The 144,179-nt window shown below is 36.6% G+C and overlaps 3 protein-coding genes across 4 annotated transcripts; 1 reads left to right on the forward strand and 2 right to left on the reverse strand.

Moving 5' to 3' along the window:
• Nucleotides 1–3,335: 3,335 nt before the first annotated feature.
• LOC127837640 (uncharacterized) lies at nucleotides 3,336–10,278 on the forward strand. Its single transcript, XM_052364876.1, has 2 exons — nucleotides 3,336–3,612; nucleotides 7,497–10,278. Exon 2 carries the CDS (start codon nucleotides 7,892–7,894, stop codon nucleotides 10,238–10,240), a length of 2,349 nt encoding a protein of 782 aa, XP_052220836.1. The 5' UTR covers nucleotides 3,336–3,612; nucleotides 7,497–7,891; the 3' UTR covers nucleotides 10,241–10,278.
• Nucleotides 10,279–11,383: 1,105 nt separating this feature from the next.
• LOC127837639 (large proline-rich protein BAG6-like) lies at nucleotides 11,384–100,277 on the reverse strand. Of its 2 annotated transcripts, XM_052364874.1 has the most exons (29): nucleotides 100,145–100,277; nucleotides 90,013–90,115; nucleotides 87,670–87,711; nucleotides 86,868–86,943; nucleotides 84,090–84,271; nucleotides 82,802–82,873; nucleotides 80,611–80,748; nucleotides 79,787–79,958; nucleotides 77,050–77,170; nucleotides 74,957–75,080; nucleotides 73,259–73,444; nucleotides 64,591–64,692; nucleotides 62,219–62,449; nucleotides 61,329–61,464; nucleotides 58,859–59,017; nucleotides 53,950–54,201; nucleotides 51,138–51,376; nucleotides 44,292–44,397; nucleotides 40,200–40,319; nucleotides 38,254–38,453; nucleotides 36,918–37,239; nucleotides 36,146–36,369; nucleotides 35,376–35,478; nucleotides 31,886–32,013; nucleotides 29,039–29,301; nucleotides 28,131–28,299; nucleotides 27,540–27,701; nucleotides 19,032–19,139; nucleotides 11,384–14,003 (listed from the first exon to the last, which is right to left on the reverse strand). In XM_052364874.1, the coding sequence occupies exons 2-29, from the start codon at nucleotides 90,073–90,075 to the stop codon at nucleotides 13,737–13,739; spliced, it is 4,467 nt and encodes a 1,488-aa protein (XP_052220834.1). In that variant the 5' UTR covers nucleotides 90,076–90,115; nucleotides 100,145–100,277; the 3' UTR covers nucleotides 11,384–13,736. The 2 variants fall into 2 exon arrangements, with proteins under 2 accessions (XP_052220834.1, XP_052220835.1); XM_052364875.1 differs by lacking the exon at nucleotides 64,591–64,692.
• A 33,033-nt stretch (nucleotides 100,278–133,310) lies between these two features.
• Nucleotides 133,311–134,348, reverse strand: LOC127839585 (toll-like receptor 4). The gene has a single exon (XM_052367974.1). The coding sequence runs from the start codon at nucleotides 134,346–134,348 to the stop codon at nucleotides 133,311–133,313; it is 1,038 nt and encodes a 345-aa protein (XP_052223934.1).
• Between the last annotated feature and the right edge of the window lie 9,831 nt (nucleotides 134,349–144,179).

Raw genomic sequence — 144,179 nt, forward strand, 5'->3', positions numbered from 1 at the left:
TTAAATAATTTGAGAGATGAGATATATTTATTAATAGCCGCGGAAGATAATTCATTAAAATAAGAGCGATTTGGATAAAGAAGCCTAGCCACGCGGTACAACAATCTCCACGGTGTCATTCCTTGCTCTCACATGCTAAGCTGGTTCCAGTCAAATCTCTGCGCGGAGATTGGCGGTATATAGTACCGTTGATATTTTTTATTTTATTTAAATTTAGGTACTTTATTTTTTTACTAGGAACCTTAACTTATACACTATTTTCACAATATAAAAGAAAATTATACTACTTTTCATCGCATAATACATTAACAAAAATCCTACCAAACCTGCATGGCAGGATTTTCTTGTGATCGCAGAGATTGTATGTGAGAACAAGAAACGATAACTCTGCGTGGAGATTGAGTGTGTCAGTCTTGTCATGAATCCATATCCGAGTCTACGAAATGTTAGCATTGCAAAGTATAAAATCAATTGCCTGTATATTTCGATATCAACGTAAATTTGGTCATTTAAGTTCTGTAGATATTTTAAAAGTTTTTAATGCCATGATTAAACCTATACTTTTTTACGGGTCCGAAATATGGGGCTATTCATATGTAGATAAAATTGAAAAAGTACAAATACAATTTTGTAAACAATATTGTAATTTACCACAAAACACACCTGATATCTTAGCTTTAGGAAAATGTGGTAGACTTCCTTTATGTATAACATATATCCCAAATTGCATCAAGTTCTGGTTGAAAATCATCCGTATGGAAAATCATATATATCCTAAACAGTATTATACAATGTTAAAAGAGTTAGATGATGCAGGTAGAAGGACATGGGCCAGTTATATCAGAGAATTACTATTTAGTTATGAATTTGGTTATGTTTGGTTTGTTCAAGGTGTTGGGCATGAAGACAATTTTATACATCTGTTCAAAACATGAATAAAAGATTGTTATCTTCAAGTTAGGAAATAAAAAACTGCTACTTCTCCTAAAGCATTGCATTATAGATTATTTAAAACCGATTTGTACTGTGAACCATATTTAAATATTATTCTGTCTTCTGTTTTAAGGAAAACTTTGTCAAGTTTTCGTTGCTCAGCGCATGACCTCATGCTTGAGAAAGGTCTTCATTTATCAATAGATAGACATTTCAGATTTTGTCCATTATGTGTAAAAAATAATATAAGCGTAGTTGAAGATGAATATCATTTCTCTTTTTTTAATGCAATGAATACGAAACATTTAGGCAAACATTCTTCAAAGCTGACTGGTTAAGAAACCGATCGCATTAAATGTTTTATACTATCTTATGCTTAAAAGATGAACATAATATTATAACTATCGCTAAGTTTTTGCATAACTCGCTTGTAAGAAGAAAAGAAATCTTAAACATACATACCTGAAATAGATTGGTGTATTGCTCTTTCTTACTTTTTAATAATGTGTATAGAGTTATCAATTGAGAAACTTTTTCTATTCTAGCATTAGTATATTAAATGCTTGACATAAATTAAGTGTATAACAACATGCTTTAATGTTCTTAAATGTATGATTATGTATCACTCTGTTTGACATATTTTCATGTAAATGCTGTATTTTTGGGCCAGTGGCCTATATTACCTTATAAACATGTCTATGTCTATTAACTATTGCTTGAAATGTTTTTCATGTGGCATTTGAGTTTATACGCTTTTTAATTTAAAAATGCCAATTATTCCATTTCTATTGTTCTACAGTCAAGAAAAATAATTGTTCAAACACGTTCTCCTGTTGTTGTTTTTTGTGTGACTAGATAGATTGGTTTAATAAAATAAGATTGTCGGTTAAAAATAAAACACGTGTGTCTAATTGTCTTTGATTATAGACACTTCACGTTCCCTATCGCGTTCTGCAGGAGATTAAACGAACGTAGGACACTGATGACGATGTGGAAGCCGTGATAACCTTCTAAGAGCTTTATAATTTTCAGCGCATAAAATGTTCAGTAAAATAACAACATTTTCTAAATGTGTCGTTTGACGTTTCACAGTTTCACAGTTGAAGTAACATGGCTTTATTAAATTTTAATTTAATTAACCCATTCATGTCTAGCGTCCTGAAAAAAGGACATTGCAAACAGCGTAGACCCAGATGAGACGCCGCATAATGCGGCGTCTCATCTGGGTCTGCGCTGTTTGCTTAAAGGAATTTCTTTATAAAATATTCTAAATAAAGAAATAAATATACTTGACATCCCTAATTTTGGAAATAAATTGATCCAATTTAGAAGGATGGGAGAGTCCACTGGGCATAAATGGGTTAAAGTTAACAATTAGGCAAATTTCTGTGTTTATGACACAGCATATATTTAGTAAACGATCGCAGCATTGCCACTTTTTAACGAAACTGTGATGAACGTTAAACTATTATTATTAAAGAACATAATTGTATGATTGTAAACAAAAATTCATTGTGTCTAATATAATTCAAGTTTACATATTTAATGAAAAAAAGCAACTACAAGGGAACTTGGGTACTGATTGGTCTGGCAAATTTTGACAAATAGCAAAACCTTTGCATCGTTGATGTGATTGTCTTTGTAACTGTTAGTGCTAAAAAGACATATTACAGATGTGTTTTATAAGAGATTCAACTTGGTGTACACTATTTATCTCGCGTTGTTGAATTTACAAATAGTATGTGTGATACATGGCGAATTCGGAGTGTTTTCATCAGTTTTGCGATGTACACGTTTATTTTTGATCTTCACATAAAATATGTCCCTTGCTGTTATTTTATTTTGTAACCTGAAAACAACATCGATGATAAATTATGTGACATTTTGGTGGTTCCCCTTTATAAAAAGATAACGGCCTTTCCAAGATTGTTTAAATATGTGCGAACAAAACTCAGTAAAATTATGTAAATAACCAGGGAGCAAACAAACTGTGTTTACGTATTTTGAAACATTCATGCGTCTATCTGATTATGTTTACGGCGTTCTCTGATGCTTTGTATCACTGCTATTTCTTTTCTTAATAAGGTGTCATATGACGATGATAAATCAGCCACGGAAAACACCGTACACATCGCTGCAACGAGTTTTTTACGAATACATATGGGCCGTATTCTGAGAAAACTGGGCATAATGCATGTGCGTAAAGTGTCGTCCCTGATTAGCCTCTGCGGACTGCACATGCTAATCTAGGACGACACTTTACGCACATGCATTAAGCCCAGTTTTCTAAGAATGCGACTCATATACTTTTACTTTCTGTTTAGTCAGCGGTGTCGGTGATTCATCACTCGATCGACGCGCACATTTCTTCATGCATAACGCAAATAAACAGGACACAACTCTTAATATCGTAGTATTGCAAAATACGCACATGTACTTGAAGTTTATACTGTTGGTTTTATGACAAACAATCGATTCGTACAACTAAATTATTTATTGAAAAGAAGCACAATGGAGCATAAACGTACACAAAGTACACAAAATAATGGCACTGATTCAAACGGTGAATGTTCAGAATCGACGGATATGTTCACATTAGCGAGCCAGATTGATTCTAGTTTAAACTCGAAGATTAAGACCTTACTCAAGGACGTCACTGTTTTCAATGCGTGTTTACAGGTGAGTTGTTGTGTTTTATATTGAAATAACATGTTCAGCTAAATCCGAAGTTAACCACATACAACTTGAAAATCCGCTCTGTATTTTGTCGTTATTAAAATACTATTGTTTCATTGCGTAGATAAAACAGGATAAATAAAAATACATTTTCAACTTCAATTACACATCATTCCATTCGTAATGTACATTTTGTCAGAAAATGTTTACCGTTTAATCTACACGTTTTATTACTATTATTTCACGAAATGTCATTCATTAGACGGATTGAACAATTCTATTCGGCGGGATATTAACACTTGACAGTTAACTTATTCGATATTTATATTCAGGGGTCACTATAATCTAGTGGGTTATTAATCCATTTATGTCTAGAGTCTAGAAAAAAGGCCTTGGCAAACGTCTCATCTGGGTCTGCGCTGTATGCTTAAAGGAATTTCCGTAAGAAATATTCTAAACATAGAAATAAATATACAAGACATCCCTAATTTTGGAAATAAATCGATCCAATTTAGAAGGATAGGAGAGTCCACTAGGCATAAATGGGTTAAATTAAGCTCTTATCCTCATCAATATCTAAATATTTGGGAATACATCTATTGGCTCTGCTTACCATTTCTGTATTAAAAACAATAGTTCACGCTAGTAAATTGTCAAATGAACTATTGTTGTATACCGTTTAAATAACTGAACTATACTAATGGTTTTCAACCACTATTTTTTGTACATTTTTATTTTTAAATAGAATTTATGCATTATCTGTTTATGTAAGTCGAGACGAACTCTTATTATTGTTGTACATTTGTAAATCGCGAAAAATCACAAAACATATTATTATAGTATTATAATAATCTTTACGCTATCAATATAGACGGGTCTACTACTGAGCTATACGACCTTGTATTCGCGTTCACTTGAGGATATGTAGATATATCTTTTTGTAAATGACAAACAAATGTAAGGTTTGCAATATGTCTGCATTCTATACATAGATGGTGACGTCACTACGCTATTGTCATATACATACTAGTAGATGGTGACGTCAGTGCTACGTTAGTGTCACCTCTATACTAAGACGCATCACATTCCCCTGGTTTGGGGAATTATGCTTCCGCCAAAGTAGTTCTGCGTAGGAATGAAAATGTTCATAATGAAAGAAAAATATTTTTTTATTGTGTGTTTAAAACGGAATGTAGTTTAAAATAATGTTATTTAATTATGTTTAAATGTGATTTTGAATCTCTATTAAGACTGATCGCGATGATCAGAAGAACGATTACCTGACCTACTTTCGCTTTCACTTTTCACTCGTAAAAGAAGTGCTACCCACAATTCCTTTCGCGTTTGTACACAGGTCAGTAAGACCGGTGTCACGGTGAAAGGGCAAATACCACAACTTTTCCGCTCCCCGTCGAACGTTTATACTTCTGACAAGAGCACCGTATCCTTCTGTCAAAAACATGGCCGAAAACTGTTTGGCGAGCCCAGAAATGAAAGAAAAAAACGAGAAAAGAAGGTAATTTGGTAATAAAAAAATATTCCACCGAACAAAGTATATACTTTACATCTAATTTCCGTTTACCGAATCAAAATTGAGTCGCTATTAACTTCAAAATAGTGAAAGCAATTTGTGCATGTCGGGAAAGAAGTGACTTTCATGACGCAAAAAAACGTATTTTTTGCAGATTTTAAACATTTTAAATGAAAGATTTTTTTTGTTAAACGGTATTTTATGGTAGAAGAATCAATATACAACACATTATGGCATGCTTTATTGAATATAACTGTGATTTTTACATTTACACGTGTTAGCAAGTATGCACCGCTCAACACTGACATTATAGAAATATGAACACCGCTGAACAATGTTCGTAAAAGCACCGCATCTTTATGATATTTTGGCACCGCTTTATTCTGATATGTTTTCTTTCAGAAGGAAGACACGTTCAAATATATGTTTGAACAAACACAAAAACAAGAAAATGAGACTTTTTCCTCCGGTTGCTGAATATTACAATGTACTTTGAAAATATTTTGTTTTCAATTGTTTTTTTAATACTTGACGGACATAACTATTTATCAAACCCTTTACATCTAGTTAAAACGGACCGCGCTGTAATGTCTTATCTATGGAGACATGCACTCACAAGCTTCTATATACAGTCTCAATTTAAAAAAATATAATTGTAACCCCTTTGTTTCTGATATAAGTAGACGAGAGCATCTTTGGTATATATCTTTGGTTTTGGTCACAAACACCAAATTCATATTTAACCAATGCAACATCACTTTGTACACTTTATACATAACTAGATTTATGATTTCCTTCGGTTAGTTTTACACCAACATTTGCTTATACCTTTCATAATCGTAGCTGGACATCTTTTTTTTACTGATTATGAATCTGAAATCAATCAATAATAATTATCAGTAACGATTGTATTTTACAACAACAATATAGATAAATTGAAACATGAGACTTAAACATGTGCCCTCCACGTACTGGAACCTTTTTTGGTGCAAGCATGCCATCATTTTAAATATCAATTCTGGGACATGTAACTTTTATAAATGGAAGATTATCGTAAATAAATTCAGCTCACGATGGCTCGTTCTAGCTTATCATTTAAAACCATGTGCAGAAGTTAGCGGTGCCACGAATTTCAGTGACACGGAATTTAAACACGGCGTTTATAATCAGTGTTGCGCGGTGAATCGATATTTATGTAAGTGATGCATGTTTTCACCAAACAATTAGGCCTTTAACAGATATTGAAACAAACAGGTTCCAATGGCATGTTCTTTTATTTAAACAATGATTTAAGTCTGTTACATCATGTCTGACACATCGACAATCATCTCATTTTTACATTTTTCTGACAAGTACGAATGGTGTCGAGCGCGACACGACTTTTTGTAAACACTATTTCAAAGTCATGCTTAATATTTCAGGACTGATCAACTTTTAAACAGACGACATATTGGTTCAGTAATTCGGTGGAGTGCTTCGCTAGTGGCAATCGTTTTTCAGTGTCTGATAATAAAACATTTTGTCACCCACTTACCTGATATTGCTTCGTCCTCCATGTTTCTTTTCGTCAGAAGGATACGGTGCTATTGTCAGAAGTATACAATTTTGACGGTGAGCGGAACAGTTGTGGTAATCGCCTTATCACCGTGGGTGTGTACACAATGATGTCTGTCATCGATAAAAATAACTCGTTCAACAAGTGCAATTGTCCCACCTTAGCAGTTGAGAAGAAAAATAAAATATAAAGTGCAGTAAATATACGCAATTAAATAGCATGTAACCTAACGGTTGTTTAAACAGAATTCGCTTCATTTGTTTTACGTTGAAGACATAGCACAACGTTATAAAATTACTTTAATCTTTACAAGATCATTTGTCAAAAAGGCAATTTGTATACTTGTAAACTGACTTTAAAACTTTTGAAATTCTCTGCGAACTATACCATCTTGAAATTGTAAAACTAGAACTTGATTTTTTAGCTTAAAGAAGCTTTTTTATCGATTTCCGTTCGTCGCCAATATTAACTGTACCTTCTAGAAGCCTAGTTTTTTACCAGATCTTAATGAACGTGGTAAGAAATCGCCTCATAGATAGACTGACCTAAAAGTATTTGGAAACTGCGTCATGTGGGATAACGAACTATATCACTAGGTTAGATAAAACATTGAACATTTCAGACGTCACATTTTAGCATATCTTTATGGAAATTCAAAATGACCTAAACACTATCTGCTCAGAACCGTTTTGTACGTTAGGGTCTCAGGAGAGCGTCTTTGGGCATTTTGCCCTTTATTTTTTAACGTTTATTCCAACCCACATTCCTCTCAAATCATTCATGTCGCCACATTCGTTTCAGTTCTTCAACAGCGACATCTTGGTACCAGTGGGCAGTTCTCAAGATGGATCGAAAGTTAACGTGCCTGGTGACGGGGGAGACGTGGATATTTTACTTATTTCAAAAACCGTGGTTCTTGAAGAATCGTTATTGGAATACGACCGCCGTTACCCCGCATTTCTGAGAGTTCGAGGTGATAACACACACTTGAAATTGTTCAAATGGAAACGTTTAGTCGAAGGTGTGTACGTACCAGTAAACGTTTTGAAGAATCTCGAACGTAGAATATATGGTTTAATGAGGTTTTTTGTTAGCGCAATCTCCGTCCGGGTATATCGTCAGAAGGAGAATGCCTAAACACTTTCAAAGAATCTGCAGTCGGTTTGGAGATTGCAGCACTTGATGGGTCATCCACCATGGATGCGTTGAGTATTGCGGACATTCCCGAAAATAGGGTCAACCAATGGGAAATTATTCTGAAGTTCGTTCATAGTGTTTTGGAAATGTGCAATGCTATGGCTCACAAATGTGATCCACATGACGTCTGCAACGCACAGAGTCCAAAATCGTTTTCAAATGTAGCAGAAGGAGTAACAAATGCTGGGAAAAAAGTTGCAGACTTGTTAAGATACTTCAATGATGATAAAGTTGATTCGAAAATGAGAAACGAAATAAGGGAACCAGAGACCAAAACCGACCCGATATACGGAAGCAGTTTTTGCAACGAAACGGCAATTGGGGAAACAACTGAGCTCCCTAAACTTATGACTGCTGATATAGTACCTGCATTTACTATTCAGGGCTGGCCAAGAGTGGCCAGAGAATGGATAACAAGGCAACGAAAATGGCCTCAGAAAGAAACTGTCATGAAAATTGTTCAAATAGGCTGCCAAATAGTTGCAAAACGTCCGTTATTTGCGGAACTGAATGGCGACAGAAACAACGAGAATCATTCTCCGGAAGTCGATGGAAATGACACATGTTTTCGGCTGTCATTTTCTCAGTGTGAACTCGCTTTAGCAAAGCAACTTTCTGAGGTACCGCTTCTATGTTGGAAGATTTTGAAGGCGTATCAAAAGGCGTTTCTACGAACAGAACCACCAGTACTGACTTCGTATCATTGGAAAACTGTGTTATTTTGGATCAGAGAAGACACAGATGACAGTTTTTGGTCGAAAGGGAACTTGTTGAATTGCGTTATAAAGGCTTTGGATTTCATGATTAATTGTCTTGAGGACCGTTTTCTGCCTGTATACTTTGTCCGTGAGGAAAATCTGATCACCGGATGTCGAGATGACCTGGTGGTTAAAAGTCTAATCAAGGTCTCTGATATTCGTAGGGAACCATCAAAATTCTTGTCTATGTTTCTAAAAGATCCACCAAAGCCCGACCTTTATATAATTTCAAAAGAGAAAATAAACGAATACTTATCCACAGAATGTCAGCAAAATATCGTTGAAGATATATGTGATGATTTGATGTACGGATTGTGGACTTCCCTACCATTTTCAACCACTGAAGATGGGATCCAATTCAATGGAGAAAGATATGACAGCCACAGGCGACGTATTCCTTATGTCTTCCGCAATTGGATGCAGTTAATTAAGAGTGAAACAGTATGTGACGCAGATACTCGCTTGAAACAACTTATTTTAACTGGCGTTGATTCTTTTACTGAAAATGTACTTACATTTATTAAAGACGAAAACAGTGCAGAAGCAGACGTTGAAATCGAACAGGTAATATATTCGAGACAACAGGACACAAAGTTGACGAAAGCACCGGAATCACAGGTATGGGATATGCCGGCAATGGCTACCATTCAAAAAGATCACACGAGACTCACAAACGACAGCGCAACTGCTGACGCTGATCCACATAACTCTGAAGAAATCGATGAAGACCAGGTATCTAGGGTAGAAGATTCTGCAATGTCGTCCTATTCCCCATGCCAAAAAGTAAAAACAGACGACGATCACAACGAACGACCTCAGACGGAAGAAATTTTAGGAGACAAAAGTACCCATTCAGACTGTCAAAAAAAGTCGACAATTCAATCGCCCGATTCACCGAGAAAAAGTGTTAACGCATTTGTCGAAATTCGTCATGAGCTTTTTCAGCCCGTTTCAGAAGAAAGAGATGAAGAAAACAATGATGGAGAATGTACGTCTGGGGTTGATTTCCGAAGTTTTGCTAGAAAGTTTGTTCGAAATTTTCAAAACCAACTTAGTGAAAAAAACTATTACAACCATGACAACATGACCGATCCATGTAAAACAAGTAACCCTACAAGGGTACTATGTTCTGAATATAATGTGCATGACTTTGAAGATATTGCTGAAGACAAGGGATTTACTTTAGAAGCTTCTAAAACATCATCTGCAAAAACGTACGATGCTTTGAGTCCGGAAGTAAAAAAGGGTGTCGATCCAAATAAACCTCCACACATATCTGAAGAAAGTGTTGGTGGCAAAAGTTCGCATGCAGAAGATTCAACAAAATTTAATACACCATCGGCCGATATTCTGAGTCGAAAAATGGAGGCGGGTGTTAACTTAGTAAATGCCTTTGTTAGGCTTGTATATGATGGAGAAAACAAAGATGAAGAGGTACGCGAGTCCGGGTTTTTCGGTTTCGCTGGAAACTTTCTAAGAAACTGTCAAACGCTACTAGGTGAAGAAAAAATTGACACATGTGACAACGAAACCGATTTATGTAAAGATAGCAAACCCACAAAGGCTCATTGTGACTTTGACCTTGATTGACGTTTGGGGTTTGTCCAAAAATAACTTGACAATAACTTGTCAAGAAATTGACCGATTGACTTGATACTTCACATTTGCATTGCCTCAGACAGTAGATGAAATTGGGGTCAAAGGTCACAATAAGTGTGAAAATCGGTTCTGGGCTGGTATTCAAAAAGCTCTTAAGGGTAAACTTAAGAAAATTCATTTAATAATTAAATATACCTTAAGTCTTTTGCTTGTTAATTTTGGTGTCATTTTTCATTTTATTGGTTTATTTAAGTTAATTTTGCAAAGAAGAACAGTAATTTGGCATAACAAAACTGAAATCATTAGAATTTCAATAGAAAATTGAATTTTAAAATTTTCCCTTATATCCAGCTTATGTAAAGATATGCCTTAGGAGCTTTATGAATCCAGCCCAGATCAATAACTTGCCAAAGAATTGACCGATTGGTTTAATACTTGGACAGTGGATGACCCCTATTGCAATTTGGGTCACTAAATCAGAGTCACTGTCACAATAAGTGTGAAATTCGTTTGCAATCAATAACTCACCAGCAAATTGACAGATTGGCTTACTACTTCATATGTACCCTGGCCTTGGACAGTAGATGAACCCCATTGGAATTGGGGTCACTAGTTCAAAGGTCAAGGTCACTGTGCCAAGGCCCTGTATTTGGGAAGGGGCATCAGTCTCCGACCCCGGAGCTCTTGTTGATATCTTGATTCTTTGCATATTATTAAAATATAGATTGTCCATGTCTTATATGTTGAGACCAATATAGATGTGTTGTAGATTTGTTTAATGTTTAAGCTGTAAATTGTTGCAATGCTGTGTGTCATTATGTTTTCTTAACATTTTGAAAAGTTGAGATTTTTCATTTTATTGCATTTCATTGTAGAACGTTGAGTAAAATTATCTCTGCATTTTCTTTCTGCTTTACAGTTGTAGTGAGAAACGTGTAAACTTGTGTTCAACTATATATAAGTTATGCACTTGGCAAAGGCTGAAATTTATTATTTATAATAAAAAAAAATTCTTCGAAGAAAAAAAAACATCACGTTATCATGGCAACCAACCAAAATGTGTTGCTTTTTCATAACAGGATTGTGATGGTCACAATACCATTAGAAAGTATACAAATAAGACCACAACAAAACTACAAGCAATATGTGTATTTATTTCATTACAAAATTGCATTTCTCCACATACAGCGATGAAAAAACAGCTATTAAAGACCAAATTTAACAAATAAAATATTAGAACATGTACCAAACACGTATTGTTTTAAACAAAAGCAACAAAATGTCAGTGTTTCAATGGTTTTCCTTTAAACAATACTTCATTTGTACATATTAAAGATTGTATAATAATTCATGTTAAGACATTACGCAGTATTTGATTTTCAATCTTTTTCAATAAAAGGTCACATGACAAGTCTCTGAAGACAAAACAAGGAAATATTTATTAAAAATATTTATATTTTGGCCGTGCAATTTGAAAAGGGGGTTTAATGCATGTGCGTACAGTGTCATCCCAGATTAGCCTGTACAGTCTGCACAGGCTAATCAGGGACAACTATTCTGCTTTTATGATATTTTTTGTTTTAAGAAAGTCTCTTCTTGGCAAAAAACTAGTTTAAGCAGAAAGTATCGTCCCTGATTAGCCTGTGCGGACTTTATGCACATGCATTAAACCCCCTTTTCACAGAGCATGGCCCATTTAAATATGTTACTTATCATTGTATTGTGTACAATAAATGTACAACTTAGTCATAATTACACTAAATGTATTTTGGGTGGATGGCCGTATATTCATATACATGACATAACATAATACATTTATCAAAATAATAGAAATAGTTAGTCTGTATATAGTTATTACCACATAACAGTGTTTTTTATTTTGAAAAACATTCTTGTCTCTTTATAACACACTGCTATGATGCAACTGCTGCACTTTGAAGGCTTTCATTTAACAACACCTATGGATTGTTTATCGGACTCGTGTCATGCAAAAATGGATATTATGCCATATAAGGCCATCGTAGATCCATCGCAATTTACCAATTTTATAAGGAGCTTCCCTGTCCGCTGTAGAGCCTAGCAAAGTTTTGTGATCTCATAAGTGGACAGGATGGCTCCAGATCAGACTGGGACAGGATGGCTCTAGACCAGACTGGGACAGGATGGCTCTAGACCAGACTGGGACAGGATGGCTCTAGACCAGACTGGGACAGGATGGGCACACTGGTCCAGCTCTACACTTACCGCATATGGTATGACTCAATTGCTCATATGTAAATGTAATTGACGTCTTTTTTTAAAAATAAATTGTAATTAAATAAATGTTCCTATGTGAATAACACTGATGTTAATTACAAATTAAATAAATGTTCCTATGTGAATAACACTGATGTTAATTACAAATTTAACAATGTGCATATAACAATGGTTTTCTGCATAATGTAGTTTGTTGAAAAAACATTCTTTATTTTATCAATCGACAGCATACACTTTATAATGCTCACGCTAAAGTTATTTTTTAAGCAAAGAGTTCTGAAGTTAAGAAAACATGCTATAAGAACTTTATTCCATACATCAACTGTATATGCTAAGCGTTTAATTATTATAAATATTATAGTTATATTATACAATGAAATACAATGAAATTGTTAATGAAAGTTAAGAAAAAAACACTATCATGAATTGTATTATTAAGTAAATGATAACCCAATCAAGACATATATACATCTGTTAACTATCTGCATATCCAAATTGTAAAAACTGTGTCAACAGTTAAACGGGCACATTAAGTTTTCACACAATTTGTGGAATAACTAAGAATTGTTATTCACAAACGAGACATTACAGTCACAAGGTAAGGATCTAGGATCAGACAGTTGCAGGGTGTTGATCAAACGGCTGGAGAGAAATACCATCCTGGTAATTTGTAAAATTCTGGCTAATTAGGAAATCCAAACGATAAAAAATGCAATGAAGATTATTCAGGTTATTATAAATATGTAATACTTATTTGTCATTAAATTCAAGCAATAGTAAAATAAAAAATGAAACATTTCAGTGCCAACCACCCCTGAGCGGTAGTAGGGAAGAGTGGTGTGTGAAGATGTACGCGGCTTCACTGTGCTACATGCGTCTATGCATTCCCTACAGCCCTACAACATAACTCATCTCCGACCTCCCTTTAAGACTTTACAAAGAACAGCATTCTCAAAACACTGGGCTAAATGCATGCATGTAAACTTTCATCACAGATTAGCATTTGCAGTCCACACAGGCTAATCAGGGATGACATAATCCGCTTTTTTTAAATATTCCGTTTCAAAGAGGTCTCTTGCAAACGAATATCAAGAATAGGCGGAAAGTGTAGTCCCTGATTAGCCTGTGCAGACTGCAGAGACTAATCTGGGATGACACTTAAAACATATGCATTAAGCCCAGTTCTCCCAGAACCCAATTTACAATATCACCCAATGTCAATATCCTGCTCTCATTTCTCCGACTTGTGGTAATACTCCTCCGTGTTCGGAAACCTGTCAGACTTGTAGTCTGTATCGTTATCGAGCCTCTGGGCCAGGGACCGGCTCAACTGGGCCTCGAATGCATCGTGAAGGTCAGAGTCGCTGGCCAGCTCAGTCGTCAGGTTGTCAAGGCTGCTGATTGGCTCGACGGCTGCTGCGGCAACCGCCTGGCGTATCGAGTCAGGTAAGACATGAGCAGGATTGGAGAGGTCGCCAGGCTTCTGATCGGCCATCATCTGGGGTAAAGGAGACAAAACATACTAATGACCATAAAACAGGTTGCTTGCTGACCCGAAACAGAATAAAGGCATATACTTGAAGGAGACACATGAATGTATGATTACAATATATGATACACTTAAAAACTAAAAAATGGCGCGGCAGAGGCCGACGCGTATCCCCATGCTGCATGTTTGACCCAGGGGTGCCCCAGGGTTGGTAATGGGGCCATGCATAGTTGCGATTGACCGTATTGTAATAAGAGAAGTTCAGTATCAATTAGAAGTGAATCAGTGTAGAAATGAAGAAACTAAAGTGAAAGGCAATTTTGGGTGGGCGTGGCCTATGTGGGCGGGGCGCCCCAGGGTTGGTAATGGGGCCATGCATTGTTGAGATTGACCGTATTGTCATAAGAGAGGTTCAGTATCAATTTGAAGGCAATCGGTATAGAAATGAAGAAACTATAGTAAAAGGCAATTTTGGGTGAGCGTGGCCTATGTGGGTGTGGCCTATGTGGGCGGGGCGCCCCAGGGTTGGTAATGGGGCCATGCATAGCTATAATTGACCGTATTGTCATAAAAGAGGTTCAGTATCAATCTGAAGTGAATCGGTGTAGAAATGAAGATATTATAGTAAAAGGCAATTTTGGGTGGGCGTGGCCTATGTGGGCGGGGCGCCCCAGGGTTGGTAATGGGGCCATGCATAGTTGAGATTGACCCTATTGTCATAAGAGAGGTTCAGTATCAATTTGAAGACAATCGGTGTAGAAATGAAGAAATTATAGTAAAATAACCTAAATCAAAGCGCTGAAGGCACTGTAGGTGTTCGCTGTTGTAAAATGTCGTCCTTGATTAGCTTGTGCGCATTGCACAGGCTAATCAGCATGCACAGGTTAATCTTATTTGACATACATTAAGCCCCGTTTTCGCTGAAAGCAGCCAAAATGTACAGATTTCAATGATAAACACTAGACTGGCCAATCTCGTCTTACAAGCTGTTAAACACTATTAGTCATATAAACCCTCTGCAGTGTACCAGTGGTGAACTATAAACAGGCAAATGTGGTGGTTATCTTTCCTAGCAGACGCTCTTTATAGCATTAGTTGTCTGCTACAACAGGCAGTGGTTGTCTTTCCATACTGTACCTAAGGCTTTTAAGCACATACTGATTTGCAAAATATGGTCTGTAACTTTAGTGAGCTAACGCTCACACTAACAAGAGCACCACCTTGCGGTGCAGACCGCTCATCTATTTTTCTTTTAAAGGTGAAGGGACCTATCTTAATACTTCAATCACAAAGGAGGGAGGGGCGGGGTGGAGGAAGGTGTATAGTGTGGGTGTGTGGTCATTTATTACATTTTCTGCCAAAAATAAGAAAAAAATGCAAAAAAAAAAAAAAAAAAAAAATTTTGGGGGGGGGGGGGGGAGATTCTTGGGTGGGATGGTTGGACGGTATTTCAAAAATATATAAAAATAAAAAATATTTTTGCTTTTTATACATGTTTCAAAAAAAAATTGGGGGGGCGGGGGGGGGGGGGGCAGTGGGAGGGTATAGTGTGAGGATGTAGTCATTCATTAGATGATCTTTAAAATAAATGAAAAAAAAAGTTTTTTTTCTGGGGGGGGGGGGTGATTCTGGGGGGGGGTGGATGGGGGAATGGTGTGGAGTCTATTGTGGTATGTCAGGTAAGAGTTGTTATGTCGAAGTATCAATCAAATCTAATCATAAATAAAGAAGTTATGGCAATGTTAGCAAAATTTAATAATTTGACCTTGATAGTCAAGGTCATTCAAAGGTCAAGGTAAAATTCAACTTGCCAGGTACAGTACCCTCATGATAGCATGAAAGTATTTGAAGTTTGAAAGCAATAGCCTTGATACTTTAGAAGTAAAGTGGATCTAAACACAAAATTTAACCATATATTCAAAGTTACTAAGTCAAAAAAAGGCCATAATTCTGTCAAAAGGAAAACCAGAGTTATGCAACTTGTCCTGTACTGTCCCCTTATGATAGTTTGCGAGTGTTCCAAGTATGAAGGCAATATCTATGATACTATAGGAGTAAAGTGGACCAAAACACAAAACTTAATCAAATTTTCAATTTGTAAGTATAAAGGGCCCATAATTCTGTCAAAATGCCAGTCAGAGTTACATTACTTTGCCTGCACAGTCCCCTTAAGATAGTTAGTAAGTGTTGCAAGTATGAAAGCAATAGCTTTGATACTTTAGGAATAAAGTGGACCTAAGCACAAAACTTTCTAAATTTTCTATTTTCTAAGTATAAAAAGGGCACATTATTCTGACAAAATGCATGCCAGAGTTATCTAACTTCGCCTGCCCAGTCCCCTTATGATAGTAAGTAAGTGTACCAAGTTTGAATGCAATAGCTTTGATACTTTATGAGAAAAGTGGACCTAAACACAAAACTTAACCGGACGCCGAGGTGATGACAATAGCTCTTTTTTTTTTTCAAAATATAGATGAGCTAAAAAATGAGTAAAAATCTTTGACCCGGCCCCCCCCCAACCCCCATAACTTTTGACCCAGGGGTCAGAGCAAAATTCCAAATAGTTCACCATCCCACATATGCTACCATGTATGTAAGTTTCAAGGTTCTAGTGCTAATAGTGTAGGAGGAGCAGGTGGCCAGGACGGACAAAACCACAATATTCCCACTTTTTCTCCGAAAAGTGTGGGGATAAAAATATGCCCATACAAGGAAAAATGTGTTACACTTAACATTTAAAAATGTTAATGCTTGATGGCATCTTACTTTTTCCATAAAAGAAGCAAAATAATTTAAAAAAAAAACTACAATTAATTGTTTTTTGAAAAGAACAATTATATTCCTGGTAAGATCACATGCAATACCGCAAAAATTAAATTTGATTATCACCCAAGAACAAGTTTTTATCTTTAAAAACAGCGTTTTCTTACAGTGATTTTTTTTGCCCAAAATTACCGCCGATATTCAGCTGCTTCCCAATTGCAAAAATCAACGTTTTTTCCCAAAAATCTGATCAAAATTTCCCAAAAAAGGACCAAATTTTCCCAATAAACACAATAAGATTACAATGTCATTTAGCGGTAATGTCGTAGAACAAGTGCCGATCGAGCTTGTCGAGTCGTCGCCGAAGGACAACTGACTTACATATTGGTTCGCGAATGTAGCCGAATACATATGATTTTACATTGCCACTCATTCTCTCTATATTGGGGAGAATATCGACAATAGTCGATGTATCCGGATTGAGTACGCCTGATTTTACACACGTCCAAGATGGCGGAAAATTTCGATGAAAGGCGAAAATGATAAATAACATGCGAATTAACAACAGATATCATATGGTTATTAGGGAATTATTTAATGCGTGTGTCAATTAACGCATAATACTACATTTGAGATAAAAAATACATTTATTAGAAGTCAGCACAGTGAATGTGCGTCACAGAAACGAGTGTTGACGTTGGAAAATTGGACAGTCTATTCACAAAGTTAAAGCATCTACGATGAGTATCGTTCGGAAATGGAAAGAGACAAACATGATTTGATTTATATGTTAGTGGATCTTTGTATACTCAGATTCATATGCATATTCTGCTTTATTATGTTTGTCACGCTGTACAGTTTACTGAAATAGCATTGAACTGAGGTTGTCAAGTGCAAGATATTGAAAGGTAAACAAATTAAATATATTCTTTTAACTCCATTTAATACATCAATTACACAACAAGAACACTAAAGCGTGTTTGTTGATATTTGTTAATGTTTTCCCCATATGAAGTATAGTTAAAAAAATAATGAATTAAATTAATACTCTAAAGGGGTTATGATTAAATGGTGTATTTAAGAATCTATAGATTATTGCAAGTTTAATATGCATGGGGAAGGATATTAATATAATATTGTCTTCATTGTAAGAAGACATTAAAGCAGCACTTTATAATATAAAATTGCTGTCAAACATGCACTTAAAAACAATTTTAATTCTGTTACGTATAATAATATTTATAATGCTTAATGTTTCCCAATGTCATGGTTTATCACGCTATTTTTCCCAATTTCATGGTTTATCGCACTAATTTTTCAATCCAAATGGCACAGGCTGTAACAAATAAAAGCAACAAAAATCACTGTCTTATATACTAACAAGAGCTGTCACCATAGGATGACTTATGCCCCCTATAAATACTTGGTAGAAGTTATGAGCTTTTTTCGAAACCTAAACACAGATTTCGAAACCTAAACGCTGGCCTAAGTTCAAGGTCAAGGTCACAGGGGTCAAAATTTGTGTGCGTATGGAAAGGCCTTGTCCATATACACATGCATGCCAAAATTAAAATTTCTATCTGAAGCGACATAGAAGTTATGAGCATTATTCGAAATCTAAACGCAAAGTGTAACGGACAGTCCGATCACTATGTGCCCTCCTTCGAGGGCATAAAAATGTCTTAGAATATCAAAATAAATCAGAAAGCCACATAAACTAGAAAGCGGACACCATGCTAAATCCTTGAAATGCACTAAGTGATCCTGTGACTTAGTTTTTGTGCCGGCATGACCCATATTCGAAACTTGACCTAGATATTGTCTTGAAACAACTTCTGACCAAGTTTGGTAAAGATCAGATGAAAACTACTTCAATTAAAGAGCGGACACCATGCTAAATCCTTGAAATGCACTAAGTGACCCCGTGACCTAGTTTTTGACCCGGCATGACCCATATTCTTTACCTAGATATTGTCTAGCTTCAACTTCTGACCAAGTTTGGTAAAGATCGGATGAGAACTATTTGAATTAGAGAGCGGACACGAAAAGTGTGACAGACTGATTGACAGACAGACAGACTGACGGACAGTGCGAAAACTATATACCCCCTTTTCTTCAAAAGGGGGCATAAAAATCCTGCCTGGACTGTATAACACTTCCAATATCCATTGCATTGAAGTTAGGCAAACTTCCACGAAATTCACTTTAATACCAGCTTTTACTATGTACGTTTCTGTGTTTAGGAGGGACCCCTTGCATGTAGTTACTACGTACCTTTCTGCGTTTGGGAGGGACCCCCTGCATGTAGACGTCACTGTGTGGCCGCTGTGGGGCCTGGCCCCTCTGTGTCTCAATGTCACGCATGATCACTGGCACCCAGTCCTGAAAACACACCAGTTGTTGTATAATGAGCCTCGCTTTGGGAAAACTGGGTTTAATGCATGTGCGCAAAATGTCATCCCAGATTAGCCTGTGCAGTCTGCACTTTCAGAATTGACAGCTTTTTCTTGGAGAAGAGACTTCACTTAAAAGAACAAGATGTGTTTGTGAAACACAATGTCCCCCTATATGACGTTTGACCTTGAAGGATGACCTTGACCTTGTGAATGATGACCTTGACCTTTCACCACTCAAAATGTGCAGCCCCATGAGATACACATGCATGCCAAATATCAAGTTGCTATCTTCAATATTGCAAAAGTATTCATAAAATAAGCGATTTGGGCCACATATATTTGACCTCTGACCTTGAAGGATGACCTTGACCTTTCACCACTCAAAATGTGCAGCTCCATGAGATGCACATGCTTGCCAAATATCAAGTTGCTATCTTCAATATTGCAAAAGTATTTATAAAATAAGCGATTTGGGCCACATATATTTGACCTCTGACCTTGAAGGATGACCTTGACCTTTCACCACTCAAAATGTGCAGCTCCATGAGATACACATGCATGCCAAATATCAAGTTGCTATCTTCAATATTGCAAAAGTATTCATAAAATGAGCGATTTTGGCCACATATATTTGACCTCTGACCTTGAAGGATGACCTTGACCTTTTACCACTCAAAATGTGCAGCTTCATGCATGCCAAATATGAAGTTGCTATCTTCAATATAGCAAAAGTTATTGCAAAATGTTAAAGTTGGCGCAAACAGACCAACAAACCAACAGACCAACATACCAACAGACAGACAGGGCAAAAACAATATGTCCCCCACTACTATAGTGGGGGACATAAAAATTCAATAAAATCGTTAAGTGTCTCATTGATAAGCCTACACAGACTGCACATGTATTAAGCCCTATTTTCCCAGAGAAAGACTTCTATCACACAGGATAGTTTATTGATATCAGTCTCTAACTACACTCTCTCTCTACCTTGTATCATACTGCTACATAGATAGCTGTCTCATATCACACAGGATAGTTTATTGATATCAGTCTCTAACTACACTCTCTCTCTACCTTGTATCATACTGCTACATAGATAGCTGTCTCATATCACACAGGATAGTTTATTGATATCAGTCTCTAACTACACTCTCTCTCTACCTTGTATCATACTGCTACATAGATAGCTGTCTCATATCACACAGGATAGTTTATTGATATCAGTCTCTAACTACACTCTCTCTCTACCTTGTATCATACTGCTACATAGATAGCTGTCTCATATCACACAGGATAGTTTATTGATATCAGTCTCTAACTACACTCTCTCTCTACCTTGTATCATACTGCTACATAGATAGCTGTCTCATATCACACAGGATAGTTTATTGATATCAGTCTCTAACTACACTCTCTCTCTACCTTGTATCATACTGCTACATAGATAGCTGTCTCATATCACACAGGATAGTTTATTGATATCAGTCTCATACTACACTCTCTCTCTACCTTGTATCATACTGCTACATAGATAGCTGTCTCATATCACACAGGATAGTTTATTGATATCAGTCTCTAACTACACTCTCTCTCTACCTTGTATCATACTGCTACATAGATAGCTGTCTCATATCACACAGGATAGTTTATTGATATCAGTCTCATACTACACTCTCTCTCTACCTTGTATCATACTGCTACATAGATAGCTGTCTCATATCACACAGGATAGTTTATTGATATCAGTCTCTAACTACACTCTCTCTCTACCTTGTATCATACTGCTACATAGATAGCTGTCTCATATCACACAGGATAGTTTATTGATATCAGTCTCTAACTACACTCTCTCTCTACCTTGTATCATACTGCTACATAGATAGCTGTCTCATATCACACAGGATAGTTTATTGATATCAGTCTCTAACTACACTCTCTCTCTACCTTGTATCATACTGCTACATAGATAGCTGTCTCATATCACACAGGATAGTTTATTGATATCAGTCTCATACTACACTCTCTCTCTACCTTGTATCATACTGCTACATAGATAGCTGTCTCATATCACACAGGATAGTTTATTGATATCAGTCTCTAACTACACTCTCTCTCTACCTTGTATCATACTGCTACATAGATAGCTGTCTCATATCACACAGGATAGTTTATTGATATCAGTCTCTAACTACACTCTCTCTCTACCTTGTATCATACTGCTACATAGATAGCTGTCTCATATCACACAGGATAGTTTATTGATATCAGTCTCTAACTACACTCTCTCTCTACCTTGTATCATACTGCTACATAGATAGCTGTCTCATATCACACAGGATAGTTTATTGATATCAGTCTCTAACTACACTCTCTCTCTACCTTGTATCATACTGCTACATAGATAGCTGTCTCATATCACACAGGATAGTTTATTGATATCAGTCTCTAACTACACTCTCTCTCTACCTTGTATCATACTGCTACATAGATAGCTGTCTCATATCACACAGGATAGTTTATTGATATCAGTCTCTAACTACACTCTCTCTCTACCTTGTATCATACTGCTACATAGATAGCTGTCTCATATCACACAGGATAGTTTATTGATATCAGTCTCTAACTACACTCTCTCTCTACCTTGTATCATACTGCTACATAGATAGCTGTCTCATATCACACAGGATAGTTTATTGATATCAGTCTCTAACTACACTCTCTCTCTACCTTGTATCATACTGCTACATAGATAGCTGTCTCATATCACACAGGATAGTTTATTGATATCAGTCTCTAACTACACTCTCTCTCTACCTTGTATCATACTGCTACATAGATAGCTGTCTCATATCACACAGGATAGTTTATTGATATCAGTCTCATACTACACTCTCTCTCTACCTTGTATCATACTGCTACATAGATAGCTGTCTCATATCACACAGGATAGTTTATTGATATCAGTCTCTAACTACACTCTCTCTCTACCTTGTATCATACTGCTACATAGATAGCTGTCTCATATCACACAGGATAGTTTATTGATATCAGTCTCTAACTACACTCTCTCTCTACCTTGTATCATACTGCTACATAGATAGCTGTCTCATATCACACAGGATAGTTTATTGATATCAGTCTCATACTACACTCTCTCTCTACCTTGTATCATACTGCTACATAGATAGCTGTCTCATATCACACAGGATAGTTTATTGATATCAGTCTCATACTACACTCTCTCTCTACCTTGTATCATACTGCTACATAGATAGCTGTCTCATATCACACAGGATAGTGTATTGATATCAGTCTCTAACTACACTCTCTCTCTACCTTGTATCATACTGCTACATAGATAGCTGTCTCATATCACACAGGATAGTTTATTGATATCAGTCTCTAACTACACTCTCTCTCTACCTTGTATCATACTGCTACATAGATAGCTGTCTCATATCACACAGGATAGTTTATTGATATCAGTCTCTAACTACACTCTCTCTCTACCTTGTATCATACTGCTACATAGATAGCTGTCTCATATCACACAGGATAGTTTATTGATATCAGTCTCTAACTACACTCTCTCTCTACCTTGTATCATACTGCTACATAGATAGCTGTCTCATATCACACAGGATAGTTTATTGATATCAGTCTCATACTACACTCTCTCTCTACCTTGTATCATACTGCTACATAGATAGCTGTCTCATATCACACAGGATAGTTTATTGATATCAGTCTCATACTACACTCTCTCTCTACCTTGTATCATACTGCTACATAGATAGCTGTCTCATATCACACAGGATAGTTTATTGATATCAGTCTCTAACTACACTCTCTCTCTACCTTGTATCATACTGCTACATAGATAGCTGTCTCATATCACACAGGATAGTTTATTGATATCAGTCTCTAACTACACTCTCTCTCTACCTTGTATCATACTGCTACATAGATAGCTGTCTCATATCACACAGGATAGTTTATTGATATCAGTCTCTAACTACACTCTCTCTCTACCTTGTATCATACTGCTACATAGATAGCTGTCTCATATCACACAGGATAGTTTATTGATATCAGTCTCATACTACACTCTCTCTCTACCTTGTATCATACTGCTACATAGATAGCTGTCTCATATCACACAGGATAGTTTATTGATATCAGTCTCTAACTACACTCTCTCTCTACCTTGTATCATACTGCTACATAGATAGCTGTCTCATATCACACAGGATAGTTTATTGATATCAGTCTCTAACTACACTCTCTCTCTACCTTGTATCATACTGCTACATAGATAGCTGTCTCATATCACACAGGATAGTTTATTGATATCAGTCTCTAACTACACTCTCTCTCTACCTTGTATCATACTGCTACATAGATAGCTGTCTCATATCACACAGGATAGTTTATTGATATCAGTCTCATACTACACTCTCTCTCTACCTTGTATCATACTGCTACATAGATAGCTGTCTCATATCACACAGGATAGTTTATTGATATCAGTCTCTAACTACACTCTCTCTCTACCTTGTATCATACTGCTACATAGATAGCTGTCTCATATCACACAGGATAGTTTATTGATATCAGTCTCTAACTACACTCTCTCTCTACCTTGTATCATACTGCTACATAGATAGCTGTCTCATATCACACAGGATAGTTTATTGATATCAGTCTCTAACTACACTCTCTCTCTACCTTGTATCATACTGCTACATAGATAGCTGTCTCATATCACACAGGATAGTTTATTGATATCAGTCTCTAACTACACTCTCTCTCTACCTTGTATCATACTGCTACATAGATAGCTGTCTCATATCACACAGGATAGTTTATTGATATCAGTCTCTAACTACACTCTCTCTCTACCTTGTATCATACTGCTACATAGATAGCTGTCTCATATCACACAGGATAGTTTATTGATATCAGTCTCTAACTACACTCTCTCTCTACCTTGTATCATACTGCTACATAGATAGCTGTCTCATATCACACAGGATAGTTTATTGATATCAGTCTCTAACTACACTCTCTCTCTACCTTGTATCATACTGCTACATAGATAGCTGTCTCATATCACACAGGATAGTTTATTGATATCAGTCTCTAACTACACTCTCTCTCTACCTTGTATCATACTGCTACATAGATAGCTGTCTCATATCACACAGGATAGTTTATTGATATCAGTCTCTAACTACACTCTCTCTCTACCTTGTATCATACTGCTACATAGATAGCTGTCTCATATCACACAGGATAGTTTATTGATATCAGTCTCTAACTACACTCTCTCTCTACCTTGTATCATACTGCTACATAGATAGCTGTCTCATATCACACAGGATAGTTTATTGATATCAGTCTCTAACTACACTCTCTCTCTACCTTGTATCATACTGCTACATAGATAGCTGTCTCATATCACACAGGATAGTTTATTGATATCAGTCTCTAACTACACTCTCTCTCTACCTTGTATCATACTGCTACATAGATAGCTGTCTCATATCACACAGGATAGTTTATTGATATCAGTCTCTAACTACACTCTCTCTCTACCTTGTATCATACTGCTACATAGATAGCTGTCTCATATCACACAGGATAGTTTATTGATATCAGTCTCTAACTACACTCTCTCTCTACCTTGCATCATACTGCTACATAGATAGCTGTCTCATATCACACAGGATAGTTTATTGATATCAGTCTCATACTACACTCTCTCTCTACCTTGTATCATACTGCTACATAGATAGCTGTCTCATATCACACAGGATAGTTTATTGATATCAGTCTCTAACTACACTCTCTCTCTACCTTGTATCATACTGCTACATAGATAGCTGTCTCATATCACACAGGATAGTTTATTGATATCAGTCTCTAACTACACTCTCTCTCTACCTTGTATCATACTGCTACATAGATAGCTGTCTCATATCACACAGGATAGTTTATTGATATCAGTCTCATACTACACTCTCTCTCTACCTTGTATCATACTGCTACATAGATAGCTGTCTCATATCACACAGGATAGTTTATTGATATCAGTCTCATACTACACTCTCTCTCTACCTTGTATCATACTGCTACATAGATAGCTGTCTCATATCACACAGGATAGTGTATTGATATCAGTCTCTAACTACACTCTCTCTCTACCTTGTATCATACTGCTACATAGATAGCTGTCTCATATCACACAGGATAGTTTATTGATATCAGTCTCTAACTACACTCTCTCTCTACCTTGTATCATACTGCTACATAGATAGCTGTCTCATATCACACAGGATAGTTTATTGATATCAGTCTCTAACTACACTCTCTCTCTACCTTGTATCATACTGCTACATAGATAGCTGTCTCATATCACACAGGATAGTTTATTGATATCAGTCTCTAACTACACTCTCTCTCTACCTTGTATCATACTGCTACATAGATAGCTGTCTCATATCACACAGGATAGTTTATTGATATCAGTCTCATACTACACTCTCTCTCTACCTTGTATCATACTGCTACATAGATAGCTGTCTCATATCACACAGGATAGTTTATTGATATCAGTCTCATACTACACTCTCTCTCTACCTTGTATCATACTGCTACATAGATAGCTGTCTCATATCACACAGGATAGTTTATTGATATCAGTCTCTAACTACACTCTCTCTCTACCTTGTATCATACTGCTACATAGATAGCTGTCTCATATCACCCTGCCTGATATATTTTTTATATCAGTTCACCAGGAAGTTGTTATATTAGTCCATTTTTAGAGGTAGATCATATTAATAGAACTCAAATGTAAAGTTATCATTCGTTTTAAATTGAATCAGATTCAACAGGACAAACAATACAATACCAAGTTATTATATATTTTATACACAAAAAACAACATAAACAGCAAACAAGAGATGTGTTTGTCAAAAACACAATGCCCCCTATTGCGCCGCTTTGAAGCCATATATTTGACCTTTGACCTTGAAGGATGACATTCACCTTTCACCACTCAAAATGTGCAGCTCCATGAGATACACATGCATGCCAAATATCAAGTTGCTATCTTCAATATTCCAAAAAGTTATGACCAAACTTTAATGAAGGTTAAAGTTTTAGGAAAGAAAAATACAATGATATTTGACCTTTGACCTTGAAGGATGACCTTGACCTTGACTTTTCACCACTCAAAATGTGCAGCTCCGTGAGATACACATGCATGCCAAATATGAAGTTGCTATCTTCAATATTGCAAAAGTTATCAAACTTTAACCAAGGTTAAAGTTTTGGGACACACACAATGAATGATTGAATGACAGACAGACAGGCCAAAAACAATATACCCTCGATCTTTCAATCCGGGGGCATAAAAACCTATTATACAAATATTAAGCACGAGTATCGGTACTCATGACATCACTATTTACACATCAAACGTCAAAAATCATATTCATTCCCGAAAAAAAATGCAGCGTTGTAGCTATTATTTATCACTGTTTCTTATAAAATGGGAGACTGGGAGGTATAATAAACAGAAACACAGATGATTGTTTTGTAATATATCAGAGTTGGCACAAATAAATAACGGCTCCGAAAGCCTCGCCAATAATTTTAATCTAACCCTCGTCTGATATATTAACCTGTTTTTGTCCCCTTCTGGTGAAACCGGAGGGGAGTTATGGTTTGCGCTCTGTCTGTCAGTCACACTTTTCTTGATCCTGCGATAACTTTAAAAGTTCTTCATATTTTTTCATGAAACTTGAAACATATATAGATGGCAATATGTAGATAATGCACGTCATTTTATTTTGTTCCCACGTCAAGAATTCTGGTTGCTATGGCGATAAATAGACTAGAAATATTGCTGAAAATAGTGGATCCTGCGATAACTTAAAAAGTTCTTCATATTTTTTCATAAAACTTGACACATATATAGAGGGCAATATGGAGATTATGCGCATCATTTCATTTTGTTCCTACGTCAAGAATTCTGGTTGCTATGGCAATAAATAGACTAGAAATATTGCTGAAAATAGTGGATCCTGCGATAACTTAAAAAGTTCTTCATATTTTTTCATGAAACTTGACACATATATAGATGGCAATATGGAGATTATGCGCATCATTTCATTTTGTTCCTACGTCAAGAATTCTGGTTGGTATGGCAACAAATAGACTAGAAATATTGCTAAAAATGGTGGAGTTTCACCAGTAGGGGACTTACATTGCTTGGCAATAGTCTTGTTTTATATGTATCATACACACTGTACCCAGCTTGTAGGAAGATATACAATCAATAGCATTTCATGGCCGAGCAGAAATTAATTTGTTTTACCGAGGGTACAACAGACTCCCATCCATCGCTGGCAGACTGTGCCCCGGCAGATGTGGGCTGGTTGACGGGTGTTTGGGGCTTCTTGCTGCGCCCCATGTCTGTTGAAGCTGCGCCCTTGATCTCACGGGCAGGAGAGAGGGTCAGAGGGATGTCTACCTCCACCTGGCAAAACCAGAGAAGACATGTACACTTAAGTCAAGGTACGGCTTATTTATCAGTGTATTTTCCCCCTTTTTGGGAATGGGAAAATTTAGATGAGAAATAATGAGTCATTTTGACTTAAATTGGGATATAAGTGTTGTTATTAGTGCTAACAAATACTTCAAAATTGAGAAAACCGTGTTTTCAATATCATATTTAATTTTAAGGAATTTGGGAAAATTATATACTTTTTCCATTTGATGTGGGTCTTTATAATGGCCTAGAATTTAAACAAAAAAAACAACAACAACACACTATTAATTTAATTGAAATACATGAAAAAATTGATAATTTTTCAGCCAAATATTTAAATTTGCTTTGATTGGCTACTTTGGGTGAATGACTTCAGTAAGCCTTAAGCTATTGTTATGACAAATAATGAGCTCTGACCTCTGCTGCTCCAGGTGACCGAGCATCTACAGGAGGACTTGTCTCCATAGGATGACCGTTTGTTTTCTCACTGGCCCCTTCCACACCTGACTTGCTTACACGTTTAGGGGACGGCTCCCTCAGGGGCGAGGAATCCCTCTTTACACTGGCCTTGGGGGTAGCTGATGACCTTAGAAAGATTGACGGATCAACATTTAAAAAAAATACTAGGCACATTGTAGAGTGCATATTTTTGTGGTTTCACACAGTTTATTATGTGCTTTATGTTAATAACAATTGACTCATAATTTAAATTATAATTGTCCAACAAATATTTGCTTAAAATATTCATTTGACATTTTTTTTTAATACACACACACACCAAATACTTTATTTCATGACAATATTATTTTGTTATTAATCAATTTAGAGAAGGAACATGATTTTAAGATTGACACACACAGGTATAGTTGGCATTGTTAATTTGGTGTCTGAAAGCATTGTCAGAATTTTCTCTTAACACACTTTAGTATTGGCTTCACCACCACAACAGAGTAAACCCATTACAACTTAGATATATGTATTTGACACATTCGTAGTCCCCAAGAAAGTTAATTTTAATAAAAGACCTTTATTACTAGATTCAAGTTTTAAAAGCTTCATTTGCATCCCTTAGATACTTATGAGCAGCAAACACCATAAAACCTGAACAAACTGCGAGTTACTTGCATTCTGTTCTGGTTTTATGCTTTTTGCACTTAGCCATTTTCACTTTGCTTCTGGGTGGGAAAGGGTTAAATAAATACTTTTGAACTTAACTTAAGTTTGACACACATCCAAAAGTTTAAACTAAACTTAAATAGTACACACTTATCAAAAGTTTCAACTAAACTTAAGCTAATAAAACATTAAAAAAATGCCACCCATACTTGCTCAAACTCTCCTGTGTAGAACTCTGAGCAGTGGACGCCGAAGACGCAGCTTCTGCTGATGATGATGACACTTTTTTCACGCCAGACCGTGCCCTGCGTTGAGCCCCTGCAGACTGGGGTCCCGCAGACTGGTACACAAGGAAATGGGCCACTTCACCCTCGGACACAGTGATTGTCGGGATGAATGAGGCAAACTGCTGGGTCGTAGTTGCAACCATCCATTGCTGGATGAGAGGGTTTACTCCAGTTGTAAACATGGCCTGCAAGAATATAAGAGGGTTCACTACAGTTGTAAACATGACCTGCAAGAATATAAGAGGGTTCACTCCAGTTGTGAACATGGCCTACAAGAGGGTTCACTCCAGTTGTGAACATGGCCTACATATAAGAGGGTTCACTCCAGTTGTGAACATGGCCTGCAAGAATATAAAAGGGTTCACACAAGTTGTGAACAAGGCCTGCATAGGAGGGTTCACTCCACTTGTGAACAAGGACTGCAAGAATATAAGAGGGTTCACTTGTGAACAAGGCCTGCAAATGGAGGCTCGAACTTTTGACCAATAAGAACAACATTACCTTCTGTACATTGAATGGGTGATCCAAGAATTGTTGTCAAGTTTCCAGAAAAATTCCCTTGTATGGTATAGGAGATATGGAACAGGACAGAGAAATGAAGGCTTAAACTTTTGACCTTAAAGAATGACCTTGACCTTATGCCAGCATGACTGACCAGTGCCTCCTGCAGATCCTCTCAATGACCTTCAAGTAGATCATTGACCCTTTATCACTTACATACGTATTTAACCCTTTATCACTTAGATACGTATTTAACCCTTTATCACTTAGATACGTATTTAACCCTTTATCACTTAGATATGTATTTAACCCTTTATCACTTAGATACGTATTTAACCTTTTACCAATTAGATACATATTAAACCCTTGACCACTTAGATAGGTATTTAACCCTTACCACTTAGATAGGTATTTAACCCTTTACCACTTAGATAGGTATTTAACCCTTTACCACTTAGATACGTATTTAACCGTTTACCACTTAGATAGGTATTTAACCCTTTACCACTTAGATAGGTATTTAACCCTTTACCACTTAGATAGGTATTTAACCGTTTACCACTTAGATAGGTATTTAACCCTTACCACTTAGATAGGTATTTAACCCTTTATCACTTAGATATGTATTTAACCCTTTATCACTTAGATACGTATTTAACCTTTTACCAATTAGATACATATTAAACCCTTGACCACTTAGATAGGTATTTAACCCTTACCACTTAGATAGGTATTTAACCCTTTACCACTTAGATAGGTATTTAACCCTTTACCACTTAGATAGGTATTTAACCGTTTACCACTTAGATAGGTATTTAACCCTTACCACTTAGATAGGTATTTAACCCTTACCACTTAGATAGGTATTTAACCCTTTTACTTTACCACTTAGAAAGGTATTTAACCCTTTACCACTTAAATAGGTTTTTAACCCTGTACCACTTAAATACGTATGTTGCGGCATTTGTAGTCCCTTACATTCAATTAACGACCTTCCTTACTGGATTCAAATTTTAAAGGCTTTATTTCCAACCCTTACATACTGGTGAGCAGCAAACAGCATAAAACCTGAACAGACTGTGAGTTACTCACAGGCTGTTCTGGTTATATGCTATTTGCACATAGCCATTTTCGATTTGCTTCTAAGTGGTAAATGGTTAACAGAGTACATGTATAGGAGATCTGGAGTGAAGATATGGAGTGAACATGGCCTGCAACAAAATTGCCTTTATTATCTAATTGTATTTCATTTTTAAATTTTTTATGGTTATGTTCTTTTAACCACTAAAACAGGCACTTTGATGTGTTTGCAGACACTTACTTACAATTTGTTCTGGTTTTATGCTTTTGAGCAGGAAAAGAGAAAACCAGAGATTAAGCACTTAAATTGTACTTTTGATTTATATAATGGAATGTGTTGCTGCACATGTTTTACACGTTTAATGATGTTCTATGGATACTATTACATAAGAATCATAATATATTAAACACGAAACCATCGGAGACAGGTGATGCTCCCCAAAGTTTTTTTTTGTCACAATATTGCACTATATATTCAGATAAAAAGAAACGTCTTGAGGGGCATAACTTTAGACAAAATAATACGATGGATGGTTTAGCAACTTAAAAATTTCAAAGGGCCATAACTCTAAATAAATCATCTAACCAGAAACCACAAATAACATGCGCATCTCCTCAAGGTAGTTAAGCTTCCCATAAAGCTTCATTAAATTCCAGTCAGTAGTTGGGGGGACAAGAATTGCACTATATGTACAGTTAATGGAAAATTTCAAAGGGCCATAACTCTGTGAAAAATCATCCGACCAGAACCCGCTGATAATATGCACATCTTCTCTTGGTAGTGAAGCTTCCCATAAAGTTTAATTGAATTCCGGTCATTAATTGCTGAGAAATAGCCCGGACAAAAATTGTGCACGGACGGAAGGACACACGGACAGACGAAGCGGCGACTATATGCTCCCCCAAATTTTTTTGGGGGAGCATAATAATTAATACCAAAAGACCAATTGCTAGTCACATAAACTGATGTCACATAAAATCAGTTGAACAATGTCATCAGACTGTGCATGACTGCTTCATTGCATGCATAAAGTCCCCATAAATTGGCAAGTATCTTTTTAGCAAAAATCTAGTAAAGGCGGAAAGTGTAATAGATTTTTAGCCTGTCCAGACTGCACAGACTAATATGAACAACACTTAATGCCCCATTTTCTCAGATCAAGGGTGAAACATTACTGCTATACCCACCAGCCTGCTGCGTAGCAGAGCCTCCACCTGTGTGATCCCTCCCAGGCATCGACTGCACAGCACAAACAGCTCTGAGAGGAAACGACGAACACTAGCATACAGGTCCTGCCCGAAATGAGGGTCACTCTCTGTAATAGTGTAACACCTAGGATTCAGCATTGAACATTTCTATATTAGTATTAGATCCAATAGTTTATTTCTCACTTCATTTCTTTAGCTGTAAAGACATGAGTTCAAGTTCATTCAGAGCAAGGTGATAACGAAAGGCAAATCTAGAGCAAGGTTATAAAGGGAAAAAAGTCTAAAGCAAAGTGAGGTAAGTCAAAAGCAAGGTGATAAAGAGAGGCAAGTCTAAAGCAAGGTGATTATCGCGATCGTGTGGGATAATAAAGGTACAAAGCGTTGTGTGTTCAGGTTCTTCCTTTTACTTCAGATTCAAATATAAACAATGACGTATAAAACAACAACAAATATGGCGTGACGTCAGGGACGTAATACACTTAAGCGCGGCGCGGCAAATAACGTTACGTTACATTCACAACATTCTGGGGGCCGCGAAAAGTGACAATTATTAACAATCAGAGGAGAATATGTATCATTACTTATGATATCCTGAATCATTCGTTAAAATCTTAAGATTGCAGTAACACTAATTTGACCACAAGTATACACGTTGATTTGAAATGAATATCAAATGTTTATCACTCAATTTCTGAATAACAATTTCTTAACAACAATTTAATAAGTGTCTCTCGTATTTCAATTACATGTACACTCAACTGTCTATTTCGGTATTTCAATCACAATTGCGCGTTAACCTTTAATACTTAATTGTTCTCTATTCAACATCACTGACTGTCTCTAATGGTTAGAGTTTGCACGTTGTACGTTTTGGGAATAAATCGCCGCTCTGTTCCATTTCTGCAAAGTTCTTCTTGTACGACTTGGTAGTTGAATAACTTCTTAAGGTGATTGGAAGCAGCAATATATGTCGTAGCATTGTCTAATACCATCACCGTGGGCAACGACTTTCGGCTGGCAAATCTCTGGAACGCTTGAAGGAACGAGTCGGTTGATAGGTCAGGTGGGGGTGGGGTAGGCGGAGGTTCGTCTGACATGTAAGAGCAGGACTGAAAGCCAGGGCTAATTGTCGCGTCGTACACATTACCAACTGGCTGACTTCCGGACGATGTTTGCCTTTGATACGGAGACTCAGTCCTATTTCCGTTCGTATATTGCACATGTGACATTGGCTGACTGTAACTACCACCATCGTTATAATCTTCTCTTTGGTTGTAGCTGTTGTCATTTCGTATATCAATTTGAGTTGGTGGATTCAACTGTAACTGAATACCAGATGTCGACTTATATGGGAACTTATTCTGTTGTGATTGTTGCCCAGACATTGGCGGAGTTTGTTCCAACTGAGGCATGTCATATGCACTACTTTCTTGGCCGTTATTATATCCACTAGATACATTATTAAGTGCTTGGTACCCAGTTCCGATACGATAATCTGGAAGTGTAGAGTATTTATCACGTTTCTCCAGAGGGGTCGAAAACTGACCGGACCCGATGGGCGTGGGTGACATAGAGGCGCTTTTTCCGGGACCTTTCTTGATTGTGAGCTGCAGGATGTTTGTGGCCCCGCAGACCACCTCCTGGGCCTCGTTGTGGCTGATGTTCGTGGCGTTCACGTTTCCTATCTTCAGTACAACATCGCCGGGAGCCGGGCTGTTAGAGTTCGCCGCCACACTTCCTGACGTCACAGTTCTGTCGGGAAAGAAAGAAGAAGCCTCTGGGTTCAAACCATTGTTGTTGCGCTGCTGATTACTTGAATTTCTCTGGTCATCTCGTGGTAGATCGGTAGTATGCGGGGCTGCTCTCTTCTCCTGTTGATCTCGGAAAGCTTGTAAGCGACACAGCTGGATATCCAGTTCCGCTGAATACGTGTCTGTTTGAAAGATTTCTTCCTCCAATCCCTCTATCTCCGTCTGTGAAAGTATTTTCTCATTCAGTGTCTCTAGAATCGTGACTTTCGCTTCAATAGTGTTGAGAATAGCGTGAAAATCGGTCAATGAATCGTTCTCCTTAGATTGTTCGATTTTCTCCAAATATTTCTCAATGAAACGGCGGTGACCCTCTCTCTGTATCTGTATTCTCTGTAGATTCATTTTTTGTAACGGCACCAATATCGCGTTCGTGTGGGATAATAAAGGTACAAAGCGTTGTGTGTTCAGGTTCTTCCTTTTACTTCAGATTCAAATATAAACAATGACGTATATAAACAACAACAAATATGGCGTGACGTCAGGGACGTAATACACTTAAGCGCGGCGCGGCAAATAACGTTACGTTACATTCACAACAGTGATAAAGAGAGGAAAGTCTAAAGCAAGGTGATAAAGAGAAGCAAGTCAAAAGCAAGGTGATGAAATGAGGCAAGTCTAAAGCAAGTTGATAAAGAGAGGCAAGTCTAAAGCAAGGTGATAAAGAGAGGCAAATCTAAAGCAAGGTGATAAAGGGAGGCAAGTCTGAGGCAAGGCATTAAAAGGAGGCAAGGCATTAAAAGGAGGCAAGACTGAAGCAGGGTGATATGGGGACGCAAGGTGATAAAGCAGTGTTTTTTTCATTCAAAATTGGGTCCGGTAATCAGATCCATTTTGTATATTTTCTAAAATGGGAGCTAAACATTCCCAATGGTAGGTTTCCGATATAAAACAAGATGTGTTTGTGAAACACTATGTCCCCCCAATATAATTGACCTCTGACCTTGAAGGATGACCTTGAACTTTCACCACTCAAAATGTGCAGCTCATGAGAAGTTGTTACAAAGTTATAGTGTATATTAAATGAGCGATTTTGACCCATATATTTGACCTTTAACCTTGAAGGATGACCTTGACCTTTCACCACTCAAAATGTGCAGGTCCATGAGATACACATGCATGCCAAATATGAAGTATAGACTGGGGGACATAACAATGTTTTTTTTAGATCTCAATATTTTGTTCATCTCCCATCCATATAAGTTCAACCCAAGAACATGTAAATACAATACTGAAAACACTTTTATTCTAATTTTTAAAGCATTTTTTTAGCAAAACAACAACAACACTGCTTTCCCAATTTTAGTCAAAACGCAGCGAAATTTCCCAATCTAAAAGGACCCGGCCCCAATCCCAAAATGATGAAAAAATAAACACTTTATAGGGAGGAAAGTATGAAGCAAGGTGATAGAGGGATGCAAGGTTATAAAGGAAAGCTTGTCTAAGGCAAGGTGATAAATGGAGGCAAGGTGAAAGAGGTATGAATTTGAAGGCAAGGTGATCAAAGGAGGCAAGGTGATAAAGGGAGGCAAGGTGATAAAGGGAATAAAGGTGATAAAGGTATGAATTCGAAGGCAAGGTGATCAAGGGAGGCAAGTCTGAAGCAAGGTGATAAAGGGAGGCAAGTCTGAGACAATCTGATAAAAGAAGGCAGGTCTCACCTCTGGAATTCATGACAAATGTGACCAGATTGAAGAAGTGCTGTTCCAGAAACCTGTTCAGGGTTGACAGGAAGTCGATGTGTGGCCTACATTGGGCTGCAGACTGGAACACAACACATAGCAACAATGATTAAAGCAGGGAATGTCATAATTGAGTCCCATACAAAGAAATGATCACTTTTAACAAACACAGATACATTTCCTTGCATATATTCACACAAAAAAGGTTTTAACAAATGTTTCTTATTGATAGATTTATTGCTCTTCAAGTTGCCTCTCAAAAATAACAATTTAAAACAAGAGATGTGTTTGTAAGAAACACAATGCCCCCAACAATTAAAAACAAATTCTTTGGATTATATCCCTTCAAAAAATATTACTTCCCTTGTGAAAATGATCTGTACCTGCCAAATGATATAAAATAGAAATTATCTCCCTTTAAAGCTTGTTACTTCCTTTGAATTTTGTTTTTTGACCTTTGACCTTGAAGGATGACTTTGACCTTGACCTTCCACCACTCAAAATGTGCAGCTCCATGAGATACACATGCATGCCAAATATCAAGTTGCTATCTGAAGCGACATAGAAGTTATGGCTATTTTTCTAAACCTAAACGCAAAGTGTGACGGACAGACAGACGGACAGTCCGATCACTATATGCCCTCCTTCGGGGGCATAAAAACAAAACAAGTAAATGTTACATTAAATACTCAAAGCTGATTAGTGGGGGGGGGGCATATTTGACATTTCACAGTTTGTTGCACGCTCACCACTGTGTCTGATATCTCTGTCTCCATGGACTCCACTAAGTCCTCCACAGAGCTGCGGACGTTGTCAGGTGTACACTCTGCCCCGTTAAGTACCCGCCTACCCAGGAACTCCCGCAGTGGGGCCTGTACCTGGTTGAGGGGGGTTGGCTGACCATAGAACACTGACAGCAGGTCTGTGATCTGTAGGCTGGACAGAACGCAGGACATTATCTCATTGAGGAATCCTGAAAGAATGAGAGACATTAGCAGATGGGACATGATCTCATTAAGGAATCATGAGCACACAAGAGATTTTTGTATTGAGAAGTCCTGCAAGTACCAGAGACATAAGCCACAGCCGTTAATCGCGGATGCCAACTCTTTTTTGAGATGCATAAATACATGAGCCAATGCTACTTCCCAAGTGGCGCTCAGGCCTGGATGTTACGAAATTTCATCAATAATTTTACAGGGTGATTAGTGTTAAGATATTTGTTCAGCATATATCACATTATTTTTTAAATTGGGCAATGTAGTGCGATTCAGCAAGGATTAATTCATTCAAAAATGTACATTCTCACCCATTTCAAACATGAAAACCTTTATAAGTTGTGGCATGCAAATGCAATTTACCCAAACCAGGGCCTGTATGGGTTAATACCCCTCTATGATGTGGCTTTAGACTGTCAAAACTGCCATGTGGGCTTTAGTGCACAATTGCTTGGTTTCAGTTTAATAAGTGCATGCCTTCAATACAAGTATGGCAGAATAATACAATTAGCCATTTAGTTACCTTCACCCTGTGGTATGCTGTGCTCCTGACCGAGTCCAGACAGGAAGTCAGAGATGGTCTGCCTCGGTGCCTGGCCCAATGCTGCCTGGGACATATAGTTTGTGATGCCACTCACAAGCTGGGTAAAAGCCTCATCTGATATGGGCTGGGCTTCTGATTGGCCCGGTCTGGGTCCCGTAGACTGGGCAACGGCTGGGGACTGGTTTGCTGTGGCAGAATTAGACTGGTTCCCCCCATTTGAAGTTGACTGGTTACTAGCTCCAGTAGACTGTGTTCCGGCTTCTGGCTGTGTCGAAGTGGCCAAGTCGGACTGGTTGCCTCCCTGAGTGGTCGGTAAATGATTGGTGTCATGAGCTTTTTACATTAATGATGTGAGGGCATAAATAGGCCTTCAAAATTATCTTTCGTCTTTCACGCTGTGGGAATATCTGTTTTAATGTTGTGTATTATTTGAATATTAAATAATTCTTAATTTTAAAGACAATGTTAACACACAAATTTATTGTTGGAAAAAAGTTCAGATTTATAGAGAAGAACATCAGCTGATTAAAAACAATTTGCCAATGACAAAAGCATTATTAAAACAAGAAGTGTTTGTGACACACTATGTCCCCCCATATATTTGACCTTGATGGATGACCTTGACCTTTTACCACACAAAATGTGCAGCTCCATGAGATACACATGCATGCCAAATATCAAATTGCTATCTTCAATATTATGGCCAATGTTAAAGTTTGACGCAAACAAACAAACCAACAGACAGGGCAAAAACAATACTAGTATGTATAGACTGAAGGACATAAAAATAAATTCTTGATATAATCATGAATAGTTCATGATGCAAATTAACCAATGATGAGAGAAAACAAACAATGCAAATGAGCCTTGCACTAGGAAAACTTATTCAAGTGTTGCCCATAATTAGTCTGCACAAACCACACATGCTATTCAGGGAAAACGCATTCTGCTTTTTTTTTCAAGTTAAAGGAAGTCTCTCCTTAACAAAAATCCAGTTTCAGTTTTGCACAGGCTAATTAGGGACCAAACATAATGCACATGCTTTAAGCCCTGTTTTCCTAGAGCGAGGCTCAATGTCAATATTACATTACCCCTTTGCATGCTGGGAAATTTGTCGTCTGCTAAATTATCGTCTGCTGATTTTCTAAAATTAGCATTTTCTTTGATTTTTTTTCAAAGAATACTATCAGAAAAGCAAACAGTTTGGATCCTGATGAGACGCAACGTTCTGTGGCGTCTCATCTGGATCCAAACTGTTTGCAAAGGCCTTCAAAATTCGGTTCCAGCACTGAAAGATTTACAACAAGTGACATACAGCAGTTGCAGCTGAAGACAGCATGGTTCTCAGCATCTGCAGGAATGGAGGTTCAGTGCCACTAGTTGGAGCAGGGCCAGGCTGAGTCGTCCCGGGGGTCCCTGGCCTAGCCCCTCCTGCCTGGGGCCGCATGGGGGGAAACTGAGGGGGTCGGAATGGGGGCATCATGGGAGGACCACCCTGCGTCCTAAATCTCATGCCTACAGAAAGGCATCAGACTAATAAGCATGGTACTGAGCTGTGCTGTGGTTAAATGCATGTGTGGTACTGAGCTGTGCTGTGGTTTAATGCATGGTACTGAGCTGTGCTGTGGTTTAATGCATGGTACTGAGCTGTGCTGTGGTTTAATGCATGGTACTGAGCTGTGCTGTGGTTTAATGCATGGTACTGAGCTGTGCTGTGGTTTAATGCATGGTACTGAGCTGTGCTGTGGTTTAATGCATGTGTGGTACTGAGCTGTGCTGTGGTTTAATGCATGGTACTGAGCTGTGCTGTGGTTTAATGCATGGTACTGAGCTGTGCTGTGGTTTAATGCATGGTACTGAGCTGTGCTGTGGTTTGATGCATGGTACTGAGCTGTGCTGTGGTTTAATGCATGTGCGTAAATTGTTGTCCAAAGGAGGTCCCTTCAACACAAACAAGAGGCCCATGAGGGCCTGAATCGCTCTACTGGTTGGAAGCAATAGGGCTCAAGCCCTTGGTAGTATGAACAATCTGAATAAGTTTTAAATAAACAGACCCAAAATGGGAAATTTATCGCATAAACAAGTAAAGTTAAACTTTAAATGGCTCCTTTTCAACAAAAAGTTGAACAAATTTTATTCACTCTCAATGGGGTTCTGGCCCTTGATGATATAAAACATCCGTTGAAGTTTCAAAAGGATAGAACTTTATATGTAAACAAACAAGAAATGTGTTTGTCGGAAACACTATGTCCCCTTCTGCGCCGCATTGAATATTTATTTTTTTACCTTTGACCTTGAAGGATGACCTTAACCTTGATCTTTCACCACTCAAAATGTGCAGCTCCATGTGATGCACATGCATGCCAAATATCAAGTTGCTATCTTCAATATTGCAAAAGTTATGGCAAAATGTTAAAGATTTTCATTTTTTCTCAAATTCAAGGGGAAATAATTCTGGACTTATAACTCCGATGTTGCTCATTTTCAATAGGGTTTGACTCATCATTCAGATAAAGACACTGTGCAAGTTGGGAAATGATTGAATGAAAACTGTGGACTTTATTGCGTAAACAAGCCAAATTTCACAATTTTCTCAAATTCAAGGGGAGATAATTCTGAACTTTTTACTCTGATGTAACCCATTTTCAATAGGGTTCGAGTCCTCATTTATATAAAGACACTGAACAAGTTTGAAAAGAATCGGATGAAAACTGTGGACTTTATCTCGTAAACAAGAAAAAGTCTAACGCACGGACGGACGGACGACGGCAACCACGCCATGACAAATGCTCTTCAGGCCTTTGGCCAGTAGAGCTTAAAACCAGTGAAGACGGATATTGATGTCAGCCATTCTTAATGTGGGACAACACTTTATACAAATGCATTTAGACTAGTTTTCCCAGAACGGGTCTTTATGGTTTGCTAATCAAGGGTTTAGATCGAACTGTTGTTTGTCCTTAATATGTTAATACCATATTAGATACAATAGATTCAAGCTTCACCTTATAACATAATTTTTCGTTTAAAAGATGGTCTCTTCTAAACAAAAACCCAGTTTAAGTGGATAGTGTCATCCCTGATTAGACTGTGCAGGCTGCTTAATATAATCTGGGATAACACTTTAAGCACATGCATTGAGCCCAGTTTTTTCTGAGCAAAACTCAGATACACGTATAAAGGTACTTATATTTCTGGCATGCTTATTGTAATGGTATTAATTTCTACATCACAAAAGTGAGAATTAAGTATATCTGTGCGTACTTCCAGGGAACATGGCAGCCAGACCTTGAGGCATTTGGCCATGAACGCTGACCTGGGGACGGGGGCCAGGGGGTCGAGATGGCGGGGTGAAGGCACTTCCTGTTGATGTGGGGGTACTACCTGTGTAACATAGAAATGTACTACCTGTATTACGTAGAAAATGTACTACCTGTCTAACATGGAAAATGTACAACCTGTTTAACATGGAAAATGTACTATCTGTATTAAACAGAAAATGTACTACCTGTTTAACATGGAAAATGTACTACCTGTCTAACATGGAAAATGTTCTACCTGTTTAACATGGTAAATGAGCTACCTGTATTAAACAGAAAATGTACTACATGTATTTAACAGAAAATGTACTACCTGTATTAAACAGAACATGTACTACCTGTATTACACAGAAAATGTACTACCTGTCTAACATGGAAAATGTACTACCATTTAACATGGAAAATGTACTACCTGTTTAACATGGAAAATGTACTACCTGTTTAACATGGAAAATGTACTACCATTTAACATGGAAAATGTACTACCATTTAACATTGAAAATGTACTACCTGTTTAACATGGAAAATGTACTACCTGTTTAACATGGAAAATGTACTACCATTTAACATGGAAAATGTACTACAATTTAACATGGAAAATGTACTACCTGCTTAACATGGAAAATGTACTATCTGTTTAACATGGAAAATGAACTACCATTTAACATGGAAAATGTACTACCATGTAACACGGAAAATGTACTGCCATTTTACATGTAAAATGTACTACCTGTTGAACATGAAAAATGTACTACCTGTATCACATTAAAATTCACTACTTTGTTTGTTTGAATTTCAAGTTTTTTTAAGTTTCAACATTATTTCACAGTTGTCAGTACAGCTAATTATCTAATTTTCCTGGGTAAGGCGGTTTACCAGAACTTCATGCACAAACTTATTTCAGTAACTGAAAACTGCTCTTCTTGATTCAGAGGTAGAGGGTTCATGACTGTCAAAATAATAATAGGACCAAAATCCACATGTGGTATGTGGCCATGCCGGAAATGAAAAACCAAGATCCTCAGATGTTAAGACTATAACTCTAACAAGAGTGCCTGAAAGGCCCAAAGTCGCTCACCTGAGATAAAAAGAAATGACTTGTTCTTTGCAGCCCAAGATATCAATAGAACAAATGTTCTAACCAAGTTTCATGAAGAATGAACAACAAATGGCCCCATGGCGGAAATGTTTTTCAACAGACTGGAACCATTTTTGAACTTGTCCAAGATATTATTGGGACAAATCTTCTGAAAAGGTTTCATGAAGATCCAAAACTAAATGGTGTTTTTCCACCAATCTGGACCATTTTCGAACTCAACCGTCATATCCAGAAAACACATGTTCTGACCAAATTTCATGAACATTGGACCAAAAATGTGACTTCTAGAGCGTTCACATGTTTTCACTATATACATATAGAGAAAAGTGCCCCGCCCCCTGGCAGCGATGTTTTTTCACCGATCTGGACCATTTTCGAACTCGTCCGAGATATCAATGAAACCAATGTTTTGACCAAGTTTCATGATGATTGGGCAAAAATTGTGACTTCTAGAGTGTTCACAAGGTTTCTCTATAGCCATATATGGAATACTGCACCACCCCCTGGTGGCCATGTTTTTCAATGGACCGGAAACATTTTTGAACTCAACCAACATATCATTTAGACAAACATTTTGACAAAGTTACATGAAGATTGGGCATCAAATGTGACTTCTACAGTATTCACAAGGTTTTTCTTTTTTTTGACCTAGTGACCTAGTTTTTGACCCAGCATGACCCAGTTTCGAACTCATGCGAGGTATCAATGGGACAAATGTTCTGACCAAGTTTCATGAAGATCGGACAATAAATGTGGCCTCTGGAGTGTTCACAAGGCAAATGTTGACGCCGAACGACGCAAGACGAACAAAAGGCGATCACAAAAGCTCACCAAGAGCACAGCTCAGGTGAGCTAAAAAGTGAGCTGAAAGACCCAGATAAAAACAATTGATGCAATCAAATACAAGTATAAGAAGAAGATGATCTAGCTGAAATATCAGTGTTAAGAGGTGTTAAAACTGTTACCCTGACACATGAACAACTGCATTTTTCTCCAGATCAAATATTTAATATGCATAAGAAGAAAATGTTTAGAACTCAAAACTTCCCATATTCATCAGTTCATAACATTTGAAGTTTTTGTTTAGCAGACCAACAAGAGCCATCAAAACAAGAGCTGTTTGTAAAACATGCATGCCCCCCTATATGGGCCATAAATTGTAGTAGCAGCCATTGTGTGAATACGTTTTTAAGTTGTAGTAGCAGCCATTGTGTGAATACGTTTTTTTGTCACTGTGAACGGTGGTGGTGGTGGTGGAAGAAATAATAATAGTAGTAGTAGTAGTAGTAGTAGTAGTAGTAGTAGTAGTAGTAGTAGTAGTAGTAGTAGTAGTAGTAGTAGCAGTTAGTAGTAGTAGTAGTTGTAGTAGAGTAGTAGTAGTAGTAGTAGTAGTAGTAGTAAGTAGTAGTAGTAGTAGTAGTAGTAGCAGTTAGTAGTAGTAGTAGTTGTAGTAGAGTAGTAGTAGTAGTAGTAGTAGTAGTAGTAGTAGTAGTAAGTAGCAGTAGTAGTAGTAGTAGTAGTAGTAGTAGAGGTGGTGGTGGTGGTGGGTGGTGGGTGGTGGTGGTGGAAATAATAATAGTAGTAGTAGTAGTAGTAGTAGTAGTAGTAGAAGTAGTAGTAGTCGTAGTAGTAGTAGTAGTAGTAGCAGTAGTAGAAGTAGTAGTAGTAGTAGTAGTAGTAGTAGTAGTAGTAGTAGTAGTAGTAGTAGTAGTAGTAGTAGTAGAAGTAGTAGTAGTAGTAGTAGAAGTAGTAGTAGTAGTAAGTAGTAGTAGTAGTAGTAGTAGAAGTAGTAGTAGTAGTAGTAGTAGTAGTAGAAGTAGTAGTAGTAGCAGTGGTAGTAGTAGTAGTAGTAGAAGTAGTAGTAGTAGTAGTAGTAGAGTAGTAGTAGTAGAAGTAGTAGTAGTAGTAGTAGTAGTAGTAGTAGTAGTAGTAGTAGTAGTAGTAGTAGTAGTAGTAGTAGTAGTAGTAGTAGAAGTAGTAGTAGTAGTAGCAGCAGCAGCAGCAGCAGCAGCAGCAGCAGCACATGCAGCAGCTGCAGCAGCAGCAGCAGCAGCAGCAGTAGTAGTAGTAGTAGTAGTAGTAGTAGTAGTATGCATTACAAAAATGCAGTTAGCCTTACATTTGGTAAAATTTAAATATATTACAAGGGAGGCAAATGCTGTAACAATAAATTTAAACTTATTGCATTTGTTTCCCCTGTATATAAGAATGTATTACCTCCCCTGTCCTGCTTATATTTATATTAATCAACAAAATTAAACATTAACACAATATTTAATATACAAAATATACAAAAAATCTCATATTCTGATAATATTTTTACTGATCCACTGTATTTTACTAAAAGAATGATGTTTCATTGGACTGATAATTATAGATTTAGGATTACAGACCAGTTGCTTCAGTTATATTGTTCAGAGTGTGCCCTGTTGGCCGTGTATGCATTCTTGAGTTATCATTCAAAATTTCGAGTCACCGTGACCTTGACCTTTGACCTAGTGACCTCAAAATCAATAGGGGTCATCTGCAAGTCATGATCAATGTACCTATGAAGTTTCATGATCCTAGGCCTAAGCGTTCTTGAGTTATCGTATGACAACCACCTGGTGGACGGACGGACGGACTGACCGACATGAGCAAAGCAATATACCCCCTCTTCTTCGAAGGGGGGCATAATAAGTGTTTGACAAATACTTTAATAATATTCACTGTAAATGTAAACCAGAGGTTAACTCTTTTAGTGCTGGAACCAAATTTTGAAGGCCTTTGCAAACAGTTTGGATCCAGATGAGATGCCACAGAACGTGGCGTCTCATCAGGATCCAAACTGTTTGCTATTCTGATAGTATTCTTTGATTTAAAAAAAAAAATGCTTATTTTAGAAATTCAGCAGACAACCAATTTCCCAGCATGCAAAGAGTTAAAGTAACAGCCTACTTGTGGCTGTGCTGGTGGCAGAGGTGGCTGTTCCAGTAGTGGGTTCTCCTCCCAGAAGACCTGCCATCAGGTTGGAAACCATGTCAGCTAGTGCCATCTCATTTGTCTTAACAGCAAGAGAAAAAAGGCAAAAATAAAATCTGAACTTCATTATGAGCTATAAAATACTGTTTCATAGCTTTGTTTTTATGATGATTTTGTTTCAATTGTTGTTGAAACAAGCCTCAATTGCTATTAATGACATTAAAGTCCTACCAAACCATATGTGGTTGTCTTTTTCTCAAATTTTGAGCTGAAATTTGCAACCAATCTAATACATACATCTTTTGTCCTATTTGATTGCCTCAATTCACAATTTAAGTTCCAAAATGTTTTTTATTTATTCAATAAATAAGTTGAATCTCCCAATCAACCTTGTTTAGTTGAACCATACTGTAGCAAATATAATGTAAAACAAGCAAATTCGTTGAATTGATATCCCCGCCAATATGCTTCTTGACACAAAAGTGTTATATTTGACACTCAAAATAGCATTTTTTTAAGATACAAAGGGCCATAACTCCGTTATTAGCAGATTGTGTACAATGCCATTAGGTGTTTTCCTAATCCTCTTATCCATATATATATACTCATACCAAGTTTCAATGAAATCAGCCAAAGCACTTCCAAGGTATGGCTCCGGACACACAAAAAAGCATTTCTTCAAGATACAAAGGGCCATAACTCTGTTATTAACAGATGGTGTACAATGCAATTTTGGCATGCATCATCCTCTTATCCATAAATATACTCATACCCAGTTTCAATAAAATCCGCCAAACCACTTCCAAGATATGGCTACAGACGGATGGAAAGACGGACGGACAACGCCAAAACAATATCCCTTCACCTATGGCGGGGGATAACAAAACACATGTACATAAAGCAATGATGCTCCCTCAGGCCATATTTATTTCAAAACTCCACTTATGGCGTTTTGAGGCCAAATTTGACTTTAGACATCTAAGTGTGACCTAGACCTTTGATGCATTTACACTAGGGATATGCCGGACACGCTGTATGGAGACAGATGTCTTACCATGGTCTACATTGTGCCAAATTATTAAAAATCTCTCCATAACAGCAAAGATATGGCTGAGACAGAAATTTGCAGATGTTTATTGTCATGTTTGACTTTTCAACTCCAATATATATGGCAAAGTAATAGGTGGGTAAGGCATTTTCAATGACCCTGCAAGATGATCTCAAAGACACATGAAGTTTGTACTGAATACCTGAAGTAATTTACAGAGATATGTACTTGTTTCATTCAAACTTTAATCTGAATTTAGACTTGTATAAAAACATTATCCTTACAGGTCAAAGTAAAAGGTCTTGGTAATTGACTGTTTATCAAGACCCTGAACATGTAGGTAAAGTTATGTTTCAATATCTGTAGTAGGCATAGAGATGAGGAGTTGTAGTAGAAATAGAGATGAGGAGTTGTTGGACACACACATCAAACTGAATTGCTTATAAGGGCACATTTCTGCTTAATTGCAACAAAGCATTATGATCAACCCGCTTCATCATTTGGTTGACAAGTATATCTTGAACTATTCAATGAAGAGTCTTACTAATAACAAGAGGGCCATGATGACCCTGAATCGCTCACCTGACTCATTAAGATCAGATGAAAACTATGACCTCTATTGTCTACACAATGTTTTTCTATGATTTGACCTAGTGACCTAGTTCCTGACTCTAGATGACCCAAATACAATCCCAACCCAGATTTCATCAAGATAAACATTCTGACCAAATTTCATAAAGATTGGATGAAAACTGTGACCTCTATTGTCTACAGAAGGTTGTTCTATTATTTGACCTAGTGACCTTGTTTTTGACCCCAGATGACCCAAATACAATCCCAAACCGGATTTCATCAAGATAAACATTTTGACCAAATTTCATCAAGATTGGATGCAAACTGTGACCTCTACTGTCTACACAAACAAATTGTTGACGTACGGACGCACGGACACACGCAGGCACGCACAACGGACGCCGGACATCACACGATCACATAAGCTCAGCGTGTCACTTCATGACAGGTGACCTAAAAATATGTGTCAGAGATAAACATGAACAGTTGTGGTTAAAATCCCATAGAAACAAGGGCTGTTTGTAAAACATGCATGCCCCCCTATATGGGCTATAAGTTGTAGTAGCAGCCATTGTGTGAATACGTTTTTTGTCATTGTGAATGGTGGTGGTGGTGTAGTAGTAGTAGTAGTAGTAGTAGTAGTAGTAGTAGTAGTAGTAGTAATAGTAGTTGTAGTAGTAGTAGTAGTAGTAGTAGTAGCAGTAGAAGTAGTAGTAGTAGTAGAAGTAGTAGTAGTAGTAGTAGTAGTAGTAGAAGTAGTAGTAGTAGTAGTAGAAGTAGTAGTAGTGGTAGTAGTAGTAGTAGTAGTAGTAGTAGTGGTAAAAGTAGTAGTAATAGTGGCAGTAGTAGTAGAAGTAGTAATAGTAGACGTGGTGGTGGTGGTGGTGGTGGTGGTGGTGGTAGTAGTAGTAGTAGTACTAGTAGTAGTAGTACTAGTAGTAGTAGTAGAAGTAGTAGTAGTAGTAGTAGTAGTAGTAGTAGTAGTAGTAGTAGTAGTAGTAGTAGTAGTAGTAGTAGTAGTAGTAGTGGAAGTAGTAGTAGAAGTAGTAGTAGTAGTAGTAGTAGTAGAAGTAGTAGTAGTAGTAGTAGTAGTAGTAGTAGTAGTAGTAGTAGTAGTAGTAGTAGTAGTAGTAGCAGTAGCAGTAGCAGAAGCAGTAGCAGCATTACAAGACCAATACTTAAGAATGATCAAATGGGAAAAGGTAACCTAGCACTGGCAGTAAATATGGGGCTCATTTACAGGTCAGATTTGGAATCTCTGCTGTAAAATGAGATTTTGAATGAATTAAAGGGAGGCAAATCTGTAATAAAAAGAACATGCATAAACCGTAGTTGTTTCCCTTGTTTGAACCATGCTAAATCCTTACAAGTTTGGAAAGAATTGGATGAAAAATTTGGACTTTATTGCATAAACACCATTTTCTCAATTCAAGGGGAGGTAATTCTGTACTTCATGGACCAATAATGCTCATTTTTTGTAGGGTTCGTTTCCTCATTGATATAAAGACACTGTGCAAATTTGGAAAGGATCGGACATAAAATGTGGAAGATTTTTGAAAGTTTTCACAAAATAGGCAAAAACGAATAAACATGCAAAGTTCAACGAGCTCCTGCGGCCATGTTTTTCGACGAATCAAATTTCTTTGAACAACTTTTTTAGGGGAGCCTTCAAAGGTCATCCCTGTGAAATTTTTTGAAAATCTGATGAGCGGTTTCTGACAGGAAGATTTTTTAAGGTTTTTACCATATATGGTCATGGCGGCCATCTTGGTTATGTGATCAAATTTTTTTAACAATTCTTTTGTCCCATGACCTAGGGATGCTCCACATGAAATTTAGTTGAAATTGGCTCAATGTTTAGTAGAAGAAGATGTTTACAAATTGTTTACAGACAGACAGACTGACGGACGCTGGACGGTGAGTGATCACAATAGCTCACCCCGAGCTATCGCTCAGGTGAGCTAAAAACAGAAGAAATTTTATTTTTTTACATTTTGTAGGTATTAGACTATTGGAAAATAAAAGTCCAGTTGAGGAAAATATTTAGCAATGGAATTGCTCCAGTTACAAAGGTGTTGTCTAAGAAAACATCTCATAGGTAGGAATTGCTCCAGTTACAAAGGTGTTGTCTAAGAAAACATCTCATAGGTATAAAACATCCAACCTAATCCCCATCCTTATATAGGCCACCACAATTCGTCACTTTTAAATTGATCAAGAAAGTAAAAAAAAAAACACTCTGTCATTTAAGCATTAAGGAGAAACAATTAGCCGAAAGGAGCATCAAATCCCACCTTTGTTGGTACATAGTGTAGAGAATAACTGACCTGGTTATTGCAAGAAATATATTTGAAAAACTATATTTGCCATAAAAGTGATGACATCTGTTAAAAGGAGAAACAACATCCTTGCTGATTTATAATGAATAGAATAACTGACCTGGTTTTTGTAAGAAATATTTGCAAAACAATATTTGCTATAAAAATGAGGAGAATTCACACCCTTGCTGACTTATAATGAAGAGAATCTCTCACCTGTTTTTTGTAAGAAATATTTGCACAACAATATTGACCATAACAAGGCAGAGCTGATGCATAATGAAAGGAATCACTGACCTGGTAATTGTTAGATTGTGAGATATGTTTGCAAAACTACTTGTACTGGTCATAAAAGGAGGAGAAATCACACACTTAAGGAAGTATAATAAAGATAATATCTGACTGGGGGGGGGGGGGCGTCCTGCTGAACTGACAGGGGGGGGGGGGGGGGGTCCTGCTGAACTGACCTGGTTATTGTTTTCCTGCTTAACTGACCTGGTTGTTGTTTCCATGCTGAACTGACCTGGTAATTATTTCTCTGCTGAAATGACCTAGATATTGTTTCCCTGCTGAACTGACCTGGTTAATGTTTCCCTGCTGAACTGACCTGGTTATTGTTTTCCTAATGAATTGACCTGGTTATCGTTTCCCTTCTGAACTGACCTGGTTATTGTTTCCCTTCTGAACTAACCTGGTAATTGTTTCCCTTCTGAACTAACCTGGTTATCGTATCCCTGCCGAACTGACCTGGTTATTGTTTCTCTTCTGAACTAACCTGGTTATTGTTTCCCTGCTGAACTGACCTGGTTTTTGTTTCCTTGATGACCTGACCTGGTTATCGTTTCCCTGCTGAACTGAACTGGTTACTGTTTCCCTTCTGAACTGACCTGGTTAATGTTTCACTGCTAAACAGACCTGGTTATTGTTTCCCTGCTGAACCGACCTGGTTAATGTTTCCCTGCTGAACTGACCAGGTTATTGTTTCCCTGCTGAACTGACCTGGATATTGTTTCCCTTCTGAACTAACCTGGTTATTGTTTCCCTGTTGAACTGACCTGTTTATTGTTTCCCTGATGAACTGACCTGTTTGTTGTTTTCCAGATGAATTGACCTGGTTATTGTTTCCCTGATGAACTGACCTGGATATTGTTTCCCTGCTGAACTAACCTGGTAATTGATTCCCTGCTTAACTGACCTGTTTATTGTTTTCCTGCTGAACTGACCTGGTTATTGTTTCCCTGATGACCTGACCTGATTATAGTTTCCCTGCTGCACTGACCTGGTTATTGTTTCCCTTCTGAACTGACCTGGTTAATGTTTCCCTACTGAACCAACCTGGTTAGTATTTCCCTGCTGAACTGACCTGGATATTGTTTCCCTGCTGAACTGACCTGATTATTGTTTCCCTGCAGAACTGACCAGTGCTTTCCACAGGATTTGTCTGGCGCCCCAGGGCTGATAGGGGTGGTTCAGGAGGGGTGTCCCCTCCCAATGTTGATTTCAAAATAAAATTAACGTGTCAATTGACATTCTGTGGTGCGTTATAACTCAAAGAAAAACAGCGTCAAAAGACGTCATTTGGTGTGCTATGACTCTTCAAGAAAATCCCCCAGTCACTTAAAAATATATATTGTTTAATTGTTTTTAAAATTTCCCACATAGATAGTAAAATCCCGACTCGAACGATTCCCTAATACATCCATTTCAACCCGACTCTATTACTGTATACCTACTACTTTTCAAGTTTCTATTTATTAACCGATAATCCCGTTTATTCCGTTTTATAAATCACTTTCTGGTAAATATTTATGATAACAGCTCTCAAATTATTATATACAAACCTTGCCATTTTTCTATAGTATCAAATAAATTTTCAGTGACTATTTATAGATTTGATGAAATATTGCCTCTGAACATGCGTCAATCCCCTGACGATTGTGTGCTTGTTAAAAAGAGAGAAAGATTCGACACAAAATAAATTTGCACTGCTAATTTGAAGTTAGAATATTTCAACGGTGCGGTAACATTTACATTCGGAAGTGTGTTTCGGATTAAACATGAGTTATCATCGACTTAAGCAAATGGGTTTCGGATTACAAATTAAATTATTCCCATTTGAGATTTCGACAAATATTAACTGTTGCGTTATGAACTCAACGATAATTCGTTTAAACACTTTACGAGTTGAATAAATGTTGCTATCATCAGTCTTCTAAGTAACTGGCTAAGATTACTGTGGCAATTACATGTACGTCACGAGTCGTCTGCATAATTTAACTGCAGGTATTGCCTGCCTACTGCTGACGCTTATACAAAGCGTGCGCTTTCCTTGGCCAATATTGGTTTTCTAATACAGCGACGCTCCGCCTTTAGGCGGGCTTAATTTGGGTAAAGCGACAAAGGATCGTAAATCAGCTTTCAAAATTTGCGGCAAAGTCGATATTGCTTTGATCTAAAGCTGCAATAACTGTAAGAATACACTGATTGGAAAATTTCAGGCGCCCCGCGGACTCTGATTTCGAAATTCAAGCGCCCTGGTGAGGAACCGTTAAATGGCCTGTGGAAAGCACTGGAACTGTTTATTGTTTCCCTGCTGAACTGACCTGGTTGTTGTTTCCCTGCTGAACTGACCTGGTTAATGTTTCCCTACTGAACTGTCCTGGTTTTTGGTTCCCTGCTGAACTGACCTGATAATTATTTCCCTACTGAACTGACCTGATTATTGTTTCCCTACTTAACTGACCTGGATATTGTTTCCCTACTGAACTGACCTGATTATTGTTTCCCTACTGAACTGACCTGATTATTGTTTCCCTACTGAACTGACCTGCTTATTGTTTCCCTACTGAACTGACCTGATTATTGTTTTCCTACTGAACTGACCTGGTTGTTATTTCCCTGCTGAACAATCTCCTGTGCATGCTGGGACAGGAAGTGTCTTGAGGAGCAGGGAAGGTAACTGTCTACTGGGTTCACATTCTGTGCCAGCGCAGGCATCCCTGGCAGCATGAAGGCCTGGGTTCTACCAGCAGCAGGGCCCATACCAGGGGTCTGAGTCCCGGAGGTGTTGCTGGGGGTCGGGCCAGACGTGGTCTGGGTGCCGGACGCACTGGTGACAGAACCTGAACACAAGGTTTAATTGAATGTTTTAGTTTTCTGTAATTCTCTTTAAATAAGTCTATGTGTAACTTTTTTAGTCATTGATATTATGTGAATAAGTTGAAGTATTATTTTATATATATATTCTGGTTGCATTTTTTGTTAAAATTGTGTCATAGATACCATAACGAATAAAAATTAACTAGAGCCTTGTCACAGATGTGACGTATACCCCCACATGCCGAATTGACACAGACTATTTTTCATCCTGTCTTCACAAAACAAGAGAATCTAATTTATGGCGATTTATAAGAATTATTATGCCATTATAATTTATAGCCATTTTGACCTTTGAACTCTTGAGTTATTTCACATGACACGCCGTCCAATGATTGTGAACAAAATTAATGTACAGAGTAATTTTTAAATCTCACAATGAATGGCATAGTTATGGCCCAGACAAGATCATTTATTGCCATTTTTGACCTTTGAACTCAAAGTGTGACCTTGACCTTGGAGATATCGATGTAATTCTTTTGCGCGACACACCGTCCGATGATGGTAAACAAAAGAGTCAAATGATTTTAAAATCTCACAATAAACTACATAGTTATGGCCCGGACAAGCTCATTTATGGCCATTTTTTACCTTTGAACTCAAAGTTTGACCTTGACCTTAAAGATATCGACGTAATTCTTTCGCGCGACACACCGTCCAATGATGGTGAACAAATGTGCCAAATTATTTTAAAATCTCACAATGAACAACATTGTAATGGCCAAGACAAGCTCATTTATGGCTATTTTTGACCTTTGAACTCAAAGTGTGACCTTGACCTTGGAGATATTGACGTAATTCTTTCACGCGACACACCATCCAATGATGGTGAACATATGTGCCCAATGATTTTAAATCTCACAATAAACAACATAGTTATGGCCCGGACAAGCTCATTTATGGCCATTTTTGACCTTTGAACTCATAGTGTGACCTTAACTTTGGAGATATCGACGTAATTCTTTCAAGCGACACACCGTCCAATGATGGTGAACAAATGTGCCAAATGATTTTAAAATCTCACAATGAACAACGTAGTTATGGCCCGGACAAGGTCATTTATGGCCATTTTTGACCTTTGAACTGTAAGTGTGACCTTGACCTTGGAGATATTGACGTAATTCTTTCGTGCAACACACCGTCCAATGATGGTGAACAAATGTGCCAAATGGTTTTATAATCTTACAATGAATGACATAGTTATGGTACGGACAAGTTCATTTATGATTGTTGAACTCAAAGTGTGACCTTTACCTTGGAGATATCGACATAATTCTTTCGCACAACACACCGTTCCATGATTATGAGCAAATTTGCCAAATGATTTTAAAATCTCTCAATAAATGACAAAGGTATGGCCCGGACAAGCATTTGACCTTTGAACTGCAAGTGTGACCTTGCCCTTTGAGATATCGACGTACTTTTTTCACAAGACACACCGTCCCATGATGATGAACAAATGTACCAAGTCATTTTAAAATCTAACGATAAATGACATAGTTATGGTCTGGACAAACTTTCAGTTTAAAACACACTAAGTGACCCCGTGACCTAGTTTTTTACCTGGCATGACCCATATTCAAACTTGACCTAGACATCATCTAGATACAACTTCTGACCAAGTTTGGTGAAGATCGGATGAAATTTTGGGACAGACAGACAGACCGACAGACGGACCAACCGACAAAGTGACTCCTATATAGCCCCCATTACCAATGGTAATGGGGGAATAATAATTTCTCTGGCATGCTTCTTAAAGTATCGTGTTTCTGTTTCAACCTAGCTTGGACGCCTAACATGGGGCGAGAAGAAAATATTGCCTATTATTACAAAATTCAAGCTAACAAGAGATGTGTTTGTCAGAAACACAATGCCCCCCCTATTGTGCTGCTTTGAAGCCATATATTTAACCTTTGACCTTGAAGGATGACCTTGATCTTTTACCACTCAAAATGTGCAGCTCCATGAGGAAAGCCTTTGAGCATCATTAAATGTGAATTACATGATTCATATAATATTTTATTTTTTTGTTTAGGGCTTTTCTGCATGTGGCTGAACACCCACAGAAACATAATGCCTTCATTAAGGAATCAACAACTAATAACCCTTCCTACTCAAAAACAAAATGAACATGGCTATATGCAACAAGAATAAAGCCAGAACAGCATCTTTCCAGGTATTATGCTGTTTGCTGCTCATCAGTCTACGAGGATTTGAAAACTTGACTCTATCATGGAAAGTCTTTAATTCATTTGATTTTCTGATGGACTACAAACTGGTCAATATGCTTATCTGAGACCAAAAGGGTTAGGTTCTGTTAAAAGTGGGCTCAGAGGATGTGCATTAAGTGTTGTTTCAGATTAGCCTGTGCAGTATGCACTGGCAAATAAGGAAAGACACTTTCAGGCTAAACTGGATTTTTGTTCAGCAGAGACTTCCTTTAAAGCAGAAAGTGTCCTCCCTTATTAGCCTGTGCGGAGTGCACAGGCTAATCTAAGAGGATATTTCACGCACATGCATTAAGCCCAAAGTTACTCACTGGAGTTCTGTGTAGCGCTGCTGGCTCCCTGCCCGGTCTGGGTCTGAGTGGCAGACTCGTTCCTGGGTGGGACGCCCGGGCGATATGAGAAGCTCATTGAACCCATGGTGCCAGCCCTGACCCCAGGAGGCAGTGGGCCCGGAGGACCAAACATTACCCCAGGCATCTGTATCTCCATTCTGGGCACGCCACGCCCTACCCCAGGCATCTGTATCTGCATTCTGGGCACGCCCACCTGCACGTTGGCTTGACCTGAAAATGGTTTTTGTTTTTCATGTTATAAAATAATGCGGTAAATGTCTTCAAAATTAGCCTAAGCATATTGCGCAGACTAAAAAAAGACGACACTTGAAGCACATACATTTAACTCAATAAATAAATAAATTAATCAATAAATAAATAAATCACCTAATCAATCCTTTAAAATAAAACAATCACTCCATTAATTACTAAATGTACTAGAACTTGTGACAGCAGTTGCAAATACCCTCAAACACTAGTGTTTTTCCCAGGCCATTTTTGTGTGGCACTGCGCCACACCACCCTTCTTGAGCGCCACTCTGCCCTTTTCAAATGCAAAAGCCACCATGGGCCCTTATTGATAACATCTTACTTGCCCCTTAAATAAACTTCAAAGCGGTCTAGTATTAGAGAATGGCCCCAAGGCAGTGAAGATTTGCGTGGTTGTGAATTAGTCATGCGTAAATAACACGGCGTCAATATCTGTCGATAATTCCAATGGCTTTGATATACCAACCACACTAATCAGTCCGAAATGTGTACTCAACATAAAATCGTGGACAGTTACCTAGGAGATTATTGATGAAAACGAGAGTAATCCTGGTGGAAATTGTGCATTTCATCGTTATGGTGTTTTATATAATTAATAAATGAAACAATTTTTGTATCATATATACTCATTAAACAAAATGCGAGTCACATATGAGGCAGACATATTCAATTTTAAGTTGCTATGTGCACCTGTCGCTTACATAATTTTAACGAGATGGCGGACAATACAGGAAATAAATTGTGACTCTTGGCAAAATGGCAAATAACGATCAAATTAACAATGGCGATTATACATTTAGAAGGTATTAATGAAAATTAATGCCTGTGATAATCAATGATGCATGGATAGATAGATAGATTTATTTCGGCATAGGAAGCATATACACAGTTCACAACATAACATAGAATAAAATAATAAGCAATTATTAAAAACTATATCATGTACAATAAACTATGACATGCTCACCAAACCAAGGATAACACAAAAAAGAGCAAGCCCTTATTTCCATTGTGGTCCTTATTATTGGTGGCATGACAAAAAGAGGCAGACCTTAAACATAACTATGTTGACCTTAAACATAACTATGTTCATAGTAAAATAATTATTCAATGAAATAAAAAATATATATCACCGTTCAAAAGAGATCAAACTAATTATCACAGTAGTGCTCAGAAAATATGACAGGAGCTGGAAACTAAGATCAATTGATAATGTTATCAATTACTGCAACACATAGATATTTTGACAGTTGTAATTTGATGATATGAGGTATCATGAATTATCTAAATTAAATATATTGCTAAAATGTATGTTATGAAGTATGAACTAATAATTATTAAAAATAAAAACCTAAGATGAAGCAAAGACCTATTATATCTATAGGTCTTTGGATGAAGTTAATATCTGCTTATTAAAAGTGAAAAGATACACATATATAAAAAATTAAATAATTATTAATCTAAATGACTTTTAATGGCAACCTTAAAGCCTTCTAACCTGTTGACCTCTGTGAGTGACTCAGGTAAAGAGTTCCAGAGTTTAATGCTGTTAAAAGAAAAGGATTCGGAACCATGACATTTGACAAGTTTTAGATAAAAACAACATATTTACTCAATGGATATATGTCGCAGAAACAAGTGATTGTAAATTAGAGTTCAGTTTACTCGCACAGTTAAAATATCTGTCAAGATTATCGTAAGAAAAAGGGATGAGACAAACATGGTTTTGATTATATGTTAATGGATCTGTGTATAATCAGATTTGTATGCATATATTGATTTATTATGTTTGTCATGCTATACAGTTTACTGAAACAACATGGAACTAAAATGGAAAGCATTGCAAGGTAAATATATTAATAATAATAAAAATATTTAATTAAATACATAAATTACCATTAAATGTGCTTGTTTATATTTTTTCCCCACAACTGCCTCTGATGCGATTAAATGTTTCTCCCAAAACCAGGTATTCACAGAACGTTTTGCCCTTTTTTGCCTAAACTGCACGTTAAAATGCCCATTTTGAATCCTGGGAAAACACTAGACACGATAGGAAATAATATGCAGTAAGTTGAAACAATATTTTAAACCAAAGGCCTTGTGGTTTCAGTGGAAAAGACTTTGAAATTATTTTTTCAATACATGTCAAAACAATTATTGGAACCACTGTGTGTATTGGATATTATGTTACTGCATTTTATGATGTAAAATGCACACAGTGTTTCAATTTAAGTTTTTTTTACAAAAACTGTTTGAAGTTCGATCAAGTTGAAAACACACTCTAAATACATCATTTTACTGCACTAAAAACAGTTTATTTATATTGTGTTTGTGTAGGTTTTCAGCCCTTTAAATCTCCACCTAAAGGAAATGAATTTGATTTCTGTAAAAAAGCTAGCCAAACTATTATTCATTAGATACTTGAACCCATGGTTTATTACAATAAAGAAATCCACACAGACTGCATGCACACACATGCGGACGGCGGACACGACGACGGACACAACAAGCTGGCTATGACAATACCTCGGTTTTCTCCGAAAACAGCTGAGCTAATAAATCCCTAGATCCCTTCATCAAAATTAAGTGTCATACAGCTATGTACAACTACCTTAAAACCAAAACATAAGGAAATACTTAACAAAAGAAGCAACAGAAATACTTGTTTTGTCTTTGGTAATATCCCATCTGGATTACTGTAATCTGATCTTGTATGGAACAGCTCAATGCGAAATAAACAAAATGCAACGTATCCAAAACATGTGTGCCAAATTGGTACTCGGCCGATAGCAAATATGACAGTTCAAAAGATGCTTTATATGAACTTTATTGACTACCAGTAAAGGCAAGGATAACATTCGAATTACTGGCCTTCATGTATAATTGTTCTGTTGGTCACGCGCCAAAATACTTTACAGAACTTTTAAAAGAAAAAGTACCAGCACGTTACCTACAATCTACCGTCTTGTATAACGGATGTTATGATGTGAAACGCACGAAGAGAAAAACATTCTTGGATAGGAGTTTCGGAGTTGTTGGTCTGAAACTGTGGAATGAACTTCCATCAAGCATCCGGACTTCCGCCTCAATAGACATTTTCAAAGGGAATTTGAAAACATTTCTCTTCAGAGACTTTTACAACCTATTTTAATTTGAATACCTGTGATCGAGAAAAAAAATCGAGACTCAGTTGTACGGGCTTATTTGTCACTAGGACTTGGAGGACCAAGAAATTAAAGAATTGTGCCGGCTTCTTTGCTCGAAAAGGATATTTACTGTACAAGTGACTGGTAACCAAGAATCATTAGGGCTTCTTTGCTCAATGATTGAGTTACATTAACCAGCTGCCTTTTAGTCACGCTTAGGCCATCTAGTTGTGTCTTATAGTCACACTGTAATTTTAACCTTCAAGTTGTGTCTTGTAGTCACACTTGGTCAGTCTATTTGTGACTTGTAGTCAAGATAGTTCAAATAAGGTTAAAACCCAAAAGAAGTGTCCTTAAGGGTGACAGGTGACTAAAAGCTGTGGGATCCGACAGCCAGAGTGCAGAAATATCCTTTTACGTATCCTTTTAGTTAATGAAAAACAGTGTCTTTATGTTGCCAAATATTTGCTCATAATATCATTATAATTATTGTTTTAACCCTAGTTATATCAATTTATTACATAATATTTTACTTTTACTGTGTTTTAATAGTGTAGCCGGTATTGTTTTATTGCTTAAGTTTCTTACAGCATCATTATTTATATCACACATATTTAGATCATTAATCCTTTAATTAATGCTGCATAATATTATCAATACCTCTTATTTTTTATCAATTTCATGTACATATATATGTTTTGTACAACGCCATTGAATAACATTATATAAATAGGCGTTTCATCAAATTAGCAAGTTTCAAGATCAATCATTAAATAAATAACTCAATCAATCGAAACTGAAATTAATCAAAATATGAATCAGTCACTTATTAAATCACTCCAATCAATCAAAAAAAGCAATCATCTATTTTCTGAATCAGTCACTTATTAAATCACTCCAATCAATCAAGCAAGCAATCATCTATTTTCTGAATCAGTCACTTATTAAATCACTCCAATCAATCAAGCAATCATCTATTTTCTCAATCGGTCACTCATTAAAGCATTCCAATCAATCAATCAATCATCTATTATCTGTATCAGTCACTTTTTGAATCAATCCAATCAATCAATCATCTAATATCTGAATCAGTCACTTATTAAATCAATCCAATCAATCAATCATCTATTATCTGAATCAGTCACTTATTTTATCAATCCAATCAATTAATCATCTATTATCTGAATCAGTTACTTATTGAATCAATCCAATCAATCAATCATCTATTATCTGAATCTGTCACTTATTAAATCACTCCAATCAATCAAGCAAGCAATCATCTATTTTCTGAATCAGTCACTTATTAAATCACTCCAATCAATCAAGCAAGCAATCATCTATTTTCTAAATCAGTCACTTATTAAATCACTCCAATCAATCAAGCAAGCAATCATCTATTTTCTAAATCAGTCACTTATTAAATCACTCCAATCAATCAAGCAAGCAATCATCTATTTTCTAAATCCTACCTTGTCCCTGCAGACTTTGCTGTATTAGATTCTGCAACATGTTTGCAAAGTCGTTTGGACCCCCCGGGGCAAAGCCTTGACTTTGACCCCCTGGAGTTGACCCCTGACCTGCTGCTGACCCCTGACCCCCTGTAGGGGCTGTTGAGTTCATTGGTGGAACTGCATGAAGAATAAATAATCATAAACTGTGAACAATAACAACAATATATCACATGACTTACACACTTGGTGTTAACATAATTCACTGCTAATGTTTGTAAAAAAAATATTTGGTTGCAGACTGTGAACAATTACAACAATATATCATATCACTTACATTATTTGTTCTCACATGATTGACAGCAGGGTTTGATCATTATTTTTCATTTGAATGGAAAACACTTTTGGTTCTTGGAATTATATTTAATTATTTATATTCATTTCATGACTATCACATTCAAGCAATTTACCACTTAAATCTACTAAATAAGAGAGAAAGAATGGATTTGAAAGTTGTTTAAGGAGTTGAATATTGCGTTTGCAATGTTAACAAAATCTCAATTTTATTTTTGTAAAAAAACTGGTTCCCAATGGAACTTGTACCAAAGGCGATTTCCCCAAATGTAGTTAAACCAAACAGAACATTCAAATATTCTATCCTTTTAAGGTTCAATATTTTGTATTAGAGAGTGGGATACATTATTCAAAAGTATGTTTTTGATTCTTTTACTATAATTTAAGTTCAAAAAATATAAAAAATGAAAAAGCCCAGCCACAGCCTAATGGGATTAGATAACTTAAAGCAATTAGAATACTAAAACAAGAGCACCGCATAACGGGTGCCAACGCTCGGCTGCGAAAGCTTGTCAGATTTTTTTTTTTAGAGGTCACAGTGACCTTGATCTTTGACCTAGTGACCCAAAATTGGGTGTGGCGTGTAGAACTCATCATGGTTCATCTACATATGAAGTTTCAAAGGTGTAGGTGGAAGCACTTTGATTTTAGAGCCTATGTAGAAGTTTTATATTAGAGGTCACAGTGACCTTGACCTTTGACCTAGTGACCCAAAAATGGGTGTGGCCTGTAGAACTCATCAAGGTACATGTACATTTGAAGTTTCAAAGTTGTAGGTGGAAGCTCTTTGATTTCAGAGCAAATGTTAAGGTTTATGTTAAAGTTTTATATTAGAGGTCCCAGTGACCTTGACCTTTGACCTAGTGACCCAAAAAAGGGTGTGACGTGTAGAAATCATAAAGGTGGATATACATATGAAGTTTCAAAGTTGTAGCTGGAAGCACTTTGATTTTACAGCCTATGTTAAGTTTTATATTAGAGGTCACAGTGACCTTGACCTTTGACCTAGTGACGCAAAAATGGGTGTGGCGTGTAGAACTCATGAAGTTTCAAAGTTGTAGGTGGCAACACTTTGATTTTAGAGCCTATGTTAAAGTTTTATATAAGAGGTCACAGTGACCTTGACCTTTGACCTAGTGACCCAAAAATGGGTGTGGCGTGTAGAACTCATCAAGATGCATCTACATATTAAGTTTCAAAGTTGTAGGTGGAAGCACTTTGATTTTAGAGCCAATGTTAAGGTTTTAGCACGACGCCTTCAGCGGACGGCTGACGGCGGACGATGAGCTGGCTTTGACAATACCTTGGGTTTTCTCTGTAAAACAGCCGAGCTAAAAATTACTTAGAAGTTTAAAGAATACAGGCAGAAGGCTTTTGACATGTGAAGGGCTTGTCATTAGACTGACCCACTCACATATTAGTTAAATTAGAAAAAATCAGTTTCTTTGAAAATAATGAAAAATATTAAAAATACTGCCTATGCCAAAGTGCATATGGTCTTAAACCCCATTATGTACAGGCATAAGTTCGTTGTTTTTTTAAAAGTTTTACATTTTCTGAGTTGATATAAAAGCCTGCCACACAATTTTGAGACTATGAACTTCTGTTAATTTTAAGGTCTGTAGTGTTACAGTATAGGATTTCATGTACCCATGTTGGAGGCTTGTCATCCACATAAACAATAGGACATATTACCATCTTATTGGACAGGGTTCTGCATAAAACAGGCAAAGTTATTCATTTTTAACGATAGAAACAAGAGATGTGTTTGTCAGAAACACAATGTTCCCTACTGCGCCACTTTGAAGCCATATATTTGACCTTTGACCTTGAAGGATGACCTTGACCTTTCACCACTCAAAATGTGCAGCTCCATGAGATAAACATGCATGCAAAAAATCAAGTTGCAATCTTCAATATTGCAAAAGTTATGGCCAATGTTAAAGTTTTCGGACAGACGCACAGACTGACAGACGAACTGACGGACAGTTCAACTGCTATATGCCATCCTACCGGGGGCATAAAAAGTGATTTATTTTTGTACTGGACCCTGAAATAAGCCTCCCACACATTTTTGAGAACACACATTCCTGTTAACTTCAAGCTATATTATGAGCCAGTGGAGGATTTGACTTACCCATGTTGGAGGGCATGTCATCCAGATCATCAGACGACACGACTTCAGCCGAGATGCTGTTGACAGTCATACTGTCCGGTCCCATCTCCACAAAAACAAACGGGTTGTCCGGGGTACCGTTACCCTGTACTGGGCCCTGTAAAACAATTGGCTCAACATTAAGTATAAACAATAGGATAGTGCAGTATGTTATTGTTCATGGCCCAAATTACAACAGGCTTCATTTTAAAGAACAAACTATATGATTTAATTTCAATATTTTTATTAATATCACTCTGGTTAGACATATGTGCTTCGTTGTGGATAAAGGGGCCTAGCACATGTGCACAAAGTGTAGTCCCAGGTGGGACATGTGCACAAAGTGTAGTCCCAGGTGGGACATGTGCACAAAGTGTAGTCCCAGGTGGGACATGTGCACAAAGTGTAGTCCCAGGTGGGACATGTGCACATGTGCACAAAGTGTAGTCCCAGATAAAGGGGCCTAGCACATGTGCACAAAGTGTAGTCCCAAATAAAGGGGCCTAGCACATGTGCACAAAGTGTAGTCCCAGATTAGCCTTTGCAGTCTTTACAGGCAAATCAGGGAGGACATTTCCCACCAAAACTGGAAATAAAATTCCCAAAAACTATTTAAAAAAAATAGGTTTGTAAGAAATTTATCCATGTTTCATATTTAAGTGATATCAATCTTTTGAAACCTTGACAGCTTTTACAAGTTTATCTAGACATGTTTCATTTTGTTGTAGTTGGTTGACAATATTTTAGTAAATATAAAAATTCACTTTCATCTTTGCCCAGTTTTCGGAAAATAATGTGTACATGTTGCACTCAATCTTATTTTAAATTCACATGTCCACTGGCTGAGCCTTTTAGCTCCTGCAGCTGCATACCTGCCCTCCCAGCAGGGACTGTATCCCGGCTGACATCTGCTCTTGGATACGTCTAAAGTCATTGTCACTGCTGCCTCCAGCAGGCTGGGTACTGGTAGTGGACTGCTGGCTCCCAGCAGCTGGGGAGGTCTGGGTCCCGGTCCCTGCAGTGCTGAATGGAGGAACCGTGCTGGTTCCTGTGCTGGCTGTGGTTGCAGTCTGTGTTTGGGTACCAGTACCAGCCACTGATATCTGTGGAAAATGAATGCGTTTGATTGCAAATGAGCTGCAATCTAAGAAAACTGGGTTTAATGCATGTGAGTGTTGTCTTATCCTAGATTAACCTGTGCAATCAGTGCCTGATTAGCAAGTGCGGTGTGGTTTGCACAGGCTAATCCGGGACGACACTTGGCGCACACACATTAAGCCCCTTTTTACAGAGTGCAAATAGCATGTTAAATGTTCAATTTACAAAGAAACACAAAAAGTGGATTATGATGATACTAAAATTCTACATAACAAAGAAACAGAAAAGCTTGATAATACTGCATAAATGGAAATAAAAACAAGTTTTGAACAACACAAATATAACTGCCAATACTAATGTCTTAGACAGTTATTAGGCAAGTTTGTGAACACAAAACAACGAAACATGCAGGGCTCAACATTAACCTAAAAACCAACTTGCCCTTCCGGGCAAGTACTTAGAAAATCTACTTGCCCTGAACGTAAAACCACTTGCCCAGACATGAAATATCACATTAACTGTAAACCTCGTATTTTTAAATAAAGATCAAAATGATACACCACGATACCTTTTTTATTTTTGCATATTTAACAAAATGATTACAGCAATTAAAGTCTAAATTAAATGCACTTTGTTCTTTTTTGCACTTGCCCGGGCGGACAACTAGATTATAAAATAACTTGCCCAGACCCAACTTTTACTTGTCAGGGGCAATAGGACAACCGTTACTGTTGAGCCCTGAAGATGTCTCAATTAAGTCTCAAAGTAAGCATATAAACCGGTAACTTAATTTTGTTACTATGCTATGAAACAATGATAGTAAAATTACATAAAAGAAACAGAATATATAACCCAGATGTATGCACTTTACAAATCTGATATTAAAAATAAAACTAATCTAATGATTATGTATTTAGAAGTTACCTGTTTGACTTTGTCTGAAAAGAGATCTGAGTGAGCACACAGAAAGAATCACGTATTAACCCTTTGCATGCTGGGAATTTTTTTGTGTGCTAAAATGTTGTCTGCTGAATTTCTAAAATTAGCATTTTCTTCGATTTTATTTTCAAAGAATACTATCAGAATAGCAAACAGTTTGGATCCTGATGAGACGCCACATTTTGTGGCGTCTCATCTGGATCCAAACTGTTTGCAAAGGCCTTTAAAATTCAGTTCCAGCGCTTAAAGGGTTTCAATTTTAGCCACTATGATACCAACAGGTCTAGTGAACACAGCATGGCTTGCTGAGCTGACAGAGTTCATGTTATACACCAGACTTGTCTTTACAGTAAGTCTGTTCATTATCAGACACATCAGACAGCCATAGCCTCCCAGTTTTAGTTTGAAACTAATGTATTTGTTAAACATTTGAGCCTCGCTTTTTAAAAAGGTTTAATGCATGTGTGTTTAGTGTCATCTCAGATAAGCCTAAGAAGTCTGCACAGGCTAATCATGGACACTTTAAGCCTTAACTGGATTTCCGTTAGGAACATTCTTCCTTTAAATTAAAACATTCGATAAAAGCGGAAAGTGGCGTCCCTGATAAGTCTGTGCAAACTGCACAGGCTAATCTGAGACGACGCTTTACTTACATGCATTTAACCCTTTTTTCATAGAGCTTGGCACATTCTTATTTCACATACAATAGTTAAACCCTTTCCCGCTCAGAAGTAAAGTGAAAGTGGCTTTTGCAACCAGCATAAAACCAGAACAGCCTAGGAGTAACCTTCAAACTGTTCTGGTTTAACCCTTTGCATGCTGGGAAATTTGTCATCTGCTAAAATGTCGTCTGCTGAATTTCTAAAATTAGCATTTTCTTCGAATTTTTTTCCAAGAATACTATCAGAATAGCAAACAGTTTGGATCCAGATGAGACGCCACGTTCTGTGGCGTCTCATCTGGATCCAAACTGTTTGCAAAGGCCTTCAAAATTCGGTTCCAGCGCTGTAAGGATAAATGCTGTTGCTGCTTATCAGTTTCTTAGGATACCAAATGAAGCCTTTAAAATCTCAATCTATAAAAAAAATTGGTCTTTTATTTAATTTTATTTTCTAAGGGACTACAAACGTGTCAAAATGCCCCTCTGAGCGGTAATCAGTCATCAATAGTTTGTCAAAATCTGTCAGCTCCGCAATGCCGTTCTTACAGGCGTAGTAGAGCTGCTAGTGTCTGTGGCAGCTCTTGGTAGCCGTGGCGGTGCAAATTGGCGGCGAATCAGTCTAGGACTGCCCCCAATCTGTATCTGAGCCTACAACATTCATAGCCCTGTCTACAGCATACATACAACCAGACATACCTCGGTCTTCAGCAAACATACTATACATACCAGCCACTTTCTGCAAAATCAGGCTATAATGCATGGTTGTAAAGCGTCATCTTAGATTAGCCTGTGCATTCGGCACAGGTTAATGCGGGAAAATAATTTCTGTGTTTATAGAATTTTTGGTTTATGAAGTCGCTGCTTAACCCAAAGCCAGTTTAGGAAGAAAGTGTTGTCAATGATTCGCCTAAGATGACTGCACAGGCTTATCTGTGATGACGTTTTAGGCAAATGCATTAAGCTTGGTAGTCCAAATGCCAGAATCCATACAACATATGTGTCTTGTTCTGATAAAACTGGGCTTAATTCATGTGCATAAAGTGTCGTCCCAGATTAGCCTGTGCAGTCCGCACAGGCTAATCAGGGACGACACTTTTCGCTTTAACTTGATTTTCGGTAAGAAGGGACTTCCTTCAAACTAAAAATACCATTAAAGCGGAAAGTGTCGTCCCAGATTAGCCTGTGCGGACTGCACAGGCTAATCTGGGACGACACTTTGCGCACATGAATTAAGCCAAGTTTGCTCAGAACAAGACACATATAAAGCCAAAACATTGATGTGTACAAAAGCTAACAACATAATCAATACCTACCAAGGCTTATTGAAGTAGTCTTGCTATGGAAAAACAGGGCTAAATGCATGTGCGGTAATTGTCATCACAGATAAGCCTGTGCAGTCCGCATAGCATAATTAGGGACAACACTTTCTCCTTTAATGAAGCATTTGGTTTATGAAAGTCTCTGCTTTTCCCAAATCCAGTTTAAGTGGATTGTGTCATCCCTGATTAGCCTGTGTGATCTGCACAGGCTAGTATTGGATGACACTTTAGGCACATGCATTAAGCACAGTTTTACCATAGCGATGCTCCATACGACATCTAAGCCCACAAAATATATGTATAAAAGAGCTAAGAACATAACTAATGTGAATGCATAATTGAATATATTATTATGTTCTATGTGCAGAACACTTGACATGTATGCAAGCCAGCAGATGTTCCAACTGATCAAGACAAACTAAAGACAACACCCTATACATCACAAAATAACATAAAAAGGTACCAAGATAAAACAAGAGCACCGCCTTGCGGGTGCAGACCGCTCATCTATTTTTCTTTTTAAAGGTGTAGGGACCTATCTCAATTTCAAACACAAAGGAGGGAGGGGTGGAGTGGAGAGGGGTGTATAGTGTGGGGGTGTGGTCATTTATTACATTATCTTAAACAAGAGCTGTCAGAGGACAGCAAACAAACACACAAACCAACCAACCAACAGACAGACCTTTGACCTAGTGACCCAACAAGAGATGTGTTTGTCAGAAACACAATGCCCCCTACTGCGACGCATTTAAATAAAATTTCTATTTATCATTTGGCTGCTATAGAAATCATCTCCCTTTAAAGGTTATTACTTCCCTTGAATTTTGTCCAATCCAACCGGGGGGTGGGGGGGGGGGACATCACTGACAACCAAGGCCAGTGGTTTAAAAGAGATCATAGCCAGATTTGATCATGTATCTTTGGACATAAGTCCACAGGTATGTAATGAACATCAAAGAAATTATAATTAAATCATTTAAAAAAAACTTTGACAAATCAATTATTTGGGTTATAAATAATCAAAATAATAAATCTGTACAGTAACTGTGAAAAGAACTTCAATTCTTGGTAAGGAAATATATAATATGAGATTTATAATTATATAAATTACTTCCCTTGAAAATAATTGTTTGTAACAAATCTCTATTTTTAGTAGCAAATAATTAAAAGCCACTACCGTGACTGTAGATTCACCACTCAAAATGTGCAACTCTATGAGATACACATGCATGCCAAATATATAAAGTGGCTATGTTCAATATTGAACAATTTTCTCCCTTTTTAAAGCTTATTACTTCCCTTAAAGCTGTATTTTTTACCATAGACCGTAAAGGATGACCTTGACCTTTTACCACAATGTGTTTGTCAAAAATACAATGCCGCCTACTGCGCCGCTTTGATTTATTTAACAAAAATATATACGTGGGCAGGTCAGATAACTATGTCCATTTAAAGCTTATTACTTCCCTTGACTTTGTTTTTTCAACCCTAGACCTTGAAGGATGATGTTCACCTTGAAATTTTACCACTCAAAATGTGCAGCTCCATGAGATACACATGAATGTAAGATATCAAGGTGCTATCTTCAATATTTAACAAGATGGCCTGAAAGGCCTAAAGTCGCTCACCTGAGATAACAAGATATTATTGGGACAAATCTTCTGACCAAGTTTCACGAAGATCGGAAAATAAATGTGGCCTCTAGAGTGTTAACAAGGTTTTACTATAGCCATATTAGGAAAAATGCCCCGCCCCTGGCAGCCATGTTTTTCAACCAACAGGCATCATTTTTGAACTCATCCAAGATATTATCGGGATGCTTCTTCTGACCAAGTTTCATGAAGATCGGACATTAAATGTGGCCTCTAGAGTGTTAACAAGATTTTACTATAGCCATATAAGGAAAAATGCCCCGCCCCTTGGAAGCCATTTTTTTCAAGCAAACATAATTATTTTCTAACTCATCCAGATATCATTGAGACCAATCTTCTGACCATATTTCATAAAGATTGGACAATAAATGTGGCCTCTAGAGTGTTAATAAGGTTTTACTAAAGCCATATATAACCATACAGTAGATTTCGCTTAATTGAATAGCCCATTTGTCACGTCTGAATATTCAATTATCTGTAGTATTTAATTATACGGAATCAGTTATATTTCAAATGTTATCACTAACCGGGTGTACTCCTGGAAATTGTGCTTTTCATGCATAATCAAAACATCGTTTTGACACGTAAGTTAATATTGGAATTAAATATTGAATCCATTATAAATATAATATAAATGTTTTGTTGAATTCCCAAATGAGAATATTAACTGTATAATTAATTGTAATCCAAAACACACTTTCTAGCTTTAAATAAAACGTCCACATTTATTTCCTTTGCCCCAAACAAAAAACTAGCGAAAACTATGCGGCAATGTACAATGTCACGCCATACGGTGCGTGTAATAATTTTTCCCATATTCATTTTATTGCTTACCCAAGGCTTACGCTAGCAACATCTATTGCTCATGTATTGTTCTGGTAAAAAGCACGCGAAAATTAGCCTGGGTGTATATACACTGTTGAAGGAAAACTTTGTAGAGAGGCGAATGCTGTATCTTTGACGTTACGTTGTTTCAGTAGTTTAGTATTGAAACAGAATATGTACTGTGTACTGACTTACCGGAAAATCTGGTCAATGCTGGATTTTATTTTGGTTATTGTTAAAACATGATCAGCAGTGTTAAGACTGCGATGCTTTGAAAAATGTGCGCGTTTTTGACATCATCATGTTTAGATAGGATTTACTGTGACGCAGTTGTGTAGGTTTATATCACAAACTGAGAATATAGTGTAACATTCCATTACCTATTTGCAAACTGTCGAGAGAGACACGTCAACAGTTTGTTTCTAATCAGCAACACACTCTTTAATTGTTTCTAAGCGACAACAAACTGTTACTTGAAGTGTGTTACTCGACAGTTTGCATTCGAAAGTTCGCACCTGACTGCACACCGGAGACTCCAGTGTTTGCATTGTACTTGCTCGCATACTACACCTGTTAGTCACGTGACGCTTGACAGACGCTGCATACATGCATGGTGTGAAATGAAAACAAAGGCAGTCAATTGAGCGTGTCTGTCAAAATCGTCGATACGATGCGTATCCTTGGATATTTATGACATTCTTTGCTGAATTAAAGTGTGGATTATAGTGTGCAATAGAAAATTGGCTATTCAATTAACCGAAATACGCCATATTTCCTATCAGAATATGTGGAGTTTTTACAACGGGAAGAGATGCAAATGGTTTGGTGTTTTCAATTTCGATTCAATTAACCAAATTATTTGATTATCAAATATTCAATTAAGTGTAATCTACTGTATAAGAAAAAATGCCCCGCCCCTGGTGGCCATGTTTTGAAAGCAACAAAACCATCCAAGATATCATTGGGACAAATCTTCAGACCAAGTTTCATGATGATCGGAAAATAAATGTGACCTCTAGAGTGTTAACAAGGTCATACATTTCAATATAATTTAAAACTAGAGCTTTGTCACAAACGTGATGTATACCCCCACATGCTGCATTGACACAGACTATTTTGCATTCTGTCTTCACAACACAAGAGAAGCTAGTTTATGGCGATTTTTAAGAATTATTATGCCATTATCATTTATGGCCATTTTGACCTTCAAACTCTTGAATTCTTTCGCATGACACACCATTCAATGACTGTGAACAAAATTAATGTACAGTCATTTTAAAATCTCACAATAAATGACATAGTTATTGCCCGGACAATATTTTTTATGGCCATTTTTTACCTTTGAACACGAAGTGTGACCTTGACCTGGGAGATATCGGCTTAATTCTTTCGTGTGACACACCGTCCAATGATAAGGAACAAATTATTTTAAAATCTCACAATGAACGACTTAGTTATGGCCCAGACAAGCTCATTTATGGCCATTTTTGACCTTGACCTTGGAGATATCGACGTAATTCTTTCGCGCCACACACCGTCCAATGATGGAGATCAAATGTGCCAAATGATTTTAAAATCTCACAATGAACAACATAATTATTTCCCAGACAAGCTCATGTATGGCCATTTTTAATCTTTGAACTCAAAGTGTTACCTTGACCTTCGAGATATTGACGTAATTCTTTCGCGCGACACATCGTCCCATGATGGTGAACAAATTTGCCAAATGATTTTAAACTCTCACAATAAATGATGGCCATTTTTTACCTTGGAAGTGTGGCCTTGACCTTGGAGATATCAACGTAATTCTTTCGTGCGACACACCGTCCACCGAACAAATGTGCCAAATGATTTTAAAATCTCACAATCAACTAAATAGTTATGGCCCAGACAAGCTCATTTATAGCCATTTTTGACCTTTGGACTCAAAGTGTGACCTTTACCTAGGAGATATCGATGTAATTCTTTCGTGCGACACACCGTCCAATGATGGTGAACAAATGTGCCAAATGATTTTAAAATCTCACAATGAACGACATAGTTATTGCCCAGACAAGCTCATTTATGGCCATTTTTAATCTTTGAACTCAAAGTGTTACCTTGACCTTCGAGATATTGACGTAATTCTTTCGCGCGACACATCGTCCCATGATGGTGAACAAATTTGCCAAATGATTTTAAACTCTCACAATAAATGATAAAGTTATGGCCCGGACAAGCACCGTCCCATGATGGTGAACAAATGTTCCAAGTTATTTAAAAATCGAACGATAAATGACATAGTTATGGTCCGGACAAACTTTCGGTTTAAAACACACTAAGTGACCCCAAGACCTAGTTTATGACCCGGCATGACCCATATTCAAACTTGACCTATACATCATCAAGATACAACTTGTGACCAAGTTTGGTGAAGATCGGATGAAATTTCGGGACAGACCGACAGACTGACAGACCGACGACAAACCAACAAAGTGACTCCTATATAGCCCCCATTACCAATGGTAATGGGGGTATAATAAAAGTTGAAAAACATGTGTCAAAAAATGCGAAATAAGCCAAATATTTAATTCTAAAATCGAAAATGTCTGTTAAGTCGAATTTGCCAGAATGTATATCATGCATGTACGATGTCAATCTTAATTTAGTTTTATAGTTGTTTTTAAATTTCTGCAGCGATGTCTATTCATACGACACACAAACACTAACTCCGATCCTAATAAAAAGACGAATTCTTTGGTTATTGTAGGAAAATATGTACGAAATATCTTCGTCTCCATCGGCTCGGGATGCTGATTTGTCTTTGCTGCATTTTATGAAATTCGTCTTCAATGTCTTGCCTATTTTGTGTTATTGTAACATGTATTTATCAATATATTACAATTTAACACATCGTATAGTCTCGCTTTAATCGTTTGACAAAAGAATGCCATATTGTACAGAATCATCAAACAATAAAAAACATATTCACAAGTTTGCTATCTTCCAGAATGTAAAACTATCATTTATAATTAATTCCACTTAATCTTCTTGTGCTTAAAAAAATATTTTAAAAAGGGAGACAACTCTGTCAATCCAACATAATTTTTCAAAAGCCATTTTGCAGTTCCTTCCCTTGACATGCTTAACTAGAGTGTACAAAAGCTGCTTTAATATATAAATATAAGGAAAATGACCCCCCCCCCCCAAGCAGCCATGCTTTTTACCGATCCAAACCATTTTCGAACTCAACCGTCATATCCAGAAAACACATGTTCTGACCAAATTATATGAACATTGGACCAAAAATGTGACTTCTAGAGGGTTCACATGTTTTCACTATATATATAGAGAGAGAAAACTGCCCCGCCCCCTGGCGGCCATGTTTTTTCACCGATCTGGACCATTTTTGAACTCGTCTGAGATATCAATGAAACCAGTGTTTTGACCAAGTTTCATGATAATTGGGCAAAATTGTGACTTCTAGAGTGTTCACAAGGTTTCTCTATAGCCATATAAGGAATACTGCCCAGTCCCCTGGTGGCCATGTTTTTCAACGGACCAGAACCATTTTTGAACTCAACCAACATATTATTAAGGCAAACATTTTGACAAAGTTACATGAAGATTGGGCATCAAATGTGACTTCTACAGTGTTCACAAGGTTTTTCTTTTTTTTGACCTAGTGACCTAGTTTTTGACCCAGCATGACCCAGTTTCAAACTCAGTCGAGGTATCAATGTGACAAATGTTCTAACCAAGTTTCATGAAAATCAGACAACAAATGTGGCCTCTAGAGTGTTCACAAGGCAAAATGTTGATGACGCATGACGCACAACGGACAAAAGGCGATCACAAAAGCTGACCATGAGCACGTTGTGCTCAGGTGAGCTAAAAAGTTATGGCCAATGTTAAGGTTTTAGCACGATGCCTACGGCGGACGTCGGACGGTGGACGACAAGCTGGCTATGACAATAGCTCGGGTTTTCTCTGAAAACAGCCTCGCTAAAAATGATGTCATTCTAATGTGTGTAATTAATGTATTTCAGAGGATGAAGATGTAGAGCTAACTTTATCCTGAAAGTAATATTGTATTAGTATCACTTTAAAGAGATTAATGATGGTTCTCTGTATCACCACAGAGTGGGGCTGGGCCATAGCCAGGGACACACCACTATCACGTCTCATACTGCCTACCTGTACAGGGGTGGTTCTCTGTATCACTGCAGAGTGGGGCTGGGCCATAGCCAGTGACACACCACTATCATGTCTCATACTGCCTACCTGTACAGGGGTGGTTCTCTGTATCACTGCAGTGTGGGGCTGGGCTAAAGCCAGGGTCACACACCACTATCATGTCTCATACTGCCTACCTGTACAGGGATGGTTCTCTGTATCACTGCAGTGTGGGGCTGGGCTATAGCCAGGGTCACACACCACTATCATGTCTCATACTGCCTACCTGTACAGGGGTGGTTCTCTGTATCACTGCAGAGTGGGGCTGGGCCATAGCCAGTGACACACCACTATCATGTCACATACTGCCTACCTGTACAGGGGTGGTTCTCTGTATCACTGCAGTGTGGGGCTGGGCTATAGCCAGGGTCACACACCACTATCATGTCTCATACTGCCTACCTGTACAGGGATGGTTCTCTGTATCACTGCAGTGTGGGGCTGGGCTATAGCCAGGGTCACACACCACTATCATTTCTCATACTGCCTTCCTGTACAGGAATGGTTCTCTGTATCACGGCAGTGTGAGGCTGGGCTATAGCCAGGGTCACACATCACTATCATGTATCATATAGCCTACCAGTACAGGGATGGTTCTCTGTATCACTGCTGTGTGAGGCTGGCCTTTAGCCAGGGTCACACATCACTATCATTTCTCATACTGCCTACCTGTACAGGAATGGTTCTCTGTATCACTGCAGTGTGAGGCTGGGCTATAGCCAGGGTCACACACCACTATCATTTCTCATACTGCCTACCTGTACAGGAATGGTTCTCTGTATCACTGCAGTGTGAGGCTGGGCTATAGCCAGGGTCACACATCACTATCATGTATCATATAGCCTACCAGTACAGGGATGGTTCTCTGTATCACTGCTGTGTGAGGCTGGCCTTTAGCCAGGGTCACACATCACTATCATGTCTCATATAGCCTACCTGGACAGGGATGGTTCTCTGTATCACTGTATTGTGGGGCGGAGCTATAGCCAGGGTCACACATCACTACCATGTCTCATATAACCTACCTGGACAGGGATGGTTCTCTGAATCACTGTAGTGTGGGGCGGAGCTATAGCCAGGGTCACACACCACTATCATGTCTCATACAGCCTACCTGTACAGGGATGGTTCTCTGTATCACTGCAGTGTGGGGCGGAGCTATAGCCAGGGTCACACATCACTATCATGTCTCATACAGCCTACCTGTACAGGGATGGTTCTCTGTATCACTGCAGTGTGGGGCTGGGCTATAGCCAGGGTCACGTAGAGCTGACGGGGGCGGGGCTGGGTCAGGTCAACCATGAGGTCACTGACAGAGTGGTAGGCATGGCTGAGTGCGTGCATGGTCTCGGATACAAGGCTACACACGCGGGTGTTGGCTTGCTGCTCCTGAAACGGTATTTCTGGGAATTACTTGGCAGTTTAATTTACTTTAAGTATAAAAATCATCTTACACAAGGTATGAAATAAAGACATTTTATTATAATTCATTATTTTTACTAAAACATAATTTACAGTGATGTACAAATATTTATGCTGATCAGATAAATACTTCCATATACAATATGTGTACAATCTTCCATTTTCCTATATATTTGACTTATATTTCCCTTAAAAAGGTAGTAAGTTCCTTCAATTGCTCTCATTTTAAAGATAAAACACAAATATCAGGGTAAATAATTCTAATTCCACCAGGACACAGCACATATGTCCATGCCATTACAGGGGTGTGATTTAAGAACTATCTCAGGGGAGGTAAATGCCATACCCCGCTTTCCGTTCTTTGTATATATTTCCGGCAAAGATCATATCTATCTGTAAAATAAGTTTTATAATCAAAGGAAGGAAATCAGCGGAAAGGAGAAAAAATCACACCCTTGCATTACAATCATTGTACCTCTTGAAAAAAGCCTAATATATGAGTATCTTAATTTCAATTTCTTGTTTTAGTCAATTGTTGCACAACCTGTATTTAAGTTCCCAAATTGAAAACTATGTTAAATTCCCCAATTTGACTGCTACTGGTACCATTCTTAAAACAGAAAGGAAAAACACTTCATTATGATTCAATTCACCTGTATGTTAATGCAATCAGAGTGGGACTGGAACCTCAGGATTTATACTCTACACTTCTCACATGAAACACAGAATTATCCAGAATATTCTGCTGCTTTGTCAAAATTCTAAATTCAATGACTGGTGTGATGTTCACATAATTATTTGAGCTGGGTTCTGTTAACCCTTTGCATGCTATGAAATTTGTCGTCTGCTAAAATATCGTCTGCAGAATTTCTAAAATTAGCATTTTCTTCAATTTTTTTTTCAAATAATATTATCAGAATAGCAAACAGTTTGGATCCTGATGAAAAACCACGTTCTTTGGCGTCTCATCTGGATCCAAACTGTTTGCAAAGGCCTTCAGAATTCGGTTCCCGCACTGAAAGGGTTAAAATTTACTCAATGCATGTGTTAAGTGTTGTCCCAGATTAGTCTGTGCAATCTGCACAGGCTAATCAGGGACAACAATTTCTGGTTAAATGCTAGTTTTTATTTGGAGAAAGTCCATTCAAACCTTAAATCTAGTTTGGGCGTTCAGTGTTGTCACTGATAAGCTTTTTATTTGCAGTCATCACATGGTAACCTGGAACTACACTTTACACACATGCAATACCAAAGGTCACAGTGGTGTAGTGGATATTGTGTCCGTCTAGCAATCTGGAGGTCATTGGATCAATCCCCACTGTGGGAGTGTTCTTTAGATTTCCCTCAAAGACACCAAGTACAGGTTTTAGTCCCAGCAAACGGACTCGAGAGCATTTCAAATAAGCCTTCAGCTTTCTATGCAATTGAGCTAAAATAAATAGGTTTAATCTAAAGGGAACGTAGATAAGCCCAACTCACTGCGCTGGACATCTCTTCGTCATTCCTCACTATGTCTGCGTATCTCTCAATCTGAGGTCTCAGGCGCTCGTTCAGGCGACTGATATCTACGAGCACTGCAGCCAGCTCACTGATGTTGGGACGACTGGAAATGTGTCTTGTTCTGAGAATACTGGGCTTAATTCATGTGCGTAAAGTGTTGTCCCAGATTAGCCTGTGCAGTACGCACAGGTTAATCAGGGACGACACTTTCCGCTTTTATGGTATTTTTAGTTTCAAGGAAGTCAATCCTTACCGAAAATCAAGTTTAGGCGGAAAGTGTCGTCCCTGATTAACCTGTGCAAACTGCACAGGCTAATCTGGGACGACACTTTAAGCACATGTATTATGTCCAATTTCATCAGAACAAGACACATATTGACATAACATGTACCAAAGCCTTGTTCTGGGAAATAAGGGTTTAATGCATGCTCCCAACAGGCAAAACATGGAAACTTTCCACTTTAAAGAAAAAAATTATTTAAAGGAAATCTGTTTTAAACCATTATGCAGTTAAAGTCATCCCTGATTAGCGTATACTCAGTGGCTCATCAGGGACAACACTGTCTAAACTGAAAATATCATAAAAGTGGAAAGTGTCATCCCAGACTAGCCCGTGCTGACTGCACAGGCTAAACTGCAGTCTTCGAATTAGCCTACAAGCCCAAAGCCTGAGTTGATTCTTGGGCCGGTCGGTCAATCCTAAATGCTTATAAAATAGCTCTACCGGTCGATTAACTATTTGAGCGTTATATCAATAACCTGATTTATACGTGTTTTTAAGAGGCACGATTAAATTCGCTATTTAAATGCCTAAAATGACGTTATACGTTTTAAAGAATTGCATGAACACATGCGGTCGCCGTTTTTTAACACTGTTGTGTAAACATCCGGGTATGTTGCTATTTAAAGTAATGATGACACCCAGTCGAGATGAGATTATTCAAACTGACCATGCTTAGATCACGTTTCGGGATGTTCGCGCATCGGTCACTTCGTAATATTTTAAAATAATGACCAATCTAGAAGCGTATTTAATTTTAGAAGCGTTTTTCGAAAATGTATTTATAATTCATGAAAAATGGATGAAGTAATTTTTCAATAAAAATGAAAGAGTCTGTAAGGGATATTGTACATATTGGGTTACAAACAAATTGATTCTTATTACAGTTAGATTTCCATGTGTTTTAATCAATTATTCTTGCGTATTAGAAGACGTTTTTTTCAACTAATTATTAATAACTGTAGTACTTTCGTTTATTCTGTAATCTCGTTCTGCTACATGACCTACTTTGCTACTAATAATCTGTTTACGAATATACAATACTTTTCACGGTTGACACATGCTCATCAAAACATCGGGAGTAAATAAAAGAAGCAGACATTGTCATTTGGTAGATTGGGCAATTAACACACACAGTGGCCTTTTTGTTCTGAAGCCACATGCCGACAATTCACTGGCGATTGTCCTAGTAATAATACGATAATAATCAATTTGCTTTTTAATAAAACAAAACACCGGTCAAACTGATTAATGGAATCATTGAATTTGAATGAGAACATGTGTAATAATAAAGTTAAAATAAACAGCATAATCATCTGGTGCATTTTGTATAAAATGCATTTTAAAAGGAAACAGAATATCCTTTATTACTGTAATCACATGCATCTGTTTTTACTAATGGAAGTAGATTTTCTGATTGTTAATAACTATTTTGGTGTTCCTGGCAAAAAAAGTCATAAAATTTATATTGACCTCTTCGGGCTATCAAACATGTCTTCAGGCTATTCAAAATTCCATCTGATTAGCCCGAAAAAAATAGCGTGAAGACTGAAACTGGGACGACACTTTACACACATGCATTAAACCCCCTTTTCACAGAGCAGGGCTCATATCATACACTGAAGTTTATATCTCTAAAAACAAATGCATGCAAATTTACATGTTGTACCTTGAAAAGTATTGCAATGCCTTGTCATACAAGTATATCTTCAGACAGAAAGAGATCATTTGTGGAGGATATGATAAGTACATTTGTACATGGCAGACACTGCACAATCAGTATGATACATACACAGGTCCTGCAGGCTGCTCACTGCCATTCTCTGTCGACTGATTTGATTGGTCAGAAGGGGGAGACACTTGATTCTGATTGGCTGTTGTTGTACTGTCTGCAGTGCGATCAGACTGGGATACTGCAAACAAGAAAACAACGCAAATAAAACAAGAGGGCCAAGATGGCCCTAGTTCGCTCACCTGAGAGGAGTTGCAAACAAGAAAACAACACAAATAAAACAAGAGGGCCAAGATGGCCCTAGTTCGCTCACCTGAGAGGAGTTGGTTCATACAATCTTTACCAAACGTCAAACTTGACCTAGATATTGTCCAGACAAACATCCTGGTCAAGTTTCATCATGATTGAACCAAAACTCATATGGAGTGATTTTGTTTTTGAAAGATTTGACCTGGTGACCTTTATTTTGAGTTGACCCCCCTTACCAAATATCAAACTTTGCTTACAAAAATAAAAATTATGACCAAGATTCATAAAATCTGAAACACAATTTTGACCTCTAGAGTATTTACAAGGATTTTGTATAATATAATCAAATTTGGACAATTTAAAGGCAATAATTATGGCATTAATGATGTGAGATATATAAAACCAATCTTTTCACCAAGTTTCATGATGATTGGGCAAAAAATGTGACTTCTAGAGTGTTCATAAGCTTTTTTTACTATATAATATGAGAAAATGCCCCCCCCCCCCCCAGGCAGCCATGTTATTCAACTGACCGGAACCATTTTCAAACTCAACTCTCATATCAAGGAAACAAATGTTCTGACCAAATTTCATCAAAATTGGGCCAAAAATGTAACTTCTAGAGTGTTCACATGTTTTCATTATATACATATAGAGAAAAATGCCCCCCCCCCACAGGCGGCCATGTTTTTTTACCGATCTGGACCATTTTCAATCTCGTCCGAGATATCAATAAAACCAATGTTTTGACCAAATTTTATGATGATTGGGCAAAAATTTTGACTTCTAGAGTGTTTACAAGGTTTCTCTATAGCCAAATGAGGAAAACTGCCCCCCCGGCAGCCATATTATTCAACTGACCGGAACCATTTTCGAACTCAAATCAAGGAAACAAATGTTCTGACCAAATTTCATGAAAATTGGGCCAAAAATGTGACTTCTAGAGTGTTCACGTTTTCACCAAAAACATATAGAGAAAAATGCCCCGGCCAATGGCGGCCATGTTTATCACCGATCTGGACCATTTTCGAACTCGTTTGAGATATCAATAAAACCAATGTTTTGACCAACTTTCATGATGATTGGGCAAAAATTGTGACTTTAAGAGTTTTTACAAGGTTTCTCTATAGCCATATAAGGAAAACTGCCCCCCCCCCGGCAGCCATGTTATTCAATTGACCGGAACCATTTTCGAACTCAACTCTCATATCAAGGAAACAAATGTTTTGACCAAATTTCATGAAAATTGGGCCAAAAATGTGACTTCCAGAGTGTTCACATGTTTTTCACTATATACATATAGAGAAAAATGCCCCACCCACTGGCGACCATGTTCTTTCACCTATCTGGACCATTATCGAACTCGTCCAAGATATCAATAAAACCAATGTTTTGATCAACTTTCATGATGATTGGGCAAAAAATGTGACTTCTAGAGTGTTCACATGTTTTCAATATATACATATAGAGAAAATGCCCCGCCCACAGGCGACCATGTTTTTTAACCGATCTGGACCATTTTCGAACTCGTCTGAGATATCAATAAAACAAATGTTTTGACCAACTTTCATGATGATTGTGCAAAAATTTTGACTTCTAGAGTGTTTACAAGGTTTCTCTATAGCCAAATAAGGAAAACTGCCCCCCCCTGGCAGCCATGTTATTCCACTAACCAGAACCATTTTCTAACTCAATTCTCATATCAAGGAAAATGTTCTGATTAAATTTCATGAACATTGGGCCAAAAATGTGACTTCTAGAGTGTTCACATGTTTTTACTATATACATATAGAGAAAAATGCCCCGCCCACTGGCGGCCATGTTTTTTCACCGATCTAGACCATTTTCAAACTCGTCCGAGATATCAATAAAACCATAGTTTTGACCAACTTTCATGATGATTGGGCAAACATTGTGACTTCTAGAGTGTTTACAAGGTTTCTCTATAGCCAAATAAGGAAAACTGTCCCGCCCACTGGCGGCCATGTTTTTCAATGGACTGGAACCACTTTTGAACTCAACCAACATTTCATTAAGACAAACATTTTGACAAAGTTACATGAAGATTGGGCATGAAATGTGACTTCTACAGTGTTTACAAGTTTTTTCTTCTTTTTGACCTAGTGACCTAGTTTTTGACCCGACACGACCCAGTTTCGAACTCGACCGAGATTTCATTAGGACAAAGCTTCTGACCAAGTTTCAAGAAGATCGGACAATAAATGTGGCCTCTAGAGTGTATATGTACAAATATGGACAGACGACGGACAGACTTACGACAGACAAAGACCGGTCACAAAAGCTCACCTGAGCAATCAGGTGAGCTAAAAATCCAAGCATTTTTACAAGCATTTGAACATATGTATTAAATAATCATTTAATTTCATAGTAATCAATATTCCTAACAACTCAAAATGAACTTTAGTAACAGATAATCACAAGGTTCTTTCAATAATACTATATACAGTTTAGTAGCAATCTCTGGACTTTAACGAATTAAATGTTGATAAAGCTGATGGATTTCAGGTCCACATTTATAAATTCCTACCATCAGTTTCCATAGGTGTTGGACTGGTTCTCGATTCAGAAGCATTACTAGAACTGGCTGTGACTGGTTCTTCTACTTCCTGTCTAACAGTGACTGGTTCCCTTCTGTCTGTGGACTGGTTTGTTCCTGACAGGGCACTAGAGTCTTCTGGCAGCTGGCTTACAGTTTCTCTCTAAAAGAACACCATAACCAAGTTATAACAATACTTTCATACAAAAAATTATAGGTCACACATTAAGAATAGTCATGGTAAACTCAGATCTTTTAAAATGTAAGGTTATGTCATCACTTCAGTAATCCATCTAGGATTTGAAAAGGGCAAGGTGCAATTGTGTAAAACTGGCACTTAGCGCATGTGGTCATATTAACCCTGTGGTGCATTTACAATATAGCATGTGTTCCATAAAATATATGTAAATACAAATAGTTTCACTATGAAAACTTCATACATTTATTAAAAAAAAACGTCAAATAAACTTGCTGTATAAATAAATAATGTGATCAGATAAAAAACATGAAAGGGTCACAGGTGGAAGAATGCTGCGCCATTCCATTTAGGTCTTACTACAATAACATTTCCCAGAAAACTAAAGTAAACCATTTCATCATCATGACCTTTTCCTTCAAGCGATATCAGTAGGCCCGTTACCACTAAGATACACATTAAGCGTGGTTGTAGTCTTTTAGCAATTGAAATTAAATCTCTAACTCGCAGGCTGTTCTGGATTTATGCTAGTTTCATATAGCCTTTTTTATTTGGCTTTTTAGAGGAAAAGTGTTAATGGCTAACTGTTATAGTAATTTTTGTTTGATCGCTAACTAACCTCCAGTTGTTCCAGTGCTTCTGTAGCCAGCCTTATCATCAAGTTGGCGTTGTTCAGCCTCATTCTGGCCTCGCTGGTGGTGGCCCCAGTGTTGATCGGCCCCATGTGGATATGCACATCCACTCCTGACCCATCAACCTGGCAACATAAATGCATTTTTACTAACAATTTGACCTGACCCATCAACCTGGCAACATAAAAGCATTTTTACCAACAATCTGACCTGACCCATCAACCTGGCAACATAAAGGCATTTTTACTAACCATCTGATCTGACCCATCAACCTGGCAACATAAAGGCATTTTTACTAACAATCTGACCTCACCCATCAACCTGGCAACATAAAGGCATTTTTACTAACCATCTGACCTCACCCATCAACCTGGGCAACATAAAGGCATTTTTACTAACCATCTGACCTCACCCATCAACCTGGGCAACATAAAGGCATTTTTACTAACAATCTCACCTGACCCATCAACCTGGCAACATAAAGGCATTTTTACTAACAATCTGACCTCACCCATCAACCTGGCAACATAAAGGCATTTTTACTAACAATCTGACCTGACCCATCAACCTGGCAACATAAAGGCATTTTTACTAACAATCTGACCTGACCCATCAACCTGGCAACATAAAGGCATTTTAACTAACAATCTGACCTCACCCATCAACCTGGGCAACATAAAGGCATTTTTACTAACCATCTGACCTGACCCATCAACCTGGCAACATAAAGGCATTTTTACTAACAATCTGACCTGACCCATCAACCTGGCAACATAAAGGCATTTTTACTAACAATCTGACCTGACCCATCAACCTGGCAACATAAAGGCATTTTTACTAACAATCTGACCTCACCCATCAACCTGGCAACATAAAGGCATTTTTACTAACCATCTGACCTGACCCATCAACCTGGGCAACATAAAGGCATTTTACTAACCATCTGACCTGACCCATCAACCTGGCAACATAAAGGCATTTTACTAACCATCTGACATGACCCTTTCACCTGGTGAACACACTAGACATCTGTACATGTTCTCAACACATACATGTGTAACCTGACCAACAGCAAAATTACAGAACAAAATCATGTATTTAATTGAGCCATAGTAGGGGAAAGGAGGTTTATTGCTTCTTTTTGTATAGTGTTGTCCCAGATTAGCCTGTGCAGTTTGCACAGGCTCATCTGGGAAAACACTTTCAGCTTTAATTTTTTGTTTAAATGAAGTCTCTTCTTAGCAAAAATCCACTTGAGGAGCTGGAATGATTAACTCTTTCAGTGCTGGAACCGAATTTTGAAGGCCTTTGCAAACAGTTTGGATCCAGATGAAATGCCACAGAAAGTGGCGTCTCATCAGGATTCAAACTGTTCGCTATTTTGATAGTATTCTGTGAAAACAAAATCAAAGAAAATGCTCATTTTAGAAATTCAGCAGACGACAATTTAGCCGACAACAAATTTCCCAGCATGCAAAGGGTCAATGCTTAGCCTGCATGGACAGCCCAGGCTTATCTGAGATGACACTTTATTAACATGCATTATACCTCGTTTTCTCAAAGCCAGGCTCAATTGTTTATAACATATGTGTACACTGACCAACAGCAAAACAACTGAACAATAACATGAATGTAACCATAATGTACTGTTCTTAAAATAGACATTGTGACTCAAAAATACAATGTACAATAATATAATAACGTGTTCTAATATGTTCTGTTCTTACAATAAACCTTGTACCCCAAAACTATAGTGTTAAAGTGTTAAGAGTTGCATGACAGATTATCAATTAACATATTAAACAATCAAACATTTACTGAAAATTGAATCAGGTTTTTTTCATTCAGGTCAAAATGCATAGAAAGACTTGCAGCACCATACTGATCTTTGAGGCATACGGGTCAAAATTACACAGTCAAAGACATACTAGCATGAGCAAACATTCTGTAGGGATTACACATTCTGTAGGGATCACACATTCTGTAGGGATCACACATTCTGTAGGGATCACACTCAAAACCTTTCCATTACAAGGTTAACATCCTATCCATAACTTCACTACAACCTTTTTTAATTTAAGTAATATGCCTCAAATGCATTATTCTTATGATCTAATTTTTCCTTTTACATGTCAAGAAGTTTAATTTCTGTTCAAACGTGAATTGATATACACCAACCGATGTCTGAGTCGAGACTCTTGCATTACGACCCAAGTTTCCTAACCCTCTCACTGCATTCTCTGCAATATTCTGCAACAAAAAGATTACAAACAGGTTGTTTTGCATCTTTGGTTTTTGTTAAGGCCTCCATATTTGCTCTTTGACAAGGCAATCCAATCATGACAATATTTGGCTATAGAATTGAAAAAGGTATTTTCAAAGCAAACTAAGAAACAACAAAGAAATAAAAGAAATAAAATCAATACATGTACCACTCAAATAATTTTATCAAATGTCATTGAACAGTGTCTATGCCTTACTATTTCATAAAATACATTGTCTGAAAATTTTAGAAACACCTGAGACCACATACAAGGTTATGAAACAGAATGTTAATGAAATGAAAGCCAAAAAGCCTTATCAGTAAATGTGTACAGTGGATGAAAAGATCTTGTGGCTCTTAATAGATGACATAGTATAGAGCCTTGCTTTAAGAATATGGGCCTTAAGATTAGCTCTTTCAGTGCTGGAACCGAAGTATGAAGGCCTTTGCAAACAGTTTGGATTCAGATGAGACGCCACATAACGTGGCGTCTCACCAGGATCCAACCTGTTTGCTATTCTGATAGTATTTTTTGAAAAATCTAAGAAAATGCTAATTTTAGAAATTCAGCAGACAACCTTTTAGCGGACGACAAATTTCCCAGCATGAAAAGGGTTAGCCTGTACCTGGACAACACTTTTGGCCTAAACTGGATTTTTCCTAAGATACTTCCTTAAAACAAAAAGTACCATAAAGGCAAAGTGTCGTCCCTGATTGTCATGTGCGAACTACACAGGCTCCTCTCGGACGACACTTTATGCAGAGGTATTTAAAGCCTAATTTCTCAAAGCGCTGCTCAATTTAATTTAACATAACAAACAACTGCAAGCCTTACCTGAACCTGTGTAAGATTGAACCTGTTAGCAAAACATTCCTTAAGTAAATGAGAATAGAGGCTCATGTTGCTATTAATGTACGAAATATATGAGCCGCGCTCTATGAAAAAGGGGTTTAATGCATGTGCGTAAAGTGTCTTCGCAGATTAGCCTGTGCAGCCCACACAGGCTGATCTGGGACAAAACTTTCCCCTTTTATGATTTTTTTGTTTCAGGAAAGGCTCTTCTTAGCAAAAATCCAGTTTAAGCGGAAAGTGCACAGGCTAATCTAGGACAACACTTCACACAGACGCATTTAAACCCTTTTTCACAGAGCGTTGCCCATATAATATTTTAAACATAGTCAGCACACAACTGCAAGCCTCACCTGGACCTGTGTAGGGTTGATCACGTTAGCGGGCAGAGTGAAGGAGCCCACAAACAGGCGGTTGTGGTCCCGAGCCCCTGACCCAGCAGGCTGAAGGTTGGGGGCTAGGTTGTCATTACCCGCGGGCCCGCCGTCTGAAGGTGGAGGCCTCAACACAACGTGTACAACCTTCCCATGCACATCTGAAACACCACTCTGGGATAAGAAACTGTGTTATAGATTTCAGTACCACCTTGACAGAACATTCTTTTCTTGCCATTGATTGTATTTATTTGTATTGTATATCTGTCTGTCTGTCTGTTTGTCTGATTCAAACAACCTAAGCTTAGGCTACTTTTAGGCTAGTAATACTAATAACAACTTTCCCCATGATTTATATGTTATATATTATATAGCATTTTGTAATTATCATGTTAAAAGAATTATATGTTTAATGATCAAGAGCAATGTTTAATCAAAAATAATAACAGGCATGTCATATGATATGAAATATGACTCCCAGAATATTCTTGTCTTGGAATTCAAAACTGGCCATGTGTCATTAAGACTGAGTCATAAATATGGCCTCAAGAGAGGTTATGAGGGTTTTCTACGGTTAACCCCATGACCTAGTTTTGTACACCTGTGACCCAGATTCAGGCTTGGCCTAGATATTGTCAGGATGGATATTTTGACCAAGTTTCATCTAGATCGAGTCATAAGTAAGGCCTTTAAAGTAGCAACAATGTTTACTTAAAAGTTGACCTGGCAATTGAGTTTCTGTACGCACATAATCAGAATTCAGACTTTACATGGATATTGTCAAGAAAAAACCCACAACAGATACTTTTCATAGCGCTAATTTACTACTAATTTCAAAATCTTAAGGCATATTTCAACATTAAGTGACACATTTTCAACTGCATCTTAAAAGTTTTGGGCCACTAAGTTATGATTCCACTAAAACCCCGGGAGTGACAAAATCAGGTTTTCATTAACTTGTCTTTTCTCCACAGATGCTAAAAGCTTCTTGTACATACAGCTATATAATTGGGCTATGTAATTGTTATTACTAACACAATTTCACACACAACAAGAAATGTGTTTGTCAGAAACACTATGTCCCCTTCTGTGCCGCTTGTTTTGTTTTTTAGTGTGTTTTTTTACCTTTGACCTTGAAGGATGACCTTGACCTTTCACCACTCAAACTGTGTTTGTTAGAAACACTATGTCCCCTTATGCGCCGCTTTGATTTAAAAAAAAAATGTTTACCTTTTACCTTGAATTATGACCTTGACCTTTCACCACTCAAAATGTGCAGCTCCATGAGATACACATGCATGCCAAATATCAAGTTGCTATCTTCAATATTGCAAAAGTTATGGCAAATGTTAAAGTTGGAGCAAACAAACACACAAACCAACCAACTAACAGCTTTGAAGCCGTAAATTTGACTTTTGACCTTAAAGGATGACCTTGACCTTTCACCACTCAAAACGTGCAGCTCCATGAGATACACATGCATGCCAAATATCAAGTTGCTATCTACATGTACAATATTAAACAAGAGATGTGTTTATCAGAAACACAATGCCCGCTAATGCGTCGCTTTGTTTTTTATTTTTTGACCTTTGACCTTGAAAACTTGCACCACTCAAAATACGCAGCTACATGAGATATACATGCATGCCAAATATCAAGTTGCTACGTTTAATATTGCAAAAGTTATGAAGAAGGTTGAAGTTTTGGTTAAAGTTTTGGGACACACAGACACATACAATGACAGACAGGCCAAAAACAATATACCCCCGATCTTTCGATCTGGGGGCATACAAAGTTATGCCCAAACTTTAACAAAGGTTTAAGTTTTAGGAAAGAAAATTATAATGATATTTGACCTTTGACCTTAAAGGATGACCTTGACTTTTCACCACTCAAAATGTGCAGCTCCGTGAGATACACATGCATGCCAAATATGAAGTTGCTACCTTCAATATTGCAAAAGTTATAAAACTTTAACCAAGGTTAAAGTTGTGGGAAAGAATGACAGACAGACAGGCCAAAAACAATATGCCCCCGATCATTCGATCCGGGGGGCAAAAAAATTATCTCCATAGACTGAAGTAGCAGTTATGAAATTTGCTGTGCAAGGGTTAGGAAACTTGGGTCGTTATGCAAGACTCTCCACTCAGACATCGGTTAGTGTGAATCTAGTCACGTTTTAACATCAATTAAATATTAGTCTATTCTTGACATCATATAAAAGGAAAAATTAGAACATAAGAATAATGCATTTGAAGCATATTACTAAAATTTTAAAAGGCTCTAGTGGAGTTATGGAAAGAAAGAAAATTACGACAATCTCCACCTAAAGTGGATTTTGGCTAAGAAAAGACTTCATTTAAAAACAAAATATACAAAAATATATAATAAAAGCAGAAAATGTTTTCCCAGATGAGCCTGTGCTGTCCATACAGGCTAATCATTTACCACACTGAGCCTGTGCTGTCCATACAGGCTGATCATTTACCACACTGAGCCTGTGCTGTCCATACAGGCTGATCATTTACAACACTGAGCCTGTGCTGTCTATACAGGCTAATCATTTACGACACTCAGCCTGCGCTGTCCATACAGGCTTATCATTTACGACACTGAGCAGGTGCTGTCCACACAGGCTAATCATTTACGACACTCTACACCTTAAGTGGATTTGGCTACGAAGAGATTTCATTAAAAAGAAATAATAAAAGCAGAGTCATGCTGAAATCATTTTGCCTGCCCTGTCCGCCCACTCACCATAATCCTTGAGCAGTTTCTCATCTTGGAGTACCCTCCCTTGAAAGATGAGGCGCTGGGTGTCTGCGGAGATGTTCTGCAAATATTTAAATGGGGCTTGTCAGAGATGGTAATCACCTTACATTTTAGCCGTTGTATACCCTTTATTACTTGCATTGATTGTTTAAATGCCGCTCACTTTCAAGCCGTATCAGCAAGAAAGTGATAAGAGTTTATTTTGTATTAATATTCGCTCTTAATAATAAATTAATTAATATGTCAATTTTACTCGCTGCAAATTTTCTTAGCGGGAGCTGTAATTATGTGACCCGCTAAGAATTTTGCAGCGAGTAAAGTCAAGATAAAGAGCAAAAATTAAAACCAAATTTGTATACCTGTCTCGGCATGGACGTTGCTATCTTGTTTGTCAGGCGATTACCCCCTCTGTTTGTGTTTTTACAGAAAACGATATTCCATCAAATTACAGGATGATCAAACTCAGATGTGTATATGCATATTTTTAAGTATGATGAATGAATAGGCACATAAAAGCTAAATTGAAATGGTTAAAAAAATGAATTGATATTTAATGTTTATTCTGAATGCAGTTGAATTTGGAAGATTTGTGTCTCACAAAATCATTGGCATACATCCAAAATCAAAAGCAAGGACGTTTTTATGTACATTTAACAAAAGTTAATGTTAGCCCTGACATGTCACTCAACAAAAATAATGGTTGTACAATCTCTGCTAATTTTCAATCACCACCAGAAAACGGATTTAGTTTATGACAGTAAAACACCTCCTTGCAGCCTCAACTTACAATAGAGTTGGCAATCTTTTCTTTGAACTGTTTGACTGTTAACTGCAAAAGAAAAACAAAAGAAAAGTTTATCAAAATCAAGACATACTCAACACATGTTATTGTACTTGTTTAATATGTAAAATCATTACCTATACACACAATCTTTTTTCCTTATTAAAATTTTCACTTCTGATCTAAATGATACAAACTAAATTAAGGTAGCGCACCTCTAATGGGCACATATCCAAATATAATCTAATTAATTATTTTCTTAATCAGCATCATTTCACTGAACTACATGCAAATTTGTAGGTAGGCTTTCCATGCTTTTAAAAAAAATATACCGATTTTTTCAAAACCACCCCAACGCTCGGCTTTTGTCCAGTTTATTTTCACCCCTGGGGTATATAAAAGTTCCATAATTCATTCAAATTTCCAAATATGGGCATGCAGTTGGTGTGTACAGATGCTGTAAAGGTGTTTAAAGTTTAAACAAGATGAAATAAGTATTCTTTTACAGACATTTATTTTTTACAAATTTTTATCTATGGAAGAGCGCAATGAAATGTAAGTGATTTCAGCCAAGTAAAAAGTGGGTCGGTTAAAAACAAAGTGTCATAAAATTCAAAATAGTATCATTTAAGTCATATTTTAAACTTAGTTTTTATAGAAACACTATATACAGCAAAAATACCAAGAACTAGACAGATTTACCGTTTACTTTTTGAAATAAAAATAAAAATGCAACATGCATGGTTCGTATTTTCAACAGTAAATCACCCAATTTCGCCATAACGTTGTTTTAATTTTAATAATTGAAGAATGTGCATAAAAATTGCAACATATTTAACAATAAATTTAGCTTATATGCCATATTAAATCAAATTACGTAAGAAAATAAATAAAACACGTCGCAAAAAAGTATACGTCGTCGGCAGGATTCGAACCTGCGCGGGAATATCCCAAAAGATTTCTAGTCTATCGCCTCAACCACTAGGCTACGGCACCTAATAGTAGGCTCTTCAACCTTCGAAGAAATCGCGGGAAATCATTAGAGGTGCGCTACCTTAAAACAAGCTGCTGTAATCAACAAGTGCCGATGTCTTTAATGGACACCTTGTCAGTATTGAGTCATTGGTCCATTTGAATATTTGAATAAGTCTAAGTCATTGGTCCATTTGAACATCTGAATAAGTCTTCGTCCAACGTCAGTGTGTGAAATTTGCACTAGCCCGAAGGGTTTTGGCTAGTGAAAATCCATTCGGGCTAGTGGGAATTAACAAATCTTTATATGTGTATAAGAATTTGGGCTATTACTTTAAAATCTGAATTTCGCACACTTCGACGTTTGGACCTTCTGAATTAGTGTTAGTCAAAAAGCAGGTCTATATTATAGATACAATAAGGTGAGGTGTTGTGGATGTATTGAGTGTTAAAAGATAACTATCTAAGTTTGAGAGACAAAAAATATTGTTTTTAAGTTAACCAAGAATTTCGAGCATCTGATTAGGTAAATATTCAAAACTTCAATGTCAAAATGAGGATCTTGTGCAGTAAGTGGGTTTATATTATTCAAATTATTCATAGATGTACCGGTAACATCCATACAAGCATGACAAATTTGTTGCATAAAGTATTGATGTTTGAACAAATGTGTCATATTGGGAGTAGCGAGAAATTGAACCTTTTGGTTTAGAATTTAACCCTTTGCATGCTGGGAAATTTGTTGTCTGCTAAAATGTCGTCTGCTGAATTTGTAAAATAAGCATTTTCTTCATTTTTTTCAAAGAATACTATCAGAATAGCAAACAGTTTGGATCCAGATGAGACGCCACGTTCTGTGGCGTCTCATCTGGATCCAAACTGTTTGCAAAGGCCTTTAAAATTCGGTTCCCGCACTGAAAGGGTTAAGTCAAAAAAGTAGGTCAAGTCAATGGCATAAAGTGATTAGGTGATGTTGAGTGTGTTTAGAGTGTTCAAAGATAACATACATGCAAGTACAAAATCTTTAAGGTAGCATTAATGATACAAAACTTCCTACCGGTGAATAGGGTAAACCTGGAAGTTTATGTCTCGTTCTGGACATAATGCATGTGCATAAAGTGTCATCCCAGATTAGCCTGTGCAGTCTGTACTGCCTAATCAGCAACACCTTCCGATTTTATGGAATTTTTTGTTTATAGGCAGTCTCTTCTAAGCAAAAATCAAGTTTAGGCGGAGAGTGTCGTCCCTGATAAGCCTGTGAAGACTACACAGGCTAATCTGGGACAACACTTTACCCTCATGCATAATGCCCAGTTTTCTCAGAACAAGACACAAATAAAAAAAACTGTCCAAAAGTATGATAAAACTGCAGCTTACATTCTCTGGCACACTGAAGCTTCTGTTCTGCCCATCAAGGGTTTTGACTGTTACATCCATCATCTTGGTCAATTGGTTGACTGGTGTACAGTTTATTTCTACTCTAAAAAGTAATTACACAAAAAAATTTAATTGAGCTTGACTTAAGAATGGTTTAACCTGAATAACATGCCTCAAGTTCCAAATAAAATATTCAAAGCAAATTTTTTTTTTTATAAGGACTGTTGAACTTGCACACAACATTAACCCTTTGCATGCTGGGAAATTTGTCGTCTGCAAAAATGTCGTCTGCAGAATTTATAAAATTAGCATTTTCTTCGATTTTTTTCAAAGAATACTATCAGAATAGCAAACAGTTTGGATCCTGATGAGACGCCACGTTCTGTGGCGTCTCATCTGGATCCAAACTGTTTGCAAAGGCCTTTAAAATTCAGCTCCAGCGCTTTAAGGATTAACGATTATGTATTGATTATTCATTCATTCGTAAAAATCATCTAAGAAATAGATATGTGTCACTGTGGTTTGCAGACAGGCTTCTTGATGGTATTATGAAGCATCATGGGTCCGGTTGAACATTATTCTGTCAGATTTGACAAGGTCACCAAGATTTGTTTATAAACAACATACAGAAGGCGCTGATGAAATACCACGAGTTATCCTTACCTGCCAGACTACTTTGTTTGACTGTAAAGTGAAATGGGTACTGGAATAATATTTTTTTAAATATAGGTGGTAGTTGTTGACACACTAACTGATGATTAATAAGTCAAACCCGTTTGTCTAGCAGGTTGAGTTGATTTCATTAGCCCTTCTGGATTTTGTTTATATCCTCTAAATTACCTTGAGTCGAGTGGTAAAAGAAACAACTAAAATAATTTCTAAATGAATTAAAACAATGCCGCAATAAATGATGTACCTAAAAAGATTTATTTTATTCCCGTTAAATCCATGTCAAAATAGTTTATATACAGCCTGTTTAACAACGCAGAGCCGATAGCTCCATACACACCAGCAAATGACATACACTACGCGCGTAGTAACTTGTTTACGTTGAGTCGAGAGGTCACATCCGAAAAGCGAGAGTACTCAATTGCAATAGGCATGTCAACAAAACTTCAAAAACTAAATTCACTAAACAAATTTATAGAAAATGAAAGATTAATTTAACTTTTTTTATAACTTCTTTTTTACCATTTAACAAGTTTCTGTTTTATCGGTCAATCTTCTGTTGAGCAACATTGACACAAAAAAAGTGCTCAATAATTGAAAAAAAAACAACGCTGGCAATTTGTACAAATTAAATTTTGGCATACATGTTACTACCAGTAAATTATCATCTTATCAAGACAGAGTCTACCCACTGAACATGTGGATATCAGGCCTCGACACTAACGGTGTCCCGGGAACATGAGGACACCAGATTTTGACGAGAGTCACCAGTTCTTTCAAGCTGGGTGATCCTCCGGGAACCCTAAATTTACAGAACCACTTCGTATCGATTGACCATTTGATTCTGTGTAATTATCTTTTATTTCTTACCATGTTTATAAGAAGAACTTCCGAAACTGTAGCGTATTTTTAATATCTCGGACCAGTTACTATGTGGTACATGCGCGAAGTATAACAGTAGTAATACAATCGAATTTTAAGGATATCTAAAATAGCAATGAACATAACGCTTATTTATTTTACATATGCATATGCCATGGGTAGCTAATTTTAACTAAACATGTGTTTGAAATTACAGTGGGGTGGTGTATTTTAACTTACGCGATGTGCCGTTATATGATGTTAATATGATCTAGATAATTATTGGCATTTCGAAAGTGTTATTATTGGAATCGATGCTCACTATTATGTATTATGTTCAACTCTGTTCACTTGTAGCGTTTTAAAGTTATATTCTAAACCATATTAATGAAAAACCGTTTGAAAAATTCAAGCAAAACGTATCCTCCAATAACCGTGATTCGAGCGGTTAAGGAAAGAAGTAAAAGAATTTCTGAATTAATTCGAACAAATTCAACAATGCTGCAATACATGTAAACGCTGTACATTTAAAGATTTATTTCATTTCTGTAAAATCACGCAAGCCGATAGTTCCATACACACCTGCAAATATGCGTGTTGTTTACCTGATGTCTAGACGTCATATTGCCCCATTGGTGCAAAAAGGAACCATGTGCCTGTTAATTTCAATGTCACATGGTACCTTTTTGCACCAATCGGGCGAATTATATAAAAAGCGAGAGTACTCAATTGCAATAGGCATTTGGCCAACAAAACTTGGAAATTTCGATTCACTGAACATATTAATAGAAACTGAAAGGTTAATTTTACTTTTTTATAACTTCCATTTACTATTTAACAAGTTTTTGTTTTATCAGTCGATTCTCTTTTGAGCAACATTGACACAAACAATTGCTCAAGAATTGCAAACATACAAACTTTCGCAATTTGTTCATATAAAATTTCAGCATATATGTTAAAAAATATTTGCCTTTACGCTGCGCGTTGAAAAAGGAGGGAACCCTAGTTTTGTTGAGGGTCACCAAAAGTTGAAAGTAGGGTTCCCTCTGGGAACCCTGTCAAAAAAGTAAGTGTCAAGGCCTGGGAAATGGGATGACACCTCGTGATGTACGCACACAGATTGTTCCGCGCAACATTTTCTGGGAATCGTGAAAAAGTAAAACAATTTTCTTTAAAATAAATCAAGTACATGAAAGTATGTGTTTACACTAGCGCAGTGGTCTGCAATTTATGTGCAAGTTAAATGAAGAGTAATGAAAACATGTAAGGAATAGACATACTTTTGGATTATTTCAGTTGAAGTAAGATTTTAAAATGCAATTAAACTGTTTTTTTTCTTATTTTAGTGGTGTCTGTAATTATTTTCAAGCGTAGAAATGTTAGTTAAACAAAATACTCGGAGCACATGTGTGTGACGTTTTTTGCTCGCCGAAAATTCTTTCCGCTAAATTTTGCCTTTCCGCTTTGTATCCTTTCCGGTTATTTGCATCATTTAATTGAATGCTCTGTCAAGGATATCTAGAATAGCAATGAACAAAACGCGTACCGGTATTTAATTATTTGAGTCGCCTATTTATTTGACATATGCATATGCGATTAATTAGACTTTAAATACTATTAAACCGCTCCTGTTTTTCTCGTATCCCTTTAATTAAAATATGCTGCTGTTGTTCAGGATAGTTTGGGAGTAAAAAAACAAATTGATTAATTATCACCGTTCAATTTAATTCGGAGATCAGCAGAGATGTGTAATATTATCCCCATATACCGTAAAACGTTGTGTATAACGCGCATTTATGTATAACGCGCATCTACTTTTTAAAGCTAAAAAATCGGGAAAAAAAGTTTTTGAACCAAAAAAATCGGGGGAAAAATTCCGTACCGCAGGCTAACTGAAAATCGTTATATTTACATTGCCGATCTTACTTATTCTTTTATTGCTTCAATTATAATTATTATTTTTAAGACGATAACGATACAACTAGTTGGTGTTTTTTTTAAATCATATTATGCGTAAAAATAAATGTTTGGATTTAAATGAATTATGCATGAAATGCACAATTTCCACGAGGATACCATCAAGGTTTTCATCATATGTCTCCGAAGTAACTGTCCACGATTTTATCGTGGAGTACACATAACGGATGGATTAGTTATAACTAAGAAACTGACATTATTGATTGGTATTGTCACCTGGTTATTCATGCATGACTAATTCACAACCGCGCGTTTTATTTACAATGCCGATATCATGCGTTCTTTTCGAGTGTCTAAAATTGACAGGAGACTTTAACGACTCAAACTTCTCAACACCATCACGACATTACCGGCGATAAACAAACAATGGAGGTGTGAAGCCGTTTGCCGGTTCGCATGTTTTGATAATAGCCCAGCTACACAAAACTTGACAGGTGACGCAAATTGCTCAATAATCACATCCTCAATCTTGACAAGACGTATGAAAACGTGTAAACAAACAAAGCATCAATTTTATGAACACATTTGAAAAGCAAGAAAAATAATCTTAAATATATCGGGAAATACCTTGCCGACATACTATTGTAAATCGACAAGTGCCCCCAAATAAATTGTGTAACCCTAGTACAGTAGGGTATAATATTGTGGGAAAAGTAAACAATAACATTTAAATAAAAATGGCTTCCTTGTTTTTCATTCTCTTCTTCAAATTTATTTGATTTCAATGCTCTGTACGTACCTGAAAAAAGATAGAAAATATATATGTTAACTTTATAATGTTTGTTCATCTTATTCAGATCGTCAATATAACACTATTATTAACATAGTTACAGTTAAAACACCGGAGAACAGAATGATGCGAATTACCGCTACTGGGTAACTGACAGCGACGAAATGTCTTGGCATGGCTGTAGTTGTGCATAACGCGCATCAAGTTTTTAGAATGAAATTTTAGGGTAAAAAAGTGCGCCTTATACACAACTTTTTACGGTAACTAATTATTTAATGATCACTCTTTAATTTAGATCAGCAAATATTCGGAAGAAAGATGAAAAGTGGTCAGCTTAAAAATATTTATTGACGGGTATTGTCATGTTTATGTTTATTTGTTTATCTCTAGCGACTGGCCGCTATTTTGAAGGCAGACTACCATATTAAAAGTGCATTCAAATTATACAACATCTGCGCATAAATGACCCAATATTATCCGATTGCTCCACCCTTTCTCACGTTTCATTCGACAACGTCATGTCATGTGAAAGTGAGCTCAATGTTGATTGGCCAGCTACCATGTGCACTTCAATAAAAATAAGGTCAGGTCAAGCGATGTCTAATCAGGTACAGACCGGGTTTTGTTAAATGTTATCCCCACGCTTTTTGAAAAAAAGGTGGGGATATTGTGGTTATCTCCGCCGTCCGTCCGTCAGTCTGTCTGTCCGTCCTGGCCACTATCTCCTCCTACACTAAAAGCACTAGAACCTTGAAACTTACACACATGGTAGCTATGAGCATATGTGCGACCCTGCACTATTTGGAATTTTGATCTGACCCCTGGGTCAAAAGTTATAGCGGTTGGGGTGGGGCCGCGTCAGAAATTATCACTCATTTTTTTAGGTTATTTTACATTTACTTCTTTATTTCTACACCGATTCACTTCAAATTGATACTGGACCTCTCTTATGACAATACGGTCAATCTCAACCATGCATGGCCCCATTCCCAACCCTGGGGCGCCCCGCCCACATAGGCCACACCCACCAAAAATTTCCATTTACTATAATTTTTTCATTTCTACACGGATTCACTTCAAATTGATACTGAACTTTTGTTATGACATTAGGGTCAATCTCAACTATGCATGGCCCCAATCCCAACCCTGGGGCGCCCGCCCACATAGGCCACACCCACCAAAAAATTCCATTTACTATAATTTTTTCATTTCTACACGGATTCACTTCAAATTGATACTGAACTTCTCTTATGACATTAGGGTCAATCTCAACTATGCATGGCCCCATAACCAACCCTGGGGCCCCGCCCACATAGACCACACCCACCCAAAATTGCCTTTACTATAATTTCTTCATTTCTACACCGATTCACTTCAAATTGATATTGAACTTCTCTTATGACAATACAGTCAATCTCAACTATGCATGGCCCCATTACCAACCCTGGGGCGCCCCGCCCACATAGACCACACCCACCCAAAATTGCCTTTTACTATAATTTCTTCATTTCTACACCAATTCACTTCTAATTGATGATGAACTTCTCTTATGACAATACGGTCAATCTCAGCTATGCATGGCCCCATTACCAACCCTGGGGCACACCTAGGTCAAACATTCGGCGTGGGGATACGCGTCGGCCTCTGCCGCGCCATTTCTAGTTCGAATTGTGAACACTTTCATTGAAACAAAGAGACAAATATAGAAAACTGGTCCGGATTAAAATGGCGAATGTTTTCAACGAAATTTTACTCAATTTTCGAATTTTCGCAACATAGATTTTTCTTGAGCCAAATTCTCAATATTTTTGCAAATGTCGCAGATGGCTCAACTGGCAAACGACAGCACGAGCATTGCAGACGTGTTTAATTATTGGAATAAATGCTCACTATGCACTGTTGTTCGCCATTTGCGAAAATATAGCCAATTTGGCTCAAGAAAAATATAATTTGCGAATATGCTAAAATCTTGTTAAATTTCATCGAAAACATCCGCCATTTTAATACAGATTGTTTTTTTAAACTATTTTTTTCTCTTTGTTTCCATGCATGTTTTGAAGCGCATATGGCAGCTGGTCAATCAACATTGAGTTTGCTTTGGGGAATATTGGGTTATTCATGTGCAGATAATTGAATACACAGTTGAAATTGTCGTCTGCCTGCAATATAATGGCCGATGGCAAAAGTCGTATAAAAAATAAGCAAATGAATATAAGCGTAACACTCAATAATTTTTTTTAAGCTGATCACTTTACAACTTTCTACTGTCTATCGATCTGAATTAAAGGATGATAATTAAATAATAAGTTAGATGTCAAAGATGTTACACCTTTCTGTTCTTGATTGAACTTAACATGTTATAATTACTTTGTTGTTTTTTACTCACAAACCAGGGCTTTCCTTTGACCCGAGCTCCCGGGTTTTGACGCTTGAAAATTACAGAAGACCCCTTTTTTACTCTTGAGAAAATTACGTCATGCGTCACATTTGACCCGGGGGAATATACCGACTTGCGTCAACGAGATCAAAAGTTGTTAAGACTAAGCGATAATTGGCTCGGGGCGGAGTATCTCATTTAGTACACGCTATCGTTAACGCCCGTTTCCAATCATCGAAGCACAAGTCCACCCAGTAGGCGGAGTTTGGTTAATTAAGAAATCTAGTATTGACCAATTAAAACACTGCTGGTTCGATGACGCGTGTATTAACTTTCCATTATTTATCATAGCGTTTGTTATCAGCTGTTTGCGAAAAAGACGTGTATTAAACGCACCTAGTTGCAATAATCTTACTCCCAGCTATTGACCCTCTGAGCTGTACGTATGTACTCATAAAAGCTCAGAGCATTTAAGAAGAACTATAAACCCACCAAAACAGAATGGACTCATCCGCGTCCGTTTTAATAATGCACCCATCACTGTTTTACTTCATGATTGCTCAGTTCAAAGACGCGCGAAAGTTGTGCTGGCATATGTACTGTCTACAACGTCAAATTACACGCTTTGCATCAAAGTTGCTAAAAATAACCATAGAATCGATATAACTGACCTTGTGGCAAAGTGACAATTTTTGCATGAGCTAATTGATTACAAAATACATGTAGGCGTAATAATTGACCGTTTGAGAAGGCATAGAAAACGGCGTGTTTGTTGTACGTCTTCAGTGAAGATGGCACATGAAATAATTAAAGGGCGTCGGAATTTTTGATGGGATTAAATACGGAGGCACCTTTATCGTCGAGTAGAAATAATTTCCTTTTATAGTTTACCGATTTATTTAGGCTATTGTGTTTAGGTACCACCCGTATGTTGTTGTTTTTTTCTTCACATTTTGTATTTCATTCTTAATTTAATAGCCACGCGAAACGGTCAAACAAAGTTATTGGATAAAGTGTAATTGTGCAAAGTGTAATTGTGCTTGTGCATTCGGAAAATGTCGCAGAGAAACCTTTTCGAATTCGGAATCGGTAGTAACTCTGAAAGTGTGTGTAAGACGCCAACGACAAAGCGTACTTTAGATCTAAATGACAGTGCTCCTAACACCCCCAAACGTGCGAAAGAAGAACATATGACATATTACTCTGCTGTATACATGAAGTTAATGTTGTATTAGAATACATGTTTTGTATTTATTAATCATTGAAATATTGTGTTTAAATGCATAGTGTTGTAGTGACAGTAAAATGTAAGAAATAAATGTTAACATACATGTATCTTTTAATTTGTTGCTTTTTATATATTATATCTCAGTAATTTGCTTAAATTGCAAAAAATCATTGACTCTCCTGCGTTATTATTAGGACTCTCAGAAGTTTGATTTTGACTCTTGAAAATATGGTCCCAAGAGTCCTTGACTCTTGAGATTTGAGGTCTAAGGAAAGCCCTGCAAACTATGCTATTGCAAAGTTATATGTCAACCAAATAGTAATTACGTATTTGCTAGGTTACTTTAGTGTTTTTCCCAGACCATTTTAGCGTGGCGAAAAGCCACGCCGCCCTCACGGATAGCCACTCTGCCCTTTTCAAAGGCAAATTTCGCCACCCGCCCTTATCGATAACATCTTTCTTGCCTTGTGACTTAACTTGGTCCGCAAAATCAGCGCCCTTGATTGTCTGTGACGCTCCGACTGTGCTTGATTTACTTAAGAGACTTCAACGTCTTATCGACTATATTAATTGAGCAGATTTAATCTTTTACAGTGCTCGATTTATAGGTAGGTCTACTGACTGCTCCAAAGCTGTGAATTAGTCATGCGTGAATTACCCCGTGTCAGTATCAATCGATAATGCCAGAGGCTATGTTATACCAAGCGCACTTTTCGGTCGGCAATGTGTACTCCTCCACGATAAAATCGTTACTTTGGAGACTTTTGATGAAAAACTCGATGTTATTCTCGTGGCAATTGTGCATTGCATGCATTATTCAGTTATATCAAAACATATATTTTTACGCATAATTACATTTACAAACACAAACAAATTTATTCTTTATTGTTTTCGTTTTTCAGATAATTAGATCTAATTATTGAAATAATTACTAAGACGTATACTAATTTAACAAAATGTGAATCGCGTATACGATTTAACGTTGCTATGGGCACCTGTCACTTACATCATTTGACATTTTAACAACATGGCGGACTATACAGAATTAAATTGTGACTCGGCAAAAATGGCACATAACGTCGTAAACGATCAAATTAACGATGGAGGTTATACATTAAGAAGGATGAATAAATGTCTGTGATAATCAAGGATGCTTAAAATGTTTTAGATAGCAACAACATTATTTATTTATTTGTAATCTACTCAGTGGATGTATGTCACGGAAACGAGTGTTTGCATATTGTTAGCGATCAATTTACTCGCAATGTTATTTTAAACATCTGGCAAGATTATTGTTAGAAAATATGATAAGACAAACAAGGTTTCATTTATATGTTAGTGGATCTGGGTATAATCATATGCATATATTGCTTTATTATGTTTGTCGTGCTGTACAGTTTACAGCATGGAACTTAAATGTACATTGCAAGGTAAATATATTAATATAAATCATAGTACATGTAAGTTAAATACATCAATTACCATTAAATGTGCTTGTTTATATGTTATTTTTTTCCACAACTGCTTCTGATGCGATTACATGTTTCACCGTAATTCAGATATTCAGGGAACGTTTTTGCTCTTTTTTGCCTGAACTGCGCGCTAAAATGCCCTTTTTGAAAGTAATGCGCCATGCCCCTTTGCCCTGCTGGGAAAAACACTATACTTGTTTACATTTTCTGTATTCAAACGCTATGCACATTTTCATGTGCAAAATGCATACAATTTTTCAGACTCTTGTTTTCGGATAAAGTATTTTTTGTCCATTATATTATATTTTCGATGTTCTTTATACAAAAAATAGACTTATGAATACAAGTGCAGTGATATGGACGGTGCAGAAACATATTTACCAATTTCCTTTCAAGAGGCAGAAGACTTGGAGCTTTATTTGATAATTACCTTTCAGTTTGGTAATGTCGGAGTTCAGAAAGAAAAAAAAATCCCTACCTACCTACCCACCCAAATTTACCTGGGGTGGGTTATGCCAAACAAACAATTTTTTAAGGATGGCCTAATTGTCGAATCTGACATAAAACATTTCTCGTTGGGTAAAGAGTACATAGGTTATCAGGACACCTTGACATTTGGGTAAATAGAGGAATATGGACAATCATCCTCCTTCTATACAAAGATTAGGGTAAGAGCAGATCGCTAGTTGTCACTCTTTCGTAATTTCAGGTATTGGTATTGAGAATGTTATTTTTTGTTTTAATTTCCACTTGGTGGAAATGTTGAGATTAAACAAATATGGAGCAATTTTAGATATATTACGTCATGTTTAACTTACTCTTTTTCAAGCAGAATTATTTTGTTATTGAATAAGAATTTATGGCACACGAGTGAATATGAAACAACTTTTTTTCTAGACAAATCAACGAATGAAACGTTTTACGGATTTCACAATTTACGACATGAAGTAAAGACTAATTGAATTTAATTTAAAGGGAAGTTACATTTAATAAAATGTCGACTTCAGTTGCATTAAAAATAGGTATTCTGATTTTTTTTATGTCCTTCGGTAGTAGAAATAAACAAGTCCAATAGTTTACGACTTGTGGTTAAAATCTACTAAATAGGTCATAATACACCAAATAGTTTCCCTATAATATGATTATAGGTGCTACCTAATTTACGGGCAAAAGCTTTTTAAGTTTTTTTGATAACCATGTATTTTTAATAAATATACATGTATATGGACATGATTGTGTTCAAAATATGATAATTGTTGCAATAATTAAGTAATGCATCCAAAAAAATCAATCTTAAAACGAGTTACATGTTCCAAGCTTAAAGATCTAGCGCCTTATTTTTTTTTGTTTTCTAGCCACAGGAATTTATAGCTGGTTCGGTGTCTGTGGTATAGTGGATGGGGTGTCTGCTAACTGGCTTAGTCACTGGGAGGTCTCTGTATTGATCCTTTAAGTGGGAGCATTTTTAGATAACCCTAAAGACATACTATGGCGTACCATTTGGGTTGAAAGTCAAGAAGACCTACACGTTAAAAAGAGAAATGTACGTCGAAGTACAATAATTGTATGTCGACATGAATATAAAATACACTTCGAAGTATATATTTGTACATCAAAGTACAATTTGTACTTCGATATACATGTTTGTACTTCTACGTACACATTTTCTGAACAGCCAATCAAAACACTAGTCTCTTGAGCCGCTTTTCCTTCAGATTTATTCATAATAAATGTTTGAAATCTCTTTTTTTTAGTTGAGGACAAAATGAATAAAAATATCAGAATGGCAAAAAAAAAACACATAGAAGTTTCAAGTATTTAATGCATTGAAATAGATTATATACAAATTTGAAGAAGATTCAATTGTTACCTTTTAAAAATTAAAATTATTCAGCATATTGTGTGTATGAAATGATCATGCGGTACGGAGTATCACGACCATTCAGCGCATTACTGTGTAGGAAATTCCCAACGGTAACCAGTTACCAAAAATTAATGGGATAAATAATGTATTATAAACTCCCCATTGGTCGTATTTTGTGATAACCATAACTTGCATATGTCAGAGGTTAATTCCGCCATGCCAGGCCAATAAATACGCACAATATCTATGAGTTAGCGGTCGATAGTCGCATAATTTGGAATAAATTATAATAATAATAATGTTTAATAAATACGCACAATATCTATGAGTAAGCGGTCGATAGTCGCATAATTTGGTATAAATAATAATAATAATAATGTTCAATGTCAAAAATCTCTAAAAGCAACAGACGTAACGTGTCTTCTGATTGGCTAACACTCAAGGGTCGGTGAAAATTGTACGTCGAAGTACATTTCTCGTTCTACTTAGTAGGTCTTGTAGACTTTCGACGTCATGGTACGTCATATCGACACTACGTACTGGTCCTACCCAGGAAACAGTTTGTTTCATCAAATGTCTCAATTCAACTTGACAGCTTGCTAAAGCAGTTGCATTTAGCATACAGTACACTGATTTAACATAATCAAAATCATGTGATGTGTCAAATCAATTTTGATTGACAAATTTGACAGGATTTTTTTTTAATCCAATAAGTTTTAGACTGTCAAATAACACACACTACGTATTGAAAGCCATACCTGGAGCTTTCGTCTGTATATCACTGACTTCATCAGAAGAATGATTTCTACTGTTGGGAAACGTTAACACCACTAATTGTCTTCTTATTTATTATCAATGTATAATTATGTGTAACAGCATAACAACATACTTGATTCGCAATTAAAATATTTAATAAATACATGTATCTTGCATGTTTCTCATTTGCTTTCGCAAACTATTGTTGAATAGTTTAAATTTTGTCGCCACTAAAAAACATCTTGTTTTCAAACGTAGTTCCAAATCCAATATGACGGCCGCCTACGTACATCAGAGAGACGGTGTGGTGTAGCCCACTGTCCGATGCATTCAGATTGTAAGACCGGTGTGTACACAATGTCTCAGAAAGAAGTTTTACGTGTGATCATGAGCAATATACTGGTAAGTTGTCGTTGTTATCTACCAGAAACACATTTATTCACAAAATCTAAAGATATTCCGATCTAACTTTTTAGTCTTTTAGCTTTAATTTTTAACGTATTTACACCTCGTCTGCTCGCACTTTACCGATATCCCGAAAGGTTACATATCACTATAATTAGTTTAGGCCTAAAACCACAAAAACCGATACCGTTGGATTTTCGTACACAGCACACTATTTGTTTTGAATGCACGGTTACAACCTGGGCATTTATCAGAGTCTACTCTACAGTTATTGATGGTTATCGCTGCACCAGCTGCAGACAGAGCATTTGTACTTTGTTTTGAAAGAAATTCGGTCAACTTTTCAACCAGCAGGTCATTAAACACTTTCAAATCTATATTGTTGCTTACGCACAGAAAGTCTACAATAGCATTTATATTTGGCATATCGTCTTCCAGAAATTCCATACAGTTTTTACCATTAAAGGGATCTTTTCACGCTTTGGTAAATTGACAAAATTGAAAAAAGTTGTTTCAGATTCGTAAGTTTTCGTTTTAGTTATGATATTTGTGAGGAAACAGTAATACTGAACATTAACCATGCTCTAATATAGCCATTATATGCATCTTTTGACGATTTTAAAACCTAAAAATTATAAAGCGTTGCAACGCGAAACGATTGAATAATTTGGAGAGTTCTGTTTTTGTCGTTAAATTTTGTGAAACTACGAAGATTGCTTATATAATGTATAAAATACGTCAAGAATGTGTACTCGGCGGAATAGCTCAGTAGGTTAGAGCGTTTTTACTTCAGGACTCTGGCAGGACTCCAGGGGTCACTGGTTCGAAACCTGTTCCGGGCAATGTTCTTTTCCTTTTTTTAAATTTTTTCTTGATTTTTTACTGGAGCTTTTACGATCCAATGTTTACATTTATCAATATAAAGCATTTAATGAATAAGTTAAAAAAATGCCAAAATCTGTGAAAAGGCCCCTTTAAGGAGAAATCTACTTGTGGTTACATAAATGTTGAGCGTATACCTGACACCATCGGCTTTAATGACTCTATAGACCCTTTTGGTTCGATTGACTCCAGTATTGTCAAATGTGTCTGTGACTTTCACGTTACAATTTTGCTCAGACAGTTTATTAAAGTACTGAGAGAGTGCAATATCAATTAATTCAAACAGCACTGCGTCGGTTGAGAAGACTATATTGCCTTCACTGAGTTCGTATGATACGACATGAGCTCTTTGAGCGGCCTCAAGTTTGTTCCTTAGCAATTTGTCGATGTTCAGGGCATAGTTTTCAAACTTCTGTGTTTCTGCTTTCGGCAGAGGTTTCCTATTTCGAACTTCCAAGGCCATGCTTACCATACGACCACCCCTCACGTACCAATAATATGAATTAATCAAAGGATAAACAGTGATATTTTCAAGCTGGCTCTCACGACCTGCTATCAAGTGCAACAATGTTGCAATTAGAAAAAGATACACAATCATTAAGATAGCTTAAGAAGGGACAACAACAGTTTGCCTACAATAACCCATAGGGACGACAGTAAAGCTACTTGAAAAGTCGTAAAAGTGTCTAAATTTGAGGACACTAAACAGTGTTATTTCCACACCAGCACTCACGGCCTGTGACCACGTGCAATCGGTAAAAGTTACAAAATCATAAAAGCAGTTTAAAAAACAACAAATTGTCTACAATAAAACATTGGGGCAGCGATAAAGCATCTAAGAATGTCATAATAGGGTCTGATTTGAGAACCCTAGGCAGTTTTCTTTTTTACACTGGCACTCACAATGCTGCAATCAGTTAAAGTTACAAGACCATTAGGATAGCTTGAAAAAAGAAAACAACAACAATGAATTGCCTTCAATAAAACATAGGGATGATAATGAGGCTACTAAAATGTCATAAAAGGACTAAATTTAGACCCCTAGAAAATTTTCTTTTCACACCGGCACTCGCTACCTGCACCACGTGCCACAAAGTTATTCACAATAACAGTTTCAAAGACATAGAATAGCTTGGAAACTACGAACTATATACTAAAATGTCATAAGAGGGACTAGATTTAAGGACCATAGACAGTTTTCCTTTTCACAACGGCACTCGCGAACTGCACCACGTGCAACAAAGTTATTCACAATAAAAGTTGCAAAGTCATTAAAAAGCTTAAAAACTACGAATTATCTACAATAAAACATAAGCACGGCACTAAGACTACTAAAATTGTCATAACAGTGTCTATATTTAGGGTAAAAACAGTTTTAGAATGTCCAAAGTAGAAAAAAAAATCCAAGATGGCGGCCAATATCGATTTCCTTTGTCCACGTACACACGCAGTTATTTATCTACACCGAGCACACAAAAATTGGGAATTTGGGCAAATAACAAAAGTCCTGTCTTTCTCTTATAGCTGTTCCTAGTATTGCCGCATCTCCTCCACCCGAATAATAAGTTAAAAATCAGTTAAAAATTTAAAAATCTAAGAGCATAAAAAGCACGTCCTTCCACCACAACACCGCCACCGCAAAGTATTAAGTGTAAATCTGTGAATTCCCACAACATAATTACACTTGTTTAAATGGAAAGTTTCCAGTATTGACATTGAGTACTCCTATAGTATTAATTATCAATGATGACTTCATGTAGTCAATATAAATTGCAGCAATAGTCTTTTGATAATTTCTATTTTGGCAGACTCTTGGCTCAGATTTATTCTGAACGCGAATAATTTCAGCTATCCTTGATTTTCAACTGGCACCTTTAAATTGACTGTTTTCGTTATAATTTGTGACACTACAAGGATTGCTTACATAAAGTTTAAAATACATCACTCATTGTATACGCATGGAAGGCCAAGTGGTTTAAGCGGTAGACTTTTACTCCAGGGGTCAATGGTTCAAGCCAAAATGAGGGTTACTTTTTTATTTTATTAAATTTTATTCTTGTGTTTTGGAGCTTTTTAGATCGAATGTTTACATTTATCAATATTGCATTTAATGACACAAATAATTTGGGAGAGTTCTTTTTTTATTGTTAAGTTTGATTGTGTGATATTTCAAGGAATGCTTATACATGTATAAAGTATAAAATAAACCACTGACTATGGAAGCACTGATGGCCCATTGGTTTAAGCGCTTGACTTTTACTCCAAGGGTCAGTGGATTGAGCCCAGTTAAGGAAGACTTCCTTTCTTTTTTCAGCATAGCTGTTTAACGTCACTTTTGACCTTAGTTTACCTTTAATCATGACCAGTCAAATTCATATAAAAATTCCCGCCAGTAGGTCCCAAATGATTACATCCAAATTGTACATTAGCTAATAATACAAAAATCACTGTAAACAATGGATGCATATCATTTAAACAGAAATATGAATATATTTTAAAGAACATGTACATGTTAATTACAATAAATTAAAAACATGATTAAAAACATTCTCTAAACATTACACCAAAACGTTTTTCCTTAGTTTAAGAAGCATTATAGCATTAATCACATGTCTCTAAAATTAAAAGAAGCTATTGTTTACATGCCGTAACGCTCACACTAAACACTACAAAAACACACACACAAAGTGTAGCAAAGGTACACAAAGTCAAACACATGCTGCAAGGTCCAATAAACCCACTGTAACTCTTGGATTGCCTTCGTTATACCTTGCCTGGAATTATATTCCCCTAATAGTCTTAAATTTATTAAATAAAGGATACACTGGTTAACTTATTTGTGTTTTGATCTGACTTTACTTGTCTTTGTAGCCTTTGCTAGACTGTGTGTGTCTTTGCAGTGTTTAGTAAGACCCACTCTTACTGGTATCTAAATTTGTAAACAGCATAGTTAAACATGTCAATGTATCAAGTCAAAAAATGTAATAATTTACACTAGTGATAGTCTATTGCAAGATTTAGTTCACTGATATATTAATTTAATGTGTTATTACTATTAATCACTTCAAGTGGCATAATAATCAATCAGTTGTGTATTGCGCATCAGACCCAAGAAAGAATCAACGCTTGCTGAAGAACTTTTTATTTCAAGATGGTGAGCATAATTAATTGTAAATTTCACCAAGCGCTTATTATATCTAGTTCTGCGGGTTTTTAAATGTACATTACATCAATAGCTTTTGCTGCCATTTTGTTTATCGGATGCAATTTAGTTCAAACACCCATATGCCAAACGATTGACTGCCCACAATGTTTACCTTATTCTTGATTATGAACATTTTATGAGCAAATTATCGCGTTATATAATTGTGTTGATACCAGTGCAGCAAGGGCCCATTTTTTTCAACAACGATATGTTAAGTCATTGAAACTTTTAAAGTGTTTTCTGTTGAGTTCAGTAACAATGTTTATATGTGAATATCTGTAATATTATATATATATTGTGAAGTGTTTTTTTTTATTAAGCTAAACTTTTCAGTACATTATACTTTCTTGAAGAAATTTTGATGAATGAATCCCAGAACTTTCCAAGCATATGTTCGGTGTACATCTTTTTTTCTTTATCTGTTTCTTTTACATTTAAAATACTAGTTGGAAACTGTGTAGAGCTATGATTGTCCCAATTTTGTACATGATCTGATGAACATGACCATTCCAAAACTCTATTTTACTGTCTGTTCATGTCAATCTACTATCTAGTCAATTAATATTTCTGTGTTTTTTGTTTAAACTATTTGGGATTATTTTGATGCATGTTACATCAATTAAAAAGTGTTATTTCTTACCGTACAAGTAATCAAACGTTTTATCTTGTAAAATGTTGCAACTCGGCCCTGTTTGTAAATAAAGTTCATTGAACATTATATGGATCTTAATAGTTAGTGCAGCCCAAAATGTCATATTTTGTTATTCTCATTATTTGCTACTTAATTGCTAGCATAAGAAACATACCATTGTAGTTATTTGAATATTTGTTTCGATTTAGTTGTTGCAGTTTCTTACCGCCTCACTGTCACATGTACCAACACATGTACTCACAGATGTAAATAAGCAAACACATTTTCAACAAGTTGTTGGGTTATGTGTCCAGATTTTTATGGGAATCAATAATCTATTGAAATAAAAAAGGCATTTAATTGTTTCTATAACAAAAAAAGTGGTTTTAAATAATCTTTTTCTAATTTCAGGTTCAGTGCTTGTGGAAAAACATGAGTTCCTGATCCAGAGTAGCTTTAAAGGCGTGCCCTTATGATACATGTCATTATCAATGTGACAGTTGCCTTAAAAAATTGATGGAGAATTAATTGTTTTTAAAAAGCTTAAAACGTTTATTTACACATTTTGTGTCAAGACTTAATTAAACAATTAATATAGTTGACAGAAATAATTGTAACCAATATTATTGCTGTTAATTGGAACATCCTTATAGTGTAAGCAAACACACCTTTCTATATGGAGAGGAAATCCAGGTTCAAATCCTGGTGGGGATCCCATATTAGCAGCAACTTAGATTATGTTCATATTGATTATACAAACAATACTTTTTGTTGTCAAAGTGTGTTGTATTTAATATGCAAATAAAATTTTCATTGTTTTTTGATAATTTTCTCTATCTCACACACACTTACGCAGTAATTTTGTTTTGTTTTACTTCATGTTATGTATCATTCGTATTAGAGCACCATTCTTTGGTTCACAAGATATCAGATGTCAAAAACAAAGGCCCATAATTATGTCCTGGCAATTTATCATAATTATAAAACTTTTACTTTGAAAAGAAAAGGGTTCTTCTTTGTTTCTACTACAGAATCAAATAAAAACGTTATTTTTTTGTACTATATTACAAATCAGGATATACGCCGAATATCTTTTGAGCTCCACTGGCCAAAGACCAGCAGGGCTTATGTCATGGTCCTGTGTTCGCTGTGTGTGCGTGCGTCCGTCTGCGTGTTAACTTTTCCTTTAAACATCTTTTATCTTTAACATGAAGTACAAAAAACAAGTACCAAATTTTAATTGTTTTTGTCCATAGTCTTAAACTAAAAATCCAGATTGAGAAAGAAATAGCCCTCAGTAATGACACATTACAAATCTTTGAACAAAAATGGAATCTGATAAAATTCTCATAATGTTTGTCCACTTATATACATTTTACTCTAATGTTAGTTTATCTTTTTAAAATATTTGTGTATATTTTTTTCAATCTTATAAGATCATTGTGAACATACAACAAAACACACAAGTCCATTATGCTTTCTTCCCACTTTATACAACTCATCATTTTTCATAACTGTTCTTCTGTTGTTCTTTTCTTTTCTCTTTAAAAAAAAACAACACCTATCACAAACAACCAAAGAAAAAACATATTAACCCAGATTTTTGTTTTTGTTTTTTTCTAAATCTTAAGGAAACCAAAAAAAGTATATATATTAGCATATCTTGTATAACATGTCTGAACTTTATTGCTTTGTACAATCACTTTGTTGTATGATCATATACATGTATACATTGTATGTTCTATATTGAATAAAAAAAAATGTAAAAAAAAAATAAAATAAAAATTATTATAAAACTTTTACTTTGAAAAGAAAAGGGGTCTTCTTTGTTTCTACTACAGAATCAAAAAAAAATGTTATTTTTCGTACTATATTACAAAATCTGGATAAACGCCGAATATCATTTTGGCTCCACTGGTCAAAGACAAGCGGGGCTTATGTCATGGTCCTGTGTTCGTCGCGCGTGCGTCCGTCCGCGTGTTAACTTTTCCTTTAAACATCTTCTCCTAAACTACTGGTCCAATTCTGATGAAATTTTTCAGGAATGTTCCTGGGGTGAACCTCTTTCAAATTTGTTCAAATTATGCCCCTGTGATCAAATTTGACCCTGCCCCAGGGGTCACAAAATTGAAAATTTGCTTATATAAGGCCTATTTTGTGAAAACTTTCAAAATCTTATTGTCCATAACAATTGAGCCTAGGGCTATCAAATTTTGTATGTAGGGACATCTAATAGTCCTCTACCAAATTTGTTCAAATTATGCCCCTGGGGTCAAATTTGACTCTGCCCCGGGGGTCACAAAATTGAACATATGCTTATATAAGGCCTATTTTGTGAAAACTTAAAAAAAAATTCTTGTCCATAACCATTGGGCTTAGGGCTACCAAATTTGGTATGTAGTGACATCTAAAATAAACCTCTACCAAATTTGTTCAAATAATGCCTCTGGGGTCAACTTGGACCCTGCCCCGAGGGGTCACAAAATTGAATTAACGCTTATAAAGCACCTACTTTGTGATATCTTTAAAAATCTTCTTGTCGAAAACCATTTGGACTATGGCTACCAAATTTGGTATGCAGTAGCATCTTTTAGTCCTCTACCAAGTTTGTTCAAATAATGCCCTTTGGGTCAAATTTGACCGGGTCACAAAATTGAACATTATATACGCTTATATCTTGCTTATTTTGTGAAAACTTTAAAAATATTCTCGTCCTTAGCTCTAGGACCTAGGGCTACCACATTTTGTATGTAGTGAGATATAGTAGTCCTCTACAAAGTTTGCTCAAATTATGCCCCTGGGGTTAAATGTGACCCAGCCCAGGGGGTCACAAAAGTGTACATGTGCTTAAATAATGCCTATATTTAAGTATTTGCACATGCCGAGAATATTTGTTTCAGTCTTTTTTTCAGCAGTGAAGCGATACAGGGCCATCATGGCCCTCTTGTTTAATAATTAAGACTATAAATGGTTTAAAGTTTGTGTTTGACGTCCTTGCTTCTGGAAAGCAGAAAAGTTTAGGCATAAATGACTACCCTTTTTTTGTTAGAATCAACATTGATGCATTATTACTTAAGCAAAGTTGAACTCTTTAAAAACTTGATGACTGGGGGACTGAATTTTCATGTTTGTTGCTTACAATTTACTGAATATATCAATGTTTATGGCGAACAAATGCCATCTCTCTTTACAGGGAGAAGGTGTTTTTTCATAAATATCCAGGTTATTTTGTATAAATAAGACCACATAACATATTTATATAGTATAAAATGAATTCTGAGCTATACATCTATGATGATGCCATTATGTGTTTCGCTGTAAAAAAAATACAGAGAAAATAGACTACAGCTGCATGTCACAAGAGTTGTTAAAGGGCATTTTGACAGTATTGCCCCTGATTTTTGCCCATTTTGAAGGATAATCTTATAAAAAATGATTCTTGGTTTAGGGTGCATAGGGGATGGAGGAGCTTTTATTGGTGCCTTTTAAAAAAGTTGTTTCATATTGTGGAAAATTGAGTTTTAAAATGTATACAGGATGCCTTAAATTAGTCAAATTCCAACAATGTCTTTGGTTTTTCAATTAAAAACAAGAGATGTGTTTGTCAGAAACACAATACCCCCTATTGCGCCGCTTTAAAGCCATATATTTGACCTTTAAGGATGACCTTGACGTTTCACCACTCAAAATGTGCAGCTACTTGAGATGCACATGCATGCCAAATATCAAGTTGCTATTTTCAATATTGCAAAAGTTAGGGCAATGTTAAAGTTTTCAGACGGAAGGACAGACAGACAGGCTGACGGACAGTTAAAAAACTATATGCCACCCTACCAGGGGCATAAAAAACTGTATTCTTAATTTTTTTATAGGTGTTATTGGTGTCTCCACAGTATTGGAATAACCAATTTACACTTAAGGCTAAAACAGGGCTGATCCATTTTATTCACCACGAGGTTCATTAAAATGCTTACTGGGTCAAACATGCGGCATGGGGATACGCGTCGGCCTCTGCCGCGCCACTTCTAGTTACAATTGTTGCCTGCACAGTTGACCATATTTAGTGTTTGGGTTGCCCAGCTAAAGAGTATCGGCCTGGCCAGAATAACAGCATTTGGAATTAAGTTGCTTAGGCTAAAATATAAAAAATATCTGCCATACTGTATGGTTGCCATCATCAAATGCACAGAAAGAATTGTTTTTCAAATTCAATCAAGCTCTCCACTTATTCCATCCTGCGAAACCCTTTAGGTGTCTCAATACTGGTAATAGTAAACCCCACTGAAAGCCATATGGCTTTTGTCTGTATACAGTTTGTGACTGCCTTACTTGTCACTATAATGTTGTTTTTTTTGGGGGGGGATCTAAGTGGATTTTACTATTTCTTATATTACACCGAAGAGTTTTCCCTGTACCACTGTACAGTGTTGTATGATTGTTTATGGTATAGAACCTAAACATATGGATTAAATCTCAAAGTTTGTCGCCCTTCAGAACATCCGCAATGTTGTACCGATAATTAATGCAATTTAAGAAATACTGGTTCTTTAAGTTTGAATAATGGTGTTGTTTACACTTCAAGAAACAACTAATAAGCTTTCTAAATATTTAATTAACATTTGAATATTTTGTGTGTAATGACAACTAATGTTTAACAATAACAGAAACAAATATTCTATTATATTACTCCTCAGAGATATTGGTCCTTCTATATCTATATTATCAGTTAATTTAGTGCAAATTTAATGGTTTGTAACCCGAACTATATTTTCGGTGTAATATCTTCCGCCTAGAGGCGTTAGACATATCCTTCCACCAAATACACCCGAGAGACGATCGCCGATATGGCGGAATTGTCCGAGGTGTCCCGATTGACCGGTCTTACTGACAATAACGAAGTGACGTCACCATCTATGTATAGAATGCTTTCTGAGAGCGAATGGAAAATGCGTCACATATAAAACGACAAATAAACAGTAGGGTGTCGTTATTGAAATACCGCGAGAATTCTTGAAGAATAGAGATGCCAACTATAATGTTTAAAACAACTAATTTTTTTAACAAGCGTTTGTGATTTGTCAGGATAATAATAACAATAAGATATCGAAAAGATCAAAGCAAATAAATTCGACAGAAATCTGAGATTCGGCAATATATTAAAGACGGGTTATGTTCACCTAAATTGTGTTTGGTAAAGACTGTCACTATATGTAGTGAACCAGTCTTCGGCTATACCCACTGAAGAAGAGCATTCAGGGGAGATAATTGAGTAATGACTTAATTCTGGAACGGTTGCGAAGAAAAACAAATAATGCGAGAATATTTAGTGCGATTCGCTACACAATTATGATGTCATTGATATAACTTTTCCTGAGGTATGTATTTACATGTGATTTAGCATATGTCAAAGTGTTTTTGATTTGTTCAAGGTCATAAATAGCATCGCGAAAATATATGTCGCGTGGCAAATTTTTTTTGAGACGTATCCATATGTGGTATTCTTATGTAATTTTATGTCTAAATTCCCATATGTATGAACGGTCAACGCCCGCTTCGCGGGCTTTTGCCCGTATAATTCAATGTAAAAGCGACAACTTTGAGCGAAAATAAATGCAACATTTTGCACATAGAGACCCCCATAACCATACCTTTTCTTAAAGGCCATTCTAAGCGGAAACGATTTATGCAATAAAAAAGATATGTCATGTACAATGCAAGAAAGAACTTGACACAAATCAAAATCGACTGTTTTTGCAACTTTTTTTTTCGGCCGTTTCTTAGTGGAATGCAACCTTTTCTAGTGCAATGGTTTACTATAGTCTTCAAGTGTATCATATTTCAGGGATTCAGTAGTGAACACCTATTCATGCCCTACCATTATCTCCGCAAGACAACACCTGAATAATGGTAAAAAGTGTAAAACATGCCTTCCTGTCAACTATGATATTTTTTTAGAGAGTACAGCCCTACATGAAGCGATCATTTAGTGTATTGTAACCTATAAGACAACGTTTACTGTTAACATCGCTAAAAATAAGCACTTCTCGATACTTATAAACCTATTTACTATGTGCATGCCAATTTTCAGACCGATCTTTCACGTAGAAATGCTTGAAAATGCATTTTATTATAACACCTGATAAGCCATGTGGCTTTCGCGTTCGGAGCTTTGATTTGTAACGGGCGTTCAGGCGTAAAACGATTACCCTAAATAATTACATTCGGTCAAAATACTGGAATATTGTTACAAGCTATGTAGAAAAAGAAGTAAACAACTATTAGAACGTGTTCATGAGCTCTTTCAGCACAAATTGTTGCGATTTGAGATGCTCAAGACGAGTTTTTGTACATTTTTTTTCTTATTTTCCTCTGAAAACGTATTTTTTTTTCTTAAAAACTCACGATGCTCCTTAAATTCGTGAAACAAACGCATTTATTCCGTGAAATTTGCCAAAACGCATCATATCTCACTAAAAAAATGATGATTTTCTGTAAATACAGCTTCTTTGTGACTAGGCCTGGTTTTGCGTTTAGGTCATAATACACCAAATAGTTTCCCTATATAATTCAATGTAAAAGCGACAACTTTGAGCGAAAATAAATGCAACATTTTGCACATAGAGACCCCCATAACCATACCTTTTCTTAAAGGCCATTCTAAGCGGAATCGATTTATGCAATAAAAAAGATATGTCATGTACAATGCAAGAAAGAACTTGACACAAATCAAAATCGACTGTTTTTGCAACTTTTTTTTTCGGCCGTTTCTTAGTGGAATGCAACCTTTTCTAGTGCAATGGTTTACTATAGTCTTCAAGTGTATCATATTTCAGGGATTCAGTAGTGAACACCTATTCATGCCCTACCATTATCTCCGCAAGACAACACCTGAATAATGGTAAAAAGTGTAAAACATGCCTTCCTGTCAACTATGATATTTTTTTTAGAGAGTACAGCCCTACATGAAGCGATCATTTAGTGTATTGTAACCTATAAGACAACGTTTACTGTTAACATCGCTAAAAATAAGCACTTCTCGATACTTATAAACCTATTTACTATGTGCATGCCAATTTTCAGACCGATCTTTCACGTAGAAATGCTTGAAAATGCATTTTATTATAACACCTGATAAGCCATGTGGCTTTCGCGTTCGGAGCTTTGATTTGTAACGGGCGTTCAGGCGTAAAACGATTACCCTAAATAATTACATTCGGTCAAAATACTGGAATATTGTTACAAGCTATGTAGAAAAAGAAGTAAACAACTATTAAAACGTGTTCATGAGCTCTTTCAGCACAAATTGTTGCGATTTGAGATGCTCAAGACGAGTTTTTGTACATTTTTTTTCTTATTTTCCTCTGAAAACGTATTTTTTTTTCTTAAAAACTCACGATGCTCCTTAAATTCGTGAAACAAACGCATTTATTCCGTGAAATTTGCCAAAACGCATCATATCTCACTAAAAAAATGATGATTTTCTGTAAATACAGCTTCTTTGTGACTAGGCCTGGTTTTGCGTTTAGACAACGTTTACTGTTAACATCGCTAAAAATAAGCACTTCTCGATACTTATAAACCTATTTACTATGTGCATGCCAATTTTCAGACCGATCTTTCACGTAGAAATGCTTGAAAATGCATTTTATTATAACACCTGATAAGCCATGTGGCTTTCGCGTTCGGAGCTTTGATTTGTAACGGGCGTTCAGGCGTAAAACGATTACCCTAAATAATTACATTCGGTCAAAATACTGGAATATTGTTACAAGCTATGTAGAAAAAGAAGTAAACAACTATTAAAACGTGTTCATGAGCTCTTTCAGCACAAATTGTTGCGATTTGAGATGCTCAAGACGAGTTTTTGTACATTTTTTTTCTTATTTTCCTCTGAAAACGTATTTTTTTTCTTAAAAACTCACGATGCTCCTTAAATTCGTGAAACAAACGCATTTATTCCGTGAAATTTGCCAAAACGCATCATATCTCACTAAAAAAATGATGATTTTCTGTAAATACAGCTTCTTTGTGACTAGGCCTGGTTTTGCGTTTAGACAACGTTTACTGTTAACATCGCTAAAAATAAGCACTTCTCGATACTTATAAACCTATTTACTATGTGCATGCCAATTTTCAGACCGATCTTTCACGTAGAAATGCTTGAAAATGCATTTTATTATAACACCTGATAAGCCATGTGGCTTTCGCGTTCGGAGCTTTGATTTGTAACGGGCGTTCAGGCGTAAAACGATTACCCTAAATAATTACATTCGGTCAAAATACTGGAATATTGTTACAAGCTATGTAGAAAAAGAAGTAAACAACTATTAAAACGTGTTCATGAGCTCTTTCAGCACAAATTGTTGCGATTTGAGATGCTCAAGACGAGTTTTTGTACATTTTTTTTCTTATTTTCCTCTGAAAACGTATTTTTTTCTTAAAAACTCACGATGCTCCTTAAATTCGTGAAACAAACGCATTTATTCCGTGAAATTTGCCAAAACGCATCATATCTCACTAAAAAAATGATGATTTTCTGTAAATACAGCTTCTTTGTGACTAGGCCTGGTTTTGCGTTTAGGTCATAATACACCAAATAGTTTCCCTATATAATTCAATGTAAAAGCGACAACTTTGAGCGAAAATAAATGCAACATTTTGCACATAGAGACCCCCATAACCATACCTTTTCTTAAAGGCCATTCTAAGCGGAATCGATTTATGCAATAAAAAAGATATGTCATGTACAATGCAAGAAAGAACTTGACACAAATCAAAATCGACTGTTTTTGCAACTTTTTTTTTCGGCCGTTTCTTAGTGGAATGCAACCTTTTCTAGTGCAATGGTTTACTATAGTCTTCAAGTGTATCATATTTCAGGGATTCAGTAGTGAACACCTATTCATGCCCTACCATTATCTCCGCAAGACAACACCTGAATAATGGTAAAAAGTGTAAAACATGCCTTCCTGTCAACTATGATATTTTTTTAGAGAGTACAGCCCTACATGAAGCGATCATTTAGTGTATTGTAACCTATAAGACAACGTTTACTGTTAACATCGCTAAAAATAAGCACTTCTCGATACTTATAAACCTATTTACTATGTGCATGCCAATTTTCAGACCGATCTTTCACGTAGAAATGCTTGAAAATGCATTTTATTATAACACCTGATAAGCCATGTGGCTTTCGCGTTCGGAGCTTTGATTTGTAACGGGCGTTCAGGCGTAAAACGATTACCCTAAATAATTACATTCGGTCAAAATACTGGAATATTGTTACAAGCTATGTAGAAAAAGAAGTAAACAACTATTAAAACGTGTTCATGAGCTCTTTCAGCACAAATTGTTGCGATTTGAGATGCTCAAGACGAGTTTTTGTACATTTTTTTTCTTATTTTCCTCTGAAAACGTATTTTTTTTCTTAAAAACTCACGATGCTCCTTAAATTCGTGAAACAAACGCATTTATTCCGTGAAATTTGCCAAAACGCATCATATCTCACTAAAAAAATGATGATTTTCTGTAAATACAGCTTCTTTGTGACTAGGCCTGGTTTTGCGTTTAGACAACGTTTACTGTTAACATCGCTAAAAATAAGCACTTCTCGATACTTATAAACCTATTTACTATGTGCATGCCAATTTTCAGACCGATCTTTCACGTAGAAATGCTTGAAAATGCATTTTATTATAACACCTGATAAGCCATGTGGCTTTCGCGTTCGGAGCTTTGATTTGTAACGGGCGTTCAGGCGTAAAACGATTACCCTTAATAATTACATTCGGTCAAAATACTGGAATATTGTTACAAGCTATGTAGAAAAAGAAGTAAACAACTATTAAAACGTGTTCATGAGCTCTTTCAGCACAAATTGTTGCGATTTGAGATGCTCAAGACGAGTTTTTGTACATTTTTTTTCTTATTTTCCTCTGAAAACGTATTTTTTTTCTTAAAAACTCACGATGCTCCTTAAATTCGTGAAACAAACGCATTTATTCCGTGAAATTTGCCAAAACGCATCATATCTCACTAAAAAAATGATGATTTTCTGTAAATACAGCTTCTTTGTGACTAGGCCTGGTTTTGCGTTTAGGTCATAATACACCAAATAGTTTCCCTATATAATTCAATGTAAAAGCGACAACTTTGAGCGAAAATAAATGCAACATTTTGCACATAGAGACCCCCATAACCATACCTTTTCTTAAAGGCCATTCTAAGCGGAATCGATTTATGCAATAAAAAAGATATGTCATGTACAATGCAAGAAAGAACTTGACACAAATCAAAATCGACTGTTTTTGCAACTTTTTTTTTCGGCCGTTTCTTAGTGGAATGCAACCTTTTCTAGTGCAATGGTTTACTATAGTCTTCAAGTGTATCATATTTCAGGGATTCAGTAGTGAACACCTATTCATGCCCTACCATTATCTCCGCAAGACAACACCTGAATAATGGTAAAAAGTGTAAAACATGCCTTCCTGTCAACTATGATATTTTTTTAGAGAGTACAGCCCTACATGAAGCGATCATTTAGTGTATTGTAACCTATAAGACAACGTTTACTGTTAACATCGCTAAAAATAAGCACTTCTCGATACTTATAAACCTATTTACTATGTGCATGCCAATTTTCAGACCGATCTTTCACGTAGAAATGCTTGAAAATGCATTTTATTATAACACCTGATAAGCCATGTGGCTTTCGCGTTCGGAGCTTTGATTTGTAACGGGCGTTCAGGCGTAAAACGATTACCCTAAATAATTACATTCGGTCAAAATACTGGAATATTGTTACAAGCTATGTAGAAAAAGAAGTAAACAACTATTAAAACGTGTTCATGAGCTCTTTCAGCACAAATTGTTGCGATTTGAGATGCTCAAGACGAGTTTTTGTACATTTTTTTTCTTATTTTCCTCTGAAAACGTATTTTTTTTCTTAAAAACTCACGATGCTCCTTAAATTCGTGAAACAAACGCATTTATTCCGTGAAATTTGCCAAAACGCATCATATCTCACTAAAAAAATGATGATTTTCTGTAAATACAGCTTCTTTGTGACTAGGCCTGGTTTTGCGTTTAGGTCATAATACACCAAATAGTTTCCCTATATAATTCAATGTAAAAGCGACAACTTTGAGCGAAAATAAATGCAACATTTTGCACATAGAGACCCCCATAACCATACCTTTTCTTAAAGGCCATTCTAAGCGGAATCGATTTATGCAATAAAAAAGATATGTCATGTACAATGCAAGAAAGAACTTGACACAAATCAAAATCGACTGTTTTTGCAACTTTTTTTTTCGGCCGTTTCTTAGTGGAATGCAACCTTTTCTAGTGCAATGGTTTACTATAGTCTTCAAGTGTATCATATTTCAGGGATTCAGTAGTGAACACCTATTCATGCCCTACCATTATCTCCGCAAGACAACACCTGAATAATGGTAAAAAGTGTAAAACATGCCTTCCTGTCAACTATGATATTTTTTTAGAGAGTACAGCCCTACATGAAGCGATCATTTAGTGTATTGTAACCTATAAGACAACGTTTACTGTTAACATCGCTAAAAATAAGCACTTCTCGATACTTATAAACCTATTTACTATGTGCATGCCAATTTTCAGACCGATCTTTCACGTAGAAATGCTTGAAAATGCATTTTATTATAACACCTGATAAGCCATGTGGCTTTCGCGTTCGGAGCTTTGATTTGTAACGGGCGTTCAGGCGTAAAACGATTACCCTAAATAATAACATTCGGTCAAAATACTGGAATATTGTTACAAGCTATGTAGAAAAAGAAGTAAACAACTATTAAAACGTGTTCATGAGCTCTTTCAGCACAAATTGTTGCGATTTGAGATGCTCAAGACGAGTTTTTGTACATTTTTTTTCTTATTTTCCTCTGAAAACGTATTTTTTTTCTTAAAAACTCACGATGCTCCTTAAATTCGTGAAACAAACGCATTTATTCCGTGAAATTTGCCAAAACGCATCATATCTCACTAAAAAAATGATGATTTTCTGTAAATACAGCTTCTTTGTGACTAGGCCTGGTTTTGCGTTTAGGTCATAATACACCAAATAGTTTCCCTATATAATTCAATGTAAAAGCGACAACTTTGAGCGAAAATAAATGCAACATTTTGCACATAGAGACCCCCATAACCATACCTTTTCTTAAAGGCCATTCTAAGCGGAATCGATTTATGCAATAAAAAAGATATGTCATGTACAATGCAAGAAAGAACTTGACACAAATCAAAATCGACTGTTTTTGCAACTTTTTTTTTCGGCCGTTTCTTAGTGGAATGCAACCTTTTCTAGTGCAATGGTTTACTATAGTCTTCAAGTGTATCATATTTCAGGGATTCAGTAGTGAACACCTATTCATGCCCTACTATTATCTCCGCAAGACAACACCTGAATAATGGTAAAAAGTGTAAAACATGCCTTCCTGTCAACTATGATATTTTTTTAGAGAGTACAGCCCTACATGAAGCGATCATTTAGTGTATTGTAACCTATAAGACAACGTTTACTGTTAACATCGCTAAAAATAAGCACTTCTCGATACTTATAAACCTATTTACTATGTGCATGCCAATTTTCAGACCGATCTTTCACGTAGAAATGCTTGAAAATGCATTTTATTATAACACCTGATAAGCCATGTGGCTTTCGCGTTCGGAGCTTTGATTTGTAACGGGCGTTCAGGCGTAAAACGATTACCCTAAATAATTACATTCGGTCAAAATACTGGAATATTGTTACAAGCTATGTAGAAAAAGAAGTAAACAACTATTAAAACGTGTTCATGAGCTCTTTCAGCACAAATTGTTGCGATTTGAGATGCTCAAGACGAGTTTTTGTACATTTTTTTTCTTATTTTCCTCTGAAAACGTATTTTTTTTCTTAAAAACTCACGATGCTCCTTAAATTCGTGAAACAAACGCATTTATTCCGTGAAATTTGCCAAAACGCATCATATCTCACTAAAAAAATGATGATTTTCTGTAAATACAGCTTCTTTGTGACTAGGCCTGGTTTTGCGTTTAGGTCATAATACACCAAATAGTTTCCCTATATAATTCAATGTAAAAGCGACAACTTTGAGCGAAAATAAATGCAACATTTTGCACATAGAGACCCCCATAACCATACCTTTTCTTAAAGGCCATTCTAAGCGGAATCGATTTATGCAATAAAAAAGATATGTCATGTACAATGCAAGAAAGAACTTGACACAAATCAAAATCGACTGTTTTTGCAACTTTTTTTTTCGGCCGTTTCTTAGTGGAATGCAACCTTTTCTAGTGCAATGGTTTACTATAGTCTTCAAGTGTATCATATTTCAGGGATTCAGTAGTGAACACCTATTCATGCCCTACCATTATCTCCGCAAGACAACACCTGAATAATGGTAAAAAGTGTAAAACATGCCTTCCTGTCAACTATGATATTTTTTTAGAGAGTACAGCCTTACATGAAGCGATCATTTAGTGTATTGTAACCTATAAGACAACGTTTACTGTTAACATCGCTAAAAATAAGCACTTCTCGATACTTATAAACCTATTTACTATGTGCATGCCAATTTTCAGACCGATCTTTCACGTAGAAATGCTTGAAAATGCATTTTATTATAACACCTGATAAGCCATGTGGCTTTCGCGTTCGGAGCTTTGATTTGTAACGGGCGTTCAGGCGTAAAACGATTACCCTAAATAATTACATTCGGTCAAAATACTGGAATATTGTTACAAGCTATGTAGAAAAAGAAGTAAACAACTATTAAAACGTGTTCATGAGCTCTTTCAGCACAAATTGTTGCGATTTGAGATGCTCAAGACGAGTTTTTGTACATTTTTTTTCTTATTTTCCTCTGAAAACGTATTTTTTTTCTTAAAAACTCACGATGCTCCTTAAATTCGTGAAACAAACGCATTTATTCCGTGAAATTTGCCAAAACGCATCATATCTCACTAAAAAAATGATGATTTTCTGTAAATACAGCTTCTTTGTGACTAGGCCTGGTTTTGCGTTTAGGTCATAATACACCAAATAGTTTCCCTATATAATTCAATGTAAAAGCGACAACTTTGAGCGAAAATAAATGCAACATTTTGCACATAGAGACCCCCATAACCATACCTTTTCTTAAAGGCCATTCTAAGCGGAATCGATTTATGCAATAAAAAAGATATGTCATGTACAATGCAAGAAAGAACTTGACACAAATCAAAATCGACTGTTTTTGCAACTTTTTTTTTCGGCCGTTTCTTAGTGGAATGCAACCTTTTCTAGTGCAATGGTTTACTATAGTCTTCAAGTGTATCATATTTCAGGGATTCAGTAGTGAACACCTATTCATGCCCTACCATTATCTCCGCAAGACAACACCTGAATAATGGTAAAAAGTGTAAAACATGCCTTCCTGTCAACTATGATATTTTTTTAGAGAGTACAGCCCTACATGAAGCGATCATTTAGTGTATTGTAACCTATAAGACAACGTTTACTGTTAACATCGCTAAAAATAAGCACTTCTCGATACTTATAAACCTATTTACTATGTGCATGCCAATTTTCAGACCGATCTTTCACGTAGAAATGCTTGAAAATGCATTTTATTATAACACCTGATAAGCCATGTGGCTTTCGCGTTCGGAGCTTTGATTTGTAACGGGCGTTCAGGCGTAAAACGATTACCCTAAATAATTACATTCGGTCAAAATACTGGAATATTGTTACAAGCTATGTAGAAAAAGAAGTAAACAACTATTAAAACGTGTTCATGAGCTCTTTCAGCACAAATTGTTGCGATTTGAGATGCTCAAGACGAGTTTTTGTACATTTTTTTTCTTATTTTCCTCTGAAAACGTATTTGTTTTCTTAAAAACTCACGATGCTCCTTAAATTCGTGAAACAAACGCATTTATTCCGTGAAATTTGCCAAAACGCATCATATCTCACTAAAAAAATGATGATTTTCTGTAAATACAGCTTCTTTGTGACTAGGCCTGGTTTTGCGTTTAGACAACGTTTACTGTTAACATCGCTAAAAATAAGCACTTCTCGATACTTATAAACCTATTTACTATGTGCATGCCAATTTTCAGACCGATCTTTCACGTAGAAATGCTTGAAAATGCATTTTATTATAACACCTGATAAGCCATGTGGCTTTCGCGTTCGGAGCTTTGATTTGTAACGGGCGTTCAGGCGTAAAACGATTACCCTAAATAATTACATTCGGTCAAAATACTGGAATATTGTTACAAGCTATGTAGAAAAAGAAGTAAACAACTATTAAAACGTGTTCATGAGCTCTTTCAGCACAAATTGTTGCGATTTGAGATGCTCAAGACGAGTTTTTGTACATTTTTTTTCTTATTTTCCTCTGAAAACGTATTTTTTTTCTTAAAAACTCACGATGCTCCTTAAATTCGTGAAACAAACGCATTTATTCCGTGAAATTTGCCAAAACGCATCATATCTCACTAAAAAAATGATGATTTTCTGTAAATACAGCTTCTTTGTGACTAGGCCTGGTTTTGCGTTTAGGTCATAATACACCAAATAGTTTCCCTATATAATTCAATGTAAAAGCGACAACTTTGAGCGAAAATAAATGCAACATTTTGCACATAGAGACCCCCATAACCATACCTTTTCTTAAAGGCCATTCTAAGCGGAATCGATTTATGCAATAAAAAAGATATGTCATGTACAATGCAAGAAAGAACTTGACACAAATCAAAATCGACTGTTTTTGCAACTTTTTTTTTCGGCCGTTTCTTAGTGGAATGCAACCTTTTCTAGTGCAATGGTTTACTATAGTCTTCAAGTGTATCATATTTCAGGGATTCAGTAGTGAACACCTATTCATGCCCTACCATTATCTCCGCAAGACAACACCTGAATAATGGTAAAAAGTGTAAAACATGCCTTCCTGTCAACTATGATATTTTTTTAGAGAGTACAGCCCTACATGAAGCGATCATTTAGTGTATTGTAACCTATAAGACAACGTTTACTGTTAACATCGCTAAAAATAAGCACTTCTCGATACTTATAAACCTATTTACTATGTGCATGCCAATTTTCAGACCGATCTTTCACGTAGAAATGCTTGAAAATGCATTTTATTATAACACCTGATAAGCCATGTGGCTTTCGCGTTCGGAGCTTTGATTTGTAACGGGCGTTCAGGCGTAAAACGATTACCCTAAATAATTACATTCGGTCAAAATACTGGAATATTGTTACAAGCTATGTAGAAAAAGAAGTAAACAACTATTAAAACGTGTTCATGAGCTCTTTCAGCACAAATTGTTGCGATTTGAGATGCTCAAGACGAGTTTTTGTACATTTTTTTTCTTATTTTCCTCTGAAAACGTATTTTTTTTTCTTAAAAACTCACGATGCTCCTTAAATTCGTGAAACAAACGCATTTATTCCGTGAAATTTGCCAAAACGCATCATATCTCACTAAAAAAATGATGATTTTCTGTAAATACAGCTTCTTTGTGACTAGGCCTGGTTTTGCGTTTAGGTCATAATACACCAAATAGTTTCCCTATATAATTCAATGTAAAAGCGACAACTTTGAGCGAAAATAAATGCAACATTTTGCACATAGAGACCCCCATAACCATACCTTTTCTTAAAGGCCATTCTAAGCGGAATCGATTTATGCAATAAAAAAGATATGTCATGTACAATGCAAGAAAGAACTTGACACAAATCAAAATCGACTGTTTTTGCAACTTTTTTTTTCGGCCGTTTCTTAGTGGAATGCAACCTTTTCTAGTGCAATGGTTTACTATAGTCTTCAAGTGTATCATATTTCAGGGATTCAGTAGTGAACACCTATTCATGCCCTACCATTATCTCCGCAAGACAACACCTGAATAATGGTAAAAAGTGTAAAACATGCCTTCCTGTCAACTATGATATTTTTTTAGAGAGTACAGCCCTACATGAAGCGATCATTTAGTGTATTGTAACCTATAAGACAACGTTTACTGTTAACATCGCTAAAAATAAGCACTTCTCGATACTTATAAACCTATTTACTATGTGCATGCCAATTTTCAGACCGATCTTTCACGTAGAAATGCTTGAAAATGCATTTTATTATAACACCTGATAAGCCATGTGGCTTTCGCGTTCGGAGCTTTGATTTGTAACGGGCGTTCAGGCGTAAAACGATTACCCTAAATAATTACATTCGGTCAAAATACTGGAATATTGTTACAAGCTATGTAGAAAAAGAAGTAAACAACTATTAAAACGTGTTCATGAGCTCTTTCAGCACAAATTGTTGCGATTTGAGATGCTCAAGACGAGTTTTTGTACATTTTTTTTCTTATTTTCCTCTGAAAACGTATTTTTTTTCTTAAAAACTCACGATGCTCCTTAAATTCGTGAAACAAACGCATTTATTCCGTGAAATTTGCCAAAACGCATCATATCTCACTAAAAAAATGATGATTTTCTGTAAATACAGCTTCTTTGTGACTAGGCCTGGTTTTGCGTTTAGGTCATAATACACCAAATAGTTTCCCTATATAATTCAATGTAAAAGCGACAACTTTGAGCGAAAATAAATGCAACATTTTGCACATAGAGACCCCCATAACCATACCTTTTCTTAAAGGCCATTCTAAGCGGAATCGATTTATGCAATAAAAAAGATATGTCATGCACAATGCAAGAAAGAACTTGACACAAATCAAAATCGACTGTTTTTGCAACTTTTTTTTTCGGCCGTTTCTTAGTGGAATGCAACCTTTTCTAGTGCAATGGTTTACTATAGTCTTCAAGTGTATCATATTTCAGGGATTCAGTAGTGAACACCTATTCATGCCCTACCATTATCTCCGCAAGACAACACCTGAATAATGGTAAAAAGTGTAAAACATGCCTTCCTGTCAACTATGATATTTTTTTAGAGAGTACAGCCCTACATGAAGCGATCATTTAGTGTATTGTAACCTATAAGACAACGTTTACTGTTAACATCGCTAAAAATAAGCACTTCTCGATACTTATAAACCTATTTACTATGTGCATGCCAATTTTCAGACCGATCTTTCACGTAGAAATGCTTGAAAATGCATTTTATTATAACACCTGATAAGCCATGTGGCTTTCGCGTTCGGAGCTTTGATTTGTAACGGGCGTTCAGGCGTAAAACGATTACCCTAAATAATTACATTCGGTCAAAATACTGGAATATTGTTACAAGCTATGTAGAAAAAGAAGTAAACAACTATTAAAACGTGTTCATGAGCTCTTTCAGCACAAATTGTTGCGATTTGAGATGCTCAAGACGAGTTTTTGTACATTTTTTTTCTTATTTTCCTCTGAAAACGTATTTTTTTTCTTAAAAACTCACGATGCTCCTTAAATTCGTGAAACAAACGCATTTATTCCGTGAAATTTGCCAAAACGCATCATATCTCACTAAAAAAATGATGATTTTCTGTAAATACAGCTTCTTTGTGACTAGGCCTGGTTTTGCGTTTAGGTCATAATACACCAAATAGTTTCCCTATATAATTCAATGTAAAAGCGACAACTTTGAGCGAAAATAAATGCAACATTTTGCACATAGAGACCCCCATAACCATACCTTTTCTTAAAGGCCATTCTAAGCGGAATCGATTTATGCAATAAAAAAGATATGTCATGTACAATGCAAGAAAGAACTTGACACAAATCAAAATCGACTGTTTTTGCAACTTTTTTTTTCGGCCGTTTCTTAGTGGAATGCAACCTTTTCTAGTGCAATGGTTTACTATAGTCTTCAAGTGTATCATATTTCAGGGATTCAGTAGTGAACACCTATTCATGCCCTACCATTATCTCCGCAAGACAACACCTGAATAATGGTAAAAAGTGTAAAACATGCCTTCCTGTCAACTATGATATTTTTTTAGAGAGTACAGCCCTACATGAAGCGATCATTTAGTGTATTGTAACCTATAAGACAACGTTTACTGTTAACATCGCTAAAAATAAGCACTTCTCGATACTTATAAACCTATTTACTATGTGCATGCCAATTTTCAGACCGATCTTTCACGTAGAAATGCTTGAAAATGCATTTTATTATAACACCTGATAAGCCATGTGGCTTTCGCGTTCGGAGCTTTGATTTGTAACGGGCGTTCAGGCGTAAAACGATTACCCTAAATAATTACATTCGGTCAAAATACTGGAATATTGTTACAAGCTATGTAGAAAAAGAAGTAAACAACTATTAAAACGTGTTCATGAGCTCTTTCAGCACAAATTGTTGCGATTTGAGATGCTCAAGACGAGTTTTTGTACATTTTTTTTCTTATTTTCCTCTGAAAACGTATTTTTTTTCTTAAAAACTCACGATGCTCCTTAAATTCGTGAAACAAACGCATTTATTCCGTGAAATTTGCCAAAACGCATCATATCTCACTAAAAAAATGATGATTTTCTGTAAATACAGCTTCTTTGTGACTAGGCCTGGTTTTGCGTTTAGGTCATAATACACCAAATAGTTTCCCTATATAATTCAATGTAAAAGCGACAACTTTGAGCGAAAATAAATGCAACATTTTGCACATAGAGACCCCCATAACCATACCTTTTCTTAAAGGCCATTCTAAGCGGAATCGATTTATGCAATAAAAAAGATATGTCATGCACAATGCAAGAAAGAACTTGACACAAATCAAAATCGACTGTTTTTGCAACTTTTTTTTTCGGCCGTTTCTTAGTGGAATGCAACCTTTTCTAGTGCAATGGTTTACTATAGTCTTCAAGTGTATCATATTTCAGGGATTCAGTAGTGAACACCTATTCATGCCCTACCATTATCTCCGCAAGACAACACCTGAATAATGGTAAAAAGTGTAAAACATGCCTTCCTGTCAACTATGATATTTTTTTAGAGAGTACAGCCCTACATGAAGCGATCATTTAGTGTATTGTAACCTAAAACTTGCATCTCCCATTCTATACATAGATGGTGACGTCACTACGTAAGACCGGTGTGTACACAATGCGCATCTCCTTCTTACTCTTCTTCTTCTTCTTCTTCTTCTTCTTCTTCTTCTTCTTCTTCTTCTTCTTCATCATCTTTCTCTTCTTTTACTTTTATAATAAGGCCAGCATTTTTTTTATTATCTGCTTTACGGGAGCTAACGACCCTATTTTTCGACAAATACAAATAAAAGTCACTTTCGTATTTTTTATTAACATTTCACCATCCGACCTAGTATTTTATCCAAAACAAGAAAAAAATGCGCAGATTGCCGAAAGTGTTGTTCAAAATTTGTTTATAATACGGGTTGTTTCGTTGTGCCAATTCGACTTGTAAAGCGTCAGCGATTTTCATTGGCTATTGCAGCCAATACCACACGCTATCAGCCAATCGGTGAGTATTTAAAAACACGGTCACCCGGAAGGGTGTGTGTGTGTATTTTTTCCATATGGCTAAAGAAAAGCACTGTTAACACCCTAGAATTCACATTTATTTCCAATATTCATAAAACGTAATCAGAACATTTTTTATAATGGTATCTTTGTTTAGTCCGATCTTCATCCAAACTGGACAGAACATTTGTTCATATCATCTCGGGCCGACTTCGAAAATGGTTGCTGTCTGTTTAAAAACATGGTCGCCACTATACAGGGTGGTTTAAATAAACACACTTAGGAGTCGGGACCTCTATTAGTCACATTTCAAGTCATATTAGTTTATCCCTTTGCATGCTGGGAAATTTGTCGTCTGGTAAAATGTCGTCTGCCGAATTTCTAAAATAAACATTTTATTCGATTTTTTTTCCAAAGAATACTATCAGAATAGCAAACAGTTTGGATCCTGATGAGACGCCACATTCTGTGGTGTCTCATCTGGATCCAAACTGTTTGCAAAGGCCTTCAAAATTCGGTTCCAGCACTGAAAGAGTTAATTCCTTTGTTTCTTGTGTGAGCGCCTTAGAGCCCATGGTTCTCTTGGTTATAACAATTGGTTTCAAAAACGAATATAACTATAGTCAATTGCAAACGAATGTAGACGACTTTCGATAACCGATAAGTGTCCATTGACACTCAATTTGAGCACATCGTGTTCAGGTGAGTAAAAATGCACGTGGTGAGGTAGTGTTAGATACGATTACAACCATCTCACGCAAGTATGAATATATGTATAAAATTTTAATAAAAGACATGCAACCACAATAATCTTGGAAGATAAATTCTATAAAAATGTTTGTTTACAGATCACAACATTTTGTTACATGAACATTAACTGAAAACCTGTTTGGGGAATCTATTAACCAGAAATATGATATACATGTAGTAAGATAATAATCTCTAAACCGTCGATGTTTCATACAATACATCCGGATTTCCCTTATAATTATTTACTTAGTGCAGTCGCTAAGTCTAAAGATATTCACACGGAAGATAATGTTCAGGTAAAATTTATGATTTTCCTTGTATTTGGTATCAACGCCCTTTTAATTACATCCAAGTTCTGCATAATGGAAACTGTCAATGCTATGCCATGATTCATAGTCGATTGGATTAGAATTGTTAGTCACTTGTTTCACTTATTCATTTTTTAAGTAAATAAAAACAACGGAAATATGAAAGCGGAAACAGTATTTAGTGTACACAGGGTCGAAGGCGACAAATCGCCGCCTTTTTAATCTAATGAAAGATCACTTCACAAGTAATAGGGCCGGGAATCGAACCCGAGATCCTCGGTAGTTCATTGCTCTACCAACTGAGCTAGCCACAAGTAATAGGACCGGGAATCGAACCGGCGATCCTCGGTGGTTAATTGCTCTACCAACTGAGCTAGTCACAATTAATAGGGCCAGGAATCGAACCCGGGATCCTCGGTAGTTGATTTATTTGCCAACTAAAATAGCCATAAGTTTTAGGACCGGGAATCGAATCCGCGATCCTCGGTAGTTCGTTGCTCTACCAACATAGCTATAGGGCCATCGAACCCGGGATCCGCGGTTATACATCGCTCTACCAACTGAGCTAGCCACAAGTAATAGGGCCGGGAATCGAACCCGCGATCCTCGGTAGTTAATTGCTCTACCAACTGAGCCAGCCACAAGTAATAGGATCGGGAATCGAACCCGGGATCCGCGGTAGTTCATTGCCTAACAACTGAGCTAGCCACAAGTAACAGGGACGGGAATCGAACCCGGGATCCTCGTTAGTTCATTGCTCTAACAACTGAGCCAGTCAGAAAATGAACACAAATTAAAATAAGCATGAACAAAAAACTACAATTAAATTAAAATTAATAGATACATTCAGACTGAGCTGAAGCACGTATTATTACTGAAATAAACGAAACAGCAGTTGCACAAAAATCATACAATAAAACGAATAAAAGGGTTGAGCTCGAACCAATGAAATTTCTTTCAGGAGCATCAAATTGATCCACTGTGCTATAATTATGTTAATTATATAGTGCCGTTGTTTCTTATCATCGCGTGCGAATGCGTGCATTTATGAGCTCGAGCTTGCGCTGTTTCATTAAATACATCGTCATGACAGTTAGCTAGTAAACACGTGGTTCGTGCAACACACTTGCAATAACGTTGAAACTATAACCAATGCTGTAACTCATAGTATGTATTGAACAAGCAAGCAACGTGTACGGAGCTCTTATATAAATATGATTTAAAAGGATCTTTTCACGTTATGTTAAAGAGACCGTCAACCAGATTGACGAAAAAAGGAAAAGTTGTAAAATACTGGTATATGACATAATTTGAAAAAAAGTTGTTAAGTTTTCATATTTTTAGTATATTCGGTTAAAATTGTACTTGGTATGTGTACCAGGTATTTATAAATAACGCAAGAAGATTGATAATCATCGTCACGTGGTAACCGAGGAATGCAATTTGTGCATGCGTAGTGAGTTGTATATATTGTATAAATAAAATGATCCATTTACTTGCGTTATTTATCGTGTGTATATAGTTATTTCGCATATTTTCGCGATGTACTTTCGATTTTACATCGCGAAATTTTATTACCGAATATACTGAAAATATGAACTTTTTTCAAGTTATGTAATATACCAGTCGTGATATTTTAATCAATATAAACTAATAATTGTAAACAAAATACGGTATTTTACAACTTTTCCTTTTTTCGTCAGTCTTGTTGACGGTCCCTTTAAATTGGTAAACTTAAAAAAAAACAATTGTTTCAGATTCGCAAATATTTGTTGTAGTTATGATATTTGTGAGGAAAGAGTAATACTGAACATTTACCATGCTTAAAAATATCCATTACCGGGTATATACATCTATTGACAATTTAAAAGCCTGAAAATTATAAAGCGTTGCAACACGAAACGATTTAATAATTTTGATATTTTTGTTGTTGTTAAATTGTGTGACACTACGAGGATTGCTTATATAAAGTATGAAATACAACAATCGTATAGTATGAGCACTGATGGCCGAGTGGTCTAAGCGATAGACTTTTACTCAAGGGGTCAGAGGTTTGAGCCAGTTGAGGGTTACTTTTCTATAATTTTATTCTTGATTTTTATTAGAGCTTTTTAGATCCAATATTTACATTTTTCAATATAAAGCATTTAATGACAAACTTCAATACATGCCAACATCTGTAAAAATTCCCCTTTAAACAGTTTGTTCAACCGGTTAACTGTAGTAAGGATTGATGATATTGAGACAGTTTAGTCTGTTTAAGGCATAACAATAGTTGTAATACGTGCTTCTAATTAGATAATTCTTTAAATTTCATAGCATAAGCTCTTGCTATAACCAAAGTTTTATAACCCATAACAATATGCGTTTAACATCGATTTACCCCATACAAACATGCTGTACCCAAGGTTTTTACCCCATACAAACATGCTGTACCCAAGGTTTTTACCCCATGCAAACATGCTGTACCCAAGGTTTTTAACCCCATAACAACATGCTTTAATCAAGGTTTTTTACTCTTTAGCATCATGGTTTAAACAAGGCTTTTTAATCTATAGCAACATGCCATTAACACGGTTTTTAACCTGTTTGTATGTACATAAACTACTTCAAAAATCCAGTTGCAAAAACAACAAAAATCAAATTTGTATGAAAAATGAATGGACCAAAGATAGCCGCTTGCGGAAAACTCGATATTGTAGTCACACTTGTAGAGTATTGCCGTCTGTTTCTGCGTTTGTGCGTACTTGTCTGGAGCCTAACTTTGTCATTCATCATACAAAAAAAACAACTTAACTTCATTTTTCACGATCATGAGGCGACGTTAAGCGAGTAACACCTGTCTCCAAACCTCGAAAGTCAACGTCACACTGAGGGGTCAACTTTCAAATTCGACCCTAAAACATCTAGTTCGGACTGTGAGTTTATGAATCATCTTGCAATTTTAAAACTGGGAGAAAATATCAACTTAAAAAGTTCTGTTTATCATCTTGACACAAAAATAGTGTGGGTAAAATTGGGTATTCCCCGATAAGTTTATGTTTTTAGAGTTGAGTCTTTTCGAAGCGCGTTATATGAAATCGCGTTATATTCCCCTTTACAATTCTGGCGTTGGTGTCGGTTTACATAAATGTATACTCTTTAATTGATTTAGATTAATCATTCTTCAAAATAAAAATACACGAAGATATCCACGGGCATCACTTAGCAGCTGTATAGTTTATTTCTTTCAGATAGTATATATCATATAATAACACAATTACATTAGCTCATCGCAATGGAAATAAAAATACCAAAACCTGATAAATATTTCATTACTTGAATAGGTACCCAGTTAATCCGTGAATTGCTATTCTTAACAGGTAATAACACTATGTCCCTACTCTTAACAACTGATGTTGTTTTAAAATTATGAATGTACTTTTTTAATATGGTGGATACATTTTAACATTCAAGTACACCTCTTTTGCTCCAATATCTGGGAAATATGACCATTCCAATACAAATACAAAGAAGGGTATTAAATTATCATATTTACCTTCGATGAAATATCAAGTACTGCACATTATTAGTAAATACAATACGGTACATATAATATTATAATGTAACATAACACAAAATGTGCAATGTCAAGGAAAGTGTGACTACTGATACACGCATATCTTTGGCGAACGCTTGAAATATGAACAGACCCTATGAATAACGAATCTTCAGTAACATCACCAGGAGAGGAACACCCTCTGCTGTCTTGTTTGAGGCACTTGACCAAAATTATATACAATCCAGGACCACATCATACGTAGATTTAAACAAGAACCCACGCATAAAAGCAGTCAACACTCCGCAAGAAAACAGCAACATTTAAACAAACCTACAGTATATACAAGGATACGCCATATTTTCTTACCTGCTTAACTTCTTTTTTGTTGGGAGTTTAACATACGTTCTTTCTATTGTAGTAAATTGAAAAAAGACTTGCGTAACCGGACTTGACATCACCTTCACAAACTAACATGTTGCTGGTACACAAAATAACGTTTTCAATTAAATTAATTTAATTAACGATTATTTTTTTATATTTCACGTTGACCCATGCACACATGCAAACATTTTTCGTTTCTTCGAAATCAAAATATAATTTTACGAATAAATGATTCGTATGATTTCTTATTTAATAAAAAGATGCGACATATTTTGCTAAAGGTTCATTGAAAATAAATCAGATATTTCAAACTATGTTCATGTAAATAAAGTTTCGCAATATAAAGACAACAATACTGTCGTATAATATCTAACATTATTAAATACAAATACATATTTAATGTTAATTTTGTCTAATCAACAGCTTTCGTTTGACGACATATACATGATCATCACAACTTATAAAAATTACCATGTGTCAAAAAATGACCTATTGTATAACATAGTTAAACTGCTAAAAATGTGATATTCAAGTGACTGGAAACAATTTCAGATGCACGTGTACTTAGCATTTGTGGACGGGTACTTTGCGCAGCCTACAGGCATTGAACTCACCCTTAAAAAAATGCTTACCAAGATTGAAACCACTATGGCCGAATTTAAAGTGGAATATGTCTTATTAGATCTCATATAAAACATACAAGAAACTACATAACTAACGTAAGGCTTAAATACAAACAGTTTAGGCTTAAACATGGATACTCATTCAAATGGCTGAGGAGAAAGTAAAACAAGAGATACTAAGAATAACATTTAGCATGCTCGAATTTACGATGTTATAACACGTCTCAGTTTGTCCCAGAAAAGAGCGTTCCCCTCGTGATCAGTCGTGTATTCAATATAATTATTGTCTTGAATCCATCTTAACATTTCCACCGGCATAGCGCTATTTGGAACAGTTTCCAGCATCACAATAACAAGCGAAATGTCCTCCCCTCTAGAATATATGCTTTCCATTCGCGCCATGTTGAATTCATAAATGCACCACTTGCTCTTCAGAAAGGCATTTGACAATATGACAACCGTCTTTCTGCTGCTCTGGATGGCGTGAATTATGTTGTCTGAGATTGCGTTTCCAGGAAGAAAGTCCCTTTGGTGAATACACAATGAAATAATATCCGTCTCTAGTCGGGGAATGACGTCATCAAGTATAAAACGTATATTGTCTTCTGCATACGATATGAATGCATCGTATTTGTAGTTTTGTATGGCTGTGTAATCAGGAAGCATATGATGTCCAAAAAATCTCTTCTTTGACATGTACATGAGGTATCGTATTCTCCAGCGATACTTGTATATCACTCCACCGATAATCACTGACAAGAATATTGCCAACGCCAACAAACCAATTACAATGACCGCTACATATGACCTACACCTCGATGCTAGGTGGTCCAGATCAGTCATCATTTTGTCGAAAGTTATTGTCACATCGTCAGATGTAACAAATCTATATATGCTGTATCCAACCATGTTCGCTTTGTGTTGAATCAACCAGTGTAGAAATTCTTGATTGTTGCAGTCATATGCCAGCGAGTTGTTTTGTAAGTTTATTGAAAACTTAGAACGATCGTTTTCGTTGGCTTCCAGTTTGCGTCGAACTCCTATATTTAATGTATTAATTGAGTTAATTTCAAGATTAATTTTCAACAAATGTGATAATGTGTTTATATTGACGTCAAAGTGTTCTATATTGTTGTTGCTTAAATCTAAGCGTTCCAAATTGACAAGCTCTGTGAAAATCGAAGTAAACAATACTGTTATTCCATTTGAGGACAGATCCAAATCTTGAAGGGATTGTAGCATATCGAATATGTTTGATCGTTTTGAATCTGCCAGTTGTGCGCCTAGATCATTGCGAGCCAATCGCAACGTTTTCAGTGATGTGTAGTTTAAACTGGTCAAACCAATAGTTGAGATGTAGCAGCGAGACATATTTAAGGTTTCTAGCATTGGTATATCTTCAACGTATCCTGTGAACGACACAAACATGTTTCCCGATATATCGATATAACGAATTGAATTATTTTCCGGATTCAAAGTGCATTTAGAATTTATGGCATATCTCATATCACAATCATTAAAAATCATACGTTCAAGTTTTACAGGCATTATCGGATTTAGTAAATCTATGACACCATTCTCAATATATGTGCAATCTTTGGTACGCATTGCGTACTCTTTCAGAAAATCTACATTCCAGAAAGGACATGTCATTTGATAAAGTTCCACTGTTGGTGCAGAATATCGTTTACTGTTTTCTAAGGGATAAATAAATGGATTAGAGATGTAATTAAGGCGACTGGAATATATCGTTGAAACATTGCCTAAACATCCTAACTGAAGCACATATGGACCGAACCAAAATTTATTATGATTAACGCGAATAATTTTTAATGACGGAGGAGTCAAAATTAGTGCGTTAGTTTCAATACTATCTATTTTGTTTCCCGATATATCTAAATCTTCAACCGTTATGTTCCAGAAGTAACAAAAAATCGGCATTGTTAATTGTACTCCGCCGCCAAACCTACTGAACAGGTTTGATATGTTCAAAAAACGAATCCGTGTAAACTGCAAGCCGTACGTGACATTGGCCAAACTGTGGAATTCCAGCTGACGGTTGTAAGAAAGATCCAATACCTCTAGACTGTGAAGATGCTCGAAAGCTCCTGCAGTGATGCTTTTAACTCCACAAGCGGAAATATTCAGAACTTTTAGTGAATCTGAAAGCGGGAACGTATAGTTGTTTAAATTGATGAGGTTACATTGTGTTTCTAAATTTAATCCGGATAGTGACAAAGATGCTATTCTTGACAAGTTGAAAGCCGTATTCGAAACTCCATCCGAGGTGAGTTTATTGAGATTATCGTGACTGTCCAGATTCGGAAAGTTGGCATTATCCGGTATTGGATTGCCGTTTATTTTTAATGTATGAAGGTTCTTTGGAAGAAAAGATGCATCCCAGCCTTTGGAATAGACTTGAAGCAAATTTCTTGAAAGATCTAATAGATGGAGGTGCCGGAAGTCCTGGAATGTCCTTGGTTCTATGTGAGCAATCTGATTGAAATTAAAATATATTTCTATTAAATTCTCACATCCTTTGAGATCCAATGCTGTTAAGTTGCCGAAGTTATTTCTTCCAGCTTTAAGTGATGTGACATTTCCAATAAACACACATACTTCGGAAAATTTAAGATTTCCCCTTCCTTCACAGTCCATTGTTATCCATTCCTGTTTATCATATGTGCATGTACACGTATCGTTTGGTCCACACGGATACACGGTCATGACATTTAAACTCCTGCCTGTTGCAAACATGCAAACAATCAGTGTTATCTGGAGAATCGACATTTTTCAAATGAGCACACCATGCATACATCTTATAACACATTTATAAAGAACGTCTCAATTGGTTAAACGAATGCGGCGGTAATTTGGCGGCAAGGGACGCAGCTCCGCCCCAAAGTAATTGACTAATATCAAATCCGCTGCACCTGTAATTGGACAATCGCCCTTCTACACAAACATTCAATCTATAGGCGACCACGCCTGTCTATTGTCCGCGACAATAAACGGCCCTTGTGTCATATATCATGACTGTGAAAAAATAGCGACGCCGATCATCTCCTGCGTGTCTGAATATATTAGTTATAAAATAATACGACGGGTTAAAGAAAGATCTCGTAAGTGTTGTAGGTGCAATAACCCGAAAAAGCCTATGATTACAAATTTAAGATACATGTTTTTTTTAAGGAACAGAACGGAATTTGTATTCACATTAAACACATAAACGTTTCTTAGATATTTGTAAGAAAAATACGTCTGCGTGTATACTGTATGTATGATGGGCAACTTCTCACACAAAATAAATAGGAGCATATATATGCATTAATTGACAATACATATAATAACGTATATTACAATGTACAAAGTACTACTTAATAAATCTAACAAACTAGCTTTAAGGTGTGATATACATGCATCGCTGGAGAATACGATACTTTATGAACATGTCAAACAATAGACTTTTGAAATATCAAATGCTTCCTGCTTTCTGATTACACAATTATACAAAACTATAAATACAACGCATTCAAATCGTATGCAGACGACAGTATACTTAAGGATGTCAATCTCGACTAGAGACGGTATTGCTTACTTCTGAAATCACTAAAGATACTTTCTTCCTAGTAACGCCATCTCAGATAACATCATTTATCATCAAGAGAAACAGAAATACGGTTGATATTTTGTCAGACGCCTTTATGAAGAGCAAGTGGTGCATATACGAATTCCTCATGACGCGAATCATCATCATCATCATCATCATCATCATCATCATCATCATCATCATCATCACCATCATCATCATCATCATCATCATCATCATCATCATTACCACCACCACCGTCGTCGTCGTCATTATCATCATCATCATCATCATCATCATCATCATCATCATCATCATCATCATCATCATCATCATCATCATCATCATCATCATCATCATCATCATCATCATCATCATCATCATCATCACCACCACAACCACCACCACCATTTTATTCTGACGGCCTCGACGTCGATCTCCATATAGCATGCCCTGGAGAACAGTCTTTCACAGAAAGTCATACCTGGTGACGTGTCCAAACCAAGCCAGCTGTCGTCGTTTGTCGGTCGCCATTGAGGCTCTTGTGGACAAACAAGTGTTGCAGTCATGTTCCGGACGTACTCGTTGGTCTTGTGCTCCGTCTAGGAGATGCGGAGCAGTCTTCGAATACATTTATGCTCAAATGCATGTATCCTGCGTTCTACGAATCCAGCCTGCTTTTCGGCCAGCAGTTCCTCTGTCTTACGTTTTAGTCGATTAAGGAGAATGCATAGCATGGCTTTGCTGGGATGACTGATAAGGCTTATGGTGCGGTTATTCTCGTACAACTTGAGGTTGCCCTTTTTCGGTAGTGACTGCTACTCCTTGGGCTACTACTTATCATCCCAGATTTTTTGGAATGGTTCTGTCATTGCTTCAGTGGTTACCTCTCCTCCCTGGTTAATCAGCTCGGAAGGGTCGTTGTTTATTCCAGGAGAATTTCCTGCCTTAAGACTACGCACTGCCTCCTCCACCTCTGCATTAAGTATGGGCGGCCTTTCGTGGTCCTCTTCCGGGCTGGAATCGTTATGAAGAAGGCTGGAGTCTGTTGAATCTGGTATTTGTAGAGGTCAGTGCCGTATTGAGTCTCCCTGTTTAGGACTGCGGATTCCCGTCAGCGTCTGATATAATACTGGACTTGGTCTGACTTGTATTCGTGAGGGTCTTGAGGGTGTTGTATGCCTTGTTACTGCTGCCTGTGGTTATCTCTTTGTCACTAATGATATATTGTTCCTCATTTGTTCCATTCCGCCTTGGCCTCTTTCATCGTGTTCCTGTTTCCTGTTCTTGTTTCTGCTTTCTGGTAATTTTCTCATATGATGGCGCAAATGGAGAGTATATATTCCAGAGAGGATGATATGTCGCTAGTGATTGTGATTCTGAAACACATTTAAAGAAGTTTAAAGCTTAAACAGCCTTATGTACAATTAAAAGTTCAATGTATATTTTATGTGAGGTTAAACATGACATAGTCCAGTGGTTAGGGTTAGGGTTCGCCTAACCCTAAATACGGCAATCGTGGTTGCAATATTGATGGCATTTCTTTAAAAATGGATTCGATGCTGCCTGTGTAGGCTGCGCAAACGACGCTTCCCAAAATGTCATTAATCTGCAACTGTTTCCAGTCACTTGCATATCACGTCTTTCGCGTTTTAGCAAAATGACATTTTGTTTGTGATAAAACACATACCCTATTTTAACGTTTATAATTTGCAGTGATTAGAAATGTATCCTCAAACAAAATCTGCACAGGAGTTGAAATTAGTATTCACATTTTTATCTAATTTAAATTAACATGCTATTCAAAGTCTTTTCATCCTTATATAGTCAAACATTTAATGGCATAAACATTGTTTGCAACATATGTTTTATTTTCCACTACATGTTAAAGAACTAGATCTCTAGTACTATTCATTCTTAACAGTATTTATTTTGATTGTAAAGTATTTTACAGTCTTTGCATTTGTACAGGGGTCAACTGACGTGGTAAAGAATATTTTTTTGCAATGAATTTAATTGATATGTGATTTGATATGCGGTTAAGTTTTTTTACAATTTGCTACAATTTAAAGTGTGTAAAAATAATGGGTAAATAAATTGACCATTCCAATGCAGTGATAATAGATTAAATAGTTTCTTGCGTTTCAAATGTTTGTTATTTTGTATAAACTGTATGCTTGTTTAGATTCTGCTGTTTTGTGTTTGAATTGAGACCGCTATCATGCATAACTCCGAGTTTTGATTATGTATGCTTTGGGTCCGGGATTTTATAGTAGTTTGGTCACCTGTCTCAAATAAAACAGCGAAAGTGTTTAGAAGTGTTTCTCTTCTGGTGAAGTTTCATCATGCTCTCTTCATATTTCAAGCGTCAACCAAATGTATATGTAAAGCAGTTCTCACACCTTCATTTGCAGGACAAACGTATTATATACTGACATAATGTATATGCACCATATTATTGTTTATAACTTTATCCAGTGCTTTAATGGCAATGTATGTAAAAGGGATTAAATACCCGTTGTTGATTCCATCGGTATGGATGTATTACCCACACAGCAAACCACGTGAGCTGTAGTTGCATATTTAGAGGTATCCACGATGGTATCCATGAAATTTATAATTTTAAAAGATCTTCAGTTGTCAAGCTTAAGACCGTTATATTATTACGTGTTTAAAACATCAATGAGGAAATTAATTGTGCCCCTATGCAAGTAAATGTAACGCAATATTTATTTTAAGCGGTAGTTTAATATCGCTTACAACGGGCTCATATTATTTTGGGAATAGTCGAAATATACTATCTGCTTAAAATGCACTGTCAAAGTGATACAAGTGCATCCCTGTGTATATTTTGATTTCGAACATTAAAAAATCTCCGATGTCAAACAAACCAAGAGAAGACTCTACCGTGATGTAAACCGACCTTTGCGCCAGTATTGTACAGTGGAATATAACGCGCTTTCATAAAATACATTCTTTTCGGGACGGCTCAAGTTTAAACCGTCGGGGTAATACCAAAATTATCCCACCATTAATTTTGTAAAAGGATATTTTAAAAGCGTTTTTAAGTATATTTTGTTAAACCGTGTATTGACGTTTACACTGCCCTTTGAATATGTTTCTCTGATTAATATTACGCCATTTCATGATTAAATTACATTTAAAGGGACCGTCAACCACGAATGACGGAAAAGAAAAGTTCTAAAATACCGTATTTTTTTACAATTATTTGTTAATATTGATTAAAATTTCACAACTGGTTTATTACATTACTTTAAAAAAAAATCATTCAGTTTATTCGGTAATAAAATTTCGCGACGTGAAATCAAAAGTTCATCGCGAAAATAGGTGACTAAAAATAACGCAAGTAGATTGATCATTTTATGTATAAAATAAATACAATTCACTACGCGTGCACAATTTGCATTCCTGGGCTTACCACGTGACGATGATGATCAATTTTCTTGAGTTATTTATAGCTAACTGGTAGTTACCTGGTACCTGTACCCAGTAAAATTTATTTCCGAATATACTGAAAATATGAAAACTTAACAACTTTTTTTCAAGTAATGTAATATACAAGTCGTGATATGTTACTCAATATAATCTAGTAATTGTAAAAAATAAGGTATTTTAGAACTTTTCGTTTTTCGTCATTCGTGGTTGACGGTCCCTTGAAAGCGAATTTATAACTAAAGAAAGGTGACGTTTGCTTTATACCATATGATCTCGCAAATCAGCTAATCGGTCCGTGTTTACGTCTTTTCTTTATTCGCATGGGATTCGACACAAGAAAACATGAGAATCAACGCATATTAGTACATATTCCGATTTTCTAATAACCGAAACAAAAACATAAAACGAACACAAAATTAACTTCTTAAATAGTTTTTCGTTGTACTTATTATAAAACAAAACACGAAAGGTATTTCTCTATTCATACTTCGTTACAATTATAATTTAACGAAAATCAATATTAGAAAATTGACACGAAGTATTTGGTACAGTCTAACCTTTTTGGTTAGGCAAAACGAAAAACGAGCGGCGCTGTTGTATTCGAGAGATAAGTCATGATTGATCTTTTTTTTCGCAGTTTTCTTCCATAGATATTATTATTTTGAATACATAAATGTACACATTTTAAGAAGAAGAATAGTCGAGTTTTGGTACAGGTATTGTTGGCTAGTCTAATGCGAAAGCGAATAGATCTAGAAACATCAAATTCTAAAACAAATGTACATGCCTGCTTTTATTTAAAATCATTGGATTTGAGTACTGAGTACACGTGTTTCACGCATTTCGATAATCATGGCACAATAACATATCTTTGTTCAGCGTAGCATTTCTCTTCAATTTTCAATTTCTCTCACGAATTCAAAGCTATGTATGAGGCACCTTGCACTTTATCATTCCATAAGATTTAAACATTTTTTTATTTATTCTCCTTTTGTCCTGTTCTGTGTTTCAATATTGGTATTTTAAATACAACTTTATCATTATATTATGCAAGCTTACGTTTGAAGTAAAACATAGGGGACATTTTAGCAGCCGCAGCCGATTATTTTGCTGTTTAAAATGCATACAGAATACGGGTTAATAACAATAGGAATACGGGACTCAAGGGAAGGTGTAGTAAAGCTCTTAAATAGGACCTCAACCTAACTATAGGACTAAAACGCGTTTTGTTTGTCAAATGAGTACTGATTTTACATACATTATTGTTTTTTTCGGTTATAAGGAAATCGGAATGTGAACTAATATGCGTTGATTTCCGTTTTTCGTTTAGTCGAATGCATAACGGAAAACGAAAAGACGGTATGTACACGGACCCTTATCCCAAATATTGTTTGTGACGTCTTGTTATGGAAGTGATTTGTGACAAGTAATTGTGAAATTACTTGATGAATGACAGAGTGACATTCCTATCTTTGGGGTAGGAAGACGAATGTAAAACGCGGAATATCGTCTCTTCATGGTAGTCATATATTGTAAGTTATTTTCAAATTGTACGATGACTAACGAAATTACACGCTGTTTTATTGCCACATGTGACCTTTGACCTTTTCGTATGACATTGAACTTTTAGGTACGGAACTGGTGTTACATAGAACACATAGTCTTAGGATGGTGAACGTGTGTGACAAGTTATTTCATAACTTGCACGATGGATGACAAAGTCACAGCCCGGACCAGCTGTTTCATTGCCAAATTAAAACACCGAGATAGCGAGACAGTTAATACTTCCAACGCGTTCTCTTATTATGGTGTTCATTTGTTGTATGCTATTCTGAAATTAAATCAAAGCGCTGTAGGCGCTGAAGGCATGGGGCTAGATTTAGTGTGCTTGGGTGGAAGTATTGTCTGAATTTCTCCCTTTGTACGAATTTATACGGATTGACCCTAGCGGTTGAGTGCAGAAGCTCAGAGACTGTAAGAAAATACAATATATGTGTATATACTACAGTGTACAAAGACGGTGGAGGACTACACGATACTGGTGGTGGGAACGATAACCTTTTGTTCAACTCTAAAGATCAAGTAGAGGTGTGTCTACATAGGCGGTGAAAATATACAACAACAACAACATGGCCGCAAAAAATTGTTATTGTTGGCGTCAAATAAATCACTTTCAATATCCTAAAATAGCGTTTCATTACATAATTAACCGATCAGGAAAACACTCATACTTCCTTTGCAATATGTATACAAAAGAAAATCCACTTACTCTGATAAAGAACGGTGTACAGATTGTGTAATTTGTCTCACGTAGAACTTTTCGCGCTCGATTTGCGCAGTGAAATACCATATCCGGTTTCTACGTCTATTTCCAAGAATGATCGTGAATATTTGTTGTTTTTTTCATTTGCTTTGTTTCTGGAATGTCTTGTTAACGCAAAATAAAATAACAATATTTTAAAATATGTTTATAAATACCAAATATAATGTCTTCAAAAAATGTCTCAGAAAAAAATTCTTCTTACTGTCTCCGTAAACACTCATATCTTTTCGGCCTAGACCGTCACGTGAAAAACTTATTCTCGCATGAATATGCAAACAATAAAAACTATGTCGTAGCCAATCATTAGCAACACTGTTATGTTATATAGTGCTGTTCTGTATTTACAAGGCGGGTTATTGAGCTCTGCAAGAACTAATTTTATTTCGCATACATTAAGTGGTAAATCGGACTTTTGGGACTACTACTTGTACTTTTACGACTATTAGTTCTACTACTACTGCTACTTCTACTACTATTTCTAATTCTACTACTACGACTACTACTACGACTACTACTACTACGACGACTACTACGACTACGACTACGACTACTACGACTACTACTACGACTACGACCACGACCACTACTACTACTACTACGACGACGACGACGACTACGACGACGACGACGACGACTACTACGACGACGACTACTACTACGACGGCTACGACTTTCGGCAACGACTACGACGACGACTACGACTACGACGACGACTACGACTACGACGACGACGACGACGACGACGACTACGACGACGACTAGAGGACGACGACTACGACGACGACGACGACGACGACGACGACGACGACGACGACTACGACGACGACGACGACGACGACGACGACGACGACGACGACGACGACTACGACGACGACTACGACGACGACGACGACGACGACGACGACGACTACGACGACTACGGCGACGACGACACGACTACTACGACTACCACGACCACTACTACTACTACTACACGACTACTACTACTACTACGACTACGACTACTACTACTACTACTACTACACTACCACTACTACGACTACTACTACTACTACTACTACTACTACTACTACTACTACTACTACTACTACTACTACTACTACTACTACTACTACTACTGCTACTACTTTTCTTCAACGACTACTACTACTACGACTACTACGACTACTACTACTACTACGACTACTACTACTACGACTACTACTACGACTACTACGAGGAGACGACGACTACGACGACTACGACGACTACTACGACGACTACTACGACGGGAAAGACGATTGACGACGACGAGACGACTACGACGACGGACGACGGTCGGACGAGAATACGACTACTACTACTACGACTACTACACGACTACTATACTACACTTATACGACGTACGACTACTACGATCGACGACGGAGAAGATACTACCACTGACTTCTACTACACTACTTATATCTACTACTACTACTGACTATCTACTACTACTACTACTCACTACTTACTACTATACTACTACAACTTCTACTACTACAAACTTCTTACTTACTACCTCTTACTACTATAACTGCTACTAACTTTTTTCTGTATGAATATGCGTACAATACCATATATATATATAAACAATTATGCAGCTTATCCCAATACAAATTATTGAAGAGTTTCTATTCTGAGCATTGTTTTTAAATATATTCCTTATTTAATGTCCTATTATATA

This window comes from Dreissena polymorpha, chromosome 7 (genome assembly GCF_020536995.1).
Source record: "Dreissena polymorpha isolate Duluth1 chromosome 7, UMN_Dpol_1.0, whole genome shotgun sequence".
In the NCBI taxonomy this organism is placed as follows: domain Eukaryota; kingdom Metazoa; phylum Mollusca; class Bivalvia; order Myida; family Dreissenidae; genus Dreissena; species Dreissena polymorpha.

What these genes read in the sequence shown, in the direction of transcription:
- LOC127837640 (XM_052364876.1), top strand. Translation starts at nt 7,892, where the DNA reads ATGGATGCGTTGAGTATTGCGGACATTCCCGAAAATAGGGTCAACCAA.
- LOC127839585 (XM_052367974.1), bottom strand. Translation starts at nt 134,348, where the DNA reads ATGCTACAATCCCTTCAAGATTTGGATCTGTCCTCAAATGGAATAACA.
- LOC127837639 (XM_052364874.1), bottom strand. Translation starts at nt 90,075, where the DNA reads ATGATGGATGTAACAGTCAAAACCCTTGATGGGCAGAACAGAAGCTTC. An exon ending in AAGCACTGGAACAACTGGAG is followed by an intron (nt 79,959 to 80,610) that starts GTTAGTTAGCGA and finishes GTGTTCTTTTAG; the next exon opens with AGAGAAACTGTAAGCCAGCT. An exon ending in CAGAGATATCAGACACAGTG is followed by an intron (nt 35,479 to 36,145) that starts GTGAGCGTGCAA and finishes GTTGTGTTCCAG; the next exon opens with TCTGCAGCCCAATGTAGGCC.